The following is a 144,179-nucleotide window of genomic DNA, read 5'->3' as shown; positions in this document are numbered from 1 at the left end:
AGCCAGACAGTCTGCTCTGGTGTGTATAGTTGGAGCTAATTCAAGGTTGGGAATGAGTCTGCCAAACATAAATAGGGAATGAGATGGGAGATAGTAGGGCAGGGGCTTTGAATCTAGGAGGGTCTGGGAAGTGATGAACGGTGTGACATAGCAGATGGTTCACCACGACTGAGGATGAGAGGAGAATCTTACCCAGGGTATTGACCATGTAAGTGGGCATCTGGGGAGGGGGATCCGGGCCCCCAGTGGTGGCGTGGATTCACTCTAGGGGCAGTGCACTGGTGGGTAGTCCTCCCTGGAGTCCTGCAGACTCCAATCTGTGTCCCTCCTGGGCTGTTTCCAGCTGGGCAATGGTAGGCAAGTGTTTGCCCCTGCTGGAGCCTGCTTGGTATCAGAACATGGCAGTTAGCTAGGGCTCTCTGAATGCCATTTTCTGTAACCTGCTGTATGCTGTCTGGAAGGAAAAGAGGACCACTGACTTTGGAACCCTTTAAGTTTGATTGGGACAAGTTGAAATGCCAGCTTTTCCAGGGTTTTTTCCTTGAAGCTGGCAATTTCTACTAATGCTTGGGATAATGGGTCAAATGAGAAAGACCATTTCAGCCACCAAACAATGATATTCAAGCAGTACAAGCAGAGTTGCGGAGCCAAATGGTCTCCTGATATGAACGCCGTGCCTTGACTGGCTTTCTCTGGCAGCTGCCGATTCTCCTCCGGCTCTCTCTAGGGTGATCACTACATTCGAGAATGTTGTGGGGAGCAGAGATTGTGACCTTGCCATCTGAAGCCTGATTGCTGTGAGCAGAGACAATTCCCAGGACCTGTACTGGACTCTGGGAGACTTAGAGACCCAGGATGCCTCAGGGATCCTTTTCTGCACCATGAAAATTGGGGGCCGGATATGGTGGACCATCCAGTCTGGCACTAGGGAGTGAAGAGGAGGCCCCTTGAGCCAAGCTTTCAACTCAGGACAACCTTGTTCACAGCTGAGTGGGGAATAGAGTGCAATACAGCTGGTCAGTGGCTGGACAGAGATCTTTGAGAAGATAGGCATCCTAGAGGCCCCAGAATACAGTGAGTACATGGCTCACGTCCTTGGAACCAAAAGAGTTAAGTGCGGTGGCACCAGGAGGGTGGGAAGAGGGAGGAGGGAGAACAGTGGGAGGGCTACATCAGGCTTTACCCCCACCCAGGATGCTTACCTGAGTTGGATGGGACTTTTCTGTAGTATTGTCATAGACAGATGCTCATCTATTTATCTAACAAAACGTTACAGTGTGTGCCATTTCCTGGGGGGGAGAGAGTTGGAGTCATACAAGATGAAAGGTTCCAGTGCTGGTTCAACAGCACATGAAGAAATCTTGGTTTGAGCTGGATGCTGGTGCCTCACACCTGTCATCCTAGCTACTTAGGAGGCTTGAGACTCTTTATCTCCAACTGACTACCAAAAAGAAAATGCCAGAAGTGGATTAGCAGCTCAAGCTGTAGACTGTTGGCCTTGAGTAAAAAGGCTCAGGGACAGCACCCAGGCTCTGAGTTCATGCCCAGGAGTGACACAAAGAAAGGAAAGAGAAAGAGAGGAGGGAAGGATGGAGGGAGAAAAGGAGGAAAGGAAGGAAGAAGGGAGCATGCAAGCCTTGGTATGGAGTCCCTAGATCAAGGGAGCCAACCATTCAAAATCTCTGTGGGGAAAGTTCCAGTGCCTAAAGCTAGTGTGTAGGACCAAGCCACTGACCCATTCATGACATCAGCAACTTCATGACATACAAATCTGAGTGGTCGCTGACTGCAGAGGTAAACAGCCTAGGGTAGACCCTAGGGCTCAGGGTGGGTCACAGAGTTTCAATTTCCCCTGGCTCACGGAGTTTATTTTCTGGTCAGATAAGAAGAAACTGTCCAAGGGCTAGGGAGGTATAGGCTGAGGGAGTGTCCAGAGGGGGGTGGCAAGTGATTAGCAGGAAGATGAAGAGGGAGGACAATCCCAGATCCAGATCAGGCCATTGGAGCCATGACCTCAACTGACAACCTAGACCATCAGTGATAGAATCTTCGACCCAGCCACATGGCTATTAAAAGTCCTGGCACTCTGGGTTCACCATTGAAAACCTGGCTGTCGTCTACTGCAGGATGCCTGTGCAGTACATCCATGGGCACTGGCACTTTTGCTGGCTCAATCTGAAGATGACACCCCCAGTGTTCATTCCTCGACCAGAGACAGAGGTAAGCATGCCACTGGAACAGGACACCCAGGGAATGAGGGCGAGAGTCAAACCCGTGTTGCCCCCAGACTTCCTCTAGGGGATTCTAGGGCCCCCTGACTGCCATTCTCAGAGGTAGAGGTGGGTCTCTTTGCTGGCTCACCCTTTAGTCTAGATGGCAGATGAGGGAGGGGCCGACTGATGGTTGAGGCTAGTGGGAAATCAGGAGGCACTGGGGTGGGAGCAAGGTTGTTTCTTTGAGGATACTCACAACCCAGGAACATTCCTGAGATGGATGAGCCCCTTTCTCCTCCCTGAGAGAGAGGGACCTAGAGCCCTCCAGTCTGCATCCCTTGGCTGAGAAATTCATTCATTCCCATATCCTTTGTTTGGATAACTAGATCTCACCTGACTGCCCAATGTCAAGGCAGGACAGTGAGAGATCTTGAGTCCTTGATGAGGTCACGGGATCCTCAGTATGAGATTGTACTTGAATGTCCTGACTTGGTGCATGGTCAGTCCCATCTCAGCCTGCCATGATCTAGTACATAGAATCTAGAGACTCAGAGCAGGATGGGGTCTATTCTGTGAGTCTTGAGTATTATGTGTGAGCTTTGAGCTCCCGTGTACTCACCTGCTTCCTTTTCTTGGGTGGGTCTATGCTAGAAAAAGCTTAAAACTAGGGCCTGGGTCCCATCCCTGGTTTCATGCTCAAAGCTAGCACTCTACCATTTGAGCCACAGCTCCACTTGCAACGTTTTTTGGTGGTTAATTGGAGATAAGAGTTTTCAATGACTTTGCTGCCAAGGGTTGCATCCAAGTGCAGTCCTCAGATCTCAGTCTCCTGAGGGGATAGGATGATACGCATAGAAAAGCCTGTTTGGCTGGGTGCCAGTGGCTCATGGCTCTCATCCTAAGTACTCAGGAGCTGAATCTTAGCATCATGGGTAAAAGCCAGCTTGGGCAGGAAAGACCCTCAGCCTCTTCTCTCCAATAAAGCACCAGAAAACCGGAAGTGGTGCTGTGGCTCAAGTAGTAGAGTGCTGGACTTGAGCTGAAGAGCTCAGGGATAGAACCCAGGCCCAGAGTTCAAGCCCCAGAAACAACAAAAAGAAAGAAAGTAAAACATCTTTGCCTGCAAAGGATGGTGGAGGTGTGTTTGTGTGTATGTGGGGGGGGGGGGGGGAGGTAGTGGTGGCGGTAGACATTTTGTGCCCTGCTCAGTCATCATTTTAGATGGATTGTCCCAAACTCTTACTTCACAGGTGAAGCTCTGGGTTGGATGTCGACCACCGGACCTCAGTCTCCTCATGGGACAGTTGTGAGTAAATAAGGGACTAATGCAGAGGGATCTCTGGAGCAGGGCCAGGCACAGAGGGAGCAGGTGTCAGATATAGTTCTCAACAATTCTGTGAGCATATGACAGGAAGTTGCCGGGAAAGGGCTCAGATGGGGTCTGTTATTAATCAAGCAACAGGTGTGGGATTATGAAACAAAACATGGCTGCTTTCATCATTACCCTGTCCCCATGAGGAAGGGATTTTTCACTCTATTCATTTTTCCAGCTGGGGAAAATGAATCATGGAGAAGCCAGGTGACCTACTCATGACCCCAGCTGACAGGAATCTTGGCCTGATTTCTCTGCCATGCTTATAGGACCCTGTGTGTTATTCAGTCCCTTCTTGTGGTGGGAAGTCCACTTCTTGTCATTTGTGGGGATTGAATTCTGGGCCTGGATGCTATCCCTGAGCTCCTCAGAACAAGGCTAGTCCTCTACCCCGAGCCACAGCATCACTTCCGGTTTTCTGTTGGTTCTTTGAGGATAAGAGTCTCACAGACATTCCTCTGGAGCCAGCTATGAACCACCATCTTCACATCTCAGCCTCTTGTGTAGGTAGGATTATAGGTCTGAGCCACCAGCACCTTAATTAAGTGTAGTTCTGGACCTCTGTCTCTCTCTCTCTCCCTCTCTGTCTCTTTTCTCTCCCTCTCTCTTTCTCTCTCTCAGGAATTGGTAGAATGCTGGAGGAGGTGGCCCAGCATTCCCATGTGGCTGGAACCCAAGGTGGCCCTCTCATTCTGGAGGTGGGCTGTGGGTCAGGAGCTGTTTTGCCCAGCCTGTTGAACCAGCCCCTTGAGGTAAGCCCCTCTGTGCCCTGGCTAGACGGTGATGGTTATTCATTGTCTATCCCATAAGTCCTTCCCCACATCCCTCTGCTACATTGTTGAAGGAAAGTGGATGAGAAGGTGTTGCCTTGTCCCCCTGCCAGCACAATTCCGGGCCTCTGACCTATACCCCCACCTATCTGACAAGACCCTGGCTATAAGACAATAAAAACACTCCAAGTGTACTACCCTTTGCTCGGGAGTGTTGTTTCGGTTAGCGGGCGGAATACAGAGGAAAGACCCCAGACCTGATTCCTCCCGGGGGGACATTTGTTCTCGTGACAGAGCCAAGTCATTGCTGTTGATAAGGACGAAGCCTCCATAAGACTGACCCAGAACAATGCCCAAAGATAGGTAGGCTATTGAAGTATCAAACCCACTCATATCTGCTTCCTAATCCCAGCAAGGAGGTATAGTGTGGGTGGCCTGCCCCTGGGCCTAAGGGATTATAATTGGATGGTGGCAGTCAGGAGCTCATGGCTCCCACCCATCATCCTGGCTCTTTGGGAGGCTGAGATCTGATGGATGTGACTCAGAGCAGCCCGGGCAGGAAAGTCCAGGAGATTCTTATCTCTTATTAACCACCTCCCTCCCCAAACCCACACACAAAAAAGCCAGATGTGGTGCTGTAGCTCAAGTGGTAGAGCCTCAACGTTGAACAAAAGAAGCTAAGGGATAACACCCAGGCCCTGAATCCAAGCCCTAGGACTAACACAAACATAAAATAAATGAATAGTGTACATCTTTTTTCTGACTACCAAGAAAGATGTATTCAGTTTTCTTGCTGGTACATGTAGCCAAAGGTAGGGGCTCACTTTCATGTTCCAATAACCCTCTCCTTCTCTCCTTTATCTGTCCAGGCTTTATCAGTGCAGGACAGAATTCGGATCATCCCCCTGGATGTGACCTTAGGTACCCTCCCTCATCCACCTCCCTTGGGGTCAGGATCCTGGATGCACTCCCTGCTGGGAGGAGGAGGCACCACGTAGATGAGGGTAGGTATCCCCAACACCCATACACATACACACACAAACATCCCTAAGCCAACTCAGACTAGCCTTTTCCAAAGACATTTTATCTCCGTGGATTGACCGACTTGGGAAGGAATTTGATCCCCTGTAACTGATTATTTTAACTTGGTTTTGCTAGTTCACAGGAGATAAATGGAAGCAAACAAAAACCAAAAAGCCTTTGGTGCCCGTCACCTCTGGCTCAGGGTCAAGCCTGACATCCTGGCGACGTGGGATGCAGAGATCTGAGGATCAAGGATCAAAGCCAGCCATAAGCTGGAAAGCCAGAGAGACACTTCTCTCCATGGAACCAACAAAAAGCCAGAAGTGGAGCTGTGGCTCAAGTGGTAGAGCACCAGCCCTGAGCAATAAAACTCAGAGAAACAGCTCCCAGATCCTCAGTTCAAGCCCACAAAAAGAAATGGACCTGTCATTTTGCCCACAGATTGCCCAGTCCTCGAGGCCCCTCTCACGGAGTGTGATACAACACCTGCCCCTGGGTGGTGTATCAGGGTCTTCACAAATCCGGTGGTGGAATCCAGTCCTTCCCCTTCATGCATTCTCAACCCACACTGGCTGGAGGGCAGAGTCTGACAAGGCTGGCAGCCTGCACAGCGGAGAGGCTCCAGCTTTTCCAAGGTGATCAGAAAGGGATTCTTGGAGCCAGCACTTGAAAAGGGGTCTTGCTTAACAAGGAGGATCTGTAGGAAGCACAGAGTACAAAGGTGCTACAGATGATGGGCAACATAGCAGAGCGTGTTCATTTCCAGCCAGGGCTGCTGGTGAGAGACTTGGTATAGATGTGCGAGACTGTCCCAAGACAGGCCCGAGGGATCACAAAAGAACAGCTATCCAGGGCTGGGATTGCATCCTAGAGGTAGAGCTGCCTAGCACACAGGAAAGCATGGGTTCGATTCCTAGGTCCTGCATACACAGTAAAAGCTGGAAGTGGCACCATGGCTCAGGTGAAAGGGCACTCCCCTGTAGACACAGAAAGTCAGGGACAGTTCCGGGCCCTGAGGTCAGGCCCCAGGGCTGTCACCATAAAACACTTTTCCCAGGGACCTTTGTGAGAGGTAGATGCACTGAATCTCTTAGTAGATCCATCCGTGCTTTGTGTCTCCTTTGACAGAGGGGAGCTGGACACTCCTTCTGCCCTGCGCACCCCTGGGCCCGGTTATCAGCAACCCTCCCAACGTCTTCCACCGTGACATGGAGCAGCTGGCCCAAGAAGTCTTCAGGTATCGGTTGGGTGGGGCAGGGGGACATAGGGTAGGCCCCAGAACTCCTCGTGGGTCTGATCCACCCTGGAAGAGGGTGGATCCAGAGGAGGCAGATGGGAGCTTCGAGGGGGTTAGTGATGTGGAGTGGGCCCTTTAATCCCCATGACCCCACCCAGATTCTAGCCTCCCTTTGCTTTCCCTGAAGGAGGTAGAGGGCTGTCTAGGTGGTAGTGTCTAGAGAAGGACTAGGTGGAAATTCTGAAGGACTAGACACCTTAAACCATGAGCCAGTGGCTCACACTTGTCATCTCATACCTGTCATCTCACACCTGTCATCCTGCCCACTCGGGAGGCTGAGATCCAGAGGATCTCATTTCTCAGCCAGGCAGGAAAGTCCCTCCAGAGCCTCATCTCCAATCTCCAACCCGAAGTGGAACTGTGGCTCAAGTGTTACAGCACTGGCCTTGAGGAAAATTAGACATCAGGGACAGTACCCAAGCCCTGAGTTCAAGCCCCTCAACCAAAAAACAAAAAATGCAGAAACCGAACAAGAAAGAAAGACACCCCTTCCTTGCTTGCAAGAGAGGGTGAAGTAGTAGGGTTTCTCTGGTTGTGAGAACCAGATGTTGACCTCACAGTACAAACATTTCTAATAAGTCCCCAGATTTACCCCAGTGTGAAGCCAAAGCAGGGTGGGTGGTGCCTTACCAAGAACTCCAGAGGTTTTGGCTATGGCAGGCAGGGAGTGGTGAATGGGATCTGGGGTGGAATGGTAGTGTCAATTATATGCTCTCCACCCATGGAAGAATGGTTTTGGATGCTGGTGACAAAGTCTGAAGTGTAGGGTTACATTTGGTTTGTGTCTTGATGAGTTGGGTTTTCCCTTGGTATAAGAAGTTGGCTGCAGAGGAGGCTACAATGCTTGATAAGAAATGTACTCCTTTTATGGTTAGGGAGGTTGAGCATTTCTTCATGTGTCTATTGGCCATACTTCTTTCTGCTTCAGAAAAGTTTCTCTTTAAGTCTTTATCCCACTTATTTATTGGACAGTTGTTTCTTTGAGGATTTGTTGTTGGGGGATCTAATTTTTTGAGTTCCAAGTATATTTTAGATATGAGACACTTGTCCATTGTATGGCTAAGTGAAGATCTTCTCCCAATCCGTAGGCTTTCTATTGGTCTTGCTAGCTATGTCCTTTGCTGTGCAAAAGCTCTGCAACTTCATGCAATCCCATTTCTCCAACCTTTCTTTGATTTGTTGTGTTTCTGAGTCTCTATTAAGAACATTTTGGCCTGCGCCAAGGAGACCTAGGGTTTCTCCTATTCCATCCTCTAATGTTTTCCGAGAGTCTGCTTTGACTCCGAGGTCTTTGATCCATTTGGAGTTGATTCTGGTGCAGGGTGATATATAAGGATCTAGCTTTAGTTTTCTACAAGTAGTTAACCAATTTTGCCAGCACCATTTACTGAAGAGGCTGTCTTTCTTCCATTCTATTTTTTTTAGCTCCCTTATCAAAGATTAGATAGCTATACTTCTTTAGGTTCATTTCTGGGTTTTCAATTCTATTCCATTGGTCCTGAGGTCTGTTCTTGTGCCAGTACCATGCTCTTTTGATTACTATTGCTTAATAGTAGAGGTTGAAATTTGGTATTGATATTCTTCCAGCAGGGTTCTTTCCGTTGAGGAGCGTTTTTGCTATTCGGGGTCTTTTATTGTTCCATATGAAATTTTGGATTGCCTCTTCTATTTCCTTGAAGAATGAGGTTGGAATTTTGATAGGTATCACATTGAATTTGTAGATAGCCTTGGGAAGTATTGCCATTTTCACAATGTTAATCTTTCCAATCCAAGAGAATAGGAGTTTTTGCCATTTTTGGCTTAAGGTGTCTAGTCCTTCAGACACCTTAAACCATGAGCCGGTGGCTCACACCTGTCATCTCACACATGTCATCCTGGCCACTCAGGAGGCTGAGATCCAGAGAATCTCATTTCCCAGCCAGGCAGGAAAGTCCCTCCAGAAACTCATCTCCAATCTCTAACTGGAAGTGGCACTATGGCTCAAATGGTAGAGCACTGGCCTTGAGGAAAATTAGACATCAGGGACAGTAACCAAGCCCTGAGTTCAAGCCCCTCAACCAAAATAAAAAACAAAAAACAAACATGAAAGAAAGATACCCCTTCCTTGCTTGCAAGAGATAGTAGTAGGGTTGCAAATCAAAACAACATTAAGATACTACCTCACCCGTTAGAATGGCAAAAATCAAGAACTCTAATAACAACAGATGCTGGAGGGGATGTGGACAGAAGGGAACCTTACTTCATTGTTGGTGGGAGTGTAAACTTGTTCAACCACTTTGGAAAGTAGTATGGAGGTTCTTCAAAAGACTCCACATAGATCACCCCTATGACCCACGAATCCCACTTTTGGGCATTTACCCAAATGTTTACAAACAAGACCACACTAAAGCTACCAGCACAACTATGTTTATTACAGCATTATTTACCATAGCTAAGATATGGAACCAACCCAGATGCCCCTCAGTAGATGAATGGTTCAAGAAAATATTGTATATATACACCATGGAATTCTATGCCTCCATCAGAAAGAATGACATTGCCTCATTTGTTAGGAAATGGAAAGACTTGGAAAAAATCATATTAAGTGAAGTAAGCCAAGCCCAAAGAAACTTAGGTCCCATGGTTTCCCTTATTTGCAATATTTAGTATATATATATGAGTCAAGCAGAAAAGGTTAGATAAGGTGATGTTAGGAAAATGAACCCTAAGGTTTTTATTTAAATGTTTTTTTTTTCTTTCAAGCATTTGTTTCTAATGCATTTATAAGATTATTTCTTTGTTGCTTTGTATGTCCCTTGCCCACAGTACAACCCCTGCTTTCACTGTATTTAATTGTGGTATAATTTGTGGAGGGGAAGGGGAAAAAACAAGTCATTTAAGTGAGGATACAGGCTGACCCTTGCATCAATGATAAGTACAAGTTGTCATATCAAAAAAGAAATTTACAATTTTCGTGGGGGGGGGAAGGGTTGGTTAAGGGATAGGGGAAAGCTGGGAAGGGATGGAAGGGGAAACAAAGGAGGAGGCTACAATGCTTGATAAGATATGTACTCCTTATCTTGCCCATGTAATTGTAACCCCTCTGTACAGTATTTTCACAATAAAAAAAGAAAGAAAGAAAAGAGCTGAAAAAAAAAAAAGAAGTTGGTTTTAGCCGGGCACAGCCAGTGGCTCACAACTGTCATCCTAGCTACTCAGGAGGCTGATATCTAAGGATCACGGTTCAAAGCCAGCTTGGGCAGGAAAGTCTGTGAGACTTTATCTCCAATGAACCACCAGAAAATTGGATGTGGTGCTGTGGCTCCTGTAGTAGAACACACAACTTCATTTGAAGAGCTGAGGGCCTGCTGGCAGGCCCAAAGCTCAAACTCCATAACCTACAACCAAACAAAAGGTAGCTGAATTTTCTGCGTAAATGTACAGTAGAAATGCCATGATGTGTTGTGAACCATTCCAGACATGTGAGAGGCTCTGAGTTTTGTCTACAGTTGGTCTATGATGGTAGTGCCATCATCTGTGGGGTGGAATATTCAGGGTGCTCAGGGACTGCTGAGGGTTTGGGCTACCAGTGTGTATGTCTGTGTGTTCGTGTGTGTGTCTGTGTCTGTGTGTTTGGATGTAGAAGACCTGGGTCTTGAACTCAGGTGAAATTCCTATGCTTCTGTGCTCAAAGCTAGTGCTCTAACACTTGAGGTACAGCTCATTTCTGGCTATTTGTTGGTTCATTGGAGATAAGAGCCTCACAGACATTTCTGGGCTGGCTGGCTGGCTTTGACCTCAAACTCGTGAATAGCTAGGATGACAGGTGTGAGACACCAGTGCCATATTTGTGTGTGTGTGTGTGTGTGTGTGTGTGTGTGTGTGTGTGTGTGTGTGTGTTTTCCTCATCTTTCTCTGTCCCCTTCCTGGGTGCCTGTCTGCCTCTTTCTGACCTCAGATGGTGCTCCTTCTCCACACCGCCCTTGCCTTTAGCCTCCTATCTGGGTCTACAATGAGTCCTAAATTGCCAGAGACCTGAGTTCACACTTTTCTTTGGGGCCCAAGTCGAGATGTCCAAATCTTTGGCCTCCTGCAGGGGATTCTGGGTCAGCCAGGCCAGCTGCAATAAAGTCTTGCCTGTCTGTGGGTGGGGAACTTAGACATGGGATGTCCTGCCCTTTTCCTCTTCTAGACCTCTGGCTGCATGTCCATCTCAGCAGGCTGGCAGTGAGTGGGGGAAGGGGGTTGCCAGTGGCTCTGGCCAACTCCAGCTTCATAGCGGACTGAAGGCCGCCCAAGCAAGAAGGATTCCGTGCTACATTGAAGGTGAGGCCAAGATGGCTTGGAAGTGTCTGTTGGTGTCTAGGAAATGTCAACATACATTATCGCAGGCAAGTCAATCTTCCAGCCTTAGCTGGGCCTCTCAAATCCTTCTAGAGAATTCTGGATGCCCAGAACACTGAGGCACAGACTTTAGATTCCAGGGCCAGGGAATTGGGGTAGGAGAGACTGGTATGGCCAATACTTCAACGTTCTGGGCATTAGCCTTGACCTGGGTATGCCCCCATTGTGTACGTTCACGTCTTAACCCAGAGCTGGCCAGAAACAGGCCACTTGTGGTGGTGCTGTAGAAGTGGCAAGAGTGGAAGTGAGATCTCGGATGACCAATATCTGGATTTAGGGCCTGATGGCGGGGGCGGGGGGGAGGTGAAGGTGTCTTTTTAAAAAAAAATCTCTAAGAGCTGGAACTCAGGGCCTAGGCACTGAGTTTCCTTTGCTCAAATCTAACACTCTACCACTTGAACCACAGCTCACATTTCATCTTTTTTAGTAGTTTAGTGGAGATAAGCGTCTCACGAACTTTTTTGCCTGGGCTGGCTTCAAGCTGCCATCTTAAGAGCTCAGCCTCTTGAGTAGCTAGGATTGCTGGTATGAGACACTCGCACCTGCTAAGGATGTTAGTGTGAGTGAGTGTGTGTGTGTGTGTGTGTGTGTGTGTGTGTGTGTGTGTGTGTGTGTGTGTTTACCAGGGCTTGAGCTCAGAGCCTAGGTGGTATCCTTTAGCTTGTTTGCACAAGCCTCATGCTCTACCAGTTGTACTATAGTAGCTCTGCTTCTCAGCTTTTTGGTGATTCATTGGAGATAAGAGTCTGCCCACCCAAGCTAGCTTTGAATCTTGCTTGATCCTCATGTGTCAGCCTTGAGTAGCTAGGATTATAGGCATGAGCCACTGGCATCCAGCTGCAAGGATGTCTCTTCATACTGTCTTCTGTTCTAACAGCTGTCTACTTGCCCTGGCCTAGATCTCTGATCTCCACATCAGCTCCCAGCAGCCCTTGACTGTGTGGAGAACATAAAGCTCAAACCTGCCAAGTATCCTATTACTATGTTCTCACCGGAGGTTATGTTTCCTCTGAAGCCTGGAGGAGTAGGGGGAGGAGGAAGAAGGTTAGCTGTAGCTGGGTGCTAGGCTGGGAGAGAGGTACACTGTCTTAGCCAAGATGGAAAATGTGGCCAGATGTTAATATCTCATGCTCTCATATTCCTAGCTCCTCCGGAGGCTGAGATCTAAGGATTGACATTCAGAGGCAGCCCAGCTCACTTTTCTTTTCTTTTTTTTTTCTGGTATCAGTAGGATCTTTTTTTGTGTGTGAAAATACTGTACAGAGGGGTTAAAATTACATGGGCAAGATAATGAGTACATTTCTTATCACCAGCTCACTTTTCTAAAGTGTGTGAGACTCTCCTTTCCCAATAACCACCTGAAAGCTGGAAGAAAAGCTCTGCCTCAAGTGGTAGAGTTGCTAGCCTTGAATGAAAAAGTGAGGGACAGAGCCCAGGTCCTGAGTTCCAGCCCTAGTACCAAGATGTGCCCATGTACACACACACACACACACACACACACACACACACACACACACACACTCACACACACACACACACACACACACACACACATACACACACAGAGGTAGATTGTAATGATGAGTTGTGCTAGATCTGGGGGCAGTTGAGAGGCACAGTCATAGTAAATTCTGGACACATAAGTTATTTCTCCCCAACTCCTTCTTGGGCTGAGGGGTCTGGGCCATGGCAGTAAATTCCTTGGAACCGGCACCTCCATCCATGCATAGGGTACAGGACCAAGGGAAGAACACATTTTTACTCGTTTTTACTCGGTGCATGATTGCAGACCTTCATCTGCCTCTGAACATTGTTATGGAAAGCAGGGCTCTGAGCCCTGGGACTCTTGGGATAGCCACTGCTACAAGCAGCAGCCAGCCACCTGTGGATTCCTGAGCCTATGAGTCTTTCATGAGCCCAACTCAACACCCACCCAAGGTGTGCTTGACAAATTTGCCCCCATGAGTAGGCATTACCTGCTGTGCCATCTTGCAGATCTTGCCCCTCCTGGCCCAGAAACCTGGTCTGAAATGTTGACTTACTGCTCAGATCCACACTGCACCCATGACAGTTGCCTTTCTGATGCCATTCTAGCCCATGTCCTCCGTGCCCCAAGGCTAAAACCTTCTCTGATACTTTGGCCCGCTCTGTAGGCAAAGGTTCCCAAAGAGTGGTGCTTTCAAGACTTGTAAGAAATGTAGATATTGGGAGACCCTTAGGGGCCCACTGGAAATTACTCTGCCTAGAGCCACAGAGTGAGGTTCGAGCAGGACAGGTGTTGCTCATGGGGCTACAACTCTGGGCCTGGGCACTGTCCCTTCAGCTTTTCAGCTTACCACTTGAGCCACAGTACCACTTCCAGTTTTCCTGTGATTCATTGGAGATCAGAGTCTCCCGGACTTTCCTGCCCAGGCTGGCTTTGAACCAAAATCCTTAGATCTCAGCCTCCTGAGGAGCTAGAAGGATAAACATGAGCCAGCAGCACCCAACTTATTTGGACTTTCACCACAGTGTTCTAGGAACTCCTGAAAGCTTTTCTTTATTTTTTCTATGCCAGTACTGGGGCTTGAACTTAGGGTCTGGGCTCCGGTCTCTTTAATTTTTGCTTCAAGGCCTGCACTCTATCACTTGAGCCACAGCTCCATTTCTGGCTTTTGGTAGTCCATCGGCAAGAAGAGTCTCACTAACTTTCCTCCCCTGAGCTGGCTTTGACCCATGACTTTGATCTCAGTCTTTTCAGTAGCTAGGATTTACAGGGGTTGAACCACCAGTAGCATTGGGCTAGAAAGTGTTCTTCTCTGCATTTGCCCTGACTCCTCCATGTAAAGGAGGCCTGAGGGTAAGTAGCTGTGAAAAATAGTCTTCCAGCCACAGGAAATTGCTGGGGTCCATGGTGAAAAGCCAAGCTCATCTTCCCCCTTAGCCCCATTCTGGGACCTCCACCCTCTGCCCTCTCTGTGGCTCAAGTACAAACCTTTACCCAGCCTTGAATGCCCTGCAGGACTTGTGTGAAGCCACAGATCCTTCATTCCACCCACACCACCTATTCTACACCACACCTCAGGAAACTTTGTGCATGTTGTACCTTCTGCCTGAGGCTCTCTATCTTGTTCCACATATTAGAACTCCTGTGGAATTTTGGCACTGGTTATATCACCTCCAGGAGCCAGTCTTTCCTTCCCTTCTCCCTCTTTTTTTAATATTGAGTTGCTAGGGATGGAACTTTTGCAGGCTGACTGGCAAATTCTCTAGCTTGGTGTGTTTGTGTGTGTGTGTGTGTGTGTGTGTGTGTGTGTGTGTGTGTGTGTGTGAGTTGCTAGAGATGGAACTTGTGCAGGCTGACTGACAAATTCTCTAGCTTGGTGTGTGTGTGTTTGTGTGTGTGTGTGTGTGTGTGTGTGTGTGTGTGTGTGTGTGTGTGTGTGTGTGTGTTTGCCAGTCCTAGGGTTTGAATTCATAGCCTGGATACTATCCCTGAGGTTTTGTGCTCAAGACTAGCACTCTATTACTTGAACCACAGCTCTACTTCTGACTTTTGGGTGATTAATTGGAGATAAGTGTCTCATATAGACTTTCCTGCTTGCAATTGTGATCCTCAGATATCAGCCTCCTGAGTAGCTAAGATTACAGGTGTGAGCCACCAGTAACTGTCCTCTACCATACCTCTTACCTCTAACCTTGGCTCTTCTATAAGTACCAGAAGAATATGTCTCACCAGGCTCACTTTTTTGCCAGTCTTGGGGCTTGAAATCAGAGTCTGGGCATATTCCTGAGTTTCTTTTTGTCAAGGCTAACACTCTTATCACTTAAGCCACAGTGCCACTTTTGGCTTTTTCTGTTTCTGTGATACTGAGGAATCAAACCCAGGGCTTCGTGCGTGCTAAGTAAGCACTTTACCACTAAGCCACATTCGCAGCCCAAGGCTCACTTCTGACAGGAACTATGAGGGTGGGCTTTATTGGCTTACCCCTTTTGGTGCAGAAATCGCTGGCTATTTCATATCTTTGCCAAGATTTGGGACCAGGATGTGACTCGGCAATGAGGAATGGTGAATGAGGGATAGCCACCAGGCCCTAGAGGAGTAGGCTCACATATTCTACAGAGGGATAGAGAATATGGAGCCAGAACCTTTGACATCTCCTACAGCCTAGGAACTGTGGTCTCCCTGGAGGCAGTGGCTGGCTGCTAGGTGTCCCGATGGGACATCTCAACCAGAACATAAGGCACTTGTTGCACTGCCCTGGCAAAGCCAGCGTGGCTTCAGTTATTAAATGGCAGAGAAGGATGCTTTGTTCAAGGTGCTGGCTCAGACTTAGGACTCTCTGAGGATTTGCCCAGGTTGGGGGGATGGACATGAGCAACCTGCTGAATGCCCATCATCCATCCATACACAGAGACATGGAGTTATTGCCTCCTTTATTTGGGGTGGGGGTGAGGAAGTTCCAGGGTTGTCATATGAGCCTAGGCCCTGTCCCTGAGCTCCTTTTACTCAAGGATAGCACTCTGCCCTTGAGCCACAGCCCCACTCATGGTTTTTTTTTCCCCCCTGTGATCTCTTAGAAAGAAGACTGTTTTGGACTTTTTTGCCCTGGATGCATTCAAATTGGCATTCTCTACATCTCAGTTTCAGGAGGAGTTAGGATTATAGGCAGGAGCCACTGACACTTGGCTTTCTTTTCTTCTTGTTGTTCTTTATTTTAATTGTGACAATCTGAAATCTTCACAGTGTCATTCCAATGTTTTGCATTCAAAGTAATCTACCCAGGCCTGGAATTCGAATGCTATGACTATCACCCACAAATGGAGGGAGATCCTGATGAACACATTCTTGTTCATGTGAATGCTAATGGAATGTTATAAAAGTAATAATTAAATTTGCTGTTAATTCATGATTGTATTTTAGAATGCCACACAAAAATTCTTGGATTTATATCTTCATTCTAGCACCAAGGTATGATTAAGGATATTGACTAATTTTTAATTAATGCTGTTGTAAATATTCAAATATGATACTTCATTAAATGGAGTCATAATTTAGTAACTAATAATTGGTTATAACATATATATAATTTAATAACATCTTCACATTCCCTCTTTGTAAGTGTGTGTAAATATATATATATACATATAGATGCAGGTATATATATATATATACATATATATATAATATCATTCTACACATTTATCAATTGAGCAGTACTGTGGCTTGGTCACAGTTCCTTAGAATTTTCTGGATGCTCAGTTTGCTGGAGGCTGGTGTGCTAAGACTGTACCCCATTTATGGATTGGGCAATGTAGGCTGAGTTGAAATTCCAGCATGGCCAAAAACTTATTTGTGGAGTAAGAAGCCAATTTTACACTTTTTGTTCATTCTCTGTGAAAGTCCTGGGTCTCAATACGATGTATAATCCATATGCAAATATATCCTATGAGATATGATATAAAAAAGGAAATGTTATATGTGTAACAATACTAAATATGTAAGAGTAATAAATGTCATATACAGTAGAACGTATGTATGTAAATAGATCTCATATTTATGAATATTATTTTTTCCAGTGCTGGGGCATCTATTCAGACCCTGGGAACTGGTCTGAATTTCTTTTTTCTTTTTTTCTTTTCTTTTATTTTCTTTGCCAGTCATGGTGCCTGAAATCTGGGCATGAGCACTGTCCCTCAGCTCTTCAGTTCAAGGTGAGTGAACGCTCTACCACTTGAGCTACAGTGCCACTTCCAGCTTTTTCGGCTTATGTGGTGCTGAGTTACTGAACCAGGGGCCTCATGCATGCAAGGCAAGCACTCTACCACTGAGCCACCTTCCCAGCCCCATGAATTTCTTGTCTTTAATGATGGTGAGCTTTCCTCTTCACACATAGTGTCACAGAGTTACCCAGACCCTGAGTTCAAATCCCAGGCCTGCTAAAAAATGGTGCAATTTCCTCACCAGGGTCTTATTGTTATTATTACTTTTTTTTGGCCTAGCACAGGGCTTGAACTCAGGTCTTCGCATCTCTGCCACAGCTGATCAATGGATCCTACTACCCTACTTCAAATTTCGGAGCTGGCAAAAAAATAAATAAATAAAAAGGAGAAGGATAAAACTGAGAAGTTCAAGAAGGCAGTTTTACTTTTTTTTTTCCTTTGCATTGTGACCATCCTGGGTCTAAATGACAAGCCCCAGAATGTGTACATGACATTGCATTGCTAATATTTGGTGGGCTATTAGGGAAGCCATAGCTGAAACAAGCAACTTAGACCTGGAGGTCCAATCTTGGAACTGCCACTAATGAATGTGGGAGGTTCTAAGAAACGCATTCTGATATACATCCGTACAAATAGAATGTTATAAAAGTAACATTTAAATTAGTAGTTAGTATATGATTATATTCTAAAATTAAACACAACAATTACTCTACATTGACTAATTTTCAATTAATACTTTATTATGTATTCAATCATGATACTTAAAAAAGGAAGGAATAATTTAATTGCCAATAATTGGTAGTAATATCATATATGCAGTTTCATAATATACAGACATCTCTTGTTTTATATCTATCTATCTACCTATCTGTCTATCTATCTATCTATCTCTATCTACCAATCTACACATTTATCTGTTTATACACTTGTCACTCCTGGGGCTCAGTGTTAGAGTGCTCACTGAGTATGTACAAAGTCCTGGGTTCCATTCCTCACTACCACTTGCACAGAAAAATCCAGAAGTCATGCTGTTGCTCAAGCAGTTGAGTACTAGCTTTGAGCATAAAAGTTTAGGGACTGTGTCTAGACACTTACTCAAGATGCAGGACTGGCACCAAAACAAAACAATTGAATGTTCTGACTGCAAAGATATAAGAATAGGACTGCAAATACATCATTGTAGAGCAAGCTAGGAGTCTGGTGCTGAGAGCTGCCATCTAACCTGACTTAGCCAGAGGTAAACTGCTGCAACCCAGCTACACGGAACCAGATGCTTCTGGCTCAATCAGCCCTGTCATCCAAGATACTGGGGGGGCTGAGATCAGACACTGGTGGTTTTAAAATCCAGCCCTGACAGGAAGTCTGCAAAACTCTGAGCTGTGGCTCAAAGTGGTAGAGCTCTAGCCTTGAACAAAAGATCTTAGGACAGTACCCCCAAACTTTCAGTGGAATCCCCGTGGCTGACTCACCGCCCGCCCTACAAAAAACCCACCCCTCTAAATCATTAGAACTTTGTGTAGTTTGGTGACACTGATGAAAGCATCCTAATTCTAATGACAGTGTGTGGGATACAGCTATGTCATGAGTCTTATATGAGGAATGGTGTACTGAGTGCATTCTTGCATCTGGTCCTTGTAAGAGCTCCACAGATTATTGTGCAGATGAGAACCTTGAGGCTCAGATATGTCCCCATGTCAGGGCCAAAATGATGTATGCACTGAACTCTAGTGAGTTGTCTCCTGCAGACAATTGTTTTGGTTTATTTTTCTCGGTCATGAACCTTAAACTCAGGGCCTAGCTACTGACTCTTCACTGTTGGGCTCATGGCTAGCACCCTACCAAGGGGACCCAAGGACACCCATACAAAAGTGTTACAGTCTAGGCATCTGTGGCTGATATCTGTCATCCTGCCTACTTTGACACATTTTTTTCCTTCTCTGTAAAAATCCTGAGTCTCAGTATGAAGTATAATCCATATGCAAATATATCCATGTGATAAGATGTAATAAATGAAATAAATGTTATATATGTAATAATACTAAATAAATAAATAATGAATAAATAAGTGTAATAAATGTCATGGAGTAAGCCCATGTATGTAAAAAGATCACATATATGAATATTAATTTTCCCAGTGTTGGTGCTTAAATTCAGCCTGGAAACTGATCTGAAATTCTTGTCTTCAACAACAGTGAACTTCCCTTCCTCCACAGTGTCACAGAGTTACCCAGACCCTGAGTTCAAATACCAGGCCTGTCAGAAAAATGGAGCAAATTCCCAGTCACGGCCTTAATTTATTTTGTCCAGGCCCAGGGCTTGAACTCAGCTTGTGGCATTTCTGCCTCAGATTCGATCACCCTAGCCTGGGGTGTAGCCAATGGACCCACAGCCCATTCTGAGATCCTAGGACCCAAATTCATAACTCGGGACTGATAAAAAAAAAAAAAAGGAGAAGGGCAGGGAAGATGGCCCTGTAGTAGAGTGCTTTCCTTGCTTGCATAAGGCCCTGGGCTCGATTCCTCAGCACCACATAAACAAAAAGCTGGAAGTGGTGCTATGACTCAAGTGGTAGAACACTAGTCTTGAGCTGAATAGTTGAGGAACAGTGTCCAGACCCAGATTTCTGGCCCCACAACCAACAAAAAAGAAAAAAAGAGAAAGGGGGGGAAGAATAAGGATAAACCAGAAGGTAGTTTTACTTTGTTTTTTCCTTTGCATTGTGACCATCCTGGGTCTAAATGAAAGGGCACGGAAAGAGTATGTGACCTTACACTGCTGAAGTTTGGTGGGTTATCAGGCAAGCCATAGCCAAAACCAGCAACCTAGGCCCAGGGTTCAAATTCTGGGACCGCCACCTACGAATGGCGGGAGATCCTAAGAAATGCATTCTGACATACATCCATATGAATGGAATGTTTAAAAGTAACAATTACATTAGTAGTTAGTATATGATTATATTTTAAACTTAAAAACAATAATCATAGTACATTGACTAATTTTCAGTAAATATATTATTGTATTTTCAACAATGAGAAATGAAGGAATAATTTAATTATGGATAATTGATAGTAATATAGTATGTGTAATTTAATAATATACAGATATTTTTCTTATTTTATACATATATATCTGTACATATATATTTCTACACTTGTCACTCCTGGGGCTCAGTGGTAGAGTGCTTGCCTAGTATGTATAAAGCCCTGGATTAGTTTCCACACTATCACATGCACAGAAAAAGCCGGAAGTGTTGTTGTCACTCAAGCACCAAAGAAAAGTTAGAATGTTCTAACTGCAACTATACAAGAACAGGACTTTAAATACGTCATGACAGAGCAAGCTGGGAATCTGAAGATGACGGCTGCCATCTATCCTGACAGCCAGAGGTTAACAGCTGCAAACCAACTCCATCGAACCAGATGCTGCTTGCTCACCCTAGCTGCTCAGGGGATGAGATCTGACATTGGTGGGTTGAAAACTCAGCCTTGACAGGAAGTCTGTGAGACTCTGAGCTTTGGCTCAAAGTGGTAGAGCTCTAGCCTTGAGGAAAAGATCTTAGGACAGTACCCACAACCCTATGAGTGCCACCCCTGAGTCTGATGACCCTCCTCCCCCACCCCGACTAACCACCCTTCTAAACTGTTAGATGTGAACTTGTGTGGTTCGTGACATTTTTCTGAAGGAATGGTGATACTGATGAAAACATCCTAATTCTAATGACAGCTTGTGGGATACAGCTATATGAAGAGTCCTTCCTGGGGTGCTGGGTGCTGAGTCCTTCATGGGGTGTATTGTTTCATCTGATCCTTGTTAGAGCTCCACTAGTAAGATGATTGTGCAGGTGAGAAACTTGAGGCACAGATATTTCCCAAGGCAGGGCCAACTTAATGCATGTACTGAACTCTATTGAGTTGTCTCCTGCAGACAATGGTTTTGGTTTAGTTTTCTCCATTACGAACCTTGAACTCAGAGCCTAGACACTGATTTTCCTCTTATGCGCATGGCTAACACTCTACTGTGCCGAGCCAAGGACCACCTTGCAGCAAAGTGTTACGGGTTTGGTGTCTTTAGCTGAGGTCTATCATCCTGCCTGCTCAGGAAGCTGAGGATCTGGGTTCAATACTATCCCACACACAAAAGGTCCCATGACACTATCATCTCCTATTCACCACTTAGAAACTTGAAGTGGAAGCTGGGTGCTGGTGACTCATGCCTGTCATCCTAGCTACTTACTCAGCAGGCTGAGAGCTCAGGATCACGTTCCAAAGCTAGCCTGAGCAGGAGATTCCTTGAGATGGTTCTCTCCAATTAACCACCAGAAAGCCTGAATGGGTTCTGTAGCTCAAGTGGTAGAGCTCTCCACTTAAGCTGAAGAGCTGAGTGACAGCACCCAGGCCCAGACTTCAACTCCTCCAACTTACAAGAAAAGAAAGAAAGAAACCTGAAGTGCAGTGCTGGGAATGGGTCTTAGGGGTAGAGTGCTTTGCATGTTTGAAACCCTGGCTTTGAATCCTCAGTGGCACATCACTAGAAAAAGCCTGTAGTGGCTCTGTGGCTCAATTGGTAGAGTGCTATGCTTGTACAGGAGAAACTCAGGTACAGTGCTGAGGTCCTGAGTTCAAGCTCCAGGACTGGTATATGCACACAAATTACCCCCCCCACACACACACACATAGATACCAGAAGTGAAACTGTGACATCAAAGGGTAAAGCACTGGGAAGTAGGGCCTGAGAGAAGACTTGAACTGGTACAGCTTCTTCCCAGGCTTTGCCTTTGTTTTAAGGATTTTCAGAAAAAAAAAAAAAAAAAAAAAACTTTAAACAATGTTAACTAGACCTTGGCTCCAACTAGCCCTGCTCCTGGAATGGAAAGAATGTATCTAGAATGGAAAGAATGCCTCTAGTTCCCCCTCTCCTTAACAACCTAACTTACTTTGATTGTTGAGTTAAAGACTGACCCATAAAACAGATAGATTGTAATCTGGCTCCAACTACCTGCCTTTCACACATGCTTACAGTAAACTCTGCCTATTGGCCACCTGTGTGTGGTCTGGTATGACCATGTAATCCTTTTGTATGGTATGATTTCATTGATCACCTGTGCTTGACCAGGCTCGACCTCGTGGATTTTGCCTTTAAAAACCAAAGAATGGGGGCTGCTCAGGGTGGCAGTATCAGCTCCTTAGCCTGTGCTGTGGCCCTGGCCGGTCAGTGTAGGAACCTTCTCAATAAAGTTGCTTCTTTGTTACTAACTTTGCTCTGTCACTCCAGACGAATAGGTGGGTTTGCCTGCCTGAGTAGGAATCTTCCTACTACACAGTGAACTTCTGTTCTGAGCTCATGGTCAGTACTCAGGCCCTGTGTTCAACCTGGATACCTGGCCACCCAAGGCCCAACTAGGAGAGGTCAAAGGTTTCCAAACCTGATGAGCTCCACCAGCCCTACATAACAGGGAACATTGTGATTTTGCAAATGTGCTTAGATGTAGCAAGCTTCGGAAAACCTGGGGAGGCACCATTTCCAATAATGAATCATTGCATTAGGTTCAGCTCCCTAGTTGTTGTCTGCCAGAATAAATCTTGAATTAATTGTAGCAGTTTGTTTCAACACTGGAACATATTCTAACAAAGATAGGATAAGTGCAGGGAACATGGCCTGTCCCTGGAGGTGGCACAAATGAAGGCTTCCTGTCAAAACAGAGCACTGGGGAGAGAGATATCTTGGGGTACAAAGAGGCCTTTTTCTCCTGGTCTTCAGAGCCTGCCCATACTCATCATAACTAGTTGGCCCGGATAGAGTTGTTTGTTAGAGAGCTGTAAGGGAGTGAGGCCTTTTGACTGCCTGTTCTAACAAAGAGGCAGACTTCCTCCAGCAGCATGGGGTGTGAAGAAACCCTCAGGCTACACTGGGAACAGGGAGGGGAGCCCTGGAACATGCACTGTCTTGAAACCACCCTCTGGGCTATGAAATCATTCTATTCAAAGCAAATTTCCTAGCTGGGTGCCTTTCTTCATAGCGACTCTGGATGTTCACCAAAAGAAATACATTCACACATACATAGACACATGGAGTTACTGGCTCTATTTTTTTTTTTTGGTGCAGGTCCTGAGGCTTGAACTGTGAGCTTAGACATTGTCCCTGAGCTCCTTTTGCACAAGGAAGCACTTTATTATGCCTTAAACCATGATACATCATTAAATGAAGGCATAATTTAATACCTAATAATTATTAGTAATATATTACATTTAATTTAATGATATATAGACATCTCACATTCTATATATATATTTATATATTTAAATATACACTGTGATATACATATACATCTCTCTCTCACACTCTCCCTGCATATATATGTATTGGCAGCAATTTATACATCTATCTATTTATATATTGGCCACTCCTGGAGGTTAAACTTAGGTCCTGGGAACTCCCTGGCAGTGAATTTGTTTGAGGCTGCTGTGCTTACATTGATCCCTTGATGAGTTGGGCATTCAAGGCCCTGAGTTCAAATCCCAGCAGTGCCAAAGACAATAGGTGGGGTAAGAAACCAATGTTGACCTGCTCTGCTCTCTGTGAAAATATTGTTTCCTAGGTACAATATGTAATACCTATGCAAATACATATATATGATGTATATTATAAATGTATATAAATATTATTTTGCCAGTCCTGGGGCTAGAATTCATGCCCTGGGAAATGCTCTTGACTTTCTTTTATTCAAGGAGGGTGAGCTTCCACTTTACCCACAGCAACATAGAGTTACCCAGGCCCTGATTTCAAATCCCAGGTATGGCAGATAAAATGTCCCAAATTCCAAGCCAGGACCTTAACTTTTGGGGGGAGGAGCAGGCACGGGGCTTGAACTCAGGTCTTCACAACTCTGTCTCAGCCTTGATTACCCTAGGTTGGGTTGCAGGTTTTACACCCACAGATGATCCAAGGATCCTAAGACCCAATTTCAACTCCCAGCACTGGCCAACAAACAAACAAACAAATCAAAATGGAAGAGGAAAAACCAGAAAGTTTTACACAACAGTTTTACCTTTGTTTCTTTTGCACAGTCAACATCCTGGGTCTCACTGACTTGGCTTAAAAATTGTACATGACTTTGCATGGCTGAGGCTGGTGGGCTGTCAGTGAAGCCTGAGGTTAACCCTGACACCTGCACCCTGAGTTCGATCCTGGGACTCCCACATACACATGGCTGAAGATCCTAGGAAACTGGTTCCTATCTCTAGGAACACTAATAGAATGTTTGAAATGTGCTAATTGAATTTCTAGTTAACTAGTCTTTCTAATATAAAATTGTATGCATTAAATATAGGTCATTGGTTAGTTTAATTAATATTTTATTAAATCTTCTACCGAGATTAATTAATGGAGGAATAATTTTAGACCAAATAATTAGTAGCAACAGAATATATAAAAGTAAGATATAGACATCACTCTTTATATAGAGTTATACACTAGAATCTACATAAATGTCTATCTGTCTCCCTCTGTATATGTTTATAGATGCATATACATATGTAATTAAACACACACTGCATTTTACACATCTATGCGTTTAAATCTTATCCACTCCTAGGGCCAAATTTGACTGAAAACTCCATTTGCATCAGACTGGTGTGCTAACATTGACCCATGCCCCATTCATGAAGTGGGTTTTCTAGGCCCTGAGTTTAAATCACATAACTGCCAAAACGTAAGTAATCCTGGTGGAAGAAGCCAAATGTCCCATTTGTCTTCCTTATTGGTGAAAGTCCTGGGTCTCAGGAATGATGTATAGTACATTGGCAAATCTATGTTGTATGTAATAAGATGTAAAAATGGTTATGTGTGTAATCATACTCACTAAAATACATAGGAAATAAATAAAACACAAAATAAAATGAATAACCACACTAACTGCAATATGCAGTAAACATGTGTATGTAAATATGAATCCTGTATTTAAAATGAATACAAATATTATTTTTGCAAGAGCTAGGACTTGAATTCAGTCCCAGGGAACAGGCCTGACTTTCTTTTCTACCAGCATGGTGAGCTTCCCCTTCTCCCACAGTGCTGTAGATGTACCTAGGCCCTGAGTTCAAATCCCAGGACCGGCAGAAAAAAATGGCATGAATTCCAAGCCAAGCAGTCTCCTAATTTTTAAAATATTTTAATGTGTTTATTTATTTATTTATTTATTTATTTATTTATTTGTTTATTTATTTGTTTGTTTGTTTGTTTGTTTGTTTGTTTGTTTATTGTCAAGCATAGAGCTTGAACTCAGGGCATGGCAACTCTGCCTCAGCTTCAATCACTCCAGGCTAGCGTGCAGCCACTGAAACCACAGCCAAACCTGAGTTCCCAGGGCACAAATGCTGACAGGAAAAATAAATACATAAAACAACACAGAAACAAAGAATAAAAACCTGCAACTTTCAGATGGCTGCCGGTTTTACATTTGTTTTCGTTGCAAGGTGATCTTCCTGGGTCTGAATGACATGGCTGAAAAGTCTTGGAAACCTGGAATTGCTGAAGGCTGGAGGGCTACCAGGAAAGACATAGGCCAACACGACAACATAGGCCCTGGGATCAAAGGCTGGTCCTGACCCCTACAAATGGCAGGAGATCCTAATAGTCTCCTTCCTATTCATAGGAATACTGATGGAAGGTTATGAATGTCAAGGTTGAATTAGTTGTTCCTGAATGATGCTACTATAAAATTAGAGTGATTTTAGGAGGCCGATGGATTTTCATGAATATTTTTGACACATTAAAAGAATACTATTAATTACATGGACACAATGGTTTCGGGACAGTGGTTGATTTAATTAACAATTCATTAAGGATGAAAACAATAATATAAATTACATGGAGGCATTAAAAATACCCAAATATTGGTAGGAATATAGCCTATTTAAATGAATAATGTATAGACATCTCTGGCACTCTATAAAGATCTATATTTATTTGTGTACTACCATCTGCATGTCAATCTGTTCTTATTTTCTCAACCCCTGGGGCTCGAACTCAGGTGCTGGAAACTACCTGTCAGCTCAATAATCCCCAGGCTGGCATACTGACACTCACCCATTCATGAATTGGGGCTTGTAGGTTGTGAATTCAGATGCCAGCACTCACAAAAATTGATTCATAGAGTAAGAAACCCTTGGTGACACAGGTTTTCCTTTGCTGTGAAAGTCCTGGATGTCAGGTGTGAAGTTCATACATAGGCAAATCTATCCTATATAATAAATGTAATAAATAGTCCATGTGTAAGAACAGTCAATAAAATAAATGGTAAATAAATGAATAAAACAAAAAAAATGAATAGCTACACTAAGCACAATATGGAGTCAATATATGTGGCTCGATCTCAGGGCCTGGGAACAACCTGGCAGCTGAATTGGCTAGAGGCTGCTGTGCTGGCAGCCACACATAAGTGAATTGAGCCTTCTAGGCCCTGAGTTTAGATTCCAGCACTGCCAAAAATGTAATCATGGAGTGGGAAACCGAGCATGACACATGATTTTCTTTTCTTTGAAAGTGTTCAGTGTCAGGAAGGATGTATAATTTGGATGCAAATCAATATGCTTTGTAAGTAGAATGTCACAAAGTTAAAAAAAGTCATAGGTGGAAGAATTGTCACTACAATAAATGATAAACAGATTGAATTAATAATGAATCATTCTAGGATAAATTTAGATGTGGTAATTATAGGATGTGGATTAAGTTTAATTAATATTTTATTAAGTATTAACAGAATAAAAATTGCATAGAGACATAAATACCTAATTATTGGTAGTATCACATGATGCATAATTTAAGAATATATAGACACCTGTCTCATTCTCTAAAATATTTAATTATATGTATGGATGTATGTACGTATATGATAAACAATAACAGGATATTGAGTACTAATTAATGCTTTATTAATTGTTAGCTGGGACACATCATTAAATGGAGATATAACTTAATACCTAATAATTGATAACAACATTATCTATAATGTAATAATATAGACATCTCTCTTTTGTCTATATAATATTTATATACAACAATCTATCTATTTATACCTCCTTTACTCCTGGGGCTCAGTGATTGAGTGCTCCCCTAGGAAGCATGAGCCCTGGGTTCGACTCCTCAGTGCCACTAAGCAGAAAACTTGGAAGTTCTGCTGTCTTTCAATCAATTGAGTGCTAGCCTTGAGCACAAATGCTTAGGGACAGTGTCTAAGCCCTTACTCAAGCCCCAGCACTGCCACCAAAAAAAGGCAGAATGTTCTAACTGCAATTATAGAAGGACAGGACTTCAAATACCACATCACAGAACAAGCTAGGAGTCTGGCACTGACAGTTGCCACTTAACCTGACTTAGGCATATGTAAACAGCTGCAACCCAGCTCCACAGAAGCAGATGCTGCTGGCTTAACCCCATCATCCTGGCTGCTTGGGAGCTTTAAAACCAAGCCCTGGTAGGAAGTATGTGAGACTCTTGGAGATGTGGCAATAAGTAGTAGAGCCTTAGCCTTGAGCAAATGTTATTAGAACAGTATCCCCATGCATTGAGTTCAAGCCCTATGGGTAGACTGCCCCTCCAAAAAACACCCCACTAAACCATTAGATGTGAACTTGTGTGATTTGTGAAATGTTCCTCAAACAATGGTGATACTGATGAAAGCAACCTAATTCTAATGACAGCTTGTGGAATACAGCTATGTGCTGAGTCCTTCATAGGATGCTCTGTGCTGAGTCTGGCACAGGGTGCAGTGTGCTGAGTCCTGCATTGGGTGCTGGGTGCTAATTCTTCACAGGATGTTGTGTGCTAGTCCTTCAAAGAGTGCCATCTGCTGTGTCCTTCACAGAGCGCATTCTTTCATATGGTCCTTGTAAGAGCTACAAAACTGAGATGATTATGCAGACAAGAATATTGAGATGCAGATATGTCCCCATGTCAGGGACAAAATTATGTATTACTGAAGAGTGGGTGAGTTGTCTACTGCAGATAATTGTTTTGTTTTGTTTTTTCTCAGTCATGAACCTTGAACTCGCGGCATAGCCACTGACACTTACCTCTTGTGCACATGGCTAGCATTACACCATGTGGAGCCAAGGACCCCCTTGCAGTAGAGTGCCACAGTCTAGGGGTCTATAGATGAGGTCTGTCAGCCTGCCTTCTCAGGAAGCTGAGATCTGAGGATCTGGTTTCCAAACTATGGCAGACACAAAAGGTCCCATGAGACTATTATCTCCAATTCACCACTAAGAAACCTGAAGTAGAAGCTGGATGCTTGTCACTCATGCTTGTCATCCTAGCTCCTCAGGAGGATGAGATTTGAGAATCATGGTTCAAAGCTAGCCTACGCAAGAAAGTCCTCGAGACATTTAGCTCCAATGAACCATGAGACAACCTGAAATAGTGCTTTGCTTCAAGTGGTAGAGCACCAGACTTGAGGGACAGCACCCAGGCCCAGACTTCAACTCCTACAAGCAACAACAACAAAAAAGAAACAAAATAACAAACCTGAAGTAGAGGGCTGGGTATGTGCCTTAGGGGTAGTGTGCTTTGCATCTATGAAACTCTGGACTTGATTTCTTTGGAACACATCAGTAGAAAAAATCCTCAAGTGGCTCTGTGGCTCAAGTGGAAGAGGAATATTCTTGTACAAGAGAAATAAGGTACAGTGTTCAGGTCCTGAGTTCAAGCTCCAGGACTGGTGTATTTGTGCAAGCTCGCACACACACAAACCCACACACAGACCAGAAGTAAAAGCTGTGACACAAAATGTTAAAGCATTGGGCTCCTGCACTGACCTCATGGTCAGCACCCAGGCATTGTGTTCAACCCCAAAACTTTGCAACCCAGGGCTCAACTAGGAGAGGTCAAAGGTTTCAAAACCTAATGTGCTTCAGCAGTCCTAGATGACAGGAAGCATGGTGAGATTAGACATGTGATTGGATTTCTAAAGCTTCCGGAAACCTAGCAGAGGCATCATAGTCCTATCATCTCCCTCAATGAAACATTTCTTGAGGTTAAGTGCCCTAGTTGTCTGCCAGAAGGACTCCTGAATTATATTGAGCACTGTATCTGATCACCAGAATACAGTCTTACAAAGGCAGGATTAGTGCTGAGAACTTGGCCTGCCAAAGGAGGTGGCAGAAATGAAGGCTTCCTGTTAAAATGGAGCACTGGGGAGAGAGATAGCTTGGGGTACAAAGAGGCCTTTTTGTCCTGACATTCAGAGCCCATCCACACTCCTCCTTACTAATTGTCCCATATGGAGTTGTTTGTTACACAGCTGTACAGGACTGAGGCCTTTTGTCTGCCTGTCCAGACAATGAGAGAGACTTCTTCCAACAGGCCTGGGAGGCAGAGAAACCCTCAGGCTGCACTGGAAACTGTGAGGGGATCCCAGGAACATGCACTGTCATGAAAGCAGTCTCTGTGTTATGAAATCATTGTATTCAAAACCAATTTTCTAGCTTGGTGCCATTCATCATAGCTACTCTGGAGCTTCAGCTATAGGAATATATCCACACATACACAAAGACATGGAAGTAGTTCCTGGGGTTGAACTATGAGCATAGGCCTTGTCCCTGAGTTACTTTTGCTCAAGGGTATTGCATTAACCTTGAGCCACAGCCCCACTTTTGGGTTTTCTGTGATCTCTTACAAATAACAGTGTCTTGGACTTTCCTATGCTGACTGGATTCAAACTCAGATTCTCCACATCTCATTCTCTGAGGAGCTGGGATTTTAGTCAGCAGCCACTGGCACCTGCCTTTCTTTTCTTCTTCATTTTTTAATCTGGACAATCTGACTACTTAACAGCATCATTCCAGTGCTTTGAATTTATAAGTAATCTACCCAATGTTCTTTATAGGTGCTTTCTCTGAGAAGGAATTTCTCTCCTCATCTTATTCTCTGGTCACAGGTTTAAAGCCAAAAGTGATAAATGAGTGTCACATGATTTTGGCAGCAAATGTCCACAGGACATGCCAGTTCAGTCACTTAGCATTGAGCTGCAGTGAATTTACTGTCTCAGGATGAGAGGACCAAAAGCTGGAGCGATCCTCATACTGTCTGCATTGTTCCTTAGGCTTATAAAATTATCTATAATTATGAGTGTTTTGTGTCTCCAACTTAAGTATCTAGAACACACTAGAAGCATCTTCATGTTTCAATTTTGCTCTAGTATCTCTCAAGATTTAGACTAAGGGTTTGTGTGGAGCAGATCCTCGGCGAATCCCTGTGGAAAGCCACTTGAAGTCTCCTCAGGAGATCTCTGTTCAAAGCCAGCCCGAGCAGGAAAGTCTGCGAGACTCTTATTTCAATAAACCACCAGAATACCAGAAGTGAATCAGAGGCCCAGAGGGTAGAGATCCAGCTTTGAGAAAGAAAGCCGAACAGGAGATACAAGCCAGACCAGGCAGGAAAGTCTGGCAGGTGCTTCTGTCCAATTAACAACCAGAAGGTTGGAAGTGGAGCTGTGGCAGTGGTAGAGTCTCAGCCTTGAGCAAAACGGCTGAGGAACATATAGGGCCCTGAGTTTAAGCACGGGATGGCCACCATAAAAATTCAAAAAGAGAAGGCCAAGTTTATGTATGAGTGTCCTACCTACTTATGTGTGTATATTACCTCCCTGAGTGCAAACAGATTGTATGCAATGCTTCTCCTTTTATGTACAGATTTATTTTTCAGATAGGCTTGTTGCACATACTGCATCATTCTCTTTTTTTCAGGCCCGTAGCTTTTCTCTTCCACAGTTCCAGGCCTGTTTCCTTATATGGTGCTCACTTAAGATCTCAGCAGCCTTTTTTACATTTTATTATGAGGCCAAGGCAGGAGCAGTCACAAATCAGGCAGGAGAAGGGAAGATCAGCGTTTTTGAAATAACTGGTATTCAGAAAATTAAACTTGGGGGATGTAAAATGGTAGCATACTTAGGTAGAAACTACCATTATGAAAAAGATGATAGGGCTGGGAATGTGGATTAGTGAGAGAGTGCTTGCCTAGCATGCAAGAAGCCCTGAGTTTGATCCCTCTGTAGCACATGCACAGAAAAAGCCAGAATTGGTGCTGTGGCTCAAGTAGTAGAGTGCTAGAGACAGTGCCCAGGCCTTGAGTTCAACTCAAGTACAAGTAACTTCTCATCACCAAAGGAAATCCAGGAAGCTCTTGAACATCTGCCCTTTCAGAAGTGGAAGTCAGAGTGTCATAGACATTCCTGCCCTGGCTGGCTTCACCATGTAATCCTCAGACCTCAGCCTCCTGAGCTAGGGGATGGGCCTTAGCTACTGGTGCTCTGCTAGGTCAGAAGTGTAATGACATTGACAATACAAGTCAACTGCTTATCACAAAGGGCTTGGGGAACATATTAAGCCTTTCAACAATGGACCTTTCAGAACCCTGTAGGACACAAGGTTATAATTCTAGAGTCTGAGAGGCTGGGCATATGGATCTGCTAAACTTGAACCTTGAGCTCTAACTCCAATTCTGGTGTATATCAGCTTTCATTTTTCCAGTGAATGTTCTCCTAATTAGCAAATAGGAAAAGTACTTTGATTAACCTTCAATTTTTCCCATTGTGTGTCTCGAACTCAAGCTTGGGCACTCACTGTCCCTGAGCTCTTCCTCTCAAGGCGAACAAGCTACCACTTGAGCCACAGTGCCACATGGGGTCTTTTGGTGGCTCATTGGTTATAAGAATCTAACAGGCTTTCCTTGCCTAGGCTGTCTTTGAACTGTGGTCTTTGGATCTCAGCCTCCTGAGAAGAATGGTCCCAGGTGTGAGCCATTGGAATCGGGCCTATTGTTTTTGCCAGTGCTGGGGCTTGAACTTAGGGCTTGAGTACTGTCTCCGTGCTTCTTTTTCTCAAGGCTAGTGCTCTACCACTTGAGCACTCCACAGCTTCTGGCTTTTTCTGAGTATGTGGCACTGAGGATTCCAACCCTGGCATTCATGCATGCTGAGCGAGCTCTCTACCACTAAGCCACATTCCCAGTCCCACCTTTACAATATTATCCCTCAACTTGCCTATCCTCAAGGAAAGTCTTCTGAGTATAAATCATCTAAAAAATCCGTGTAGGAAGTTGTTAAAGATAAACAAGACACAGCTCATATTTGGGAGTGACTCCAAACATGTTAAGGCTGTGACAAATGCCTCCATTTAATCATGTATCACGTTTCAACACTTAATAAAGTATTAATGAAAAATGAGTCAATGTCCTAAATTGATGTGTATAATTTTATAATAGATGTGCAAAATGTAATAAATATTATGTGTATAATGATACTAATATAATAATAAAAAATCATAATTTGTAATAAACATACACATGTAATATATCACATATATTACACATGTACATAAATATTATTTTCCATTATAGGGACTTCATTCAGGCCCTGGGAACTCTACCCTGAATTTCTTTTCCTCAAGGACAGTGAGCTTCCCCTTCACCTACGATGCAAAAGAGTTACCCGGATGGTGAGATCAAATCCCAGCAGTGGCAGAAATACTAGCCCCAGTTCCAAGACAGTCACTTAATTATTTTTAATGGAAGGAGTTATTTTTATTCAATTCCATACTGAATATTTTAAAAAATGCAGTGTATAATTTTGTATATCTATTCAGACATCCTTCCCTTACCTGCAAAGTGCTTCACTGAGCTCTAAATTGTTTCCTTTTTTGTACATTTTTTGTTGTAAAAATGTGGTATAGAGGGGTTACAGTTATATGAGCAAAGTAATGAGTACATTTACTATTGAGCATTGTTGCCTACTCCTTTGTTTTCCCCTTGCCTTCCCTTCCCTCCCACCTCCACAGCTATTCCCCTCCCCCCAGCTGAGGTCAGTGACTTAATTTTTTGTTTTTGTCTTGGCACAGGATTTGAACTCAAGTAGTAGAAACTCTGCAATTTCAGTCACATTGCTACAGATATACCAAGATCCTGAGTTCAAATCCCAGGCTAGGAAAGAAAACTGGCAGAAATTCCAAACCAGGGGGATTTTTTTCAATTTAGTTCAACAATTAATTAATTTTTTTATTCATTCTTTTTCTTTTTGCCAACCATGGAGCTTGAAATCAGGCCATGGCAAGTCTACCTCAGCTTCGATTGCCTTAGACTAGGCTGCAGCCTCTCACCCATAGTCAATCTTGGGATCCTAGGCCCTGAGAGCTTGCAGGAAGAAAAAAAAAGTGGGACAGCACAAAAAGTGTCCAGCTGCAGAGGACTGGAGGTTTTACATTATTTTTTTCTTTGCAGGGTGATCATACTGAGTCTGAATGACACGGCTGCAAAGTGGAGCTGAACTGATATTCCTGAAGGCTGGTGGGCCATCAGGGAAGCCATAGGCGAAACCTGCCAACATAGGCACTGGGTTAAAAATCTAAGTCCTGACACCTACCAATGGCAGGACATCACAAGAGACTCATTCCTATGCATAGAAATACTGATTGAAAGAGTAGTTCGTGCATCAGTCGAATCTAAAAGTGGATGTAATAATTCTAGGATGCTGATTGATTTTAATTGATAGTTTATTAAGCATGAAAAGAATAATATTACTTCAAAGGCAGTATAATAAATACCTAAGAGTTGGTAGGAATGTAGAAGGCATCATTTAGTCAGATAGATGGCTCTGGCACTCTACCAATATGTCTTAATTGTATACCACTCAGATCATGACAGCTCTGTCTCAGCTTCCATCACACTAGCCTGGGATGCAGCCTCCAGAACCAAAGCCGATCCTGGAATCCTAAGACCTGATGTCTGACAGGAAAACAAAATGAAAATGACATTAAAACAAGCCTCAAGCCGAACATGGTAGGCGGTTTCTTGGCTTTGGTTCCTTGCATGGTGACCATCCTAGGTCTGAATGACATGGATACCACGCACAGGTGACCTGTCATTGCTGAAGGCTGGCGGACTGTCAGGAAAGCTATAGGCCAACCCCACAACATAGTCCCTGAGTTCAAATCCTGGTCTTGTCACCTACCAATGGCAGGAGATCCTAAGAGACTCCTGCCTGTGCATAGAAATTCCAATGGAATGGTATCCAACTCATGATTGAATAGTTCATGCAGCGGTCTGGACTCAATTAGATGAAATAATCCTAGCACGCTGATTGAACTCAATTAATGGTTACTTAGGCATGAAAAGAATAATATTCCTTCAATGGAGGCATAATAACTACCTAAGACTTGGTAGGAACGTAGCAAATGTCATTGAATACTAGATACACAGCTCCAGCACTCTGTAATAATATGTATTTATTGGTGTACTACCACGTGTCTATCCATGTATAGCTATTTTGGCCACCCCTGAAGTTCAATCTCAGAGCCTGCCAAAAATGTCATACTGGAGTAAGAAGCCAAGTGTGACACCTGTTTTCCTTTTCTGTGAGAGTGCGGGATGTCAGGCATGATGGAGAACAAGTCTACAAATCTAAATGCTATGTGATAGGGTGTAAAAAATGTAATACAAAGTTAGGTGTCATCATAGTCAATAAAATAAATGGTAAATAAATGAATAAACCAAAAAGTAAAATGAATGACCACACCAAACATAATATAGACTGAACACCTGTCTCGAAGTTCAATCCTATCTTTAAAATACATGTAAGGACTACGTTTTCCATGTTTGGGGCCTGAATTCAGGCCTAGGGAAGAGGCCTGACTTTCTGATCTTCAAGCATAGAGACCTTCCCCTTCCCCCAGAGTGCACCAGAGTTACCCAGACCCTGAGTTCAAATCGCAGGCCTTGCAGACAAAAAATAGCATACATTCCAAGCCAGGGAGCTTCATTAGCATTTCTCATATTTTTTAAAGTTCACTTGGCCTTTATTTGATATATTTTGATTTTATAACAAGAGAGTTTTTCAAAAAGGGGTTTAAACGTTTACATTTCAGCATAGCACATTGGTGTTTCCATTTTGTCCATCTGCCATGAAAAGTGAGAATTAAAATCAGTACATCCTTCCTCCCTAGAGGGACAGTTCATGTTAATTCTATTTAGAGTTATTTCTGTAACTATAAACTCTCTGCAATTGTATCGTGTGAGTTTTCCTCAGTGACTACCACAAAATACACTAGAGGAGTCCTCATACCACAAAAGGTTGGGTTTCTGAATAAAAACTCACTTCTGTGAGGACAGGAGGTACTTGTAAGCATTATGGGAATAAAGTGAATTTTAAAATGAGAAACTGAAACATTGGGATGGGGATGTAGCTCAGTAGTGGAGTACTTGCTTAAAGAGCATAAGACCCTGGAAGAAAAGGAAGACAAGTTTCCTAAAGCTCAGAAGGTTAGAATTTTATGACCTGTATGAACAAATTTCTTTCTTTCTTTCTTTCTTTTTTTTTTTTTTTTGATGGTGGGGCTTGAACGCTGGGCTTGGCTGCCCACCTTCAGCTCTTCAACTCATGGCAAGTGCTCTACAGCTTGAGCCACAGTGCCATTTCCAGTTTGTTGGAGATAAGCCACAGTGCCGTTTCCGGTTTATTGGAGGTAAGAGTCTCATGGACATTCCTTTCCAGTCTGGCTTTGAACCGCCATCCTCATATCTCAGCCTCCTGAGTAGCTAGGATTGTAGGAATGAGCAACCAAAGCCCAGCGCATGAACAAATTTATCAAAGATTGATTCTGAGGAATGAAACTTGAACAAATTTATCAAAGATTGATTCTGAGGAATGAAACTTGGAATACACTTTTAATATAAATAATTTATAATGCCATCCTTAAGGCACTAATTCAGAAGTATTTATTCATTGGCTAGTTTCTTAGTTTATTTAAAGATATATATATATATATATATATATATATAATATATCTACATGTATATTATTAAAACATAGCTTTGAAGTGTACCTAAAAGCATGTGTGCTCATGTAAAGTTATACAACTGCTTGATTTTTTTATTTTCAGTTTGTTGGTGCCATAAATTAGGTGGGATGTGTGTACTGTTGTTTTGTTCTCTCTTTTTGGAGGATTTCTCTCTGCTTTCTTTCCCTATCCACCCCTCTCTGCACTTTAATTCAGCTTGCTCTTTCTTGGCTTGATTGTTCATAGCTGATTTTCTACCACTTCAGCCATACCTGTAGCCTGGCTTTTTGCCAGTTAATTGGAGATGTCGTCTCTCAGGCTTTTCTGCCTGGATTAGCTTTGAAACTTCATCTTCCAGTTCTCACCTCTTGAATAGCTGGGATTACAGATGTGAGCCACTGGGGTGCTTAGGGATGAATTCGACTTTGGTTGGTGTATTCTTTCTGTTTTTCTAAGCATGGGATCATCTACTATAGAATTTCTGTGAATGTCCTGGGTCTGAAGTAAGATATATAATACATATGCTAATCTGTATAGTTATCCTAAGATGTAATCCATTTAATACAAGTTATAAGTGTAATAATAGTCAATATAAATAATGAATGAATGAATAGTGCAAAAAATAAAATAAATACACAGTAAAAAAATATGCAGTAAACATAAGTATGTAGATACTCATTATTTCAAATGTGGATGAATATTACTTTAACAGGGCTGGGGATTGAATTCAGGCCTAGGGAACAGGCCTGAATTGCTTGTCTTCAAAGACGGTGAGTTTCCCCATCCTCCATAGTGCATTAGAATTACCCAGACTCTGAGTTCAAATCCCAGGACTGACAGGAAAAAAAAAAAGGCACGAATGTCAAGCTGGTGAGCTTCATTAGTATTTTTACAATTTTTTTTCCGTGGGGCTTGAGCTCTGGCCTTGGGCTCTGTCCTTGCGCTCTTCAGCTGAAGGCGAGTGCAGTACCGCTTGAGCCACAGCACCACTTCTGGTTTTCTAATGCTTTATTGGAGATAAGAGTCTCATGGGCTTTACAGCCTTGGTTGGATTGAACCACAATCCTCAGCCTCTTGAGTAGCTAGGATTACAGGTGTGAGCCACCAGCGCCCGGCTATTTTTAATATTTTAATATTTTTTTGATTGATTGATTGCCAATCACTGTACTTGAACTGAGGTTGTGGCAACACTGCCTGAGATTCCATCACCCAGGCTGGGATGTTGCAGCCTCTGGGCCCACAGCCGATCAGGGGATGGTGCGCCTCAGGGACTGACAAGAAAACAAATTGAAAACAGCACCGAAAAAAACGCCATCTGTGGATGGTCGGTGGTTTCTTGGTTTTCCTTCCTTGCATGGTGACCAATCTGGGTCCAAATGACACGGCTGCAACCTGTAGGTCACTTGGCACTGCTGAATGCTTTCAGGTTGTCAGTGAAGCCATAGGCCAACCTGAACACCTAGGTCCTTAGTTTGAATCCCGGTCATGCCACTTACAAAGGGCTGGGGAGCCTAAGAAACTATTGCCTGTCCATAGGAGCACCAGAAGAATGTGAACAGTGTCATGGTTGGATGAGTAGTTCATCAATCAGTCTAGCAGAAAATTAGACCCAATAATCACAGGACACAGACTGATTTTAATTCATAGTTTATTATACACTAAAAGAATAGTGTTGATTAAATGGTGTCCTCACTAAAGACCTGAGAATCTGTAGGAGCGTAGTATGCATCATTGAACACTAAATAGACATTTCTGGCAGTATGTAAATGTCCTAAATTTATATTTATTTGTATACCATCATCTGCATAGAACATTTTTGCTAATTTGGCCAAACCTGAAACTTGTTCCCAGGTCTTGGGATCCACTTGGCACCTGCATGGGCTAGATGCTGCCGTGCTGACACTCACCCCTTCATGAATTGGGTCTACTAGTCCCTCAGTCAAGGTACCATCATTTCCAAATATTCTTCCTGGAGTAAGATTCCATGTGTGACAACTGTTTTCCTTTTCTGTGCAAGTGTTGAGTGTCAGGTATGATGTACATATTATCTCTGCAAAGCTATATGCTATGGAATAGCTTGGAACAAATGTAATTAATGTTATAGGTGTACTCACAGTCCATAAAATAAATGCTAAATCAATCAATGAATCAATAATAATAAAATATAATGAATCACTCCAACAAACACTATTGGAAATGAATATAGAGATATAACTCAAATATTTAAAATGTCTATAAATGTTATGTTTTTCAGTACTGGTGCTTGAATTCAGGCCTAGGGAAGAGTTGAGAAGTTCATGCATGATTCGCATAGGAAATGATCTTAATTAAGACTGCATGAAGTGTGACAATAATAATTACATTTAGGAAATCGAGGCATTGGGAAAGATCCAAGAATCGGTAGTCACATGGAAGATAGGATTCCAACACAGCTCGCCACATCTCCAACTCTATACAAATAGGCCTTTATTAGCATATTAATTTCAGCTTATGAATGGGTGAATATGGTTCTCCACCCCCACCACAGGGCTAGATCTCAGGTCCTGGGTATGGTCTAGCTCCTTAGTGGCTCACAAGCTGGTGTGCTCATGTGGACCCATTTGGCAGTTGGTTCTGCTAGGCCCTGAGTTCAAGTTCCAGCACTGCCAAAAGGTTCATCCTGATGTGAGATGCCAAACCTTGTAGATGTTTTCATATCCTGTGCAAGTCCTGGGTCATAGCTAGGATCTAGAAAGCATAGGCAGCTCTATACCCATGGGAAAAGGTTGTCATCCATGTGAGTACAGTTATATATGTCATCCTATACTCAGTAAAATACACAATACATAGATGAATTAGACACAAAATAAAAAGATTAACTACACTGAAAACAAGGTGCATACCACACCCGTATGTTGAGATCCTAGGTTTAAAAGAGGTAGGCTTGTCCAGTTCTGGGGCTTCAAATCAGGCCCAGTACCAGGACTAACCTTTTAGTCTTCAAGGACGGTGAGCTTCACCTTCCCCCTCAGTGCAACAGAGTTACCCAAACCTGAGTTCAAATCCCAGCTCTCACTGTAAAATGGCACAAATTCTGAGCTAGGTTTCTTCCTTCATAGTTTTTTTCTGTTTTCTTTTACCAGATCTGGGGCTTGAACTCAAGTCGTGGCAACTCTGCCTTAGCTCTGATCATCCTAGGCTGCAGCTTCTGGACCCACATCAAGTCCTCGAACCCTCGGACTCTGAGGTTTGCTGGAAAAAAAAAAAAAAAAAAAAAAAACCTTCGAGGGGAAAAAAAGCAGAGGAAATTCTACCTGGCTCTTTTATGTTTATTTTCCTTTGCATGGTGACCATTCTGGGTCCAAACATGGCTGCCTGCAGAATGAAGTTGACCTGGCATGGCTGAAGACCTGCTGATTTTTGGGGGAGCCACAGGCTAACCAGACAGTGAAGGCCCTGAGGACGAATCCCAGTCAGCCCTGTGACGATGAGGGAATGGCTGGAGATCCTAGGACACTTGTTTCCAGACCTTGGAAGAGTCGTGGAATGCAATCAATCTCATCCTTGAATGAGTAGTTCTTGCTTGATATGAGTAGGAAATCATAGGCAAGACTCATGGGGTATCGATTATTTTTAATGAAGAGTTGATGAAACATGACCATAATCATCACAATCATGAAATGGAGGCATGGGGGAAGATCCAAGAATCGTTAGTTCCAAGGTTGATTGGATTCCATCACTGGTCGCCATCACTGTGGGGCTCAATCTCAGGTCCTGGGAATGGCCTAGCTTCTTAGTGGCTCACATGCTGGTGTGCTTACCTGTTGGGTCTTCGTCCATCCCACAAAAGACTGACGGAGTCCGAGGAAAGGTAAGTGTGGCGCTCGCCCGTTCCTTAGCCTCCCTCAGCCCAGGAGACAATCAGACACAGCAGGGAGCCAAATCCAGCAGGTAGAAAAACTCGTTTATTAACAGAGAGCAGCCCCTTTTAAAGACAAAAAGGGTGGGTAGTATGGTAAGGGAGGAAGAGGAACCAATCACTGTCAAGGTCATACCCTATCATTCACCTGGCTGGTTAGGCACTGATCGGCAGGTCAATTGGGCTCTACCCACTCTACTCTCTCCCAGAGCCATCTTGGCTGGCCATGTGCTCTACAGTAAATTAGGCTCTGCCCACTCAACCCCCTCCAAGCACCATCTTTGCTGCCCATGTGCTCCACAGATTCCCCCTTTTTTTTTTTTAAATGGCTGACCCACCTAGCACAGTAATAAACATCAGTCCCACCACAGTTAGAATGTCCGAAGCTGTTCAATTAATTCCTGGGCACCTGGTGTCGTTTAAGTAAGCCAGTTCCTTGTACGTGTCTTTTAGCTAGCACAGGAGTCAAGATCACCTTTGAGCTTTACTGTCAGCTCCCAATTGCTCCCAACATCATCTCCCCCTGTCTTTGCTTAAAGAAGTGAACCCGCCTGTCTTAGGTTGGGTGGATCGCCTTGTCTGCCTTGCCCATCATTGGCAACTTCTTCAGAGCGAAGCTGAAGGCCCTGTCTTAGGTTGGTCAGACTGACACCCCCTCTTACCCATCTCTGGCTGCAATTCCTCTGGGGGGGGGGGAAATTCATTCATTTGGAGCTTGTTAACTGGCTGGCTAAGCTCATAAGAGTTTTGCAGTGCACGTATAATGCAAGGAAGGCATAGAAAAACCATCAGCAAAAGCATTCCCAGGCCAAGAAATGTCACTACTAGTCCTTTAACCTTAGTGAAGGATGGGATAGCAGTCTTTGCCACTTCAGAGTCCAGAGGTGGGGATTGTTCTAATCCAGCTATTTGCCTGTGGGGTTGGACAAAATCTAAGCTGGAAGCATAACAAAAGGTGGTTGTTTAACAATTAAGTATGGATTCAATGCTGCTATACAAGCAATTAGTAAAAGAACAATTAAAGCAGGTAACATTAAAATAATTAACTCCTACAAAAATATTAAGCAGTCCATAGGGTGGTGATCAAAATGAAGGTCAGGCCACCAGGTCGAAGGGACAGCTTCTCTTGTGGTGCTCCTGATGATTTCTGCATTGCCAGCGTTGACCACTGCTCAGGTCACTTGTCGAGGTTGATGCAGATTCCATAGGGCCATTCACAGGATCGGGAGAGTCAGGACAGCCAACAGCTGGAGTATCGCCATCTGCTGGTTGACCTTGGGGATGGTTAATAATTGTCTTTTTGGCTTTTGTCTTTAAAACACAAGCCTCGGCCATGGCCGTTTTTTTGTTTTTTGTTTTTTTTCCTTGTTGGTTAGCTTATTCTTGGGCATCCTCCTGTATAGAGGAAATGGGTAAAAACTTGGGTTCCTGGCAGGGATCCAAATGGGAGCGGACGCCCCTATGGGAAAAACACATCCAAATCCCCGATCATAGTAACTAGGGGGTCAGGTCCTCTCCATTGTTGTGTCAGGGGGTCCTTCCACCTGACTTTCACTTGGGGCTTAGGGTTTAGTTATCCCCAGTGCTTTTGAAATCTGGATTCAGTTGCCCCTTTTGACAAATTTAAAAACAAAGCTATCTGTAACTGTATATGGGGGCTAACTGCCCCTTTTTTGTTTTAATAATTGCTCTTTAAGACATTGATGATTTCTTTTTATAATTGCTTGGCCTTGGGGATTATAGGTAATTCCTGTAGTATGATTAATATGCCATTTGTCAAAAAACTCTGACATTGCTTTGCTAACAAAAGAGGGTCCATTATCGGTTTTAACTTGTGCTGGTAGACCCAAGGTGGCAAAGCATTGAAGAAAATGTGCTTGTGAATGTTTAGTTCTTTCTCCTGTATGTGCTGTGGCCCAGCATGCTCCTGAGTAGGTATCTATAGAGACAAAGATATATTTAAACTTACCAAAGGCCAGGAAATGAGTGACATCCATTTGCCAGAGGACGTTAGGTTTAAGGCCTCTGGGATTTACCCCGGGGGTTGTAACGGGGTACTTTTAAGAAAGGCTGGCATGTTTTACAGGTATGTACTATCCTTTTAAGGTCCTTTACAGGAATCTGAGGAAATCTATGCTGAAGACCTCTCCAATTAATATGGGTTAAATCATGCAAACAGGTAGCCTCTTGTAATGTTAATGCTTGTGGGCCAGTAGCTAACTGGTCTGCCCACTTATTGCCTAGGGGAAAAAACCCAGTAAGTTTTGAATGCCCTCTCAAATGTTGAATATGAATAGGGGCTCCCCGCCCTTCTAATAGGCCCTTAAGGGTAACCATAAGGGGGGAAATAGGGTTTTCATCCAGCTTAATATGTGCCTGGGGAATATGAGGGAGCAAGTTAATCATATATAGGCTATCAGAATACAAATTAAAGGGTTTTTGAATGTCCTGAAGAGCCATAATTATGGCCAGCATTTCTTTATATTGTGCTGACCCTTGACAAGGTTGAAATCTTTGTTGGCTCGGGGTCTTTTGTTGTTCCTCAAAGGCTGCATATTCAGAGCCTGCTTTACCTCCGTCAGTAAAAACATGAAGGGTGCCAGGAATAGGAGTAGGAGAAAATAGAGATGGTATTTTGAGGGGAAGTCGCCATAACATGACAGTCCATTTGGATGGCCCATAATGGCAGTCAATTTGGCCTAGAAACCTGTCCAAGGAGACGAGCATTGGCTCGAGTGAGCCACTCAACGTCTCCCATCCGAAAAGGAAAAACAATGGAGTGAGGGTCGAGGCCATAATGCCTTTGGGCTTGTGTCCTTCCCTTCACAATAGCATCTGCAAGTTGGTCTGCTTGAGAATACACCCGAGGCGTGCCCCCAGGGGAGTGTGAACCCACTCTAATGGCTCCCCACTTTGAGTTAAAACTGCAGATATTAATGTGACCCCTGCAAACAACCAAAGGGAAATGGGCTCACTAATAGAACACCTCTTTAGAGAAACTTTATCCAGGGCTTTTTGGAACTGCAAAAATATTGCCCTATGGCTGTCTGTAATTGTAATAACTTCTTGTGGTGTCCTGTCTTTTAGCAGGGCAAATAAGGGCACAAGACTACCTTTAGGGACAGAAACCCATGGCAACAGCCAATTTATTTCCCCTAAAAGACTCTGAAGTTGGGTTAAGGTTAGAGTGGCCGGAATATCCAGCAAAGGCTTAAGGGGGCTGGCCTGAGTCAAGGTAAGGTGGGTCCCGAGCACCATAAAAGGAGCTTTTGAATTTTATTAAGGGCTATGGTAAAACCCCCCTTTTTTAATATGTCCAGAACCTGGGCCAGAAGGCCTTCCAGGCAGCTTGGGTCTCGGTGTCCCAGAATTATATCATCCATGTAGGCATAGACAAAGGAGTTATCTGAACCCAGCACAGGCTCTAAAAGTGTGGCCAAGTATTGTTGGCAGAAGGCCGGGCTATTGGCCACACCCTGTGGCAGCACTGTCCATTCAAACCTCCGATCAGGCTGGGAAAAATTAAGAGAAGGTATAGAGAAAGCAAACTTCTCGCAGTCATCTGGATGCAGAGGGATAGAGAAAAAACAATCTTTAATATCAATCACAACCAAGGTATATTCTGAAGGTATAGCAGGAGTCCAGGGCATGCCTCTTAGGGGCTTTCCTACTAGCTCCATCCTTTCATTTACCTTTCATAGATCTAGGAGCATCCTCCAAGCCCCAGAGGCTTTTTGAATAACAAATACGGGTGTGTTCCAAGGACTTATAGAAGGGCGGATATGCCCGAGGCTTATCTGTTCCTCCACCAGAAGGTGGAGGGCTTCAAGTTTAGGTTTGGTCAATGGCCACTGGGCCACCCAGATTGGGCTTCCTGGCTTCCACCTAATGGGAAGTACTTGGGGGGCAGTGGTCTTTAGGATTGGGGGTGCACCCGAGAGGGTCCCCTATGTTCTTCCTGTTTAAGCCTTTGTGCTTTTTCTCCATCCAGGATATCATCATATGATGCTCGATGGTCTGTAGTGACCATGGCATCCATTTGTCTTAGTATGTCTTGCCCTAGTAAATTGACAGTGAGGTTCTTTGCCACTAAAGGGCGTATCTTTCCCTGTTCTCCATCTGGGCTAGTCCATGTCATAAGGGCAACAGTTTCTTTGGTCTCGGAGTTGCCCCCTACCCCCAATATTGGAGCCCCAGGTGCAAGCTTCCAGTCCAAGGGCACTACCTCCTCCCTGAGTATGGTTCGGTCTGCCCCAGTGTCAATTAAGCAGTGAAACCTCTTTCCGCCTATGAGAATACTCATTTTAGGGCAGAGTCCGTCCTCCGGGGGATAGTCCAATGGGCCTGGGTCACCCCGCCATGAGGCTGCCTGGGCCTCACAGCAGAGGGGGTTCCTCCTTGAGTTAAAGGGGCTAGAGGATGCCCCTCCCCAAGTTTAAAGACTTCCCCTCTAAATCAAACTTGTATCCCTCCATGCCCCTGGGGCAGGGTGTAGGGGGCGGTTTGCTCTCAGGCCGGTTGGCGGGAGATTGTTGTAAACAGTCCCTCTTAAAGTGCCCCTCCTGCCTGCATTTAAAACAAGTCCCTCTTCCCGATAGTCTTGGGGTTCCTTGGCCCTGGGCTGCCAGCGCCTGAGTAATAGCCTCAGTCATTGCAAATGCCTGAGCCTGTAAAGCTAAAGCTAGTGATTGGGACTGGTGCTGTTGCATTCCCACATCCTGCGAGGCCACCACCCATCTGCTCAGGGAACTCTCTCTCAATCCCGAGCAGGCCATGAGGTGGTCTGCATTCATCCCTTCCCAGACCAGCAGCTTTACAAACTGATCTCGGAGTTTCCCTGCTGGCAGCTTGCGGTGAACACTCTGTTGGACTCGGTCTATGAAATCAGGTAGAGACTCACCCGGTTTTTGTCTCACTCCTGCTATGGGGGACTCAGTAGGCCCATCATCTAGTTTGTACCACGCAGCAAGTCCTGCCTGCCTCACCTGGTCACGGTACGGGCCAGGTATTGCGGCCTGTTCGACGCCGGTGGAGTAGGCTTCTCCCGTCCCTGCTAACATGGTATAAGTAATAGGTATTGCAGGTTGAGCCTGCCAGTTACTCTCTGCTCTCACTCTGCATTCCTCCTTAAAGAAAGCACACCATTTAATAAACTGAGAACTAGTAAGAACGGCTTTGGCCACATCCATCCAGTCATTAGGGACACAAGGGTGATAGGCAATGTCTTGGAATAGGGTCTGGGCCCAGGGAGAGTTTGGGCTATCCTCCACCACCGCCTTGCGTAGCTCTTTAAGATCCTTAGCTTCCCATGGATACCATTCCAAGGGCCTGTTAGCTCCTGGTGCCAGATTGACCGGATATGCTTGGGGAAACGAATCCTGTGGCCGAGAGTCTGGGCTCTTGGGTGGCCCTTCCTTTCCAGGGCTCTTTGGTGGCCCTTCCTTTCCAGAGGAGGTCTCCGAGGAGGTTACTTCCCCAGCCCTCGGCCCCTCCATAGAAGGCTGGTAGGGGTCTGGGTCTTGCAAGTCCCTCTCACAGGTCTGTAGGGCACCGTACCTCCCCTCCAATCAGGAGAATAGGGAGGGGGCCTAGGACCATCAGTATCAGCTGGGTCAGAGGGGGTAATATCAGCTGGGTCAGAGGGGGTAATTTTTACCCTCGTTTTGACTTCTACTGTGCACGTCTCAGTGTGTTCTCGATTGGATTTGACACTTTCCTTTTCCTTCTCACTTCCCAAGTCCTCCTGTACCCCTTCTAGGCCTAATGTTGCCTCTTCCTTCTCCTTCTGTGATATATCATTACCCATATTTAGGGTTTCACTTACCCCGAGAGACTGCTTAGCCTCGGCCGGTATCTTTTCCTTTCGTGCCCCACGTTGGGCGCCAGATGTTGGGTCTTCGTCCGTCCCACACAAGACGGACGGGGTCCGAGGAAAGGTAAGTGCGGCGCTCGCCCATTCCCTAGCCTCCCTCAGCCCAGGAGACAATCAGACACAGCAGGGAGCCAAATCCAGCAGGTAGAAAAACTCATTTATTAACAGAGAGCAGCCCCTTTTAAAGACAAAAAGGGTGGGTGGTATGGTAAGGGAGGAAGAGGAACCAATCACTGTCAAGGTCACACCCTATCATTCACCTGAGCCTTCATGGGCTGGTTAGGCACTGATTGGCAGGTCAATTGAGGTCTGCCCACTCTACTCTCTCCCAGAGCCATCTTGGCTGGCCATGTGCTCTACAGTAAATTAGGCTCTGCCCACTCAACCCCCTCCCAGCGCCATCTTTGCTGCCCATGTGTTCCACACTTACCTGGACCCTATTGGGCCTGCCAGTCCCCGAGGTCAGATCCTAGCACTGCCAAAAGATGAATCCTTACGTGAGAAGCCAATCGTTGCACCTGTTTTTCTGTCCTGTGAAAGTACTGGGTCTCAGCTAGGATGCAGTATGCTATATACGCAACTCTATATTCATGGGAATCAGTTGCCATTCATGTCAGCACAGTTATAGCTGTCATCATATGTAATAAAATACAAAATGGGCATCCATGACTAAGACACACAATAAAAATAATAACTACACTGAATGCATGATGCATTCCACATCTCTATGTAAAGAGAAATCTTATGTTTAAAGCAGGTGAGCATAGGATTTTTGACAGTGCTGGGGCTTTAGTTCAGGCCCTAGGACTAGGCCTGACCTTGTAGTCTTCAAGGATGGTGAGCTTCACCTTCCCCCACAGTGCAACAATGTTACCCAGACTTGAGTTGGAATCTCAGAGGTGGCAGAAAAATGGTGAGAATTCTGAGCCAGGGTGTGTTGTTATTATTATTATTATTATTGCCAAGCATGGGATTTGAACTCAGTTCAGGACAACTCTGCCTCAGCTTCGATCACCTTAGGCTGGCGGGCTCCCATGGACCTGAGATCCTAGGCTCTGAAGTTTGCAGGAACAAATGACAGAAAAATGACAGAAAAAATGTCACAGGATAGATTTTTTAATATTTATATTTTATATTTTCTTCTTTGTACGGTGACCATACTGGGTCTGAATTACACGGCTGCAAAGGCTACTTCACCTTGCATTGGTGAAGGCTAATGGGCTATCAGGGAAGAAATAGGCCCATGTGGCAACATAGGCCCTGAGCTTGAATCTTGGTCCTGACACCTACCAGTGGGGGGAGATCCCAAGATATTTGTTCCTATGCATGGGAATAACAATGAAATGTTAGCAAACTCATGATTGAATGAGAAGTTTCTGCATGTATTGGTCTAGTCCAAAATTAGATATAATGATCTTTGGACAATGATTCATCTGAATGAATGGTTTATTAAGCATGAAAAGAATACTATTCCTTCAATGGTGGCATAATAAAGACCTAAGAGGTAGTAGGAATGTAGTTGATGTCATTGAATCTTAGGTAGATGTCTCTGGCACTCTGTACAAATATATATTTATTGGTGTTCTACCACCTGTCTACCCATGTATGGCTATTTTGATCACCCCTGTAGCTCAATCTCAGGGTCTGGAAATTCCCTGGCAGCTTCATTGGCTAGAGGTTGCCGTGTTGACACACCCATTCAGGGTCTGAATTGGGTCTGCCAGGCCCTGAGTTCAGATCCCAGCACTGCCAACAATTGGATCATGGAGTAAGAAGCTGAGTGTGATACCTGTTTTCCTTTTCTCTGAGAGTCCTGGGTATCAGACATGATGGAGAACACATTGACATTGTCATCAATATCATAAATGTAATATGTATCATCACAGTCAATAAAAAATCTCATATCTAAAATATACTTGGAATTCAAAAAATTAAATCCCCCAACAACAAAGCCTCAAAGAAATAACTGCCCAATAAATAAGTGGGCTAAAGACTTGAAGAGAAATTTCTCTGAAGAGGAAAGAAGCATGGCCAATAGACACATGAAGAAATGCTCAACCTCCATAGCCATAAAAGAAATGCAAATCAAAACAACATTGAGATACCACCTCACCCCAGTTAGAATGGCAAAAATCAAGAACTCTAATAACAAAAGATGCTGGAGAGGATGTGGACAGAAGGGAACCTTACTACATTGTTGATGGGAGTGTAAACTTGTTCAACCACTTTGGAAAGTAGTATGGAGGTTCCTCAAAAGACTCCACATAGAACTCCCCTATGACCCAGCAATCCCACTTTTGGGCATTTACCCAAATGTTTACAAACAAGACCACACTAAAGCTACCAGCACGACTATGTTTATTGCAGCACTATTTACTATAGCTAAGATATGGAACCAACCCAGATGCCCTTCAGTAGATGAATGGATCAAGAAAATGTGGTATATATACACAATAGAATTCTATGCCTCCATCAGAAAGAATGACATTGCCCCATTTATTAGGAAATGGAAAGACTTGGAAAAAATTATATTAAGTGAAGTAAGCCAGGTCCAAAGAAATATAGGTCCCATTGTTGCCCTTATTTGTAATATCTAGTGTATGTCTGAGTCAAGCAGAAAAGTTCAGATAAGGTGGTGATAGGGAAATGAACCCATTGTTTCTCTTATTTGTAATATCTAGTGTATGTCTGAATCAAGCAGAAAAGGTCAGATTAGGTGGTGATAGTGAAATGAACCCTAAGATATGTACTCAAATGTGTTTTTTTCTTTCTTGAGATTTTTTCTAACACGTTTATAAGATTATTTCTTTGTTGCTTTGTACGTCCCTTCCCCACAGTATAACTCCTGCTTTCACTGTATTTGATGTTGGTATAATTTGTGGAGGGGAAGGGGAAAAACAAATCGTTTAAATAGGGATACAGGTGGACCCATTGCAAAACTGAGATGTACAAGTCATTATGTCGAAAATGAACTTTACAACTTTGGTGCAGCAGAGGCGGGGGGGAGCGGGAAGGATTGTGGGGGGGGCTGGGAGGAGGATGGGAAGGGATGGGAAGGGGAAACAAAGGAGGAGGCTACAATGCTTGATAAGAAATGTACTCATTATCTTGCCCATGTAATTGTAACCCCTCTGTACACTATTTGCAAAATAAAAAATGGAAAATAAACGAATAAAACAAAAATGCAGTAAATAACCACAACAAACAGGATATGGACTGACCATTTATACATAAGTACAAATCCTACCTTTATAATGTATATAAATAGAATGTTTCCTGGGTGGGTACTTGAATTCAAGCCTAGGGACCAGGCCATACTTTCTTGTCTTCAAGCATGGTGAGCTTCCCCTTCATCCCCAGTGCTTCAGAGTTACCCAGGCCTTAAGTTCAAATTCAAAGGTAGGAGAAACGGCGTGAATTGCAAGCCAGGGAGCTATATATATATATATATATATATATATATATATATATATATTGCTTTTTTTGCCAAACACGGTCATGAACTCAGGTCATGGCAACCGTGCCTCAGCTTTCATCACCATATTCTGGGGTGCTGCTGCTGGAAACACAGCCTATCCTGAGATCCTAGAACTTCAGGCATTGTGCGGGGGTTGGGGGGGTGGGGGTGGGGGGAATGCACAGAAAAAAAGTGGTGGGATGGCATTTTAACATTTTCTTCCTTTCCACCGTGGCCATCTGGGTCTGAGTGATCCGGCTCCAAAGGATACTTCATCTTGCATTGCTGAAGGCTTGCAGGCTACTGGGGAAGCCATAATCCTGAACAATGATTAGCCAGGCCTCTTTCCTGGCGACCAATGGGCCATTAGATGTCCCTTGAGTTTGGGCCAACTCCCTGCAGCCTCTGCCTTACCCTACCTCCAGTTTAACCTTCCCGTTGCCCTACAGATGGAGGCCTGAGAGAAAGCCACTTGGCCACCTATTTCTGGTAGCTGCCAAGGCTTTTGAGAGTCAGTATGTCACATAGAGAGTCATCATCCGCCACATTCTCAGATCTCAGCTTCCTGAGTAGCTAGGATAACAAGCATGAGCCACCAGTGCCCAGTATGTGATGCCTTTTGAAGGCATCTTGGCGAGTCTGTAAAGGAGCCCCAAAGGGCCTGGATAGACCATGACCCAATCAAGGAGCTGGGAGGGGGGAAGGTTGACCTTCTAGCCATTCTGTTCCCCCAAATTGAAGATGCCAGGTGATGTTGTATGCACCAAACACCTAGGCCAGCAGCCACCAGGCTTAGTGGGGGAAAAGTAGAGAATACCCAAAGACTGTAGTGTTGAAATCTCTGATTTTGCATGCATGGTGTGTGTGTGTGTGTGTGTGTGTGAGAGAGAGAGAGAGAGAGAGAGAGAGAGAGAGAGAGAGAGAGAGAGAGAGAGAGACAGAGAGACAGAGAGAGAGAGAGACAGAGAGAGAGAGGGAGAGAGAGAGAGAGAGAGAGAGAGAGAGAGAGAGAGAGAGAGAGAGAGAGAGAGAGAGAGAGAGAGAGAGAGAGAACTCAGGGCCTAGGCTCTATCCCTCTATCCCTGAGTTTTCTTGCTCAAGGCTAGTGCTGTGCCACTTGAGCCACAGCCCCACTTGCTTTTTGATGGTTAATTGTAGGTAAGAGTCTCAAGGACTTTCCTCTCCAGGGTGGCTTTGAATCATAATGGGGGCCCCAGGGAAGCAAGAGTAAACACAACTCACAAGTACTATCCCTATGGTGGGCTACTCTTGCCCCCTGGTGGCCACACGCGGAACATGCGGCCCGGTGCCATTATCCCCTAGAGTTCAATTTGGGGCAGTGACCAGGGCCAAGCTGACTTTTGCTCACCCTGATTGCTGATGCCAGAGCAGGTCTGTTCAACCCTAGGCCAAGAGAGCTCCAGGAAGCCCAGCTTTCCAGGCTCACAAGGAAGGAAGAGGTCAGCTCCAGGCTGAGCTAAGAGCCTTTTCTCACAGATACCCCAACTTGTCCTTACTTATCACCATAAGACCTGTCAAAGAATAATTCCAAATAAACAAAATTGGAGCTGTGACTTCAAGTGGTAGAGCTCTAGCATTGAACCAAAGAGCTCAGAGACAGAGCCCTCAAGCTTTGAGTTCAAGACCCCCAGCTGACCTTACCCCATAAAACATAGGCTGTCTAAATGTGAACTAGTAGGATTTGTGCAGTGTTTCTGAAGAATGGTGATACTGAAGAAAGCACCCTAATTCTGATGACAGCTGAACTTGTGACATACAGCTATGTGCTGAGTCCTTCACAGGGCGCTATTTACTGGGTCCTTCCCACATGGGGGTTTTGTGCTGTTTGGTGAGTCATCCCAAAGGGTGCTATGTGCTGAGTCCCTGAGAAGAGTGGGCCGTCCTGGGTTTTTCAAAGTGTGCTGTGTGATGAGTCCATTACACAACGCACTGCATGCTGAGTCCTTCAAAAGGTGTGGTGTGCTAATACATCCCAAAGGCTCCTGCTATGTTCTGAGCCCTTGAGAAGGGAGGGATGAGGTGTTTTTTGAGTGCTGTGTGCTGAGTCCTTTACACAGGGTGCTCTGTACTGTCCTTCAAATGGTGCTGTGTGCTGGGTCCTTCCACAGTGTGTATGTGCTGAGTACTTCAAAATTGTTCTGTGTGCTGAGTTTTTTGAAGGATGCTGTGCACTGGGTGTTTTACACGGCGTGCTTCAACACAGGGTGTGATGAGTCCCTGGGAAATAGTGCTATGTGCTGAGTTTTTCAAAGTATGCCATGCACTGAGTCCTTTACCTTGGGGGCTATGGACTCCCTCCTTCAAAGGGTGCTGTGTGCTGAGTACTCTACACAGCATACTACATGCTGATTCCTTCAAAGGGAGCTGTGTGCTGAGTCATTTACACAGGGTGCTTTGTGTTGATTTTGGAAGAGTGCTGTGTGCTGAGTCATCCCAAAGGTTGCTATGTTCTGAGTCCTTGAGTGGTGGTTATCCCCAACACACACACACACACACACACACACAAACACAAACACAAATACACAAACGAGTGTCACCATGCACCTTCTTGGTGTGTGGTGTGGAGGGGGATGGAGGGGTGGGGCTGAGGGGAGATTGGATCCACTGAGCCAGTACTGGGGATGGGGGGTAGTGCTTAGCTGAGGTAAGGCTGCAATTGCCATGGTCTAGAAACCTCAGGGCCCAGTCACTGCTGCAATTGTTGCCAGGGGTGGGGGGCGGGACCCAGAGGAGGAGGGGGCGGGGCCCAGGAGTGCACTTTATTGGCAGCAATGGCCAGGAGCCCAAGGGGGCAGGGGTCTGTGCTCAAAAGGGGCGGGGTGGCCCAGGAGAGGAGTGTGGGTCCAAGAGAGTGCTGGGAGAAGAGCGAGCATGAGCACAAGCACCAATGGAAACGGCTTCAGTGGCTGGTGGCTGCTCCAATCATAGCGTGGGTCCTGGCTGGGAGTGCAGAGCATGCGGAGCCTGCATGGCAGGCACATCGCCACACGCAGCCCCTCAGAGGCACCCAGCCATGGTCGCCCTGAATCTGAGGTCCCGGTGCGGGGAGCACGGCAGAGGCAGTGGCTGCTGAGGCAGCGGCGGCCACAGGTTAGGAGGCCGCTGAGGCTGCGGTGGTAGTTGAGGAGGAACAGAGTCTGCGCGCAGCCCCACCACTAGCCCGCGCTGCTTTTCAAACATGGCGCTGCTGGCTCGGAACCGCCAAGCTGGTGTGCCCCTGGCCTGCTTGTGCCCCCGACTTGATTCCAGCCCTCGGATCTCAGACTCCCAGCCCGCACCCGGAGTCCCAACCTACAGCTTCTCGCAGCAGCTCACGTGAGTGGCCAACCTGCACTCCCACACTCCACGACCCCCCTTGTAAATCCCGTCCCCCACTCTACTCTTCCTCCCCACTATCTCGGACCTGGACCCTTGCCTCTCCCCTCCCAGTCCAGTCCAGCCTGCGCCTCCTCCATGCCCCATAGTATGGCCTGCCTCTGCCACAAATGCACCCCAAGGGTGGGGTTTGGAGGTGGGTGTCCACCCAGGTATCGCACTCTCATCCCTAGTGGCCAGTGTCCCGGAAAAGGGGAGCTGCAGGGATGGGTGAGGAGGGGGCACCACAGAGCCCCAGGCCTGGAGCAGTGGGATCCACACAGCCTTGCATCTGCATCCTTTCTCTCCCTGGTGGGAACCTGGTGGCTTTAGTCAGAGGTGGGGAGCTGCACCCCACACCTGCCTTCTTAGGTCTTTTCCTTTTTGCTGGGGAGGGGGGTGTTGGATACAGAAGATAAGCCCCCCTTGCTGTGTGAGCCCTTGTCTTCTGTGCTCAGTTACCCTTTCACCTGAGGACATTCCCAGAAAAGCCCACTAGAGAGGTGAGGGCACTGGGGTCAGATAGAAGGTGGATATTTGGGAGAAAAACACACCCCCTCTGACACACATACAACTGGCCTGTACCCCCAACCCCAGCTGTCAACAGTTCTGACTGGGTGATCACATTTCCCAGTTCTGCCAGCTTCTTCTAGTGCTCCCAGTCCATCTGGTCTCCTTGTCCTCGCCAAGAATCTGCCAAGTCACCCAGAAGTATGTAGGAGGGAAGTAGGGAGTCCATCCATGTCTATAGCCTTTAAGACCCCATCAAAGTCCCCAACAACGCCCCCACCCCAGGTCAGATACCTCTCTGGAGGCACCATGACCCCCTGCTTTGTTTTCTGTCCAGGCTCTGAGGAGCCACGTGTCTCAGGACTCCTTCACCCAGAGTCCTAGACTAGGGTTTTGGTGAATGGGTAGTCAAGGCTGGTTGTTCCCAATGGGAAGGGTCTGGCCCTGGAGAAAGGGGGAGGCAGGGTGGTTCTGTGTTATTAGAGCATTGTTCCCCTTGGGTAGTTGCCCCTGGTTCTGACATGGGAACCCCAGTGCTTGAGCTGGTATATTGCCTAGATGAGAAACCAACAAATTCAGGAGAGGCACTGCTCTGAGTCAGTGTGTATGAGATAGAGAGAGAGAGAGAGAGAGAGAGAGAGAGAGAGACAGAGAGACAGAGAGACAGAGAGACAGAGAGACAGAGAGACAGAGACAGAGACAGAGACAGAGACAGAGACAGAGACAGAGACAGACAGAGACAGAGACAGAGACAGAGACAGAGAGAGATACAGAGAGAGAGAGATCATCTTTCTCATTGTACAGTCAGTATGTCTAAAAAGAGCAAAAGCATTTTTTGGGGGGGGGTTCTGGTTGTGGGATCTGAACTCTGGGCCTGTGCCCTGTCCCTCAGCTCTTGAGCTCAAGCTAGCACTCTACCACTTGAGCCACAGCGCCACTTCCAACTTTTTCTTTTTGCTTACGTGGTGCTGAGGAATGGAACTCAGAGCCTCGTGCATGCAAGGAAAGCGCTCTACCACACAGTCACCTTTCTAGCCCAAGCGAAAGCATTTTATTTGTGGGCATGTGTGTATTTGTTGTTCTTTTTTCATTAATGCCCAGTATGAGCCCAGCCACAATTTTAGTTTTCTCTTTCACCGTTTCATGGCTCCTTTAGAGAAGGTTTCAATAGATATTCCTTCCCACCACTTTCTCCCCCTTTCCTGCAGCCCAAAGTAACTGCTGGGCCTGCGTGGGTCTCTTCTAGGAGGCCTGTGTGAACCGCAGACCAGCGTGGATACCTGCCCTTCTGTCTTTAGCCAGAAGGCTCAAGAGGCTACTGTGACCACAGCCACACTCTTCCAGCCAGAGAGTCTGCTCTCATGTGTATAGTTGGAGCTAATTCAAAGTTGGGAATGTATCTGCCAAACATAAATAGGGAAGGAGATAGGGGGAGTAGGACAGGGTCTATGAAGCTATGAGGGTCTGGAAAGTGATGAACGGTGTGACATGGCAGATGGTTCACCACGACCGAGGATGAGAGGGGAATCTTACGCAGGGCATTGACGGTGTCCATGGGCATCAGAGCAGGGGGTGTTGGGCTGCCAATGTTGGCATGGATTTCCTCCCAGGGCAGTGCACTGGTGGGCAGTCCTCCCTGGAGTCCTGCAGACTCCAATCTGTGTCCCTCCTGAGCTGTTTCCAGCTGGGCAATGGTAGGCAAGTGTGTTCCCCCTGCTGGAGCCTGCTTGGGATCAGGACATGGCAGTTAGCTAAGGCTCTCTGAATGCCATTTTCTGTAACCTGCTGAAGGCTGTCTAGAAGGAAAAGGGGACTACTGATTTTGGAACTCATTAAGTTTGATTGGGACAAGTGAAATGCCAGCTTTTCCAGGGTTTTTTCTTGAAGCTGGCAATTTCTACTAACGCCTGGGATTCTGGGTCAAATTAGATGGACCATTTCAGCCACCAAACAATGACTTTCAAAGCGGTACAGGCAGAGTTTCCGAGACAGATGGTTTCCTGCTACGAACGTCGTGCCTTGACTACCTTTCTCCAGCAGCTGCTGATTATTCCCTGGCTCTCTCTAGGGTGACCACCACAGTTGAGGATGTCTTGGGGAGCAGAGATTGTGACCTCACCATCCACAGCCAGCCAGCTGTGAGCAGAGAATTCCCAGCACCTGCACCGGAATCTGGGAGATTCAGAGACCTAGGATGCCTCAAGGATCCTTTCTCTGCAACATGAAACTTGGGGGCCGGATATAGTGGACCATCCTGTCTGCCCCAGGGAGTGGAGTGGAGGTCCCTTGAGCCTGGTGTTTACCTCTCAGCAACCTTGTTCACACCTGAGTGGAGAATGGAGTGCCACAGAGCTGGTCAGTGGCTGGACAGAGATCTTTAAGAAGATAAGCGTCTCAGAGGCCCTGGAATCCAGTGAGGACATCATGGCTCATGTCCTTGGAACCAAAACAGTTAAGTGCGGTGGCACCAGGAGGGTGGGAAGAGGCAGGAGGAAGAACTGTTGGAGAGGTACATCAGGCTTTGCCCCCACCCAGGATGCTTACCTGAATTAGATGGGACTTTTCTGTAGTATTGTCATAGACAGATGCTCATTTATTTATCCAACAAACCGTTATAGTGTGTGCCAAGCCTTGGGGGGGGGGGATCATACAAGATGAAAGGTTCCATTGCTGGTTCCAAGGCACATGAAGAAATCTTGGTTTGAGCTGGATACCATTGCTTCACTCCTGTCATCCTAGCTACTTAGGAGCCTGAGATGGGATAATTTAGGCTTAAAGCCCATGCAGGAAAGCCTATAAGACTCTTATCTCCAACTAACTACCAAAAAGAAAATGCCAGAAGTGGATGAGTGGCTCAAGCCATAGACTGTTGGCCTTGAGTAAAAAGGCTCAGGGACAACACCCAGTCTCTGATTTTAAGGCCCAGGAGTGACACGAATAGAGTAAAGAGAATGGAGGGAAGGACGGAAGGAGAAAAGGAGGAAAGGAAGGAAGAAGGGATCATGCAGGCCTTGGTTTGGAGTTCTTGGATCAAGGGAGCCAACCATTCACAATCTCTGTGGAGACATTTTCAGAGCCCAAAGCCAGTATGTAGGAGCAAGCCACTGTTCCCTCAGCAACTTCATGGCATCCAGGATCTGAGTGGTCGCTGACTGCAGAGGGAAACAGCCTGGGGTAGACCCTAGTGCTCAGGGTGGGCCATGGAGTTTCAATCTCCCCTGGCTCACTGAGTTTATTTTCTGATCATTTAAGAAGAAAGTGTCCAAAGGCTAGGGAGGATAGGGAGAGGGAGTGTCCAGAGGGTGGTAGCAAGGGATAAGCAGGAAGATGAAGAGGGAGGACAATCTCAGATCAGGTGTGTCAGGCCATTGAAGCCATGACCTCATCTGATAACCTAGACCATCAGTGATAGAGCTTTCAACCCAGCCCCATGGCTATTAAAAGTCCTGGCACTCTGAGTTCACCGTTGACGACCTTGCTGTCGTCCTCTGCAGTATGCCTGTGCAGTACATCCTTGGGGACTGTAATTTTTGCTGGGTCAATCTTAAGATGACACCCCAGAGCTCATTCCTCGATCAGAGACAGAGGTAACCAGGCCACTGGCACAGGACAGCCTGTGAGGGCAGGAGTCAGACCCGTGTTGCCCCCAGACTTCTTCTATGGGACTCTAGGGCCCCGTGACTGCCATTCTCAGAGGTAGAGGTGGGTCTCCTTGCTGGCTCAGCCTTTAGTCTAGAGGGCATATGTGGGATTTAGAGAAGGTTGACTGAAGGTCGAGGCTGGTGAGAAAACCAGAGGCACTGGGCTCTGAGCAGGGTTGTTTCTTTGAGGATACTCAAACCCAGGAATATTGCTGAGATGGATCAGCCCTTTCCTCCTTCCCAAGAGAGAGGGACCTAGAGCCCTCCAGTCTGCATTCCTTGGCTGAGAAATTCATTCATTCCTATATCCTTTGGTTGGATAACTAGATCTCACCTGACTGCCCAGTGTCAAGGCAGTACAGTGAGAGTTCTTGAGTCCTGGATGAGGTCACGGGATTCTCAGTATGAGATTGTACTTGAATGTCCTGACTTGGTGCATGGTCAGTCCCATTTAAGACTGCCATGAGCTAGGACATAGAATCTAGAGACACAGAGCAGGATGGGATCTATTCTGTGAGTCTGGAGTATTATGTGTGAGCTTTGAGCTCCTGTGTGCTCACCTTTTTCCCTTTTTTAGTGGGTCTATGCCAGAAAAAGCTTAAAACTAGGGCCTGGGTCCCATCCCTTTTTCATGCTCAAAGCTAGCACTCTACCATTTGAGCCAGAGCTTCACTTGCAATGTTTTTGGGTGTTTAATTGGAGATAAGAGTTCTCAATGACTTTGCTGCCAAGAGTGGCATTTAATTGCAGTCATCAGATCTCAGTCTCCTGAGGGGATAGGATGACAGGTATGGAAAAGCATCTTTGGCTGGGTGCCAGTGGCTCATGGCTGTCATCCTAAGTACTCAGGAGCTGAATCTTAGGATCATGGGTAAAAGCCAGCTTGGGCAGGAAAGACCCTCAACTCTTCTCTCCAATAAAGCACCAGAAAACCGGAAGTGGTGCTGTGGCTCAAGTAGTAGAGTGCTGGACTTGAGCCGAAGAGCTCAGGGATAGCACCCAGGCCCAGAGTTCAAGCCCCACAACCAACAAAAAGAAAAAAAGTAAAACATCTTTGCCTGAAAAGGATGGTGGAGGTGTGTTTGTGTGCGTGTGTCATCATTTTAGATGGATTGTCCCAAACTCTTAGTTCACGGCAGCCGATTCTTCACCACAGGTGAAGCTCTGGGTTGGATGTTGACCATCAGCCCTCAGTTTCCTCACGGGACAGTTGTGAGGAAATAAGGAGGGATCTTCGGAGCAGTGCCAGGCACAGAGGGAGCAGGTGTCAGATACAGTTCTCAACAATTCTGTGATTATATGACAGGAAGTTACCAGAAAGGACTCAGATGGAGTCTGTTTTTAATTGTGCAACAGGTGTGGGAATATGAAACAAAACATGTCTCTCTGTCATCATTACCCTATTCCCATGAGGAAGGGGATCCTTCACTGTATTCAGTCTTGAAGCTGGGGAAAATGAGTCATAGTGAAGCCAGGTGAACTACTCATGACCCCCAGCTGACAGGAAGCTTGACCTGATTTACCTGCCATGCTTCCTAGGACAGTGGGTGTTATTCAGTCCACTTCTTGTCGTGCAAAGTCCACTTCTTGTCATTTGTGGGGTTTGAATTCTGGATCTGGATGCTTTCCCTGAGCTCCTCAGATCAAGGCTAGCGCTCTACCACATGAGCCACCGCATCACTTCCGGTTTTCTGTTGGTTCTTTGAGGATAAGTGTCTCACAGATCTTCCTGCCAGGGCCAGCTATGAGCCATGATCTTCATATCTCAGCCTCCTGTGTAGGTAGGATTATAGGCCTGAGCCACTGGCACCTGGGTTAAGTGTAAATCTGGTCCTCTCTCTCTCTCTCTCTCTCTCTCTCTCTCTCTCCCTCTCCCTCTCCCTCTCCCTCTCCCTCTCTCTTCCCCTCCCCCCTCTCTCTCCCTCTCCTTCTCTTTCTCTCTCTCCTTCTCTCTTTCTCTCTCTCAGGAACTGGTTGAATGGGTGCTGGAGGAGGTAGCCCAGCATCCCCATGTGGCTGGAACCCACAGTGACCCTCTCATTCTGGGGGTGGGCTGTGATTCAGGAGTTGTTTTGCTCAGCCTGTTGAACCAGTTTCATGAGGTAAGCCCTTCTGTGCCCCGGTTAGACCATGATGGTTTTTCATTGTCCATCCCGTGAGTCCTTCCCCACATCCCTCTGCTACACTGTTGAAGGAAAGTGGATGAGAAGGTGTCACCTTGTCCCCCTGCCCAGCACAATCCAGGGCCTCTGACCTATACCCCCACTTATCTGACAAGACCCTGGCTATAAGACAATAAAAACACTCTGAGTGTACTACCCTTTGCTGGAGAGTGTCATTTTGATTAGGGGGGAGGGGTTCAGAGGAAATACCCCAGACCTGACACCTTCCAGGGGACATTTGTTCTTGTGACAGAGCCAAGTCATTGCTGTGGATAAGGATAAAGCCTCCATCAGACTGACCCAGAACAATGCTCAAAGATAGGTAGGCTGTTGAAGTATCAAACCCACTCATGTCTGCTTCCTACTCCCACAAAGGAGGTGTAGTGTGGGTGACCCAGCCCTGGGCCTAAGGGATTATAAATGGATCGTGGCAGTCAGGAGCTCATGGCTCCCACCCATCATCCTGGCTCTTTGGGAGGCTGAGGTCTGATGGTTGTGGCTCAGAGTAACCCGGACAGGAAAGTGCGTGAGAATCTTATCTCCCATAAACCACCTAGCTCCCCAAAACCACACACAAAAAAGCCAGATGTAGTGCTGAGACTCAAGTGGTAGAGCCTCAGCCTTGAACAAAAGAAGCATCATAAAATAAATGAACAGTGTACACCTTTTATCTGACTATGAAGAAAGATGGATACAGTCTTCTGCTGGTACTTGTAGCCAAAGGTAAGGGGCTCCCCTTGTTGTTCCCCTAAACCTCTCCTTCTCTCCTTTATCTGTCTAGGCTTAGGCTGCAGGACAGAATTCCGATCATCCCCCTGGATGTGACCTTAGGTACCCTGCCCCCCCCTTCCTTGGGGTCAGGATCCTGGATGCACTCCCTACTAGGAGGATGAGGCACCGCAGAGATGAGGGTAGGTATCCTGGACACTTTTACACACACACACACACACACACACACACACACACACACACACACACACACACAAACACATATGAACACACAAACACCCCTAAGCCAACTCAGAGTAGCCTTTTTCAAAGACACTTTATCTCCTTGGATTAACTGACCTAGGAGAGAGTTTTGATCCCCTGTAACTGATTATTTTAAATTGGGCTTGCTAGTTGACAGGAGATAAACAGGAGCAAAACAAAAAGCCTTTGGTGCCCATCACCTGAGGCTCAGGCTCATGCCTGTCATCCTGGCTACTCAGGAGGCTGAGAGCTGAGGGTCACAGCTTGAAGCCAGCCATAAGCTGGAAAGCCCGTGGGACTCTACATTCCATGGAACCACCAAAAAGCTAGAAGTGGAGCTGTGGCTCAAGTGGTAGAGCACCAGCCTTGAACAATAAAACTCAGAGAGAGAGCTCCCAGATCCTCAGCTCAAGCCCACATGGAGAAATGGCCCCATCTTATGGCCCACAGATTGCCCTGGCCATGAGCCCCCACTCATGGAGTGTGATACAACACCTGTCCCTGGGTGGTGTATCAGGGCCTTCAGAAATCCGGTGATGGAATCCACGCCTTTCCCTTCGTGCACTATCAACACACACTGGCTGGAAGGCAGAGCCTGACAAGGCTGGCAGCTCTGCCAAGGTGATCAGAATGGTCTTCTTGGAGGCAGCACTTGAAAAGGGGATCTCGCTTAACAAGGAGGATCTGCCCGGAAGCACAGAGAGCAAAAGTGCTGAGTATGATGGACAACACAGCAGAGCATGCTCATTTCCAGCCAGGGCTGCTGGTGAGAGACTCGGTATAGATGTGTGACTTGGGATAGATGTGTGAGACTATCCCGAGATAGTTCTGAGGGGTCATAGAAGAACAGTTATCCAGGGCTGGGATTGTATCTTAAAAGTAGAGGGCTCACCTAGCACGCAGGAAAGCACAGGTTGGATTCCAAGGTCCTGCATACACAGAAAAAGCTGGAAGTGGCACCACGGCTCAGGTGAAAGAGCACTCCCCTTGAGACAAAGAAAGTCGGGGACATCGCTGGGCCCCAATGTCAGGCCCCAGGGCTGTCACCATAAAACAGTTCTCTAAGGGACCTTGGTGACAGGTGGATGGCTATGCCCTGAAGCTCTCAGTAGATCCATCTGTGCTTTGTGTCTCCTTTGACAGAGGGGAGATGGATACTCCTTTTTTCCCTGGGCACCCCTGTGCCCGGTTATCAGCAAACCTCCCAAGGTCTTCCACTGGCACATGGAGCAGCTGGCCCTAGAAATCCTCAGGTATCGGTTGGGTGGGGCAGGAGGATATAGGGCAGGCCCCAGAACTCCTTGTGGGTCTGATCTGCCCTGGAAGACCAGGCAATCAGGAGGAGGCAGATGGGAGCTTAGAGAGGGCTAGTGATGTGAGGGGGCCCTTTAATCCCCATGGCCCCACCCAGATTCTGAGCCTTCCTTTGCTGTCCCTGAGGGAGGTAGAGGGGTGTCTAGGTGGTAGCTTCTAGGAGGAGTAGGTGGAAATTCTGAAGGACTAGACACCTTAAGCCAGTCGCTCACCCCTCTCCTCCCACACCTGTCATCCTGGCCACTCGGGAGGCTGAGATCCAGAGGATCTCATTTCCCAACCCAGGCAAGAAAGTACCATGAGAGGCTCATCTCCAATCCAACTGGAATTGGCACTGTGGCTCAAGTGGTAGAGTACTGGCCTTAAAGAAAAATCGACCTCAGGGATAGTATCCAAGCCCTGAGTTCAAGCCCCTCAAACAAGAAAGAAGAAAAATAAAAGAAAACAGAAAAAAAATCAGGAAAGAAAGAAAGGCATCCCTTCCTTGCTTGCAAGAGATGTTGAAGCAGTGGGGTTGCTATGGTTGGGAGACCAGATGCTGGCCTCCCTGGGTTTGCTCCAGTATGAAGCTGTAACAGGGTGGGTGGTGCCTTACCAAGAACACCAGAGGTTGTGGCCTGTGGCAGGCATGGAGTGGGTGAATGGGAGCAGGCGTGGGATCGCAGTGTCAATTATATGCTCTCCATTCATGGTTTTGGATGCTGGTGACAAAGTCTGAAGTGTAGGGTTACATGTGGTTTATGTCTTGATGAGTTGGGTTTTCCCTTGGTATTAGAAGGTGGCTGAAGCCGGTCGTTGCCCGTGGCTCACAACTGTCATCCTAGCTACTCAGGAGGCTGAGATCTGAGGATCATGGTTCAAAGCCAGCTTGGGCAGGAAAATATGTGAGACTTTATCTCCAGTGAACCACTAGAAAGCCTGAAGTGGTACTGTGGCTTCAGTGGTAGAGCGCCCACCTTCAGCTCAAGAGCTAAGGGACTGCGTGCAGTCCCAGAGTTCAAACCCCATGACTGACAACCAAAAAAAAAGTAGCTGAGTTTTCTGCATAGTGGTATGTACATTTAGGAAATACCAAGATGTGTTATGAGCCATTCCAGATGTGTGAGATGTCCTGAGTTTTGTCTACACTTGGTCTGAGGATGGTAGTGCCATCTTCTTGGGTGTGGGATGTTCAGGGTGCTCAGGGACTGCTGAGGCCTTGGGCTGTGTGTGTGTGTGTGTGTGTGTATTTTTCCTTCATCTCTCTCTGTCTCCTTCCTGGGTGCCTGTCTGCCTCTTTCTGACCTTGGATGGTGCCCCTCCTCCACACTGACCTTGCCCTTTAGCCCCCTATCAGGGTCTACAATGAGTCCTAAATTGCCAGAGGCCTGCATTCCAGTTTTTCTTTGGGGCCCAAGTCCGGCCTGTCCAAATCTTTGGGCACCTCCAGGGGATTCTGGATTCTGGATCAGCATGGCCAGCTAGCATAGGGTCTCTCCTGCCTCTGGGAGGCCTCAGTCATGCGATGTCTTGCCTTTTCCTCAGCTGGGTCTCTGGCTGCACGTCCCTCCCTGCACGCTGGCAGTAGTGTGGGAGATGGAAGTTTTCCGGTGGCTCTGGCCAACTCGAGCTTGATAGCTGATTGAAGGCCATCCAAGCAAGGAGGATCCGGGGCTACATGTGAGGTGAGGCCAAGGTGGCTTGGAAGTATCCGTCAGTGTCTAGGAAATATCAACATACCTTGTCACAGGAAAGTCTATTCCCCACCCCCTCCCCACAGCTTGGCTGCTCAGGTCCTTCTAGAGAATTCTGGATGCCCAGAATACAGATGCACACATTTAGATTCTAGGTCCAGGGAACTGGGGCATGAGAGACTAGTATGGCCAATACCTCAATGTTCTGGGTCATTAGCCTTGACCTGGCTATGTCCCCCTTGTTGTACATTCACTTCTTTTTTTAAAAAAAAAAATTTATTGTAAAGATACTATACAGAGGGTTACAGTTACATGAGTGAGGTAATGAGTACACTTCCTCTTGAACATTGTTACCCCCCCCATTATTTTCCCCCTACCATCCCCTCCCTCCCTCCCTTCCCCGAGGTTCTTTTTTTTTTTGATTGTGATTAAGTGATTACATAATTTCCGGAAATTCACAGTATTGTGGAATAATGATGCTCATTTAAAGTCACAAGTTCATTCTAACTTTCCTGGAACAAATTGTCTATCACAGTCTGTAATATATAACGGTGCTCACATGTTATATACCATATATGTGATCAGCAGCATGGGGATATTTGGTAGTGGTTCAACCAGATGAGTGGGAGTTCTTTGTTTCTTAAGTCCTGTTAGTTTTGTCATATCACCTAACATTTTGGATTTAGCATCCACTTATCAGGGAGACCATGTACTGTTTGTCTCTTCGTTCTTGGCTTACCTCGCTCAACATAATTCCTTCTAGCTCCATCCATTTCCCTGCAAATGCCATTATTTTGTCATTTCTAATGGCTGCATAATATTCCATTGTGTATAGATACCACAATTTTTGGATCCATTCATCTGTGGTGGGGCATCTAGGTTGTTTCCATATCCTAGCTATTGCAAACAGTGCTGCAATAAACATGGAGGTGCACGTGTCCTTGTATATTGGTTCCTGTTGTTCAGGGTAGATGCCTAGAAGTGGTATGACTGGGTCGTAAGGGAGGTCAATCTTTAGCTTTCTAAGGACACTCCAGACTGCTTTCCAAAGTGGTTGTATAAGTGTACATTCCCACCAGCAGTGTAATAGCGTTCCTCGTTCTCCACATCCCCTCCAGCATTTGTCGTTGGCTGATTTGTGGATGTGGGACATTCTGACTGGGGTAAGGTGGTATCTCAGGGTTGTCTTTATTTGCATTTCCTTCACCACCAGGGATGATGAACATTTCCTCATGTGTTTCTTTGCCATTTTTATTTCTTCATTTGAGAAGTCCCTCTTTAGTTCCCTTGCCCATTTAGTAATTGGTTTGTTAGGTTTGGGAGGGATTAGTTTCTTGAGTTCCCTGTATATACAGGATGTTAACCCCTTGTCTGATATATTGCTGGTAAATATTTTTTCCCAATTAGTTGGTTGTCTTTCTAGCTTGGTTGCAATAGCTTTATCTGTGCAGAAGCTTTTTATTTTAAGGTAGTCCCATTTGTCGAGTCTCTCTCCAATTTGTTGTGACCCTGGGACTCTGTTCAGGAAGTTCCTTCCTGTGCCTATTAGTTCAAGTGTCTCTCCTACTCTGTCCTGCAGTAGTTTCAGAGATTCAGGTTTAATGTTAAGGTCTTTAATCCATTTTGAGTTGATGTTGGTGCATGGTGATAGGCTGGGGTCCACTTTTAGTTTTCTGCATGTGGCTGCCCAGTTTTCCCAGCACCAGCGGTTGAAGAGGCTGTGTTTCTTCCATTGTATGTCTTTGGCTCCTTTGTCGAATATCAGCTGGCTGTAGGCCTGTGGATTTATTTCTGGATCTTCTATTCTGTTTCATTGGTCTTCGGGTCTGTTTTTGTGCCAGTACCATGCTATCTTTGTTATTATACCTCTGTAGTAGAGTTTGAAGTTCGGCATGGATAGCCCTCCCATATTGTCTTTATCCCCTAGAATTGTTTTGGCTATTCTAGGTCTTTTGTTGTTCCATATGAATTTTTGGACTGTTTTCTGTATTTCAGTGATGTACGTCATTGGGATTTTAATAGGAATTGCGTTGAATTTGTATATTAGTTTTGGAAGTATTACCATCTTTACTATATTAAGTCGGCCTATCCAAGAGCATGGGAGGTCTTTCCATTTCCTAGTGTCTTCTGCAATTTCTTTCTTTAACTTTTTATAGTTCTCATTAAATAGTTCTTTTACATCTTTGGTCAGGTTAATTCCTAAATATTTTATTTTTGGGGAGGTTATTGTGAATGGGGTTGCTCCCTTTATTTCCCTCTCTTCCTGTACATTATCAGTGTATAGGAAGGCAACTGATTTTTGTGGGTTTATTTTGTATCCTGCTATTTTGCCGAAGTGATTTATGATTTCTAAGAGTTTGGGGATGGAGTTTTTGGGATCGTGGAGGTATAGTATCATGTGGTCTGCAAAAAGGGATAGTTTAACTTCTTCTTTCCCTATGCGGATCCCTTTAATGTCTTTTTCTTGCCTTATTGCCCTGGCTAAGGGTTCTAGGACTATATTGAAGAGGAGTGGAGAAAGTGGGCATCCTTGCCTTGTTCCTGATTTTAGGAGAATTGGTTGTAGCTTTTCTCCATTAAGTATAATATTGGCTATTGGTCTGTCATAAATGGCTTTTATTGTTTTTAGAAATGTTCCTTCTATTCCTATTTTCTCCAGAGCTTTTAGCATGAATGAATGTTGAATTTTGTCAAAGACCTTTTCTGCATCTGTGGCGATAATCATGTGATTCTTGACCTTGGCTCTGTTGATATGTTGAATTACATTTATTGACTTACGTATGTTAAACCATCCCTGTGTCTCTGGGATGAAGCCTACCTGGTCATAGTGAATTTTTTTTTTAATGTGTTTCTGGATTCTGTTAGCTAGAATCTTTTAAGGATCTTTGCATCTGTGTTCATCAAGGAGATTGGCCTGTAGTTCTCCTTTTTGGTTGGGTCTTTGCCTGGTTTGGGGATGAGTGTGATATTGGCTTTGTAGAATGAGTTTGGGATAGCTCCCTCCTTCTCTATTTCTCTGAAGAGCTTGAGGAGTATGGGTATTAGTTCTTGTTTAAAGGTCTTATAGAATTCTGCTGTGAATCCATCTGGTCCTGGGCTTTTTTTTGTTGGAAGACTTTTGATAGCTTCCTGTATCTCATTATAGGATATTGGCTTATTTAATTGGTTAACTTCATCTTTGCTCAGTTTGGGCAACTTGTATTTCTCTAAAAATGCATCCATTTCTGCCCAATTTTCTTCCTTTAGAGAGTATAGCTTTTGAAAGTAGTCTGTTAGAATTGTTTGGATATCTTGGGTACGTGTTGTAATGTTTCCCGTGGCATCCCTAATCCTATTAGTATGCGTTTCCTCTCTTCTTTTTTTAATTAATCTAGCCAATGGGCCATCAATTTTGTTTATTTTTTCAAAGAACCAGCTTTTTGTTTGGTTTATTTTGGTTATGGTTTTCTGATTTTCTAATTGGTTAATCTCTGCTTTTAATTTGGTTATCTGGCTTCATCTAGTAGCTTTAGGTCCCATTTTTTCTTGTTTTTCTAGCTGTTTTAATTGCAACATGAGATTATTTACTTGGTTGGTCTCCATTCTCTTGATGTGGGCACTGAGGGCAATAAATTTGCCCCTCAGGACTGCTTTTGCTGTGTCCCACAAGTTTCTTTGTGAGGTGTTTTCATTTTCATTGAGTTGTAGGAAATGCTTTATTTCTTCTCTGATCTCTTCTGTTATCCAGGCATTGTAAAGGAGTGTGCTGTTCAATTTCCATGTATTAGAGAAATTTCTGCGGTATGCTTTGTTATTGAGAGCTAGCTTGATTCCACTGTGGTCAGATAGGATACAGGGGATTATGTCGATCCCTTTGTATTTGCTTAAGTTCCTTGCATGAACTATGATATGGTCTATTTTGGAGAAAGTTCCGTGAGCTGCTGAGAAGAATGTGTACTGTGTTGTTTTAGGGTGAAATACTCAGTAGATGTCAGTTAATTCCGCTTGGAGTATGGCCTCTCTTAATTCGGTGGCTTCTTTGCCAATACTCTGGTTGGTAGACCTGTCCTTTGGTGAGAGTGGTGTGTTAAAGTCTCCTACTATTATCGTATTGGGATCTATTTTATTCTGTAAGTTTGAGAGCATTTGTTTGACATATCTGGGTGCACCAATATTTGGGGCATATAAGTTGATGATGGTTATATCCTCCTCTTGGATTGTTCCCTTTATTAATATGTAGTGTCCGTCCTTGTCTTTCTGTACTGATTTTAATGAAAAGTTTATTTTGTCAGATATCAGGATAGCTACACCTGCTTTCTTACTGGGGGCGTTTGATTGGTAGATCCTTTTCCACCCCTTCACTCTGAGTTTGTTTGTATGTTTGGCTGAGAGGTGGGTCTCCTGAAGGCAACAGATGGATGGGTCTTGTTTTCTGATCCAGTCCTCAGTTTGTTTTCTTTTAATTGGCGAATTCAGCCCATTTATATTAAGAGAAAGTATAGAGAGATGCATTGTTGTCCCTGCCATTCCGTTTTCCTAAGTTTTTCTTCTTTCCTTTCCTCCTGTGCTTGCTCAGTTAGACTTTGAGTAACACCTGTTTGGGGCAGGCCCCAGTTCCTGGTTGCTTTCTTCAGGTTGTGTCCCCCCTCTTAGAATTCTTTGTAATGCTACGTTCACTTCTTAATCCAGTGCTGTCCCCACACCGACCCTTGTGGCAGTGCTGTGAAAGTGGCAGGAGTGGAAGTGAGATCCAGGGTGCCCAAAATCTGGATTTATGGCCTGATTGGGGGTGGAGTGGGGGCAAAGTGTGTCTTAAAAAAATCTTATATTTGGAACTCAGGGCCTAGGCACTGTCCTTGAGCTTCCCTTGCTCAAAGCTAACACTCTACCACTTGAACCACAGCTCACCTTTCATCTTTTTTAGTAGTTTAGTGGAGAGAAGAGTCTCACAGACTTTCCTGCCTGGGCTGGCTTCAAGCTGCCATCCTAAGAGCTCAGCTTCTTACGTAGCTAGGATTGCTGGTATAAGACATTGGGACCTACTAAGGATGTTTTTGTGTGTGCTTTGTGTGTGTGTGTGTGTGTGTGTGTGTGTGTGTTTGTGAATTTACCGGGGCTTGAACTCAGAGCCTAGGTGGTATCCTTTAGCTTGTTTACATAAGATTGGTGCTCTACCACTTGAACTACAGTACACTTCAGCTCCCAGAAGACCCTGACTATGTGGAGAGCATAAAGCTCAAACCTGATCATATTTCTTCGACCTCAGGGTAGGATATGACCCCTCTGCAGCCTGGAGGAGTAGGGGTGGAGTAGGAGTGGTAACTGTAGATGGGTGCTAGGCTGGTAGAGAGGTACTCTGTCTTTTGCCAAGAAGGATAGTGATAGCTCAAGCTCTCATTTTCCTAGCTATTCAGGAGGCTGAGATCTGGGCCAGGAGGGGCAAAAGCTGCAAGATGGCACGGCAGGTAATGCCCGCTCATGCAGGGATCACAAGAGTGCAAATCTGTCAGGCACACCTCGGGGGAGGGGATATTGAGTTGGGCTCATGAAAGATTTGTGTGCTTACAAATCCACAGCTAGCTAGCTGCTACTTCTAGCAGCAACCTGGAGTCCCAGGACTCAGAGCCCTTCTTTCCTCACCAGTGTTTGGGGGCAAATGAAGGTCTGCAATCATGGGCCAACTACAAAGGATCATTTGTAGTGTTCTTTTCCTTGGTCCTGTGGCCCCATGCATGGATGGAGGGGCGGGTTCCCTGGAACTTACTGCCTTGGCCCAGACCCCTCAGCCCAAGAAGGACTTAGGGAGAAACCACATGATCTGGCTTGAGAGCTTACTATGACTATGCCTCAGGACTTCCCCCAGTTCTGACTCAGCTCATCATTACCACCTTCCTGTGTGTGTGGGTGCATCTTGGTACTAGGGCTTGAACTCAGGTCCTGGGCTCTGTCCCTCAGTTTTTTTCATTCAAGGCTAGCACTCTACCACTTGAGTCCCAGAAGAATATGTCTCACCAGGCTCACTTTTTTTTTTTTGCCGGTCATCAGGCTTGAACTCAGGGTCTGGGCATGCTCCTGAGCTTCTTTTGCTCAAGGCTAGCCACAGTGCCACTTTTGGCTTTCTCTGTTTCTGTGGTACTGAGAAATCGAACCCAGAGCTTTGTGCGTGCTAGGTAAGCACTCTACCGCTAAGCCACATTCGCAGCCCAAGGCTGAATTGTAACAAGAGTTATGAGGTTGGGATTTATTGGCTTACCCCATTTGGCATAGAAATCGCTGACTATTTCATATCTTTGCCGAGATTTGGGACCAGTCTGTGACTCGGCAATGAGGAATGATGAATGAATGAGAGCCACCAGGCCCCACAGTTCTAGGCTCACATACTACAGAGGGATAGATAATATAGATCCAGAACCTTCGACCATTCCTACAGCCTAGGAACTCTGAGGGCTTGTCCCAGCTTGCCCAAGTTGGGTGGGCTGAGCATGGACATCCTGCTGAATGCCCATCATCCATCCATACACAAAGACATGGAGTTACTGCTGCCTTTTTTTGGACAGGGGGCAGGTCTGGGGTTGAACTATGAACCTAGGCCCTGTCCCTGAGTTCCTTTTGCTCAAGGGCAGTACTCTGCAACTTGAGTCATGATCCCACTCATGTTTTTTTTTTTTTCCCTATGATCTCTTAGAAATAAGTGTCGCCTACTTTCCTGCCCTGGCTGAATTCAAGTTGGCATTCTCTACATCTGAGCCTCCTGAGGAGCTAGGATTACAGGCAGAAGCCGCTGACACCTAGCTTTCTTTTCTTGTTCTTTTTTAACCATGACAATCTGAAATCTTCACTGTGTCATTCCAATGGTTTGCATACGATGTAAACTACCCTGGAGTTCGATTGCTAGGATTGCCACCCACAAATGGAGGGAGATCCTGACAAACTCATTCCTATTCGTGTGAATTCTAATGAAATATTATAAAAGTAATAATTAAATTTGCAGTTAATTCATGATTCTATTTTAGAATGCCACACAAATATTATTGGATTTATATCTTCCATTCTAGCACCATGGTATGATTCCCCTAATTGAAGGATTTTGACTAATTTTTAAGTAATGTGTATATAAGTATTCAACCATGATACTTCATTAAATGGTGGCATAATGTAATAACTAATAATCGATAATTATATATATATAATTTAATATCATCACATTCCCTCTCTCTCAGTATATATCTATATCTATATACATATATATATACACACACACACACATATATACATATACATATCTATTAATGTATATATTGGGCATTACTGTGGCTTGATCAAAGGTCTTCAGAACTTCCTGGCAGCTCTGTTTTCTGGAGGCTGGTGTGCTAAGACTGTGACCCCATTTATGGATTGGGCATTGTAGGCCATGAGTTGAAATCCCAGCATGGCCAAATATTTATTCGTGGAGTAAGAAGCCAACTTTGACACATTTTTTTCCTTTTGTGTAAAAGTCCTGGGTCTCAGTATAATGTATAATCCATATGCAAATATAATCTAGGTGATATGATATAATAAATGAAGTGTTATATGTGTAACAATACTAAATAAATAAGGGTAGTAAACGTCATATGCAGTAAACCCATGTATGTAAATAGATCTCACATATGAATATTATTTTTTCCAGTGCTGAGGCTTGAATTCAGGCCCTGGGACCTGATTTGAATTTCTTATCTTCAAGGACAATGCCACAGAGTTACCCAGGCCCTGAGTTAAAATCCCAGGCCTGCCAGAAAAATGGTGTAAATTCCAAGCCAGGGCCTTATTATTTATTTTTTTATTTTATTTTATTTTATTTTATTTTATTTTATTTTTTTGGCCAAGCACTTAGGTCTTGGCACCTCTGCCACAGCTGACTCTGGGATCCTAGGACCCGAGTTCAAATCTGGGGCTGGCAAAAAAATAAAAATTAAGGAGAAGGATAAAACTTTGAAGTTCAAGGAGGTGGTTTTACTAATTTTTTTCCTTTGTGTTGTGACCATCCTGGGTCTAAATGACAAGGCCCAGAAAGTGCAAATGACCTTGCATTGCTGATGTTTGGCGGGCTATTAGGGAAGCCATAGCCAAAACTGGCAACCTAGGCCTGGAGGTCAAATCCCAGGACTGCCACTAATGAATGGTGGGAGGTTCAAAGAAATACATTCCAATGATACATCCGTACAAATGGAATGTTATGAAAGCAACAATTAAATTAGAAGTTAGTGTATGATTTTCATATTATAAGATTATACACAATTATACTACATTAACTAATTTTCAATTACTACTTTATTATGTATTCAATCATGATACTTAAAAAAGGAAGGAATAATTTAGTTGCCAATAGTTAGTAGTAATATCATATATGCAATTTCATAATATACAGGCATCACTCTTGTTTTATACATATACATCTATCTATCTATCTATCTATCTATCTATCTATCTATCTATCTATCTATCTATCTATCTATCTACCAATCTACACATTTATTTGTTTATAAACTTGTCACTCCTGGGGCTCAGTGGTAGAGTGCTCCCTAGTACATACAAAGCCCTGGTTTCTATTCCTCACTACCACATGCACAGAAAAATTCAGAAGTCGTGCTGTCGCTCAAGCAGTTGAGCACTAGCTTTGAGCATAAAAGCTTAGGGACTGTGTCTAGACACTTACTCAAGACCCAAGACTGGCACCAAAGAAAAGAATGTTCTGAGCACAATGATATAAGGATAGGACTGCAAATACCTCACCACAGAGCAAGCTGGCAGTCTGGTGTTGAGAGCTTCCATCTAACCTGACTTAGCCAGAGATAAACCACTGCAACCCAGCTCCATGGAACCAGATGCTACTGGCTCATTCACTCCTGTCATCTAAGATACCCGGGGTCTGAGATCTGACACTGGTGGGTTTAAAACCCAGCCCTGGCAGGAAGTCTGAGAAACTCTGAGCTGTGGCTCAAAGTGTTAGAGCTGTAGCCTTGAGCTAAAGATCTTAGGACAGTAGCCCCAACTTTGAGTGCAATCCCCATGGCTAACTCCCCCACACACACACAAAACTCCCCACCACTTTAAACCATTAGATGTGAACTTTGTGCAGTTTGTGACATGTTTCTGAAAGAATGGTGATACTGATGAAAACACCCTAATTCTAATGACAGCTTGTGGGATACAGCTATGTGATGAGAACTTCATGATGTATTTTGTGCTGAGTCCTTCACAGGGTGCATTCTTTCATCTGGTCCTTGTAAGAGCTCCACAAGTAAGATGATTGTGCACATGAGAAAGTTGAGGCTCAAATATGTCCCCATGTCAGGGCCAAAATTATGTATGTATTGAACTCTAATGAGTTTTCTCCTGGATTATTTTTCTCGGTTGTGAATGTTGAACTCAGGGTCTAGGCACTGACCCTTCCCTATTGGGCTCATGGCTAGTGCCCTATCATGTAGAGCCAAGGACCCTAGGTATCTGTAGCTGAGGTCTGTCATCCTGCCTACTCAGGAAGCTGAGATCTGAGGATCTGGGTTCAAAACTATCCCGGACACAAAAGGTCCCATGAGACTATTATCTCCTACTCACCACTTAGCAACTTGAAGTGGAAGACAGCACTGCTGACTCGTGCCTGTCATCCTAGCTACTCAGGAGGCAGAGAGCTGAGGATCACATTCCAAACCAGCCTGGGCAGGAAATTCCTTGAGATGGTTATCTCCAGTGAACCACCAGAAAGCCTGAAGGAGTGCTGTAGCTCAAGTGGTAGAGCTTGAGCTGAAGAGCTCAGAGACATCACCCAGGCCTGCCATGGGAGGTGGCACAAATGAAAACTTCCTGTCAAAACACAGCACTGGGGAGAGAAAGACCTTGGGGTACAAAGAGACCTTTTTCTCCTGGACTTCAGAGCCCACCTATATTCATCCTCACCAATTGCCCCCAGATGAATTGTTACAAAGCTGTACAGGAGTGAGGCTTTTTGTCTGCCTGTTCCAGCAATGAGGCAGACTTCCTCCAGCAGCCTGGGGTGCACAGAAACATTCAGGCTACACTGGGAACAGTGAGGGGAGCCCCGGCACATGCACTGTTTTGAAAGCCCTCTCTGTGCTATGAAATCATTCTATTCAAAGCAAATTTCCTAGCTGGGTGCTTTTCTTCATAGAGAATCTGGATGTTCACCAATAGAAATACATGCATTCATACACAGACACATGGAGTTACTGGCTCTTTTTTTGTGTTGCAGGTCCTGAGGCTTGAACTGTGAACCTAGACATTTTCCCTGAGCTCTTTTTGCTCAAGGAAGCATTTTATTGTGCCTTAAACCATGATTACTCTAGGCTGGGGTGCAGCTTTTACACCCACAGATGATCCAGGGATCCTAGGACCCAAGTACAACTCCCAGCACTGGTAAAAAAAATCAAACCAACACGAATTTAGGAGGAAAAAACCAGGAGGTTTTACATAACTGTTTTACCTTGTTTCCTTTGCACTGTGACCATCCTGGGTCTCAATGACTTGGCTTGAAAATTGAACGTGACCTTGCATGACTGAAGGCTGGTGGGCTGTTAGTGAAGCTCAACTCACACACCTAGGCCCTGAGTTGGATTCTGGGACTGGCACCTACACACTGCTGAAGATCCTAGGAAAATTGTTCCATGTATAGGAACACTAATAGGATGTTTGAAATGTACTAATTGAATTACTGATTAGCTAGTCATTCTATAAGTTTGTATGCAATAAATACAGGTCATTGATTAATTTAATATTTATTAAGTTTTGTACTGTGATTAATTAATGGAGGCATAATTTTAGACCAAATAATTGGTAGTAGTAGAATATATAAAAGTAAGATATAGACATCACTTTATATAGAGTTATACACTAGAATCTACATAAATGTCTATCTGTCTCTGCATACATTTATGGATGCATATACATACGTAAATACACACATACACTGAAATCTACACATCTATGTGTTTATATAGTGGCCACTCCTAGAGCTTGATCTCAGGTCCTCAAAGTTGCCCGATAACTTCACTTGCATCAGACTGGTGTGCTAATATTGACCCATTCATAAAGTGGGCCTTCTAGGCCCAGAGTTCAAATCACAGAACTGCCAAAAACTTAATCCTGATGGAAGAAGCCAATTGTCCCACTTGTTTTCCTAATTGGTGAAAATCCGGGGTCTCAGGAATGATGTCTAATACACAGGCAAATCTATGTCCTATGTAATAGGATGTAAAAAATATTATATGTGTAATCATACTCACTAAAATATATAATAAATAAAACAAAATAAAATGAATAACTACACTAACTGCAATATGCAGTAAACATGTGTATGTAAATATAAATCATGTATTTAAAATGTATACGAGTGCTAGGACTTGAATTCAGGCTCTGGAGACAGGCCTGACTTTCTTGTCTTCCAGCATGATGACCTCCCCCTTCCCCCACAATGCTGCAGATTTACCCAGACCCTGAGTTCAAATCCCAGGCCTGGCAGAAAAAAATGGCATGAATTCCAAGCCAAGGAGCCTCAAAAAATATTTTAGATATTTTAATGTATGTATGTATGCATATATGTATGTATGTATGTATATATGTATGCATTTTTATTTTGTCAAGCACAGGGCTTGGACTCAGGTCGCAGCAACTCTGTCTCAGCTTCAATCACTCTAGGCTAGGGTGCAGCCACTGGACCCACAGCCAAACCTGGGTTCCTGGGCCCCAAAGGCTGCCAGGAAAAAAAAAAAAACACTAGAAAAAAATCTCGGCAACTTGCATATGGCTGCAAGTTTTACATTTGTTTTCTTTGCAAGGTGACCTTCCTGGGTCTGAATGACACAGTTGAAAAGTGTTAGTAACCTAGCATTGCTGAAGGCTGGCGGGCTATCAGGGAAGCCATAGGCCAACATGGCAACATAGGCCCTGGGTGGGAAGCCCGGTCCTGACCCTTACCAATGGTGGGAGATCCTAAAAGTCTCGTTCCTATTCATAGGAATACTGATGGAAGGTTATGAATGTCAAGGTTAGAGTGATTTTAGGAGGCCAATGGAGTTTAATGAATATTTTTGGCACACTAAAAGAATACTATTAATTACATGGATGCAATTATTTTGGGACAGTGGTTGATTTAATTAATAATTCATTAAGGATGAAAACAATATTAATTACATGGAGGCATAATAAGTACCCAAGAATTGGTAGGAATGTAGCATATATAACTGAATATTGTATAGACATCTCTGGCACTCTATAAAGATCTATATTTATTTGTGCACTACCATCTGCATGTTAATCTGTTCTTATTTTTCAAACCCTGGGGCTCGATCTCAGGTGATGGAAACTACTTGTGGGCTCAATATGCACCAGGCTAGCATGCTGACACTCACCCATTCATGAATTGGGCCTTGTAGGCTGTGAGTTCAGATGCCAGCACTCACAAAAATTGAATTGTGGAGTAAGAAGCCCATGGCGACACATGTTTTCCTTTTCTGTGAAAGTCCTGGATGTCAGATGTGAAGTTTCATACACAGGCAAATCTATATCCTCTGTAATAAATGTAATAAATATTCCATGTGTAATAACAGTCAATAAAATAAATGGCAAATAGATGAATGAAACAAAAAATTTAATGAATAGCTACACTAAGCACAATATTGAGTCAACAGATGGGGCTCTATTTCAGGGTCTGGCAACTGGCTAGGAGCTGAATTGGCTGCTGTGCTTACTATCACCCATTCATGAACTTCTAGGCCCTGAATTTAGTTCCCAGCACTGCCAAAAGTATAATCTTGGAGTGAGAAGCTAAGCATGACATATTTTCTTTTTCTTTGAAAGTGCTCAGTGTCAGGTAGGATGTATAATTTGGATGCAAATCTATATGCTATGTAATAGGATGTCATAAATGTAATAAATGTCATAGGTGGAATAATTGTCACTACAATAAATGATAAAGGGTTGAATTAGTGAATCATTCTATATTAAATTAGATGCAACAATTATAGGAAGTATATTAAGTTTTATTAATATTTTATTAAGCATTACCAGAATAAAAAATTACATGGAGACATAATTAAATATCGAATAATAGGTAGTGACACATGATGCATAATTTAATTATATAAGACATCTGTCTCATTCTATAAAGTATGTAAATATATATGTGTATATGTACATATATGATAAACAATAATGGGATATTGAGTAATTATTAATTAATGCTTTATTAATTGTTCAACTGGGACACATCATTAAATGGAGACATAATTTAATATCTAATAATTGGCAGTAATCCCTGCAACTACTGCTGCCTCCTTCTTGCCCTCATCGCTGGCCTGTCAGTGCCAAAAAAGGCCTCCAGGAGAACCCCTCCACCCCTGCACCAATGTGTCCTGTACTTCCAGTGACTCCTGGTGGTCTGTATGATCTACATGACCACAGAAGAGCATGAGGATATATGTTACACACAGACATGAAGAACTAGTATGATGGCTTGACCTTCATGGCCTCTGAAAATGGAGCTTTGACCTGCATAAGTTTTGCTTCACTATGAATTTTCTATTTTCACACTGAACACCATATACTTTCCTTGTGATTCCTTTATTGGTTTTTGTCTTATTCTCTCATAGGCTGATACTATGTCTCTGGTGATGGCACCAGCAGATCCAAGTGGAAAAGGAAGTGGGACATAGAGTACCCATCCTTTTCAAAAGAGTCCACCACAGGTCAGAAGAACAAGTCTTAGGAGAATGGGCACAGCTGATGCTTCCCTCTCTGAAGCATGGCTCAAGTTTGGAGAGGAATTTCAAGACATCTGAAATATTGAATTATTGAAATATTGAATTATCTCCAAGACCAAAGAAACAACCACATCTAGTAATTGAGCTCACAAGTATACCATGGAGATCCAGTGAAAATGATCAATCAGATGAAGATAGGACACTGTTTAAAATACAGAGAAACAATGGGATTGGCACTATTGGCAGGAACAATTTGTGTACAGAAAGAAGATAGGGCCAAGGGAGATGAACTGCAGTTGATTGACTAGAAAATGGACAGTGACAGAGAAGAAACCAGTAAAGGCAGTGAATGTGAAGATGGAGAGGGTGCCATGGAAATTTCAGATGGTGCTTCTAGTGCAAGTAGTTATTCTTTGGCAAGTGATAGTAGGAAACCTGAGCTTCCTAAGGCAGGACCTGACTTTATTGCCTAGCTGGACTAAAAGTGAAGATCCTCCTGCCTCACATTCCAGAGTTCTAGGATTACAGTCATGCATTACCACATTCCTGTTTGAAACATTTAACTTCCATGTTAGATTATTTCTTTTTCACCTGTGGCCTTTATAAGCCTGACTTCGACATTTTTGGACCTTGGCGTGAACATTTGTCTGGATTATGAGGAAACAATAATTATTCCAACAGTTTTCCATATTGAAACACCCACTCCTTGGGTACTTGTCAACTCACTGTGTTCATCTGGCCTGTGTGGAGATTGTCCATTCTGCTCTGGTCCTTAAGAGGTCTGCAAGATTCTCAGCTGTGTACTAGAAGAACACAGAGATGGAGAGTTTTAGATAGCAATGAGAAAAAAGAAATTTACTTCACTGAAACTCTATTATTTGCCTTATTTTTGCCTGTCATATTTACCTTGCTCACAGTTTACATTCTTTTATGGTATAATGAAGTAATAACATTTATTTTCCTCAGCATTTAAGTTTAATTCTTTGTTTTCATTGAGACAAACTTCTAAGAAAGAACAACTAATCTCATGTTCATTTCCACAAATGGATGTTTTTATTTTCATATTCCCTTGTAAGACAATAATTCTTGGTGTGGCAAGTCAGGAAATAGAAATAGATTAAAATTTTAAACATGATACATTTATTTGTGATGTCAGTAAGCTTTGGAATTTTAGTCACTAAAATGTGTGTGACTACTACGTTTACTCTTGCCCACTCTGGTGAGAGCATCCTTAATTACTAAGTTATTAACAAGTGAATGGATTGCCAGACAAACTTTGAGAGTTGTTGTTTTCTTGGCAGACCATTAAACATTTCTTTAGAGGAAAAAATACCACACTATTTCTGCTCTTCATTGAGTCTACTATACTTCAGTTAATTCATCTGTAACTATTAGCATACAACTGAATGTATTTGCTTTTGGGTTTATTGGAACATTCTAGCAGCCACAAATAAGGGAAACCATGCAGCTTGTGTTCTCTGGGTCTGGATTACTTCCCATAATATAATTCTTTCCCAGTCTTTCCACATTATTACAAATGGTAGTCTATCATGCTCTCTGATGGATGAGTGGGATTTCTCTCTGTTTGTGTGTGTGTGTGTGTGTGTGTGTGTGTGTGTTCATACATACATTTATATATATGTATATATGTACATATACACACATATATATGTATATATATTTATATCTATATATACATATATGTATATAAAATGTGGTATACATGTATGTAACCTCATACATACATACATATATATATATGTATGTAACCTCATATATACATACATACATATATATATATGTGTGTAACCTCATACATGTATACCACATTTTATTGATCCATTCACCATTTTAGGGTTTTCTGGGTACTGGAAAGTGAGAGACAGGAGCCTTATCCCTCTGTTTGTGGGAAGACATGAACTCTTGTAGCAACAGTCCTGAGCCTTGGTACCCTTTTTTATGGCCTGAAGTGGTAAAAGCTGATCGACAATTTGTTCACTTTTGCAATTCCTGGGGCCTGAACTCAATGCCTGTGCACTGTCCCTAAGCATTTTTTGCTTAAAGCTAGCATACTAACACTTGAGCCACTGCAACACTTCCAGCTTTTTCTGGATATGTGGTTACTGAAGAATCAAACTCAGGGCTTCATGCATGCTAGGCAAGCACTCTACCACTAGGCCACCTTCCCAACCCAAGGTTTTATTTTTTTAAAAACTAACATGTAAAAGAAACAACTACATGAACAACTGTATTACAGGAAGCAAGCTCCATGACTAGAACCATGACTTCCCTGGCCAGAAACCTGGGAGACCAGGCCTTTGCCACAAGTCTCCTGTGAGGTCAGCTTCCAACCACTGAGCATCATTTCATTGGCCTGAAAGGAAGGAGAGTGTTGAGATGTGAAACATGATGCAAGCAGACAGAGGGAGCCTCATCCCCCAATGTCAACAATGAGGATGGTTACTCTCAAACCCCAGATCCTGTGGCACATGTGCTAGTAGACACTAATTATGAATTGTGTAGAGTCATGATCCAATGGGCAGATGGGTTGAGCTATTATGAGAAAGACATAACCTCATTCAGAATCATATGGACTCCAAAAATGTGAACTAGAAAAGGTCTACTTTGTGTTTGAGGTTATTGTTTTAACTTCCTTTATCTGCACTCTATCCTCTAAAGCCAGCTCCCATGTGTGAACTCTTCATATGCAAGAAAATGAGCCATAAATAAGGCCAAGTAATTGTTAATCTTATGGAAGTGAGCCAGGCATAGAATGGCTGTCTGGGGTTTCTTTTCCTCTCTGAGTTACAAAAAGTGACTTGTTCCTGAGACAGAGCCCATGTTCTAATGGCTAAGCTATTACTGCTGGATATCACATTTCACCATGTGGATATAACTATAAGAGACAAAGCAGCCAGGACTTTGATGTTCCCAAAATTATTGCCATGCTGAGTGAGTCTGACACATGACTTCGAATGACTGCATGAAGGAAGTGAACATTCTTTTGTTTTTACATGTAATAGTGCATAAATCGATACATGCTTATTCACTTTACACTGACTTTAATTTTGTCCCAGGTTTTCATTTTGGTTTCAGAGGAAAGTGTCTGGATTTACCATTCCAACAACAGGCTCCCAGATGCACATGCAGGGTGAGGAGGGGAGAATGGGTCGAAATGATGACTTCCTTCTGTGTTTCCCTGGCAGTGCTGAAAACCAGACCCAGAGCTTCTGGGCTCCAGGTAAACAAGCAGTGGGTAGAGTCTCCCTTCTCAAGAGATGAAATCTTCATGAAAATTGCCCACAGGACACTACAGTTTCCACTGCTTTTTTACTTCCACGCAGTGCACATAGCACACGAGCTAATGCTGGAGGGCACAGGTATGGCTGACTCACCACCCTTCAAGAGAGGCAAGAAGGATGAACACAGTGGCAGGGGACCTGTTCCTCAGCAGAAAGCCTTGCAAGGTTCTGAACATCACCCTAAGTGAGGCTGGCATTTGAGCACAGTCTTGGACAGGTCATAAGCATCTGAAGAGTGTGGAATGTTCTGCTAATCCACAGGTTGACTAAGCAGCCTCTCCTGGGGGGAAAAGGATCTACTATAAGTAAACATTTATCAGAAATCTCACTAAACCTTGTTCTTTATATTAAGTCAGTTCTTCAAGGCAGACAAGTGAGAGTGGATAAAGGAGAAGGGCCCTAGGACCACTGAATTTTCCCATCTTAGAGCATCATTTTCTTTCTCAACATATAGTAGGGAAGCCACAGCCTAGTCCTGCTAGCCAATAGAAGTATATTCTCAATGGTATATGCCAACATGTTCAGGTCCAGATAACTCAGTGATAGTGGTTCCACTCTGTTCTCTCAGTAACTTCTCTTTTTTGAGATAGGGTCTAATCTAAGTAAGACTTTGGGCTAAGCTACCTTTGTATGCAGATCATAGGCATGTACCACCATGCCTAGTCTCATTACTTCTTTTTTTTTTCTGCCCTTTGAAAGTCAGCCAATAGCTCTAACATCGTTCTCTTCCATTACATTCTATTCATGCCCTTATCTGGTTCTCTCCATCTGGTCTAACTGGAGCCATCTGTCTCTAGCCAGCACACTGTCATGGTGGTCCATCTTCCCAGCTAGCTCCATACACATCTGTTTGTTACTAGGGAGTCTTTCCTGACTTGTGCTTTTCACTTTTCCAAATGACTGGATGTGCAAGACAATAAAAGGAGTTCCTGAATTTTGCCAAGAGTGTGAATGACATGACTGATTCAAGGCTGTTAACCATTTTCTTTTCTTTTCTTTTCTTTCTTTTTTTTTTGGTCCGGTTGTAGGGCCTGAACTCTGGGCCTGGGCGCTGTCCCTCAGCTCTTCAGCTCAAGGCTAGTGCTCTACCATTTGAGCCACAGCGCCACTTTCGGCTTTTTTTCTTTTTGCTTATGTGGTGCTGGGGAATTGAACCCAGGGCCTCATGCATGCAAGGCAAGCACTCTACCACTGAACCACCTTCCCAGCCCCCTGTTAACCATTTTCCACTTAAACACACAATCAGTGGGCCAGGATTGGTGGCTCATACCTGTGATCTTAGCTAATAGGTAGGCTTAAATCTGGAGGATGGTGGCTCTAAGACCAGCCTAAGCAGAAAAGTCTTGAGATCCCACCTTCAAAATAATCGCAAAAGAAGGGCTGGAAGTATGGCTTACGGTGAGCATACAATATGAGCAAGAGCTGTCATAGTATAGGTCACCTTGTGCTGCTTGTAGCACAGGTCCTTTAGTCCCAGGTCTGTACTAATAACATCTCTTCAATTCCAACTTTGTGTATGTGTGTGTATGTGTACAACTTCACGTACTCATGCACTTGTTGTGTACACTGATAATATTAAGTTGCACGTGCTTATGTTGCAGAGACTTCAAACCAATTTTTATCTTTCCAAACACAATGAGCCATCAAGAATTCTACCACTGTCAACATTCATTACAAAGATTCCACTTCCAAAATGCCATTTGGTTAGATGGTGTTTACCTATCCATATTTACTTAGTCTTTCCTCTAGTTGACCCTCATCCTCCCATACCATTGCACCTCCACACATTCCCCCAGATTATTGTTTACAATGATCTTAACATTTTCCTGGAAATAAGGATTCTTTAGTGGTAGAATTAGCATTTAATTGCTAGCAAGTCACCTTCTTCAGTAATAACTCACAATGAGCTTAAAGATCTACCCTTAATCAGGTAGGGATAGGTGGACACAGCATAGTAAAATGGAGAAAAAAGCATTTGAATGCCAGGTGGACCGCTATGGGACCTGATGCGATACCATCATGTGCTAAACATGGACATCCCAGGTGAGGGCAGAATACTCTCTTGTACGTGTAGGACTCCTGGATATCAGGAAAGTAGAAGGCTGAGACCTGAGTCCAACCCTTACTCTTCTCAAATTGCTGGCAAAGTTTCAGAAAAACTCAGTAATCTGCCCAAGGAAGGTATGCTAGACGACAGGTGAAGAAAGACAGGAGCCTAAAACATGGCATGCAATTTCTGAGAAGACACCTTCATACTTACTAAGAACTTATGAGCTTATAGAAATTGATTTGTTGTGGTCAGACAGTGTGGGTATGCAAGCCAAGGAGGGGACTGGCCACTTCCTTACAGTATCATCCTATAGTGACAAGAAGAGGAAAATAACCCCAAATGGGACTGCACTGGTCATCTACTTGATGTCAAAGTATTGGGGCTGAACAGTACTGAGTGTTAACCTGGACTGCTGGTCAGAGAGCTGGAAAAGTAGGGAGTAGGATGTGAATTGAATGATAAATAGAGGAATGGGTTGATGGAAAGAATTGTCAACTGCAACATCACATTCAGATCTACCAGAGATCTCTCATAAAGGGCCAGTACAGTCAACCATATGAACCCATTAGCACTGGTCATTCTTGTTTGCTAGCAATCACTTTCTGACTTATCAGACATATACACACACCAAATGGCCATGGTTTGGTGGACACAGAGGGCTAGAATATAAATGTCAGTAAATGCCTGGCATGTTAGCAGAGAGTATCAAAGTTTAGCCACCCTGCATTGTTCATTCCCAAGATTCTCAGCCTGTTAGGTCCTTGTGGCAAACTCAGTGCTCCAATGGGAAGAGATGCTGCCTCCAGGCCTCCCTTTCTTATCCTCCAGGTCTCAGAAGTCCCCAAAAGGCTGGTCTGGAGGTGTGGGGGAATAATGCAGGCAAAGCCCAAGTGTTGGAGACTCCAATTCATAGCAATGATAGGGTGCTGCAGAGCTCTGGATTGTGTTGTGCCTCCAAGGGAAGGAGGCACTGTTGGCACATGAGTGCATCAGGGCTTCCTGATCCTCCCTGCCCAACAGCAGCTGTTCTGGATTGAGCAGCACACTGGGATGGGGTATGAGGCACCCTGGGGACAAGTACCCACCAGTAGAGGGATGGATAGGGCAGGTAAATCTACAGAGAACAGTGCCAGTACTGGGCAGCTGTGCTCTTTTATCAACTTCTCCACATTTCAGTTTTCAAAAACAACTTAGACTTTAGAGTAAGTTTCAACCTATGGAAAATTTACACAAGTGTGTTTCCCTCACTGCCCTAGCTCTCCCTTGATTCACATGTCATAAAACATGTTAATCAAAGTCAGAACATTTCCACTGAAGCCATATTAGTCATTAAACACAAACCCCGTACCAACCTCAACATTGCCTCCTTCTGCCCTTCTCTCACTCAGGAGTCCATCTGGTCCTGCAGATCGTTGCTCTCCTCCCCTTTGAGGGGCCAAAGTTCCAACTAAACCTCCATCCTTGGCCATCGTGAGGGGTTCTGCTCAGCATTTGCTGTCTTGGTAGGCATAGATTGAGGGATGTCGATGGACTGTTCCTCTTTGGCAGGAGCCTACAGAGCAACAGATGCTGCAGCAATCTCAGTGAATCACACTGGGGCACCGAGGTCACCATGCTTAACCTTGTTCATGGTACTTGTGTTAGAACTCAGAGTATTGTACTTGCTAGGTAAGTGAGCTATATGCCTATTTTGTGCTGGTCATTTTTTAGTTATGGTCTTGCTTCCTATCCAGGTACATGCCTGGGCCTGGACTCACCTATTTTAAGCTTCCTGTTGTAGTGAAGTTGATATTAATTGATAGCTTAAGAGGAGATGTCACCCAGTTTTTGGCTTGGGCTGGCCCTGAATAATGATCATCCAAATCTCAGCATCTTAAATAGTTAGGATTACACATGTGACTCCCAGCTCCAATGTGCCTTCCTTCTCAACCCTACCAACTCAGCAGTGACTGACAGCTTCCTCTCCTCAGTTACTCTTACCCTCTGGAATTTCAGAGAGGAGACACACATTTTCTTCTTCATTGTACTCTAATTGCTCCCAAGATTGCCTGAAATTGTACTATCTCCCCTCATTGTAGGCTCCCCAAGGAAGTAATACCCTTGGATACTGGATATTTCTACATGAGGAAGTAAACTTAGCTGTGAACCCCAAAGGGAGATCCTGTTACTTCAGCTGTGGGCTGTCAGTTCCTTCCACAACTCCCTCAGCTACAGTCATTTTCCATGACACAATGGTCTTCCTGAACTCCCCACACTGATGGGTACAAAGACAGCATCATGCCAATTGGCCAGGTCAAACTATGGGACACTCAGTGGTGGAGCTGGAGGAGTTGCACTTGTCCCCTATCCAATCTGACATCCAGTCCCTCTCTTCAACAGAATTCAATCTTTGTGGATTCTCCTCTCTGCCAACACTCTCAGTCTGTCTCTAGAACTAAGGAACAAGGTATATGTAATTGAGAAAACACAAACACAATCTCTCATCATGAATGGACCAATTTAAATAGTGAAAAAATGAGCCACAAAATTATACTGAACCCCTCCCCCTGCTTCTTTTATTTGTGCAAGTTTGCTCCCTAATTGCTTTTGTGTGTTTGTTGGGGAAGGTGTGTGGGTACGGGTGCAGGGGATATTGTGTATAATAGGACTTGAACTCAGGGCCTTTGGCTCTTAACCTAGCTCTTTTTTGTTCAAAGCTGGCACTCTACCATTCCAGCCACTGATCCCTAGTGGCTTTTTCCAGGCTAATTGCAATAAGAATCTCTTGGGTTTCTCTGCCTACAATGGCTTCAAACTGCAATTCTGGTATCAGCCTCCCAAAAGGCTAGTGTGTGAGCCACTAGTGCATGGCCTCCCACTGCCACTTTAAAAGGGCAGATTTTAAAGTGAAGTAAAAGAAAATTCTTGATTGAAAACTGGGTATCAGTGTGATTTAGGTAAATCTGGAGGCTCCTCATGGGAGGAAAGGCCTTCTCCTGGGAAGTATTACAGCACTACATGAACCAAGTGGGTTTGATGAAATGTCCCCAGAGAACACACAAGATACTCTGAGTGAAACAACACCCAAAGCACAGGTTCTTAGGACATTGTCTAAAATAAGTTTTTAACCAAGGTGCTCACAGATGTGCCTCCCATATCCATGGGAAAGATATCAGTAGAGCAGCCATCTGGATTCTGTCCTATGGGGGTACAAGGTGTTTGGAACCAAGCCTTTTCCTTAGTCCAAACCACATCACAAAGAGGCCATGTGGATGCTCCTAGTCCAATGGCTGGGCCTTTTACTGCTACAAAATTAGGCTTCTTAAACTGGATGAAAGTATTTACTAAGTTTCTAAAGTTAAAAAAGTACACAGGGAAAAGTAAAAACATTGCATATGTGAGCAGATGACAAAAATCAATTCTAGATTGGAAGTTGCCAAGCAGAAACTATGCAAATCATAAAAATTAAGATTTCTTAAAAAGCCTCCTCCCAGAAAAGGTAGACTGTGGATCTACCTGCTGCAGGTTGTAAAGGCTTACCTACAGCCTGGATATTACACAGGTGTCGCTGCTACCACCAGTTGTAGGTGACATAGCCAGAAGGGCTTTCATATTTACAGTGGCTCTTGGCCACTCTGACTATTGCATATAGCATTTCCAACTTTCTCTCATTGAAGACCCAAGGATCATACTGACTTTAGGGAGTTCTTGTATCCAAGAAAAGGGAAAATTCAGAGTGAACTTGGCACTAAGATTGTCTGGTACTGACTGAAGGGTTATTGACTAAGGGATATAACCTGCCCCTGCAAGAAGACTTTACACATTGAATTGGAAACACGTATTTTCTTAGGTCTTATAAACTGGACTAAATTAACTTATGGACATGGAGATAAGCTAATTTAAGACATAAGGTTGGAAATAAAGATCAGCAAGCATCTCAATGCCTGTATCCCATTATGTGTTGTTGGATGCTATTGCCACAGGAAATTGGAGAGCAAAGCAGACATGGGAGAGGGAGGCCTTTGCAGGGGACAAGAACTTGCCATAAAACACAACCAATGCTTTGCTGGAGTTTGTTTTATAGGCTTTGTAGTTCCAGGGAGGTTGATGCTATACTATATAGGGAATCTGCTTCTTCCTCCCCACCATACAGCTGATTCTGTTTTCAGAGGTAGTCTCTTGTTCTGATTTCACAGAGTAGATCAAAGCATAAACTTATACCTACATACATATAAAGTGATTTTTTATAGGTAGTTTGAGCCTGACCATTGAAGAATAACTAAAACTTTTCATATACAGAGTTCTAAGCCAGAGCTTGACTGACAACAGCTATTGAGGCACTTCCTACTAGTTCCTCATCCTCTGAATACTATCAAGATGGAATATAGTGCTGCATCTCCCCTCCCCCTCCCTTCCCCCCCCCACCCATGTGCAAGTCCTGCAGTTGAATTCAGGGTCTTCTGCTTAGTTGGCTGGCACTTGAATACTTGAATCACACTTTCAGTACTGTTTGTACTAATCATTGGAGGCTCAATTTTAACAGACTTTTCTAATTGATCTGGTCTTAACACAAATCCTCTGGATGTATCTCAGATTTTTGAGTAGCTAGAATTACAGATGTGAGTCACTGCTTCCAGCTAGATTATATTGTAAGGAGGGAGGTTGGGAGGTTTGTAAGGAACACAGGAGAACAGGGCTTGCAGATGCAGATTCCAGCAATTGGTGTGAGGTGTAGTCCATTAAGTGAGGCCAACCTCATCTCAGCCTTGCCAATTGCCCCCAAGGTAAGTAATGTTTTGCATTATGCAAGAATTGATCCTTTAAAAGAATAAGCCACACTAATATCTAAGGTTTCTAAATGAGATGGCCCAAGGCATTATTTGAAAGCTCACAATGGAGTTTAACGATAAAGCTGTGGTACATGAAAACATAAGAATAAAAAAACTGTCCATGATTCCATGCTTCTCCCATGATATATTTGTACATACATAAAAAATTCTCATCTCAAGCCCAAAGAAACACAGGTCCCATGGTTTCCCTTATTTGCAATGACTAGTATATGTCTGAGACAAGCAGAAATGTTCAGAGGAGTTGATGTTAGGTGAAATGAATCCCAAGATAAGGACTCATATTTTTTCTTTCTTGCTATTGTTTTAAACATATTTATAAGATGATTGCTTTGTGTTTTTTTATGTCCCTCCTCCTCAGTATAATCCCTGTTTTCACTGTATTTGATGTTGCTATAATTTGTGGAGGGGAAGGGAAAAAAACAAATTGTTTAAACAGGGATACAGGTGAACCCATTGCAACAATGAGATGTACAAGATGTTATGTCGAAAAATGAATTTTACAACTCTGGCGTGGTATGGGGAGGGAGATGGGAAGGGATGGTAAGGGAAACAAAGGTGGAGGGAACAATGCTTGATAAGAAATGTACTCATTTGGGCTGGGAAGGCGGCTCAGTGGTACAGAGCTTGCCTTGCATGCATGAGGCCCTGGGTTTGATTCCTCAGCACCACAGAAGCAGAAATAAAAAGCTGGAAGTGGTGCTGTGGCTCAAGTGGTTGAGCGCTAGCCTTGAGGTGAAATGCTGAGGGACAGCGACCAGGCCCAGAGTTCAGGCCCACGACCGGACTCCCCACCCCCCCAAAAAGAAATGTACTCATTACCTTGCTCGTGTAATTGTAACCCCTCTGTACTACATTTTCAAGATTAAAAAAAATTCTGGTTTCAAAGTCTTTGAGGAAAATCAATACCAGGATTTCAATAGGATTGATACATTGTTTTATAACTGGAATTTCAATTTTTGCCTGGAATGATAATAATGTCAAATGAAATTATGTCTCTATTTCAGAGGTCCATGCTAAATTCATCAGCAGCCCTGCTCAGAGGAAGGGTGCAATGATGATGTGTAAACTCATTTGTAAACATGAGTTGAACAGAAACTCAGTTTGTTAAAACACAGCCACCCACCAAATCTTTGTAGAAATAACCTGTCAGGAGAGACCTCTCCAGTCCACAAAGCTGTACGATCATGTACTAGCAGTGTGGCTAGTGGTAGGAGATCATGATGGACCTAAAGAGGAAATGTGTACAGTTTTGTTAAGTATACATACGGTTGTGTTTGCTAGCCATGGGGCTTGAACATAGGGCCTGTGCACTGTCTCTGAGCCTCTTTGTGCTCAAGGCTAGTGTTCTACCAACTAAATCCCAACACCACTTCCAGCTTTTTCTTAGTAGTTTATTGGAGATAAGAGTCTCATGGACTTTCTTGTCTCAGCTGGCTTCAAACTACAATCCTCAGATTTCAGCACCCTGAGTAGCTAGGATTACAGGCATGAACCAGCAGGCTCCTGGTTTTTATACTTATCTTTTAAAACTTAATATTAAAGCCCATAAACATTAATAGGTGTACAATGCAGCATACTCAATTTGTATTTGTTCCCACTGGATTATCTGTGAACTGAGTTAAAGGCTGTCTTAGATATGGAAGGGAAGGAAAGATTTTCCACAAAGTTAGTTTTTGAAGACATTATTATTCAATAGAATTCCTTCTGAGAAGACACTTGACAAGATCAGATGTTAGGTCACACCCTCATGGAAGGGTGTAGGAATTGTCTGGGGAAACCAGGCAACAAAATTTGAATTAGGAGGTAGTGTGCTTCCTTCCTCAGCTTACTCAACTTTATTATCTGAAGAAGAAAGGAATGAGTAGGAAGAGGTCAAGTTCTAGGGCCAGTTTACGGGTTTGTTTTGTTCTCTCTCCAAATCCTGTAATATAGGAGTGCTGAGTAATAGCCTCTTCCTTTGGAAAGTCTGCACATTATCTCACTCTATCATGAGAGGAGACCTCACTTCTGTGGAGATAAGCTTGCTCTTGGGTCCTTCAGACACATAGTATGCAGACATCAAAAGTCCAATGCTATAAAGGGAACCCAAAATACTCAGTTTTATCAATGATGTAAGGGCCATTTCATGACAATGAATCTGCAAACTGGGTATCATCAATTCCAATAGTGGAAATAGCAGCCCTGGACAGTGGATGATGGGATGATGTAAGATGTTAATTGATCTCCATTCTGACTTCCCTTTCCTTCCATTCTGAATATTTGCCACAATGAAGATCTTTGCCTCAAAAAGTTTAAGGAATTTGAGTCATGATACCACAGAAACAAGCAAAAATACAATACATAGAAAGATTGTTTTGTGTAATGTCCCTCATAGGCATATAAAGTTAATTTAAATAAACTGAGTAAGAGAAAGGTTAAGTGAAACTGCTTTAAATAAGTAGTTTTTTCTGATTCTCCCATATTCCATTAAGCAAAATTATTGCTGATAAAAATACATTTACTCAAAGCAGCAGCAATGCAGGTTTAACAGAAGCACAATGTTTCAGTTTCCTATAATATCAGCTGAGCCTTCTGTGGAATCCAGGAGAAGGACATGGCATTGGGAGGCTGGGAGAAGTAATAGGAGTGAGGATCTGATGAAAACAAGCATCTAAAATCACCTAAAAGTGCAAGAGATGAGGTTTCTACTTAAATATCTGTATCTATCTTTTCTCTTTCTCTAATCCCAGTACTACAAGCCTCAGCCACTGTCAAGGGCAGAGACTGGACACCTGAGGAGGGAGAAGACTGGAGAGCAGCAAGATTGGTAAGAAAAGCTCTAAGATGCATAAGAGAGGACTCAGGAGGTCTCACAGAAGATGTACAAAGTCACCACTGAAGACAATGGTATGTGTGTGTGTTTGTGTGTATGTGTGTGCGTGTGTGTGTGTGTGTGTGTGTGTGTGTGTGTGTGTGTGTGTGTGTGTGTAAAAAGTGAGGCTTAAAGACATGCAACATATCCTGAACTATGATTTAACAATGAGCAGTGTCTACACTTTGATATGAGGTTCTGATAGTCTAGAGCAGAATTATGTCCACTGATGAAGGTTTATAATTTCAAGTCAAGTAAGAAGGCAATGCCTTCTAGCACCACATCTGAGAACTCAGAATAATAATGGGATTATAATATTTCAAACCATAGGTATGTTATTTTGGGGAATAACAGAGATGGGGGGGACTGAGATCCAAGGCTAGTCTAGGCAAAGTTTTAGCAAGCAGACCTTATCTCAACAAATTATTCTGGCTAGGTGGTTCATTCCTGAAATCCCAGCTCTGTGGGAGGTGTATGTGAGGGAAGAGCAAAGCCCAAAAATTACTTAAAATACTTAAAGCAAGAAGGGGGCAGGAGGTGTGGTAGAATGCATGCCTAGCATGTATGAGGCTTTGAGTCCAATCAAACCATAGTACTATTAAAACAACCCAACAGATGTAAGATGTGTTCATTAGCTGATTCAGCTTTTTTCCTCTCTACTAGAAATATTTAGAATTCGGGGAAGCATAGGAGAAGTGTACAGCACAAGTACCATGCAGCTGTACATTATCTATACAGCACTCTTATCCAACATGCCGAGCACTTGCTGGGTTTCAGTTGTTGGCCTCTGATAAGCAGTCATTAATGTCAGACTCATAGAAAGAGCAGATGAGTTAATTGAGTCAACTGACTTAAATGACTGACATTGAAGCCTATGCAGGGCTGTGATCTTCAGTTCTAGTACTTGGAAAACTAACCCCAACCCCGATGCAAACACATTGGCTCTGCAAACCTGATTGCATCTGCCATCTTGGTGCCTTTTCTCTTTCTATCATCTGTGAGATGGTCTATGAAGTAAATTAAGTCCAGGCCACAATAGAAGATGCTGCCGTGTGCACTGAGATAGACCTGCTGTCATTGGCAGTGGCTGTTTTCAGGGCACTCAGGACTTCTTTTATCACCGGGAAGTCACCATAAGTTCCAATGATAAGGACCACTTTGGGTACAGACTACTATAAGCATTTTAAAGACCCCTCTGTATGGTATTTTCACAATAATAATCATAATAATAAAAAGAAAGCCTTTGTTTCTCTGAAGGTTACAAGAAATGGGTATTTCTGCAGTTTGAACAACAGGTGGCACTTTTAACTACTTTACAAGTGAGTCCAGTCTGTTGTTTTTGTTATTATTGTTGCTGATTTAGCTTAGGATAGAAACCTAAGTGATATGGTGAGAGGGCAAAAAATCATTTAAAATGATCTTGGAAACATTAAAAAACCTCACCAGTGAAGAGATTGAAGTCTGAAAATGTACCAAAAATCAAGCCCTGAACTGCTTGTTCTGTATGAGTGTAGCTAGCACACAGACCTTCTGTAGGTAGCTTTCCTTGTCTGGAACAACCTACTCAAGCTGTGTACAAAGGAAAAGAAACAACACTAGAACTTAAAATTTGGAAATGCCCAGTGCAAGTTGAGATGTATGCATTTCCAGAGCCTTCCTAGCACTAGGGGCTTTTGAACAACAATCTCTTCAACAACAATCTCCTTGGCCTTTGCAAGCTGCCTTTTCAGGTATTAGTCAATATGCATGCATAGAAAGCCCCCTTGCTGTGTGCTCTGCCACAACACTAAGACCATCAGTGTTGTAGGATGATAGGGAAACTTCTCCCAGGACAGAATGCAGCCATTGTTATGTTTAGCAAATAATTAACCTGTCAAACTGGGCACCAGTGGCCCTTGACTGTAAACCTAGCTACTCAGGAGGCAGAGATCTGAGTATGCCAGTAAAAAACCAGCTTGGGCAGGAAAGGCCTTGAGACACTTATCTCCAAGAAACCACCAGAAAACTGGAAGTGGCACTGTGGCTCAAGTGATAGAAAGCTAGACTTGAGTTGAAGAACAGAGAGACAGCCCCTAGGCCTAGATTTCAAGTCCCATGACCAACAAAATAAAAAAGAAAGAAAGAAAGAAAGAAAGAAAGAAAGAAAGAAAGAAAGAAAGAAAGAAAGAAAGAAAGAAAGAAAGAAAGAAAGAAAGGAAGAAAGGAAGAAAGAAAGGAAGGAAGGAAGGAAGGAAGGAAGGAAGGAAGGAAGGAAGGAAGAAAGAAAGAAAGAAAGAAAGAAAGAAAGAAAGAAAGAAAGAAAGAAAGAAAGAAAGAAAGAAAGAAAGAACCTGTCATGATGAGAGATATGGCAAAGCTCAAGCCTTTGCATATAAAGACATACTAACCTGGGAGATGGCTCAAAAACAGAGGCACTGTTACCTTCTCCTGGTAAGAACCAAAGCTCCCACTGGAGCCCATACCATTAGAATAGAGCAGATCCCCAGCACATGCCTACAGCCCCAAGTCAGTGTGGCCAGAGTGATTAGCAGCCAAGCTTCCAAGTCCCCTTTGATTCCTGCCTCCTGGGCACATTGTGGGCCAGCTCAGAAGGAGGTTTCAGAAGAGCATAAAGAGCCATGAAGCAAAGCAGTCGTGTAGAAATACAAAGCACATGACTCTCACCTCTGGGATTCCAGAGTTATTCTCAGATTATTTTGTGGATAAGAAGATGTGAGTGAATCATCTTGCTTCCTGAAAAATATCTCTGTATAGGTAGGTACTCTTTGCCTCACACTGAAAGGCAACCACTTGTCCAAAGGCTGGTCTCATCTGTGGCCAATAAATTTCCTTTTCCCGGCCATCACCCCTTTAACAGACATTTGTATGTTGGCTGATAGCACATCCATGAATGGAGATGTACCTGCAAAGGGTTTGAAACCATAGTGGTCCATGATGTCCTATCACCATTTCTCTCCCACTGTCATCTCAGAATTAGACCAGAAGCTGGTTGCAATCACCGCACATATCAACACAAGACTGTCAATACCAGAACCTTGTCAAAGTCTACTTCAAAGATACCTTTCAGTTTCAATCTATGTCTGACAGAGTATCTACCCCATACTTTTTTGGTCTAGGATATGTGCACCTGTAAACTGGGAGACTTTTAGAGAATAAGATTAGAGAGAACGGGTCTCCTGGACAGGATCTGCTATAGGTACGACAAGTTGGAAGGAAAAGGGAAACAGCATAAGGAAATATCATTAACATGGCCAAAGTGGTCAAAAGACATCTCTCCAATGCAAGAATGTCTTTCTGACAAACCTGTTCTTGTTGGGCCATGGCCTGGTATGGTAGTGCCACTTTACACTCTGGTCCCATTAAAGTAACATACATGTCATGGCTTCTTCCTTCCATGGCCTAGGCTGACTACCAGAGGTTCATTCCCTGTTTCTACCTCTGCTTTCTAAAAGGTACACATATCAAGGGGCTCTCTTCTTTCCCCCTACAAATATTCTACCAATGTCCCCTCATTTCACAATTCTTCATTGCCAATCTGGGTGCTGCTTTTCTATGAGTTCTAATGTATCCTCTCCTGAGCCTAACATTTGTTGCCTTTCCTCCTTTTGGTGCTGGGGACTGAACTGAGAGTCATGTGCATGCCAGGGATGTACTCTACCACTGAGCTGCATCTTCACCTCTGAATTTTGTTTATCATACTTGTCAAGAACTCTATTAAGTATTTGATACAATTACTAAGGTACATGAGAATAAGGGAGATGCTGCACTTAGCAATTGGACAAAAAATCACCTATCTATAGGAATCACCTCCACATTAGCTTGTGTGGCAATGAATGCAGAGCTCTGGCTAGGAGAAAACAAAAGTCATGCCTGAGAAATACATGTTGGTCTACTGGTAAAATTATCAACAGGAGTTTTCTAAGGAGTGAGGGATTAGTCATTAATTATGAACCAAGAACTACTTCTTCAAAAGTGTAAAGAAATAAGCCAAAGCCACCAGAAAAGACTCATGAAAAGACTCATAAATGAGTACTTAAGAGAAAACAAAAATGTTCTTAGTCAAACACTGGTAGAAAGGATGGGTGGTGCCTCCATCACAGCTTGGCCTCAATCCTTAACCCACTGAGGAATGAGAGTGCCTTGGCCAGGCCTGCCTTCAGTTCTGACCCAGCAGCCTTAGAAGATTTGAGGTCATCCAACCTGGTCAGTTCTAGGACTAGAGACCCAGGAGTGTCAACACTTCCTCCCTAGAACTCCCACAATGGAAGCTATTTGCACTTTGATCTCCCTGGGGCAAGGACACAAAACAACCTGCTTCTAGTCACAGATCACTCTCTGGGACAGTTTACTTTCTAATGAGTGAGATCAGCTTGGCTTAAAGATCTCTATCCCACCCCTCCCCACCCTACCCCAACCTCAGGCCTGGTAGAGGAAAACTTACGGAACTTACCATCTCCCAACTTTACTAGCAACAAGGGACTTGCACCTCACCCAGAAGTACCTTTTCCTTAGAGCTTTCTATAAGTTGCAGTATTCCCATAGCCCTGTTTCTGAAGAAAAAGGTACTCTTACAGGTTATTGGTGGCCATGGAGGAATGCTTGGCACAGACAACCTGCCTGGAGCCTCACTGAAAGAAGAGTGAAAGATTCTGGCAAAAAGAACCAGTGACTGATTTGGCCTCCAGTGAAAACAGAAGTGTTTACCCTCTTCCTGGCTATTGTAGATTCTAAGCAATTGAGATTTCTGTTTCACTCATGTAAAGTAAACATACCCAACAGGCTAGATCCATCCATCCCTTATATCCTTACAACACCCTGTGGGCCTCAGACAGCTTTGACTGCTGGAAAAATGAACATGAGAATGGGTAATTGGGACAGGCCATGTTTCCCCTCCTCTCCTTGACTTGGAAGTACTGTGTCAAGCAGTTCTTTATACACTATGGGACTGGTCAGCTTCTCAGCCTCTCACTCCCTCAAACAGCTAGAGTCACTTCTGTACTTAAAGCTGCCAGACAACTTGAGAAACTTCCCTGGCAACCAGGAACTTGCACTCATCCTGTGAGCACTGCTTCATTGCCAATTGAACTCTAAACACAGGGATCAGTGTTCCTGATACTGTTTCTGGGGAATGTGACTGAAATCCCTCTGATGGGACATGAGACAAGAACCTGTGGTTGTCTGAAGGAGAAGTAGCATCTGGATCTAGTTTTCTTTTTCTTCAAACTGCTTTTTTGCTACTTGCATGCTTTCGAGATATTGAAAACTATAAAACTGGGCCAGGGGGAAAAACAACAACATTGGCACTTGTCATCCTCTTCTTCAAAATAGCATAAAAACCATGAATTTAATACTCCTCTTCAGTACCAGTCCTATATTGCTAAGATTAAATCCTTCTGGCCAAATTTATATTTCAAATACACTGAAAGAATAAAAAGGATTCTAAAGAAGAAAAAGGGCTCAGGGTATAAAATGTATACTTCTTTATTTATACAAATAGGGTTTTAAAACAATCATTTAAAAGAAATCTGCATTTTTACATTCACCGTCAGTGAGTTCCTGACAGAGAAGGCTGAGCATGATGATACATAGCAAGGTCCCACTGCAGGACAACAGTAGCTCAGGAAAGCACCATTTATTTGAGAAGCAGTAGGCATGCTCTGGCATTCCTGTTGCACTGCTAGCAATGGGAAGTCTTAAACCTCTTCTTCCACAAGACTTCTTCAAATTCCCCCTGTTCATCAGCAGTGGCATCTTTGCATTGCTGGTACTTGGACACCGGGTCGTTGATGTTGCTCTCAACCTCAGTGAACTCCATCTCATCCATGCCCTTGCCTGTATACCAGTGCAAGAATGCCTTGTGCATTGAACTGTTCTGAAGTGTGCTTGAAGGGTTCCTGGATGGCCGTGTTGTTGCCAATGAATGTGGCCAACATCGTGAGGCTATGTGGGGGGATGTCACACACAAGTGTCTTCACGTTGTTGGGGATCCATTCTGCAAAGTAGCTGCTGTATTTGTTCTGCAAGTTGAGCATCTGCTCATCCACCTCCTTCATGGACATGCGGCCTCGGAAGATGGCAGCCGCTATCAGGTAGCAGCCATGGTGGGGATCACAGGTGATCATCGTGTTCTTGGTGTCAAACGTCTGCTGGGTGAGCTTGGGCAGTGAAAGAGCATTGTACTGCTGGCTGGCACGGCTAGTCAGGGGTGCAAGGCCAGGCATGAAGAAGTGCAGGCAGGGGAAGGACACCGTGTTCTCGGCCAGCTTGCGCAGGTCTGCATTCAGCTGGGCAGGGAAGCACAGGCAGGTGGTGACCTTGCTCATGGTAGCCAACACCAGGTGGTTCAGGTCTCCATAGGTGGGCATGAGCAGCTTCAGGGTGCAAAAGCAGATGTCATACAGGGCCTCGTTGTCAATGCAGAATGTTTCATCTGCATTTTCCACCAACTGGTGGACAGACAAGATGGTGTTGTAGGGTTAGGTGAGGATGATAGGGTTAGGTGGATAAAGGCTCAGCCCAGCACTGGGAACTAGTGTCTGGATGTTAGGGAGGAGGGGTGCCTGTTAGCCATCTCCTATGGACTATGATGACATATCAAATATGAAGTTGTCTGGTCTGAAACTCTGGCCAAATGGTTCCGATCTCACTGAGTCTAAGGTGCCAGTGTCCAACATCTTGGGCAAGGGCATGACACTGAAGGTGTTCATGATGCTGTCTGGGAACTCCTCTCGGATCTTATTGAGAATCAGGGTGCCCATGCCTGACCTGGTGCCACCTCCCAGGGAGTAGGGCATCTAGAAACCCTGGAGACAGCCACACCTTTCTGCTCACCACTTCCAACACTGACTCCACCAGCTCAGCTCCCTCTGTGTAGTGGCCCTTGGCCCAGTTATTGCCTGCCCTGTTCTGGCCTATCAGACACAAAGACACATACTCCAGGAATAATGACTGTGCTATATACATTGTGCAGACTATAGGCTCCTCTGAGCAACTTTGGCTATTATTTTAGATACACTTTGGTGAAATAAAGGAAATGTTTTCTTTTTTTGGGTCCAGTCATGGGCCTGAACTCTGGGCCTGGGTGCTGTCCCTCAGCTCTTCAGCTCAAGGCTAGTGCTCTACCACTTAAGCCACAGCACCACTTCTGGCTTTTTTTTCCTGCTTATATGGTGCTGAGGAATCGAACCCAGGGCCTCATGCATGCAAGGCAAGCACTGTACTGCTGAGCCACCTTCCTAGCCCTCAGGAAATGTTTTCAATGTGTCTGGGACCCTACAAATCACCCAGGTTCTAAAGAAAGTAAAGACAATGTGGAGGAAGATACATTTTAACCCAAACCACGTGCGTACTTCTAAAAATGAGCAGAGCCTGGGGATGGGAAGGGGTCTCAGTGGTACAGTGCTTGCCTCACATGCACAATGCCGTGGGATCGATTCCTCAACACCACATAAACAGAAAAAGCCAGAAGAGATGCTGTGGTTCAAGCGGTAGAGTGCTTGCCTTGAGCTGAAGAGCTGAGTTACAGTGCTCAGGCCCAGAGTTCAAGCCCCACGACCAACCAAAAAAAAAAATGAACAGAGCCTGCCTCAATACTGGAAAAGTACTTACTTTCACAGGAGGAACAGGAGAACAGAATGGTAAGAGGGAAGCTAAGCTGCAGGCACGTGTCTGCACCTTGCTCATACATAGCTGTGCTTTGATTTCTGGTGTCCTGAAGTGGTTCCCTGTTATTGCCAGGTATTTGAAATGGCCAGCAGCGCTGAAACCTTGTTGGAGGCATTCCCTGCTCGCTGTTCATTCCCTTCAGAGGCTGTTTGCAGACTGGCATTTATCTGTGCTGATTGAGTGGCCAGGGACATGACTCCCATGGACTGAAATAGGTAGGTTAGGTGAGGATGATATCTAGATGGATAAAGGCTCAGCTCAGCTCTGGGAACTGGAGTGCCTGGATGTTAGGAAGGAGGAGTGCCTGTTAGCCATCTTCCATGGACCATGCTGACCTACTAAATATGAAGTGTCTGGTCTGAAACTCTATGGTTCCAATCTTACTGAGTCTAAGGTGCCAGGCTCTACGTCCACCATGATGGCCCGAGGAACATATTTGTTGCCTGTGGGAACAAGAGTTGACTTAGGCCTATACTTGACAAGGAACTTAGGGGCAGAGCTTATGATTCTAAGTGGCTCTCAGCATTCATTACAGAAATTACAGCATTTCAGACATGGAAACAGAAAAGATATCTTGAGAATGAATCACCATGCAAGAGGCTTCAGCAACTTTAAGGACGTTTGCAGTTGTCTATTTCCATGCATTTCATTCCTTTGCTTTGGGCATGGTGGCTGAAATCTCAGCTACTCAGGAGGCAAAGATGAGCATCAGGCTTTGAGTCTAATGGGGCAAAAGAAAGATGACAACACCTTTTCTTGTTGTTGTTGTTCATGGTGGGGCTTGAACTCTGAGCCTGGGCACTGTCCCTCAGCTCTTCAGCTCAAGGCTAGCACTCTATCACTTGAGCCACAGTCCCACTTTCAGTTTTCTGAGTTGTTTATTGTAGATAAGGGTCTCAGGGGCTTTCCTGCCCAGGCTGAATTTGAACCATGATTCTCATTTCTCAGCCTCCTGAGTAGCTAGGATTACTGGTGTGAGTCATCATTGCCTAACAGCAAGAACCTTTCTCTTTTTTTGTTAATTTTATTTTTATTGTAAAGGTGCTGTATAGAGGAGTTATAGTTACATGAGTAAGGAAAAGAGAACATTTATTGTTGAACATTGTTACCCACTCCTTTGTTGTTCTCCCTTTCCTTCCCCAATTAAAAGTAGCTAGGTGCACAGCACCATTGGCTCATGCCTATAATCATAGCAACTGTGGATTTGGAGATCAGAGGATCGCTGTTCAAAGCCAGCCTCGGCAGGAAAGTCTGTGAGACTCTTATCTCCAATAAACTAATAGAAAACCAGAAATGGCACTGTGGCTTAAGTGGTATGGCTGCTTGTCTTGAACAGAAGAGTTGGGGCACAGTGCATAGGCCCAGAGTTTAAGCGCCACTGCCGAAAAAAAAAAACAAAACAAAACAAAAGAGCCAGGTGTGGCTCTTTTGTAGAGGAATTCAAGTATAATGCTTTCCTAGGGAAATACATAAAATACATATTTCTTGTGTTATAATGTTTCAATAATTGTTATCAAATAGCACATTTCCCTGTATGCAAATACTCAGAGCAACCTTGGGCGATTACTTGCAATTTGCCATTTAACCTGATTTTTCAAAAGGGATATCAGTTAAAATGATATAAACATGAGTTTGAGATTGCCCCCTTCCTAAACAATCACATGAAGAAAACTGGCCATCCAGCCTGATATGCAGGGGTTCCGGGAAGATGGCGGAGGAGAAGCTGGAATCTGAACAAGCTCTCGAATAGAAAGCAGTTTTAGAGTTCCAGTGAACAGTCCTAAGCCAGAGAATCACACCAAGTGTGCCATCACAGGACAGAGAGTTAGACAAGAGAGGGGAAACCAAGGAGACACATCTGAGCCAGCCAGCAGCTGCCGCTGCGGCGGCAGAGTCGCGACGGCGACCACCGCCGTGGGGCCATACCTGAGACACAGAGAGTCCAGGATGAAGGAGCCAGACGCAGCCGACAAGCGGATTCTACTCAACACCAACAAGAACCGACAAGGAGCGGACATCTTCATCCTGCTGTTTGCAGACCAGAGACGACCCAGGATCCAAGACTCGGCGTGAGTACAAGCCCGACGTCCTCACCCCTTCTCAGGGAGCAGAGGAGGGAAGGCCACCCCTCCCCCCCCAGCACCGGTGATCTCCATCTTGGATACCGACAAAGTTCGGAGGAGCTGCTAGCTCCAGCTCAGGCCTTGGAATAAAACGAGTCATTTAGCAGGTCACAAGAACTTAACGGCGAAGTGACCTGCCAGACTCAGCTCCATCCAGGGAAAAGTCACCCAGCTCAGGCGCCAGCCATTGGAGTGGCTCGCCACACTGGGTAACCAGAGCCAGAGGCTGCCCCTCCCTCTAGCAGCCACCACAATCAATTGAAAAACAGAAACCCTGAGAATGGCTCCAGGCTGGGCGCTGTGAGCTTTATCACAAAATAGCCCCAGGGAAAAGCTACTGTTTGTTGAAAGGCCTCAACTCTACTCAGAACCTAGCCTCATCACCACATCCCCCTCTTTTGTGATTCTCAAAGCAGATCACCCTCCCAGAAAACTAACCTGGGAGGGGGATCTCAAAATCTTGGGTAAAGCAGAGCATTTTTCTGCCTCTTCCAACAAACCAGCCTGATATGCAGGATCTAATAAAGACACAACATAAAATACTGTTCATAGGAGTGACACAATCCCACACAACAACTCTCAACCAAGGAACCACAAGATTAAAGTCTTATATCTTACTTAAGCAATATCAACACAAAATACCAAGGTGAGGACATCCCCAAATGTAGATCCATAAAACTCAAATACATTAAATAGCTCTGTCCTTTTGTTTGCACTTTTTCATTGGTTTATTACACAGGAAAACCAATTATCTACGATTCTGTTTGTATACAATAATGTAGAACGGAAACTCTTTATATAAAATTAAATGAATTTCACATTGACAGTTACAAAAACTGAAAATCTACTCTGTAGACTTCAGTAAGGTTGTTTGTATTAGGAAAGACAATATGAATCATTTAAAAGCAGTGTTTACACATTATTATTGGGTTTTTCTACATCACAACAATGTTTTTTACTTTAAAAACCTTAAAAAGAATTTATTGTTGGCTAAGTATTCATATTCAAAATGCTGAAGTCCAGAAGTGTTATAGATTTCAGGGTGAGACACTTTATGCTTTGTGATTTGGACTATTCACATATATATTAGTGACTGAACATCCCTCTTTGAAATTTTAAAATTTTCAATTTCAAAAAAATTTTTTTTAGAAATTTAATCTGTATTTTAAAGAGGGCAATGCAACTGGGCTCTGGTTGCTGAAGGGTGAAATTCTAGCTACTCAAAAGTCTGAGATCTTAGGATCGCAGATTGAAGCCAGCTGGGGCAGGAAATTCTGGGAGACTCTTATCTCCAAGAAACTACCTGAAATAGTTGGTGCCATGCCACCTCCTATGGAGTCTGCATGAGATCGTGTTAGACAAAGAGCTTTAAGGAAGCATGCCTGCAGGAAGAGGGTGTTGGTTCAAGGCATCCCATACACTTGGCTGCACCTTTATAGCCTCTACTACCTTTATTCTTACTATATTCTTCTTGGCTGTACATTCGTTGCTTTTATTCTCGTTTTGGCTATTTTTCTATTGATCCGTGAACAGAGCATGTTGTTTCTTTCCAGTCCAATGGAGATGACTTCTCTAAATAATAAAGACTAGGACCAAAGATTAAATGTGGCCTTGCCCCAATCAATCTATCATCTGATGTGACGCTGCCTCCAAAAACTCCTACAACTTCACAAGCGGTTTTGCAGCTCACGCATAGTAAACATAAAAACTTAAAATTTCCAAATATGTTACAACAAGCAGAATTAATGAATTAAACTAAGCTAGAAGGAGTTATCCCAGAAGCCTAGAGAGTTCTGAAAAAAGGAACCCCTGATAATAAAAAGAAAAGAAAGATTGAAGAGATGAAGGACAATGCCTATGCCCAGAGTTGAAACCCCATGACAAGAAAAAAAATCCAGGTGTGGCTAGTCAGCAAGTACAGGTAGGGGGAATTCAGTAAAAGGCTTTCCTGAGGAATTCACAAGTGTATACTCAAAAATTAAAACAAAATATATGGTGGAGTGGCTCAGGTGGATACAGCACTTGACTTACAAGATGGAGGCCCCAAATTCGAACTACAATACCACCCTAAGAAAGGCAGGAACTCCTTCCTTGTCATTAGTATTCCTAGGGACCTATTCTGCCACGGTATTGGAAGCCAGTTAGGAGACACTCACTAGCTGCCTCAATTCTCTGCAGCTGTAAGCTGCTGTCTACATAGTAGTTTCCCGTGCAGTCAATGTTGTGCTCATTGCTTAGCATTTCCCCAAACTGAGATGGAAATATAAGTGTATTATGGCCTAGAATGTTAACTGTCCAAACAATGGATTTTAAAATAACTATGAGAAACCCAAGTCCTGTTGACACAACTATTTTTGTAAAAAAATTAGATTTTTTAAATTAAAAAAGCACAAAAATTGATAGCATTTTAGTTTTGTTAATCTCTTTGCTATCTTGCTGAATAGAAGACATCTGGGTTCTCCTATGAGTATTCTATCTTATGGGATACCATATTCTGTTTGGATTCTATGACCAGAACCTGGTCTTATATGAACATTAAGTTGCCAAAGCAGTAACTTGAAGACTCAGCTAGAAGGGTCTCCAGAACCCCAAGGGTCCTCAGAGCATACACTGATTTAGACAACCACTGATTTAGAAAACACCCAACTTAAGGGAACTGAGTTAGGGCATGAAAACTCAGAGAAATTTGCATTAAGGTGGACGAACTGTTCTCAATTATCTGATACTCATCAGTTGACAAAAAGGGAATCCTCTGTATCTGTCAGCTCAAAGACACTGCACTCCTTTCATTCAAATCAGACCAAAAATACATTAGTCTATTCCCAGGAAACTAAGTACAATGACTTGAGTCTCAGGTAAGACAAAGACATGCAAGCCTTGCTTAAAAAACCACACCCACCTGGGCCACACAAATTAGGGAAATTGGGGAAACTATCTGGGGGACTTGATTTCCAGGAGGTTAGGGACTACTATGGAGCCCCATCTACCTCAGCCTAGACATGACCACCACCACCTGCACCCTCCAACCCCATCCTCTTCCTCCTCATCCCCCTAAATTTGAGACTAGGATCCTAGGCCAGTGTCATGCTCCCCTTTGCGCCAATCTGGTTGCCACAGTGGCTTGCCTGTATGTACATGATCTCCCTCACAGTGTAGGGCTGCAGAGCAGTTGGATGCGTGTCCTCAGCAGTGGTGTACACAGAGGCAAACAGGTAGGGCTGGGGAGCAGAAATCTGACACAGCCAAATCAGATCCCCATTTAAACCTCTGGTTGTTACAGGGGCAGAGGAGATGGGGTGGACTTGATAGGCAGAGCCAGTAGGTGCTCCAGCTCATTCTCCCTACTGCTGGGTAATCAGAGATAGCTACCTGTTATCACTTAGCCCTGGCATCCAGCTGTCAGCCTCAAGTCAATTAGCACAGCTGCCACTCTATTTGGAACCTCTTGTCACACTGCCATCCACATCCCACCCTGACTCACAAGAGAGGCTGAACCCTGGGATCCAGGAAGCAAGAGGAGGGGCTTCCTTTACACAAGGTACTTGTGCCAGAAGCCAAGAACAAGCCTACCTTCTATTTTTGATAGGAGGGCCTAGAACTGAAGGGGCACGTTCAGCTGTGATCCCAAGAACAAGCACAAACTGTTGGATTCCATGACTGATTTCCATTCTGGGAAGAGTCAGGGGCTTAGGGCCTTGCCTTCATACTCAGGTTTTCTTTTCTTTTCTCTTAAAAGCAGCTTGCTTTATTACTTAAGCCATAGGTCTACAACAGTCTACTTTTTGTTTCATTTGGCTTCTGCTCAGAGCATGAGAACTCAGCTCCTGCTCTGTGTGTGTGTGTGTGTGTGTGTGTGTGTGTGTGTGTGTGTGTCTGTGTGTGTGTGTGTCTGTGTGTGTGTGTGTGTGTGTGTGTGTGTGTGTGTGTGGCCGGAGTTAGGCACGTTGGTGTTAGGGCTTAAAATTAAGGCCTGGTGACTCTTTTTGAGATTTTTACTATTATTGAGATTAGGTGATTACCTAAATTTCTCTTATTTCAGAATATTGTGGAATAGTGATATTTAGTTGAAGTCACAAACATATTTTAACCTTCACAATGCAAATTGTCATTATTATGGTCGATAAAGTTTGTGAATTCTATAAGCTTTGACAATACAATTCTATAAGCTTTGACAATACAATTATTTCTTCCAGGTGATATATACATTTCTTTCCTTTTGCTTATTGTAAGACGTTCTGTCTTTCACTCTCATTCCTCTCCTCTCTTTCTGAGGTTTTATTGATTTACTTAGTTAACTGAAGGGTAGGTGGCTCTACTACTTGAGCCACAGCTAAACTTCTGCCTTCTTTAAGTGATTAATATGAGGCAAGAATTCCATGGGTAGTCCAGGGCAGTACAGAAAGGCTTGAAATCTGATGATCAGAGTTCAAAGTCAGCCTGGGCAGAAAAGTCAATGAGACTCTTATCTCCAGTCAACCTAAGAGGTGGAAGATAGTAGAGCTGTAGCCTTGAGCAAAACACTTCAATTTTAAGTCCCTCAACTGAACACACTGAAGCAAGTTTCATGGACTTTCCTGTCCAGTATGGCTTTGAACCATGACCTACAGATTTCCGTTTCCTTAGCATTCAGAATTATAAGTGTGAGTCAACATTTACAAATCTTTAATTACCTCTTCTTTCACCTTTTCAGTTATTTATTCTTTCTTTCTTTCCTTTTGACATTTGTTATTAGGCGCTAGCTCTTATGCTGTTTTTTTGTTTCCCTTGAAACTACCATGCCCTACAACTTTGACCACAGGTAAACTACAGGCTGTTTTTCTTTTTTGCAGCTCTTTTTCTAGGGCTTAAACTCAGGTCACAGTGACTGAGGTTCTATTTTTTTTAATTGAGTGGTGGTTCTTAGATCTTGAAATTAAGTCAAGATGACTTTCCTTGAGGTTTATTTATTTTTACCTTAATAGTAGCTTGTTTCACTACTTGAGCCACAGCTCAACTTTTGCATTTTTTGTGGTTAATAGGAGATTAGAATATCAATAGAAAGTCAAGAGCATTACAGAAAGGACTGAAATCTGAGAATCATGGTTCAATGCCAGTCTTGGGCAAGAAAGTCAATGAGACAATTATCTCTAATAACCACCAAGAGGTTGGAAGAAGTAGACCTGTAGCCATGAGCAAAACATAGCAAGTTCAAGCCCCCATACTGAACACAGTAAAATATGTCTCCTGTACTTTCCTGCCTGGGCTGGCTTTGAACCACAGTCCTCAGTTTTCAGTAATCTGAGCAGGTAGACTTACAGTTTTGATTTAGAAAGCCTTAATAGCTCCTTTTCCACCTTTTCACTTATTTGATTGTCCCTTCCCCCTTTTTCAAAGTTCATGTCCTTTATTATTAGGGCCTACTCATTTATGCTCAGTATTTAATTAATTAATTTATTGATATTGTCAGTTGGGGGCTTGAACTCAATGCCTAGGAACTGTCTGTCAGGGACACAGCAGGTACACTACTATTTTCAGACACAGTGCCACTTCTATTTAGTTGGAAAAAAAAAAAAAAAACAGTCACCAGGGGACATTTTAGCCGAGGCTGGCTTCCAAATGTGATTCTCAGATCTAAGCTTCCTGAGTAGCAAGGATTACAGGCATGAGCCAGAGTCACCTGGCTTGTTTTTTTAAAATCAAAACTAGCAGGCTCTACATTTAGGCCACACTACTTCACTGTCCATGAGATTTTTGGCCTTTTGTTTTTTGCTCAAAGCTAGCAGGAACAAACACTCAACTCCTGAGGGTTTTTTTTGGGGGGGGGAGGGGAGGCTTGAATTCATGGCCTAGTGACTCTCTATGAGGGTTGTTTTGTTTTATTTTGGGTATTTTGTTTTTCATTTCAAAGCTAGCAGGCTCTACTACTTGAGCCTCAGCTCAACTTCCGCCTCTATTTTTCTTTTAGTGGTTAATAGTAGATAAGAGTCCCATGGGAACCAAGGCACTACACAGTATCCTAAAATCTAAGGATTACAGTTTAAAGCCAGCCTGGGCTAGAAAGTCCATCAGACTCATCTCCAATTAACCACATGAGACAGGAAGTAGTATTTTTAAACTTGAGTAAAAACCCTCAAGTTCAAGCCCATGTCTAGCACACTCAAAAAGAAGTTAGTTGGACTTTCCTGCCCAGGCTGGATTCGAACTGTAATCTTTACATTTCAGCTTGGATTAAAGATATGAGTCTATATTATAAAAAACTAATTGGCTCTTTTCTTCTTCACATACATTTATTTATTTGTTGGTTCTCTGTCTTGTTTTTAGGGCCTCACCAATCTTGCTGAAGGATAGAATGCTCTAAAAGTTTAGTAACAGTTGCAATTTGGTTCATTTTTTGGTTTTGGTGGTTAGTAGGAGGTAAGTATAGACACTCCCACAAGGTCCTGAATTATACTGATTGCGGTTCATTGTCAGAGGACAAGGAAAGTTCATGAGATTCTTATCTCAAATTAACCTCCAAAAGATTGGAAATGGTCAAGCAAATCTTCTAGATCATATCCCAGAAAGGAACACACACACACTCATACACACACACACACACACACACACACACAGACACACACACACACACAATGGGCTTTTTACACACACACACAAACACACACACACACACAAACACACACACACACACACAATGGGCTTTCCTGTCCTGGCTGGCTTGGAATAGTAATGCTCAATTTCAGTGTTTTGAGTAGCTAGAATTTCAAGTGTGAGCCACCAGTTTCTTGTTAATTTTTATCATTTTTAAGACTCTTTGTGCTCTCTTGTACTTTTTTAAAAATTTATTTTGTGGTTGTCTTAGTGCTAGATCTGTTTTTCACTTACCTTTTTTAAAACTTTTTTTTCTTAGCTTTATCTTAGCTTTTTTTATGCTCAAGGTTGCTGCTCTGCCACTTCAGCCACAGTTCCACTTCTTTTTGCTGATTAGTTGGGAATAGGAGGCTCATTGACTTTCCTGCCCAGGCTGGCTGTGAACCACAGTCCTCAGATTTGAGGATACTGTGTAGTGCCCTTGAATTCCTGTGGGACACTTCTGTCCTATTTACCACCAAAAGATAAAGAGAATGGGGCAGAAGTTGATCTGTGGTTCAAATAAGAGAGCCTGCTAGCTTTGAATTTAAAAACAATACTTGGAAGTCTAATTCTGGTACTAATTGTACACTATTCAAACAAAACAAAACAAAACAAAAAACAAAAACAACCTATGCGCAGTGACCAGGTAATAAGGATTCCTAACTGATAACCTGAACTCATTTCCCAAAGCCTTTTTAAGATATATATGGTCATTTGTGTCAGCTGAGGAGAGATTAAAGAACAAGGCTTTACAGGCCAGTTACTCAGGACTTGGAAATCAGGATCCATTGGCAAAGCTTTTCAGAAAATGACTAAAAACTCACTCTTCACAATTCCAAATGGTTCTTCCCTCTGTGCAAGGGAAAGAGGGATGAGAAGGAAGAAATATGGGAACTAAGAAACCTCAAACAAGGTAAGTTATGTTAACTTTATTAGATAAAGTAAAACATAGGTGTACGGTGTGCAATCCAGAAAAGGACATGTCACCTCTGTGTGGATCCCAGTTAATTTAGTTAATCGATGGTAAGAAGTAAAACCCACTATTGTATTTATAGAAAGGAGGTACATGGCAGGCAAGTCAGTTCACTAACTTCAAGGATTTTGAACATAAAGGAGTGAAAGTGACTCTGTTTGGGCAACAGGAAGGAACAGAGCTGAGGAGGACTGAGATGTGCAGACATTCCCCAAGAAAGATCTCACTGACATCAAGTCTTCAGATGCCTGCTGGTTGCCAGTGGCTTATGCCTGTAATCCTACTCAGAAGGCTTAGATCTGAGGATTGTGGTTTGAAGCCATCTGGGATAAGAAAGTTTGTAAGTCTTTTATGTTTTACAACTCAAGAATATTCATATTTGTTGCTAATTGCAACCCAAGGCAGTGCAATAGGATACCAAGCTGAAGAAAATTAGAAAATACCAGACAGGTATAGAGAAAAAGAAAAAAAAAATCAATGAGGACCTTGGGTCCCAAGGCTTACTGGCACCTGGGCCCCAGGTCACACAAGCAATCATATTTATTTGAATTCACACTGGGAAGGTTACCATGGATACATGCAAAAATGAAGCTTCTATATTGCAATCAGAGCCACCACAGTGACTGAGAAACACTGGTTCCCTTTTTGTTTTGAGAAAGGAGAATGCAACCCAGAGAAAATCCAGACATTTGGTCTATTTTATCTAGATTCCTAGGTTAAGTTGTCAATTCTTTTACCTCCCAGGCTTCAAGGCCTTTAAAGCACTATGGAAGGGGGCAATAGCTTAACCCTCTCCAGAGCTGTGCTTTTTTGTAAAATTGTGAAAATACCATACAGAGGAGTTACAATTACATTGGCAAGATAGTAAGTACATTTCTTATCAAGCATTATTACCTCCTCCTTTGTTTCCCCTTACCATCCCTTCCCCTCTCAACCCCCCTTCTCTCCCTCCACCCCCCACTGAAGTTGTAAAGTTTGTTTTTCAACATAACATCTTATACATATACATTTCATTGTTGTAATGGGGTCACCTGTAACCCTATTTATATATTTATTTATTGATTGATTTTTTTATTGTGAAAATACCATACAGAGGAGTTACAATTGCATGGGCAAGATAATGAGTACATTTTTTATCAAGCATTGTTGCCTCCTCCTTTGTTTTCCCTTCCTATCCCTTTCCATCTCCCATCCCTCCCCCCATTCCTCCCCCCACCCCTCCCTCCCGCTCTTCCTACCCCCCCCAAAGTTGTAAAGTTTGCTTTTCGACATAATGTGTTGTACATCTCATTGTTGCAATGGGTCCACCAGTATCCCTATTTAAACAATTTGTTTTTCTTCCCTTCCTTTCCACAAATTATACCAACATCAAATACAGTGAAAGCAGGGCTAATACCATGGGGGAGGTACATATAAAGCAACAAAGAAATCATTTTATAAATATATTGGAAACAATCTCAAGAAAGAAAAAAAATTTGAATCCTTATCTTGGGGTTCATTTCACCTAACATCAACTTGTCTGACAGTTTCTGTTTGTCTCAGACATATACTATTTATTTCAAATAACTTTGGGCCTGGCTTACTTCACAGAGCTGTGTTTTAACCTTTGCATGGTCAGCTCTCAGCTTTCTGAGTACTATTGAGGTGGTGTTCCAACCTCTCAAACCTTTTCCAGGTTCAACAGCTCAGCTCGAGTCTCCTACACCTATTAATATTAATAGTATAGATTACAAACAGTAAAAAGAGAAAAATAACATTATACATTTAAACAGAAATAACTGACTGCATTCATTTATCCAGGACAAAAAATTTAGCACTGCTGTTTAAGTCACTAATAACACTTTTTTAAGATATACTTTGATGGATTTCATAAAACTTCCTATATACTCCTTAGAGTGTCTTTTTACCTCCCATTTTTATTTATTGCATTTGCATAGTAGTATATCATCCTTAAAATCATATTACCTCATAATTAAAGTTTACCTTGTAAGTAAATACTTATGAGACTCCAATAAAATATCAAAAAAGCTGAAAGTGGAGCTGTGGCTTAAGAGCTATAGTACAAGCCTTGAGCAAAAGAGGCTCGGGGCACTGTCCAGGCCCAGAGTTGAATCCCTAGTGTCCACACATACACCCTCCCCACCCCAGACCCCACACACAATCAGATGATAATGTCTATGAAGTTCTTCCTTAGGATGATCTTGGTGATGTCAGCAACTGTATCAAGTTTCTATCTCTCTTCCATGCATTTGTGGTAGTAGACAGCAGAGTCGCTGTAGTATAACACGTGTCTAAGATGGCATTAGCAAAGGCTATCATGTAACATATCCAACATAATGTCCAGCTCTCTTGATGGTAGATCTGCACATCTTGGGACTTGATGTGACCCATGTACTCCTCAACTCGCTTTCCCATCCTCTGTGCCACCTGCTGCAATGATTCACTATCCACACCAAATAGGCTTTCATAACCTTTCCCTAATTATCTGAATACTGGATGCCAGAGATGTCATGGAGACACTCTGTGGCTATTCCCCTCCCCTGACAGTCCATTTTACCTCCTATGCTCTCCTCACAGATGTGGGCAATGGTCTCTGAGAGACTTCGTGCATCATCTTGGAGAGATTTAGTTTCATTGTATCCATAATCTTTGGGAAATCATGCAGTGAAGGGTCCAGGTTAGGAACATAGCTCCTCCTTCTGCAGGTTTTCCTGTATGTTTTCTTGGCCATTGAACAGAAGGGGGGTCTCTGAAAGGGAATTTATATGGTGTTCTCTGTCTGTCTTGGTCCATATAACATAGAACCACTTTCCCATCCCTTTAATGATTTAGACATGCTCCATGTGATTTGTGCTGCACTGCTCTAAATGTAGTAACAATGTAGAGGACACAACTGGATGTTGTGTGGATAGCTGTCCATACTTGGGCATGAGTCCCCTGACCGGCAGGGCCCATAACTCCATGCTGGGAAAGTGAGAGGAAGATTAGCTGGCTTATATCTATGTAGTCTGAATGACCCCAGGAGGCATTGAGGCCTCCTCTTCATGTACATGGCCCCTCAGCATATTGATAAAGAATGACACACCATGCCCAATCATCACCAAAATGTTCACCTGGTCCTGGGCATTATCACCACCGTCTCACCCACTTCTAGAAAATTCCCTTTTTCAAGGCATTGCCAATCCTCCTCCTTGCATTCTCAGTTAAAATACTGCTGTCCATGAGTAAAGAGCAGAAGACAAGGAAGCAGGTACCCTAGGGAAAGTAAATACTGGACCTATTCCATGGTGAGAAGATAATGCAACCTGCAACTATAGAATAGCGAAGGACTTAAGATGGTTGTGCACACAGTTTGTGCAGAAAAAATGCCAGACCTAGTATGCCCTGTTCAGAGTTTCAGTCCATAATTGTCTCTAACAAAGACATCTCAGGTACAGATAAACCAAGTTCATAGTGTCTTTCTTTCTTTTATTCTGTGCCTTTCTGGGGCTTGCAATCAGGAAATGGATACTATACCTGTAGTTTGTTTTTCCCCTCAAGTCTACTGCTTTACCACTGGAGCCACAACTCTACTTCTAGATTTTTTTTTTTTGTTCATAATTTGAGATAAAATTCGTATAGGCTTTCCTACCCAAGTTGGCTTCAATCACTGATCCTCAGCCTCATGAATAGCTAGGATTACAGGCTTGGCCACTGAGCCTGGCAGCAATACTCTTCCTTTTTTATTGCCTTTTCTTTATTTTTTTGTCAGTTATGGGCATGAATTATGGGCTTGGGCACTGTCCCTCATCTCTTCAGATCAAGGCTAGTGCTCTACCACTTGAGCCACAGCGTCCCTTCCAGCTTTCTTTCTGCTTATATGGTACTGAGGAATTGAATTCAGGGCCTCATGAATGCAAGGCAAGCACTCTACCATTGAGCCACCTTCCCAGCCTCATCTTTCATTTTCTTAAAAAAATATTATTAGGAATATGATGTTCAGAGGTGTAACAGTTAAGTCAGTTAAATTAAACAGTTGTCAGGTAATGAATACATTTTTGGGGGATAATTACACCCCTTCCCTTGCTCTCAGTTTATCCCTCCCACTGTGGCTTTTTTGTGGTTAACTGGAGATAAGGGTCTTCCAGACTTTGCTGCCCAGGGTGACTTTGAACCACAATCCTCAGACATCAGTCTGCTGATGAGCTAGGCTTGAGCTTTAAAGTCAGGATGACTGTTCTGAAGGTTGTTCTATATTTCCTATGGGCTGTGGGCCTGAATGGACTTAGGCAGTGAATGCCAGGCAGGTCTGTCATCCGGAAGCATGTGTCCTACTTAAGCCTGACTGGCTCTCAGAACAGATAGGTGATGCTTTCAGAGCAAGAACCAGTGTGTACTAGCTCAACAGAAGTCCTCACTATATTTATCTCATTCAACAACTACTGGGTTGCTTATCTTATCAACACTTTTTCTTTCTTAAGAATATATGTATTGTAAGATTGCAGTAACTACAGATTTGTAATGGCCTAGGAATATATGTGTGTTATCATATTTAATATTCAAACTACATAACTGCTCCAAATCATGTTTTATTTATCTTAAAGTAGTTCTTGAATAATACTCTTTATTAGTAATGATATTATTAATATAAGTATTAAAGTTCTTCAAACATGTTTCTCTTATTAGATTAATCCTTACAGTGACATTGAAAACACCTTCTGGAGCAGCAATGGAAAAGATACTTGGTGAATACTAAGAATGAGGGATGAGAAGTGTGAAAAACTAAGAGACTTACAAGTGTGACTGGGAAACATCTTTCACAGAGCAGAATCCCAGACTTTTGAAGGTATGTCAGTGTGAGAATAGGTCTTCAACCAGTTCACATGACCACATGGGTGAGTCTCAAAGTTGCCACATAGATTCCTATATGAAAGACTCATGTCTGATGGGCTTTCACAACGCCAGATTTATGAAAGTTTGCTGTTTTCTTTCCTTCAATATTACTTCATACTTTAGTATTGAGTGCATTTTTTCTTTTAAAACATGAAAACAACACCATCTTTTGGACTGAGGTGTTTCCTTTCTCCCTAAGAATAGCTCTGGTATTTAAGAGGATTCCTGACAGGTTCCAGTGCCTCACTTCTTTAATACCAGCTACTCATGAGGCTGGGATTTGAATATCACAGTCGAAGCCTGCCTTGGTAGGAGAGTCCATCAGAATCTCATCTCCAATCAACTACCAAAAAAGCCAGAAGTGGAGCTGTGGATGAAGTGGTAGAGAAGCCTGAGCCCCTGACCAGCCTTCAGGCACACACACACACACACACACACACACACACACACACACACACACACACACACACGTGTCTTCCTGCCAGGCTTGTCCATGGGGTCCCATGAAATTGTTGGAGACCTCTCTTCAAATGGACTCACCCTTGTATTCATGCCTTTAATGTGGAAATTGACTCGCAGTCACCTATAGATCTATTGGTTCAGATTGTGTATTTTGCATCCCACTTCCTCTGCTTGTTTTCTGAGGTGAGTCTTGTAGCTCAATACAGCTGTCCATACACTTCAAGATGCTGCTTATGATCTCAGGGCCTGCATTCACACTCCAAATGGAAAAATAAAATATAACCTGAGGGTCTTGTTTAAATAGGGATGCAGGTGGACCCATTGCAACAATGAGATGTACAAGTCATTATGTCAAAAAACGAACTTTGCAACATTGCTGGGGGGGGGAGGTTCTGTTAAGGGGTAAGGGAAGGTATGGGAAGAGATGGGAAGGAAAACATAGGAGGAGGCAACAATGTTTGATAAGAAATGTACTCATTATCTTGCCCATGTAATTGTAACCCTTTGTACAGTATTTTTACAAAACAAAAACCAAAACAAGAACAAAAAACAAAAAAACAAATCAGCAACTTGCAGATGGCTGCCGGTTTTACATTTGTTTTTTTTGCAAGGTGACCATACTGGGTCTGAATGACATGGCTGAAAAGTGTTTTTAACCTGGCATTGCTGAAGTCTGGCAGGCTACCAAGGAAGCCATAGGCCAACACGGCCACATAGGCCCTGTGTTCGAAGCCTGGTCCTGACCCCTACCAATGCAGGGAGATCCTAAGAGTCTGGTTCCTATACATAGGAATACCAATAGAAGGTTATGAATGTCAAGGTTGAATTAGTTGTTCCTTAATGATAATACTATAAAATTAAACAGAGTGATTTTAAGAGGCCAATGGATTTTAATGGATAGTTTTTGACACATTAAAAGAATACTATTAATTACATGGACACAATAGATTCAGGACAGTAGTTGATTTCATCAATATTTCATTAAGGATGGAAATGAAAATATTAATTACATGGAGGCATAATAAATACCCAAGAATTGCTAGGAATGTAGTTTATATAACTGAAGAATGTATAGACATCTCTGGCACTCTTTAAAGATCTATATTTATTTGTGTAGTACCATCTGCATGTCAATCTGTTCTTATTTTGTCAACCCCTGGGGCTTGATCTCAGGTGCTGGGAACTTCTTGTAAGCTCTATATGCCCCAGGCTGGTGTGCTGACACTCACCCATTCATGAATTGGGCCATGTAGGCTATGAGTGCAGATGCCAGCCCTCCGAAAAATTGAATGGTGGAGTAAGAAGCCTATGGTGACACATGTTTTCCTTTTCTGTGAAAGTCCTGGGTGTCAGGTGTGCAGTTTATACATAGGCAAATCTATATCTTATGTAATAAATGTAGTAAATGTTTCATGTGTAATAACAGTCAATAAAAATAAATGGTAAATAAATAAAATAAAACAAAAAATAAAATGAAGAACTACACTAAGTGCAATATGGAGTCAACATACAGGGCTCGATCTCAGGGCCTGGAAACTGCCTGGCAGCTGAATTGGCTAGAGGCTGCTGTGCTGGCAGTCACCCATTCATGAACTGAGCCTTCTAGGCCCTGAGTTTAGATACCAGCTCTGCCAAAAATGTAATCATGGAGTGAGAAGCCGAGTGTGACACGTTTTCCTCTTCTTTGAAAGTGCTCGGTGACAGGTAGGATGTATAAATTGTATGCAAATCTATATGCTATGCAATAGGATGTCATAAAGGTAAGAAATGACATAGGTGGAAGAAAAACAGATTGAATTAGTAGTGAATCATTCTGGGATAAAATTCAACGCAATAATTATAGGACTTGGATTAAGTTTAATTAATATTTTATTGAGCATTAAGAGAATAAAAATTACATGGAGACATAATTAAATACCTAATAATGGGTAGTAACACACGATGCATAATTTAATTTGTCTCATTTATAAAATATGTGATTATATGTATGGATGTATGTACATATATGATAAATAATAACAGGATATTGAGTAATTATTAATGCTTTATTAATTGTTCAACTGGGACACATCATTAAATGGAGACATAATTTAAAACCTAATAATTGGTAGTAATATTATCTATAATTCAATAATATACAGACATCTATCTTTTTGTGTATATAATACTTATATACAGGAAGCTCTACCCATTTATACCTCGTTCACTCCTGGGGCTCGGTGATTGAGTGCTCGCCTAGTAAGCAAGAAGCCCTGGGTTGGATTTCTCAGTGCCACATAAACAGAAAATCCAGAAGTTCTGCTGTTTTTCAATCAATTAAATGCTAGCCTGGAGCACCAACACTTAGGGACATTTTCTAAGCCCTTACTCAAGCCCCAGGACTGCCGCCAAAAAAAGGTAGAATGTTCTACCTGCAATGATATAAGGACAGGACTTCAAATACATCAGCACAGAGCAAACTAGGAGTCTGGTGCTGACAGCTGCCACCTAACCTGACTTAGCTATATGTAAACCACTGCAACCCAGCTGCATGGAACCAGACGCTGAAGGCTGGCTTAACCCCATCATCCTAACTGTTTGGGAGCTTTAAAACCCAGCCCTGGTAGGAAGTCTGTTAGACTCTTTAAAATGTGGCTCCTAGTGGCAGAGCTCTAGCCCTGAGCAAATGTTATTAGAACAGTATCCACATGCTTTGAGTTCAAGCCCCATGGTTAACCCCCCCCAAAAAAAAAACAGCCCTCTAAACCATTAGATGTGATCTTGTGTGGTTTGTGAAATGTTCCTCAAAGAGGGGTAATACTGATGAAACCACCCTAATTCTAATGACAATTTGTGGAATAGAGCTATGTGCTCAGCCCTTCATAGGGTGCTCTGTGCTGAGTCTTGCACAGGGTGCTATGTGCTGAGTCCTTTACAGGTTGCAGTGTGCTGAGTCCTGCATTGGGTGCTGTGTGTTGAGTCATGCAAAGATTGTCACGTGCTGTGTCCTTCATAGAGCACATTCATTCATCCGGTCCTTGTAAGATCTCCACAACTGAGATGATTTTGCAGACAAAAAATGTGATATATATATATATATATATATATATATATATATATATATATATATATATATATATATATATATATCACATTCTATGCCTCCATAAGAAAAAATGACATTGCCACATTTGTTAGGAAATGGAAAGACTTGGAAAAAATTATATTAAGTGAAGTAAGACAGGCCCAAAGAAAGATAGGTCCCATGGTTTTCCTTATTTGCAATAACTAGTATATGCCTGAGAAAAGCAGAAAATGTCAGATATGTTGCTCTTAGGCAAAATGAACCACACCATAAGGATTCAAATGTTTTTTCTTTCATGTGGTTGTTTCTAACATATTAATAAGATGATTTATTTTTTGCTTTGTAGGTCTCTCCCCCACAGTATAACCCCTGTTTTCACTGTATTTGATGTTGGTATAATTAATGGAGGGGAAGGGAAAAAGCAAATTGTTTAAATAGGGATACAGGTGGACCCATTGCCACAATGAGATGTACAATTCATTATGTCTAAAAACGAACTTTACAACTTGGGGGGTGGGGAGTGAGGGGGAAGGGATAGGAAGGGGAAACAAAGGAGGAGGCAACAATGCTTACTAAAAATTGTGTTCAATACTTTGCCAATGTAATTGTGACCCCTCTGTACGGTATTTTCACAATAAAGAAAAACAGGAGTTTGATTAAAAAAAGAATATTGTGGCTCAGATGTGTCCCCATGGCATGGACAAAATTATGTATTACTGAAGGCTAGTGAGTTGTCTTATGCAGACAATTGTTTTGTTCTATTTTTACTCAGTCATGAACCTTGAACTTGGGGCCTAGGCACTGACCCTTACCTCTGGGCTCAGGATAGCCCTCCACCACATGGAGCCAAGGAACCGCTTGCAGCAGAGTGCCACTGCCTAGGGGTCTATAGCTGAGGTCTGTCATCCTGCCATCTCAGGAAGCTGAGATCTGAGGATCTGGGTTCCAAACTATCTCAGACACAAAAGGTCCCAGGAGACTATTATCTCCATTGACCACTAAGAAACCTGAAGTGAAGTTTGGTGTTTGTGGCTCATGCCTGTCATCCTAGCTACTCAGGAGGATGAGATCTGAGGATCATGGTTCAAAGCTAGGCTGGGCAGGAAAGTCCTTGAGAAACTTAACTCCAACGAACCACAAGGAAACCTGAAGTGGTGCTGTGGCTCAAGTGGTAGAGCACAAGACTTGATCTGAAGAGCTCAGGGACAGCACCCAGGTCCAGACTTTAACTGCTACAACAGACAACAACAACAACAAGAAAAACACAGAAACAAACTAACAAACCTGAAGCAGAGGGCTGGGAATGGGCCTTAGGGGTAGAGTGCTTTGCATATATGAAACCCTGGGCATGATTTCTCAGGACCACATCACTAGAAAAAAGCCTGAAGTGTCTCTGTGGCTCAAGTGGGAGAGAGATATCCTTGTACAAAAGAAACTAGGTACACTGCTTAGGTCCTAAGTTCAATCTCCAGGACTGGTGTATGCACGAATGCACATGGACACACACACACACACACACACACACACACACACACACACACACACACACACACACAGACCAGAAGTGAAGCTGTGACACCAAATGGTAGAGCACTGGGCTTCTGCACTGAGCTCATGTTCAGCACTCAGTCCCTGTGTTCAACCCCAAAACCTAGCCACCCAGAGCCCAACTAGGACAGGTCAAATATTTCAAAACCTGATGAGTTTCACCAGCCCTAGATGATAAGAAGCGTTGTGATATCCGACATGTGCTTGATTTCCCAAGGTTCCAGAAACTTAGGAGAGGCATCATAGGCCCATCATTGCCTGCAATTAAACATTTCAATAGGTTCAGTGCCCTAGTTGTCCGCCAGAAGGACTCCTGAATTATATTGAACAATGTATCTGAACACCAGAATTTAGTCTCACAAAGGCAAGATAAGTGCAGGAAATTTGGCCTGCCAAGGGTGGTGGCATAAATGAAGGCTTCCTGTCAAAACAGAGTACTGGTGAGCGAGATAGCTTGTGGTACAAAGAGGCCTTTTTTTCCCTGACTTTCAGAGCCTACCCACACTCATCCTCACTAATTGGCCCAGATGGAGTTGTTTGTTACACAGCTGTACAGGAGTGAGGCTTTTTGTCTGCCTGTCCAGACAATGAGAGACTTCTTCCAACAGGCCTGGGATGCAGAGAAACCCTCAGGCTACACTGGGAACAGTGAGGGGAGCCCTGGAACATGCAATGTCTTGAAAGCCCTGTCTGTGCTATGAAATCATTGTACTGAAAACAAATTTCCTAGTTCAGTGCCATTCATCATAGCTACTCTGGAGATTCACCTATAGGGATACATCCATCCATATACAAATACATAGAGCTACACCGTCTTTTTCTTTTTTGGTGGGGGGCAGGTCCTGGGGTTGGACATTAACCCTAGCCATTGTCCCTGAACTCCTTTTGCTCAGAGGTAGTGCATTAAAATTCACAGCCCCATTTCTGGGTTTTTCTCTGATCTCATAGATATAATAGTGTCAAATTTCCTACACTGGCTGGATGCAAACTAAGGTTCTCTACATCTTAGCCTCCTGAGGAGCTGGAATTACAGTCAGCAGCCACTGGCACCTGCCTTTCTTTTCTTCTTCATTTTTTACTCTGGACATCTGACTTCTTAACAGGGTCATTCCAATGGTTTGAATTTATTAGTAAACTACCCAATGTTCTTTATAGCTGCCTTCTCTGAGAAGGATTTTCTCTCCTTATCTTCCCCTCTGGCTACAGGTTTGAAGCCAAAAATGAGAAATGAGTGTCCCAGGATTTTGGAGCAAATGTCCACAGGCCATGCCAGTTCAGTCACTTAGCATTGAGCTGCAGTGAACTTACTGTCTCAGGACGAGAGGACTGAAAACTTGAGCGATTTTCATACTGTCTGCATTGCTCCTTTTGTCTATAAAATTATGAATGTTTTTTTTTTGTCTACACTCTTAAGTATCTAGAACACACTAGAAGCATCTTCCTGTTTCTGTTTTTCTCTAGAACCTCTTGAGATTTAGACTAAAGGTTTGTGTGGAGCGGCTTCTCAGTGAATCCCTAAGGAAAGCCGCTTAATCCTCCTCAGGAGATCACCATTCAAAGCCAGCCTGAGCAGGAAAGTCTGTGAGCCTCTTATCTCCAATAAACCACCAGAAAAACAGAAGTGGAGCAGTGGCCCAGAGGCTAGAGCTCCAGCTTTGAGAGATAAAGCCAAGCAGGAGATACTGTCCAGAGCAGGCAGTAAAGCCTGGGATGCGCTTATGTTCAATTATCAACCTGATGGCTGGAAGTGGAGCTGTGGCGGTGGTAGAGCCTCAGCCTTGAGCAAAACAGCTCAGGAATGCATTGGGCCCTGTGTTTGAGCCCTGGGATGCCCACAAGAGAAGGCCAAGTTATGTATCAGTGTCCTCCTACCAACTTATGTGTGTATATTACTTCCCTGAGTGCAAACAGACCCTATGCAATGCTTCTGCTTTTACTGACTGATTTATTTTTCAGATATGCTCATTGCGCATACTGCAGCATTCTCTTCATTTCAGGCCCACATCACTTTTCTCTTCCGGGGCTCCCTGCCTGCATCCTTATATGATGCACACTTAAGCTCTCAGCAGCCTTTATTTACATTTTATTATGAGGCCAACACAGGAACAGTCACAAATCAGGCAGGGGAAGAGAAGATCAGGGTTCATAGTTATTACAGCCATTCAGAAAAATTAACTTGGGGACGAAAAATGATAGCATACTTATGTAAAAACTACCATTAAGAAAAAGATGAGGGGGCTGGGAATGTGGATTAGTGAGAGAGTGTTTGCCCAGCATGCAAGAAGCCCTGGGTTTGATTCCTCAGTAGCACATACACAGAAAAAGCCAGAATTGGTGCTGTGACTCAAGTAGCAGAGTGCTAGAGACAGTGCCCAGGCCTTGAGTTCGGCCCAAGAACTGCCAAAGAGATACCAGGTAGGTAGGTAGGTAGGTAGACAGACAGACAGACACATAGACAGACGGACAGACAAACAGACAGACAGACAGACAGACAGACAGACAGATAGATAGATAGATAGATAGATAGATGATAGATAGATAGACAGACAGAGAGAGAGAGAGAGAGAGAGAGAGAGAGAGAGAGAGAGAGAGAGAGAGAGAGAGAGAGAGAGAGAGAGAGACAGATAGATAGACAGATGATAGGTGAATCTGGTCTTGGATGTCAGTAGGAAAGAAGGGAACACTTCCCCACCATGAGGCCTTCTGCAGTATGCCAGGAAACCAGCATCGCCTTCACATAACCACAGAGCAGGAAGACTGTCTCTCTCCCACTTCTCAGGCAGTGGAGGGCCCGAGAGTCAAGAGGGCAGAGCCAAGTTTTAGCTCACATGCTTGGAGGCAGAAGAGAAAGGGCCCTGCCTCTCTTTGGACTGGGGATGTACATTAATGATGTGGAGAATGAAGGAAGGAGAATGGACTGGCAGAGGTAGAAGGGCCTTTAAATCTGACAGATAGAGAGTCAAGAACCTTACTCCCTAAGACCAAAAAGCAGTATTTTTCTACTCTGTTCCTCCCCTCTCCCCTACTAAACTGGCTCTCTATTGGTAACCTAAAGATAACCTGAGGCTCCCTTCACCTGAGGGAGGAAGGATAATTAGTCATTGTTTGAAGAGGCTGAGAAAAGCCTGACCCTGGTGTGACTCTAACAAATATTTCAGGTTTGCCCCTATTGCTGGCTGTGCCTGGAATGAATGAAGTGGTTTTGCAGCTCACTTCCTTGTTGAGTGTATACATTCTGCCTTCTAATCCTGCAGGCCTAGGTCTCTGCACCTAGCCAGTTTTTTTGAAACTGTTTCCTGTCCTTCAAATAAAGTGTTACATTGGAGTTCTTCCTGCTAGCAGGATGGGTCAATGATGTTTCTTTCCTGCTTTTATAGCTTGAGAACTCTAAGAACATTTAGAATGCAAGTAACTTCTCATCACCAAGGGAAACCCAGGAATTCTTGAACATGTGATCTTTCGGAAGCCCACTGGAGGACACAAGATGATTACAATCTTCACGTGAGTGGCTGGGCAGATGGATCTGCTACACTTGAACCTTGAACTCGGCCTGCTCTCCTAGTCCATGTCCTTCTTTGGTCCTTGTCCTGCTAGCTCCTCAGGAGCTTCCAAGACAGAAATAGATTGATCAAACCCAAAGGGAGTTACTGGCTTTTTTCTTCTTTTTCTGTCCTTTGCTTTAAATGTCTTGCAGGTCTTTGGGCTTGAATTGTGGATCTAGGCTCTGTCCCTGGGCTCCTTTGGCTTAAGGCTAGCGCTCTGCCACATGAGTCCCTTTCTGCTTTGTCTGTGGTGAAGTGGAAGTCAGAGCCTCATAGACATTCCTGCCCTGGCTGTCTTCACCCTGTGATCCTCAGACCTCAGACTGCTAAGCGAGGTTGACAAGCATGAGCTTCTGTTGCTCTGCTAAGTTCAGAACTGTAATGACATTGAAAATACAAGTCAACTGCTCATCATAAAGGGCTTGGGGAGCATATTAACCTTTTCAACATTGGATCTTTCAGAACCCTGTAGAAAGCAAGGTTATAATGCTAAAGACAGAGAGCCTGAGCATATGAATCTGCTATACTTGAACATTGAGCTCTGACTCCAATTCTGATGTACACCAGCATTCATTTTCCAGAAAATGTTCTCATAATTAACAAATAGGAAAAGTACTTTGATTAACCCTCACTTTTTTTCCCAGATATGTGTCTCGAACTCAAGCCTGGGCACTATCCCTAAGCCCTTCAGCTCAAGGTGAACACTCTACCACTTGAGTCACAGCTCCATGTGGGGTCTTTTGATGGTTCATTGGAGGTAAGTGTCTAACAGGCTTTCCTTGGCTAGGCTGTCTTTCAACTGTGGTCTTGAGGTCTCAGCCTCCTGATTAGCTAAGGTTGTAGGTGGGAGCCACCGGCATCTGGCCTATTGTTTTTGCCAGTGCTGAGGCTTGAACATAGGTCCCGGGGTACTGTCTCTGAGCTTCTTTTTCTCAAGGATAACACTCTACCACTTGAGCCATTCCACAGCTTCTGGCTTTTTCTGAGTATGTGGCACTGAGGATTTAAACCCTGGTATTCATGCATGCTGAGCAAGCTCTCTACCTATAAGCCACATTCCCAGCTTCACTCTTACTATTTATCCCTCAACTTGCCTATCCTCAAGAAAAAGCCTCTGAGTATAAATCATCTAAAGAAATCCCTATAGGAAGTTGTCCAAAATGAATAAGACAAAGCTCATACTGGGGACACATTGTAAACATGTGATGACTGTGACAAATGCCTCCATTTCATTATGTATCATATTTCAACACTTAAAAAAGTATTAATGAAAAATGACTCAATGTCCTAAATTATTGTGTATAATTTTATAATAGATGTACAAAATGTAATAAATATTATGTATGTATGTAATAATACTAAATACATTAATCAACGAATAAATGAATAAAATAAAAATAAAAAACAATGACAATAATAATAATATGTAATAAACATACATATGTAAGTATATATCGTAAATATTTTTCCATTGCAGGGCCTTACTGCAGGCCTTGGGAACTATAGCCTGAATTTGTTTTCCTCAAGGACTGTAAGCTTTGCCTTTACCCATGGTGCAAAAGAGTTACCTGGAATGTGAGATCAAATCCCAGCAATGGCAGAAATACTGGCCCCATTTCCAAGACAGTGACAATTTTTTTTGATGAAAGCACTTATGTTTATTCAGTTCCATACTGAACATTTCAAAAAAAAGCAGTGTAGAATTTTGTACAGCTATTCAGACATCTTTCCCTTACCCCCAAAGTCCTTCTCTGAGCACTAAATTGTTTATTTTTTGTATGATGCCTCTTCCTTTGTTTTCCCCCTACTATCCCTTCCCTCCCATTTCCACAACTACCTCCCCCTGCCAAGATCAGTGACTTAATTTTAAATTTTGGCTTGGCACAGGGTTTGAACTAAAGTAGTGGTGACTCTGCACCTTGCCTCACATTGGTATGGATTTACCAAGACGCTGAGTTCAAATCCCAGGATAGAAAATAAAACTAGCAGAAATTCCAAATCAGGAAGCTTTATTTTTTAAATTTAGTTAAATAAATAAATAAATAATTTATTTGTTTGTTTGTTTGTTCTTTTTTTGCCAACCACGGGTTTTGAACTCAGATCATGGCAACACTGCCTGAGCTTTGATATCCCTAGGCTGGGCTGCAGCCTCTTGACCCAAAGCCAATCCTGGGATCCCAAGCCAAGAGGGCTTGCAGGAAGAAAAAAAAAGTGGAACAGCACCAAAAGTAGTGAGCTGCAGAGGGTTGGGGGGGGGTTATAATTTTTTTCTTTGCAGGGTGACCCTACTGGTTCTGAATGACACAGCTGCAAAGTGAACCTGACCTGCCATTGCTGAAGGCTGGCGGGCTATCAGGTAAGCCATAGGCCCACCTGTCAACATAGGCCCCAGGTTCAAATCCCTGTCCTGACACCTACCTACCAGTGGCGGAGATCCCAAGAGACTCGTTCCTATGCATAGGAATACTGATTGAAAAAGTAGTTCATGCATTGGTTTAGTCTAAAAGTGGATGCAAGAATCCTAGGATTCTGATTGATCTTAATTAATAGTTTATTAAGCATGAAAAGAATAATATTCCTTCAATGGACATATAATAAATACCTAAGAGTTCGTAGGAAAGTAGTAGATGTCATTCAATAATACATAGTCGGCTCTGGCACTTTTTACCAATATATATTTATTTGTATATCACCATCTGCCTATCCATGTATCACTGTTTTGGCCAAACCTGGGGCTCATTATGAACACCTGGGAACCACCTGACAGCTTCATTGGCTAGAGGCTGCCAGGCTCACACTCACCCATTCATGAATTGAGCCTGCTAGGCACTGAGTTCATATCCTAGCACTGTGAAAATTTAATCTTGAATTAAGAAGCTGAGTGTGACACATGTTTTCCTTTTCTGGGAGAGCCCTGTGTTTCAGGCATGAAGGAGAACACATCTAAAAATCTAGATACTATGTGATAGAATATAAACAATATAATAAATGGTATAGGTGTCATCAGAGTCAATAAAATAAATGGTAAATAAATGAATAAAACAAAAAATAAAATGAATAATCACACAAAACACAGTATGGACTGAACATCTATATGGAAGTATAAATCCTACCACACCAAACACGATATGGACTGAACATCTGTATGGAAGTATAAGTGCTATCTTTAAAATGCATATAAGGAGTATGTTTTCCAGGCCTGAGGCTTGAATTCAGCCACCATATTAAAACGGTATGGAGGGAGATCCCTAGATATTAGTTTATGGAACTAGGAAGAGTCATGGAATGTGATTGATGTCATCTTTGAACCAGTAGTTCATGCGTGATGGGAGTAGGAAATGACAGGCAAGAATCATGGGGTATTGCTTATTTGCAATGAAGATTTGATGAAGCATGACAATAATCATCAGTTGTGAAATGGAGGCATCAGGAAAGATCCAAGAATCAGTAGTCACACAGCAGATTCGATTCCATCATAGGTGGCCATCTCTCCTACTCTATACAAATATGTACTTATTTGCATACTATCTTCAGCTTATAAATGGATGACTGCTGTGCACCCTCCCCCTACCCTCCACCTGGGGGCTCAATCTCAGGTCCTGAGAACGGCCTAGCTCCTTAGTGGCTCACAGTCTGGTGTGCTCACGTGGACCATTCACCTCTTGGGCCTGCTAGGCCCTGAGTTCAGACCCCAGCACTGCCAAAAGACTCATCCTGATGTCAGAAGCCAATCGTTGCACCTGTTTTCCTTTCCTGTGCAAGTTCTGGGTCTCAGCTAGGATGGAGAATGCATGAGTCACCCTGTGGCCATGGAAATTGGTTGTCATCCATGTCAGCACAGTTATACCTGTCATCATATACACAAGAAAATACACACTACATCCATGAATAGCATACAAAATAGAGAGAATAACTACACTAAATGAGCGATGCAGTCCACACACAGATGTGAATGTACATCCCATGTTTCAATGATGCATTGATGTCTATTGTGGTATCCCTGGGGCTCGATTTCAGTTCCTGGGAACTGCCTAGTTCCTTCATGGATCACAGGCTGGAGTGCACACGTGGACCCATTGGACAGTTGGGCCTCCTAGGCCCCAAGTTCAAATCCCAGCACTGCCAAAAATTCACCCTGATGTGAGAAGCCAGTCTTTGCACCTTTTTTTTCTGTGCTGTGCATGTTCTAGGTCTCAGCTAGGATGGAGAATGCATAGGCAACTCTCTACTTATGTGAATAGGTTGTCATCCAGGTCAACACAGTTATATTTGTCATTCTATACTCAAGAAAATACACACCACATCAATGAATAAGGTAAAATAATGAGAATGACTATACAGAATGCAAGCTACTGCCCACCCATGTATGGAAATAGAGGTCCTCTGTTTAAATTGGGAATTTATGACTATATTGGCCCCTACCCTGGGGGGCTTGATCTCAGGTCCTGGGAACGGCAAAGCTCCTTAGTAGCTCACAGGCTGGTGTGCTCACCATGTCCCATTCACCAATTGGGCCTGCTAAGCCTTGAGTTCAAATCCCAGTACTGCCAAAAGCTTCACCCTGATGTGAGAAGCCAATTGATCCATCTGTTTTCCTGTCCTGTGAAAGTCATGGGTCTCAGCACAGATGGAGAATACTATATAGTCAGCTCTATAGACATGGGGATAGGTTGTCATCCATGTCATCACAGTTATATCTGTCATCATACTCAATAATCATGAATAAGACACAAAATAAAAAGAATAACTACACTGAATGCAAGTTGCATAACACACCTGTAGGTAAAGAGAGATCCTATGTTTAAAAAAGGTGGGCTTATTATTTTGTCCATTGCTGGGGCTTCAAATCAGGCCTGGGACCTGGCCTGACATTCTAGTCTTGAAGAATGGTGAGCTTCCCTTTCCACCACAATTCAACAGAGCTACCCAGACCTGAATTCACATCCCAGTACTGACAAAAGTTTCATCCTGATGTCAGAATCCAGTCATTGCAAATATTTTCCTCTCCTGTGAAAGTCCTGGGTCTCAACTAGGATGGAGAATGAATTCATAGGCAACCCTATAACCATGGGAACAGCTTGTCATCCATGTCAGCACAGTTATACCTATAAGCAATAAAATACACAGTACCTCCATGAATTAGGAACAAAATAAGGAGAAGTGCACTAAATGCAAGATGCTGCCCACACATGTATGTAAATATAGATCCTATGTTTAAATTATGAATTTATGACTATCTGGCCCTCTCTGGCACTCGATGTCAGGTCCTGGGAATGGCCTATCTCCTTCATTGCTCACAGACCTGTGTCCTCACATTGACCCTTTCCTCAATTGGGCCTGCTAGGCTCTGAGTTCAAACCCCAACACAGCCAAAATATGAATCCTGATGTGAGAAGCCAATCGATTCACATATTTTCCTGTCTTGCGAACGTCCTGGGTCTCAACTAGGATGGAGAATGCATAAGAAACCCTATAGACATGGCAATATGTTGTCATCCATGTAAACACTGTTATATCTGTAACCATATGCAGTAAAATACACAATACCTCCATGGATAAGGAGTAGACCGAACACGAGATGCTGTCCACACATATATGTAAATATAGATCCTATGTTTAAACAATGAATTTATAACTATTGTGGCCCACCCTGGGGATCAATGTCATATCCTGGGAATGGCTTTCCTCCTTAGTTGCTCACAGGATGGTGTGTTCACATTGACCTATTTGCCAATTAGTCATGCAAGGGCCTGAGTTCAGATTCCAGCACTACCAACAATTGGATCATGGAGTAAGAAGCTGAGTGTAAAACTTGTTTTCCTTTTCTTTGAGAGTCCTGGGTGTCAGGTATGATGGAGAACACGTCTACAAATCTAGATGCTATGTGATAGAATTAATGTAATAAACGGAATGGGTGTCATCATAGACAGTAAAATCAATGGTAAATAAATGAATACAACAATAAATACAAGGAAAAACCACACCAAACTTGTATGGACTGAACATCTATAGGTAAGTACAAAGCCTATCTTTATATAAATAGTATGTTTTCAAAGGCTGGGGCTTGAATTCAGGCCTAGTCAACAAGCCTGAAGTTCTTATCTTCAAATCCACTGCAGATTTACCCAGACCCTGAGTTCAAATCCAAAACCTGGCAGAATAAATGGTGGGAATTGCAAGCCAGGGAGCTAAATTTATTTTATTTTATTTTTTCCCAGAGTGGGGCTTGAACTCGGGTCGTGGCAACTCTGCTTCAGCTTTGATCACCCTAGGCTGAAGTGCAGCCACTGGACCCACAGCTGATCCTGGGATCCTAGATCCCTAGGCCTTGAAGGGGGAAAAAAAATCACAGGAAAAATGTGGCAAGATGGCCTTTTTATGTTTTCTTCCTTTGTGAGGTGACCCTCCTGGGTCCGAATGACACTGTTGCAAAGGGTATTTTACCTTCCATTGCTGAAGGCTGGTAGACTATCGGGGAAGCCATAGGACTACGTGGCAACATAGGCCCTGATTTCAAATCCCCGTCCTGACACCTACCAATGGCAGGAGATACTAAGAGTCTCGTTCCCATCCATAGGAATGTTATCAATGTCACGGTTGAATGAGTTGATCGTGAATGATTCTTCTATAAAATTAGACAAGATGATTTCAGGAAGCTGATTGATTTTATTTAATATTTATGAAACATTAAAAGAATACTATTATTTACAGGAATGCAATAATTTCAGGACACTGATTTAATTAATAGTTTATTAAGGATGAAAACAATAACATTAATTACATGGAGGCATAATAAATACCCCAGAATTTGTAGGAATGAGTCTATATAACTGAATAATGTATAGACATCTCTGGCACTCTATAAACATATATATTTATTAGTGTACTGTCATCTGCATGTCAATCTGTTCATATTTTGTCAACCCCTGGGGCTCGATCTCAGGTCCTGGAAACTGCCTGTCAGCTCAATTTTCTCCAGGATGGCTTGTTGACACTCACTCATTCATGAATTTGGTCTTGTAGGCCATGAGTTCAGATGTCAGCACTCCCAAACAATTAATTGTGGAGTAAGAAGCTGATGGTGACACATTTTTTTTTCCTTTTCTGTGAAAGTCCTGGGTGTCAGGTATAAAGTGAAATACATATGCAGACCTATAATCCTATGTAATCAATGTTCTATGTGTCATAATAGTCAATAAAATAAATGGTCAATACAAGAAAAACAAAAATGAATAACTATACTGAGTGTAATATGGAGTGAACATTTGTATATGAATATAAATCATATATTTAAAATGTACATTAATAGGATGTTTTTTAGTGCTGGGGATCAATTTCAGGCCTAAGGAACAGACTTGAATTTCCTGACTTCAAGGAGGCAAGCTTCCCCTTCCACACAGAGCAACAGAGTTATCCAGACAATGAGTTCAAATCCCAATCCTGGCAGAAAAAATTACACCTATGTGAGGTCCAATTCTTAGGTATTTCGTTCTGCCTCCATTTAATGAATGTGATTATTTAAATGTTTAATGAAGTATTAACTAAAATTGATCGGTGTCCTAGGTTATAATTGTGTATAATTTGATCCTAGAATCATTCAAGAACTACTCATTCAGTCTTGACATTGATCACATTCCATTGGTAATCTTATGGATAAGAATGAGTTTCTTACAGATGCTGGAGGGGATGTGGACAGAAAGGAACCTTACTTCATTGTTGGTGGGAATGTAAACTTGTTCAACCACTTTGGAAAGCAGTATGGAGGTTCCTCAAAAGACTTCACATAGATCTCCCCTATGATCCAGCAATCCCACTTTTGGGCATTTACTCAAATGTTTACAAACAAGACCACACTAAAGCTACCAGCACAACAATGTTTATTGCAGCATTATTTACCATAGATAAGATATGGAACCAACCCAGATGCCCCTCAGTAGATGAATGGATCAAGAAAATGTGGTATATATACACAATGGAATTCTATGTCTCCATCAGAAAGAATGACATTTCCCCATTTGTTAGGAAATGGAAAGGTTTGGAAAAAATTATATTAAGTGAAGTAAGCCAGGCCCAAAGAAGCATAGGTCCCATGGTTTCCCTTATTTGCAATATCTAGTATAGGTATGAGTCAAACGGAAAAGGTCAGATAATGTGATGTTAGGAAAATGAACCCTTAAATATGTATTTTAATGTTTTCATTTCTTTCATGCATGTGTTTCTAATGCATTTATAAGATTATTTCTTTGTTGCTTTGTATGTCCCTCCCCCACAGTGTAACCCCCGCTTTCACTATATTTGATGTCAGTATAACATGTGGAGGAGATGGGGACAAACAAGTCGTTTAAGGATTCAGGTGGACCTGTTGCAACAATGAGAAGTACAAAATGTCATGTCAAAACCAACTTTACAATGTCGGTGTGGGGTAGGGAGGGGGGTATAATTGGGTGGGGGGAGGGGGGAGGCTGGGAAGGGATGTGAAAGGTAAACAAAGGAGGAGGCTGCAATGCTTGGTAAGAAATGTATGCATTATCCTGCCCATGTAATTGTAGCCCCTCTGTACAGTATGTTCTCAAATAAAATAAAATAAAATAAATAAATAAAAAAAGAAAAAAAAAAGAATGAGTTTCTTAGGTTCCCCTGCCATTTGGAGGTGGCAGGACCAGGATTCCAACTGTGAGCTCCAGCTCCCACCACTTCAACCCCAGGATAGGGAACTCACAGGTCTGTGCCAGAACATCAACAAGACCAATGATTAGGCAGGCACCAGTGGCTCTCAGCAGTCCTCCTTGATACTTACAAGGCTGTGATAGGAGGACAATGGTCAAAGTCACCGTAGGCAGGAAAGTCCTTGAGACCCCTGTCCAATTTCAATGCCAACAAAGTCAGAAGTAGAGCTGTGTGGCTCCAGAGGTTGAGGGCTAGTCTCGAGCAAAAGCAGCTTACAGACTATGCCCAGATCCTGAGTTTAAGGTCCAGGACTGGCAACAAACAGGCATACACAACGATCTAAAGCCGGTCACCCTCTTGTCCCCAACTGAATTAGACACAGTTCCCTGGGAAAGGGGCTGGGGAGCCACTGTCATCTTCACTCTGCCCATTCTGCCTGCATCACTGGATTCCGGCCATACTCCCATTCTTTCATGGTTCTTTCTGACCAATGGGATATAAGAATGGTGGTCACACCCCATTCCATGCTGCCTGATAGCACTGGGATTACTCTGTTTGTTGACACCACTACCAACAGTTGAGGAAGGTAGAGGTGGCTGAGTGGTCATCAAGACTCAAGCTGTAAGAGGAGAGGCCTTGCTCAGCCTTGCCACGCACCTGCCCATGCCCCGGTCCCCTTCAGCATTCCGCGGCACTGCATTTCAAACCTAGCACTGCTTGCTTGGACCCATGGTACCTCTTGGAGTCCTCAGGTGATGGCACACCACAGGCAGGCTTGTGGCCCTGACCTGGTCAAGGCCCCCTGTCTCTGCTCCAGGCCTGAGTATTTGCCATGCTACTGCCTTCGCTGCTTGAACCCACCAGGAGCTGCCTCCAACAGCTTCTCCCAGCAGCACATGTGAGTGGCCTCCTCCTGGGCCCATACCCTATGACCCCCACACCATGTGATTTCCCCCCCCCCTTCCCGACTGGACCTCCGGCCCCCTTATGCCCTACAGTCTGACCAGGGCGCTGCAACAAATGTGCCCCAGGGGTGGGGGTGGGAGTGGGTGTTGACCAGGGGATCCCACGCCCATCCCTAGCTGCCAGTGTCCCAGGAAACAGGGAAATGCAGGGATGGGTGAGGAGGGGGCACCACAGAGACCCTGGCTTGGAGCAGTGGGAACCACACAGCCACGCATCTACACCCTTCCTCTTCCTGGTGGGAACCTGGTGGCTTTAGTCAGAGGTGGGGAGCAGCACCTCCACACCTGCCTTCTTGGGTCTTTTCCTTTTTTCTGGGGGCTGGGGGTGTTGGATGCAGAAAATAGGTCTCTCTTGCTGTGTGAGCCCTTGTCCTCTGTGCTCAGTCACCCTTTCACCTGAAGAGAGGGTCCCAGAAGAGCCCAGTAGGGAAGTGACAGTGCTGGGGGTCAGAGCAGAATGTGAATATCTGGGAGGAACACCCCCCCAAACTCACATACACATACACCCAGCCTGTCCCTTCCCCCCAACTGTCAACAGTTCTCACAGAGTGATCACATTTCCCAGCTCTGCCAGCTTCTGCTGGTGCTCCCAGTCTATCTGGTCTCCTTGTCCTTCCCAAGAATCTGCCATGTGGCCCAGAAGCATGTAAGCTGGAAGTAGGGAGTAAGTCCATGTATGTAGCCTTTAGGACCCCATCCATTTCCCCAACACCACCCCCACCTGGGGTCAGACACCCCTATGGGTTCACCATGACCCCCTGCTTGTTTCCTCCCCTGGCTCTGAGGAGCCGCTTGTCTCGGGACTCCTTCACCCAGCGTCCTGGACTAGGGTTTTGGTGAATGGGGAGTAAAGGGTCTGGCCCTGGAGAAAGGGATAGGTAGGGTGGTGCTGCTTCATTAGAGTGGTGCTCCCCTTGGGTTGGAGCTCCTGATTCCTCCAAGGGAAGCCCCGTGCACTAGCTTGTACATTGTCCCAGATGAGGAACCAACAAACTCTGGAGAGGCACTACTCTGAGTCTGTTTGTGTGTGTGTATGTGTGTGTGTGTGTGTGTGTGTGTCTGTGTCTGTGTCTGTGTGTGTCTGTGTCTGTGTGTGTGCATGAGAGAGAGAGGGAGAGAGAGATATCATCTTCCTCCTTGTATAACCTGACAGTGCTCAGGTGAGTGATCATTTGGAAAATTGCAGGTGCTGCATGGACGAGTCTTCTGTCACTGGTCTGGATTTGTGTGTGTGTGTGTAGAAGTGGGTTGTAATAAGGTGGCTGGGTCCTTTGGTAACTTGTGCCTGATACATTTGGGGGATGCATGGGCTTTGTGGCTGAGGTCTGGGGGCCTGGAAGTGGTGTGAGACGCTTGAAGGGGACTCAACAACATTAAATTATAAGACCAAGGGAACTGTGTGCCTTCGTGCTCTCTACTCCTTTGGGCCTGGTTGGTGGCAGCTGGAGCTTGGGAGGACCTGGGTATGGGGCCCACAGGGGTTGGCTTCCAAGGGGGACAGAGAGCATGGCCAGCACTTAGTAAGGAGGTGAGCCCTGCTGGTATGGAGTGCACCAGCATATGTCAGACTCCGGGTTTTCTCATCTTGACTTCTGATGGGTGAGGCCAAACCTATTTTAAATCTTTTGCTGTGATCTTCATATCTCAGCCTCCTGAGTAGCTAGGATGATATGCATGATCCTCTGCCACCGGGACTCTTGTTCTTTTTGGTGTATTAGGGTTGAACTCAAGGCCTTAGGCTTGCCAGTCAGGTCTTCTACCACGGTAGCCAAGCCTTTCTGTCTTGGGCATTTCCGAGATAGAGACTCACTCAATATGTGCTCAGGCTGGGCTGGATCGTGGTCCTCCAATCTGTGACAGGCATGCGCCATGAGGCCTAGTCCTCCTTAGTTGGGATGGTAGACATATAGCGCCATGCTCAGTCATCCGTTTAGATGATTGTCCTAAACTTAGTTTACAGCAGCCGTAAAGCTCTGGGTTGGGCCTCCACCATTGTACCTCAGTCTCCTCCTGGGACAGTTGTGAGGAAACAAGGGATCAATATAGGGGGATCTCTGGAGCAGGGCCTGGCACAGAGGGAGCAGCTGTCAGATATGGTTCTTGGCAATTCTGGGAGCATATGACAGGAAGATAACTGGGAAAGGGCTCAGATGGGGCCTGTTATTAGTCGTGTGACATGTACGGGATTATGAAACAAAACATGGTTCTCTTTCATCCTTATCCTATTCCCATGAGGAAGGAGATCCTTCACTGTGTTCAGTTTTGTAGCTGGGGAAAATGAGGCACGGAGAAGATAGGTGACCAACTCATGACCTCCAGTTGACAGAAAGCTCAGCCTGACTTCTCTGCCATGGTCCCTAGGAGAATGAGTGGTATTCAGTACACTTCTTGTGGTGGGAAGTCCACTTCTTGTCAGTCGTGGGGCTTGAACTCTGGGCCTGGGTGCTGTCTTTGAGCTCCTCAGCTCAAGACTAGCATTCTACCACTTGAGCCACAGTGCCACTTCCAGTTTTCTGGTGGTTCTTTGGATATAAGAGTCTTATGGACGTTCCCGCCTGGGCTGGCTATGAACCATGTTCATCATATCTCAGCCTCTTAGTTAGGATTATAGTCCTGAACCACCGGCACCCGGCTTAATTGTAATTCTGGCTTTCTTTCTCTCTCTCTCTTTCTCTCACAGGAACTGGTTGAATGGGTGCTGAAGAGGTGGCCCAGTGTCCCCATGTGGCTGGAACCTAAGGTGGCCCTCTCATTCTGGAGGTGGGCTGTGGGTCAGGAACTGTCTCACTCAGCCTGTTGAACCAGCCCCATGAGGTAAACCCCTCTGTGCCCTGGCTAGACCATCCAGCCTTATTGTCCATCTAGCCTTATTGGACTTAGTATTGTTTTCTATGTCCTTTTCTAGCAACTGGCCAAAATTATGATACATAGTTATGGAATGAAAATATAATACCATCTCAAGAAAGTCATTTAGAACTCTGGGAATGTGGCTTCATGGTACGGTGATTGCCTACCATGCATGAAAACCTGAGTTCAATTCCTCAGTACCACATAAACAGAAAAAGAAACACTGGAAGTGGTGCTGTGCCTCAAGTGGTAGAGTGCTAGCCATGAGAGAAAGAAAAAGCCCAGGAATAATTCCCTAGCCCTGAGTTTAATCCCCAGGACTATAGGACTGGCAAAAAAAACCCCAAAAAACATAAAAAACCATTTAGTTAGTAAATGCAAAATAAATAATCCATACTTGGAATATATGTTGCTCCTTCCATACTAATACCTGACAATACTCCCTAATTCATGTACTTTACCTATATTAGGATACTGTGTTAAAAAAATGTTTTGTTCATTAGGTCACAACAATTAATGCTAGGAATGTGCTTAGATGTCAGGTGAAGATTTTTTCTGGAAATTCAAAGATTCCAGGCTTTTGAGTGGTCACTGCTAATCACAATGAGAAGGATAGTCTAAGTGAGATTTGGAAATCTTTTTGGTCAGTCATGGCACCAAAAAGGCAGAGGCAAATTATCAGTTGGGACAAGAGAAGGAATAACTCTAGATGGAAGGAACAAATGATAGTAACTAATGCATACCAGAAATCATTTTAGGGAACCATTTTTGGTTATTGAAGAACTAGTTATCAACCAGGCTTATTGTTCATTGCCTTTAGCATTCTAAATCTCTTAGGCTAGTTCTTAATCTCTGTGTGATAAATGTATCTCCTCTTATGCTGTTTTTCCATACCTGATCTCTTTTGCTTTGTAAAAATCACAGTCTTTCCTGATACTAAATACACCTACACAGATGGCAAGGGGTTGCTAATGTAAGGGTCCCATAGCTCATGAGTCATTAATGTAACAAAATGGAATAGGAGGACTTATTTATTGCTACCTCAATTTTTCTGAAAGCTGCCATGGATTTCAAAAGGCCTCTTTTTTACAACCTGATGGGGCACCAGATAGTATTTTTGATTTTTCCATTGCTAACCGATTATGATTATGCCGCCTACTTAAAACATAATTCATGAAAGTTTAATGGCTAAGCTCCTGATACGCCTGGGGAACCCCTGAAAAGATGGCTCACTCCAGGGTGGGTGGCTTCCATTTTGGTGAGTCACTCTCCCTTTCACAATAAAACTAGCATTCAGCTGGATTTGTTCAGACTTTTTGCAGCAACAAACATGATTTTACTGAAAAAGCCCAAAGAAACTAAGAGTACTGCAATTGGAGTAAGAGCATGTGTGAGTTATCCTATGGACATTTTAGCTGGAAAACTAGATAATTTAATCATTATTAATCAAGGAAAATCTTATTATATTAGCTGTAAGGGTTGTATTTTTACTAATTGTCTTACTTCTTCTCTGGATAAAACATATTCTGTAATTTTTATTTTAAAAAGACCTTCATATGTAATGTTACATGTAGATCTTTAAAATGACCCTTGGTTTAAAAATTCTGCTTTACGAATGCTGAAAACTGTGGATATTATGTTGCAGCCAAAACGCTTTGTTACGGCCTTGATTTTAGGAATAAGTTCTTTAAAAACAATAATTAGCTCTTTAGCGATTTCTACAGCAGCCTTAGTAAATGAAGTAAACAATGCTCATTTTGTTACTGATTTAAGCAAAAATGTTTCATTAGACCTAGCAGAACAACAAATTATAGATAAAAAGTTAGAAATGAAAATAAATGCTCTGGAGGAAGTGGTTCTGGCTATAGGTCAGGAAGTTCAAAATTTAAAAACACAACTCTGTTAAATGTCATGCTAATTTTAAATATATCGGTGTTACTGCTCTAAAATATAACTTTTCTTTTAATTGGAATGCTACCAAAAATCATTTGTTAGGAGTTTGGAGAGATAAAGATATCTCTCATGTTATGGAGGCTTTACAAGACAAAATTACATCAATTAGTAAAGCTCATTTAGATGTAAAAAATTTACAATCTTTGGCAGAGTTATTTAAGCATAACTTGGAGGCCCTCAATCCTCTGGATTGGATTCATGTAATAATTATAATTGCCATTGTCAGATCAATTCTCTCAATTCTTATTCTTATAATTTGAGTCATTTTCAGGATAATCTTTGGATTTGTCTCTTCTGTGCACCAAAACATTCATGAGCTTCAATTAAAAAAAAAAAATAGGAAGAAATGCCATGACACCTCCTGCTGAATCTGCGTGAAAGATCATGCCAGACAAAGCATAAGCCTCATGGAAGCATGCCTGCAGGAAGCGGGTGTTGGTTCAAGGCTTCCTATACACTTGGCTGCACCTTTATTGCCTCTACCTTTATTCTAACTATATTCTTCTTGGCTGTACATTTGTTGCCTTTATTCTTGTTTTGGCTATTTTTCTATTGATCCACGAACAGAGCATGTGAAGCCACTTCCCCTTGTGCCTGAACTCGCTCCTCTCTGCTCTCTCTACCTCCACTCCTCTCGCAGGCCGCCTCACACCCTCTGCGCATGCACACCTGCCCCTGCGAGACCCTGGCCACTGCTGCCTCCACAGTGAGGCCCCTGGGCCCTGCCTCCTCCTCCCCTCAGCCCAGTCCCCTTTTCCCCTTGGCTCTGACCCCTACCCTTGCCCACAAGAGCAGCCCTAACTGAGCCCTAAGGCTTCCAGGCCATGGGAATTACAGCCTCACCTCAGCTCAGCACTCCCCGCCAATCCTAGCACTTGCTCAGGGGATCGAATCTCCCCTCGGCCCCACCACTAGAGGAGACTCTCCTCCAAGCCTCTCCACTCTACATATCAAGGATGTTCACAGTGACCCAGTGAGAGAGAGAGAGAGAGAGAGAGAGAGAGAGAGAGAGAGAGAGAGAGAGAGAGAGAGAGAGAGAGAGAGAGAGAGAGAGAGAGAGAGAGAGAGAGAGAGACTGAGAGACTGAGAGACTGAGAGACTGAGAGACAGAGATTTAGAAAGATTGTTGGGGAAAACTACCTCTCAAGGACTCAGAACATAGCACCCTTTGGGCTGACTCAGCACACAGCATACTTCAAAAAACAGCACAAAGCACCCTGAGTAAAAGACTCACCCCAATGTGCCCTTTGAAGGACTTAGCATATAGTAGCCTTTGGGATGACTCAGCACACAGCACCCTTTGAAGGAGTGAGTCCATAGTACGCAGTGAATAGGACTCAGTGTATGGCACACTTTGAAAAACTCAGCACGTAGCACACTTTCCCAGGACTCAGCACATAGCACCCTCTGTTAAGACTCCATACACACTATCTTTTGAAGGGCTGAGTATATACCACACTTGGTAAAACACTCAGTGCACAGCACCCTTTGAAAATCTCAGCACATAGCACAGTTTTGAAGGACTCAGCACATACCACCTTGTGGAAGAACTCAGCACAGCACCATTTGAAAGACAGTACAGAGCACACTGTCTACAGGAGTCGGCACACAACACTCACCTCATCCCTCTCTTCTCAAGGATGCAGCACATTGCACCCATTGGGATAACTCAGTACATAGCCATCTTTGAAGCACTCAGGAAAAGTACCTGTGTAAAGGACTGGGCCCACAGCACCCATTGAAAAACTCATCTGTCCCTCCCTTCTCAAGGGGTCATCACATAGCACCATTTGGGATGAATTAGCACACCGCACTTTTGAAGGACTCAGCATAAAGTACATTGTGTAATGGACTCAGCACACAGCACCCTTTGAAAAACCCAGCACAGCCCACTCTTCTCAAGGACTCAGAACATAGCACCCTTTGGGTGACTCAGCACAACAGCATGGTTTATGAAGACAGAAAAACCACCCTATGTGGGAAGAAACCAGAAAACAGCATCCTGTGAAACACTCAGCACATACCTGTATGTCACAAGTTCAGCTGTCATTAGAGTTAGAGTGCTTTCTTCAGTATCATCATTCTTCAGAAACACTTCACAAATCCTACTAGTTCACATTTAGCTAATGTGTGTTTTATGGGGGAAGGTGAGCTGGGGGTCTTGAATTCAAAGCTTGGGCCCCTGTCTCTGAGCTCTTTGGTTCAATGCTAGAGCTCTACCACTTTGATTCACAGCTCCAATTTTGGTTTGTTTTTTTGGGTTGTTCTTTGACAGGCCTTATGGTGATCAGGAAGGCCAAGTTGGTGTGTCCATGGGCAAAGGCTCTTAGCTGGGCCTGGAGCTGACTTCTCACTTCTTGTGCCCGTGGAAGCAAGGCCTCCTGGAGCTCTCTTGGCCTAGGGTGGAACAGATCAGCTCTGGAATCAGCACTCAGGGTGAGCAAAAGTCAGGTTGGCCCCTGTCTCTTCCCCAAATTGAACTCTAGAGGACAATAGTCCCCCACGATGGCACAGGGACATATGTTCCACGTCTGGCCACCAGGAGGCAGGAGTTGTCCACCATAGGGATTTTATCGAGTTGTGTTTTCTCTTGTTTCCCTGGGGACCGCATCATGCTTTGAAGCCACCCTGGAGAGGAAAGTCCTTGAGACTTACCTACAATTAACCATCGAAAAGCAAGTGGGGCTGTGGCTCAAGTGGCAGAGCACTAGCTTTGAGCAAGAAAACTCAGGGATAGAGCCTAGGCCCTGAGTTCACACACACACACACACACACACACACACACACACACACACACACACACACACACACTCCACATGCATGCAAAATCAAAGATTTCTACACTGCAATCTTTGGGTATTCTCTACTTTTTCCCCACTGAGTCTGGTGGCTATTGGCCTAGGTGTTTGATGCATCCAACACCACCTGGCATCTTTAATTTTGGGGAACAGAATGGCTAGAAGGTCAGCCTTCCCCCATCTCAGCTCCTTGATTGGGTCAAGGTCTATCCAGGCCCTTTGGATCTCCTTTTACAGACTCGCCAAGATGCCTTCAAAAGGTATCAAATGCTGGGCACTGGTGGCTCATGCCTGTCATCCTAGCTACTCTGGAAGCTGAGATCTGGAGGATCACGGTTCAAACCCAGCCTGGGCAGGAAAGTGTGTTAGACTCTTATCATCGATGAACCATCAGAAAACAAGAAGGGGCCCTGTGGCTCAAGTAGTAGAGTGCTAGCCGTGAGAGAAAGAGCTCCGGGACAGTGACCAGGAAAAGATTTGAAGCCCCAGAACTGGAAGAACAAATCTTTATTGGAGGCTTCTTTTCCCTTTGAAAACGATTTTTTCTTTGTGATAAGCATAACATGGGCCTCTTCCCTGGCCACCAATAGGCCATTAGATGTCCCTTGAGTATGGAACACCTCCCAGCAGACTTTGCCCTACCCAACCCACAGTCAACCTTTCCCAAGACCCAGAAGATGGAGGCCTGAGAGAAAGGCCACTGGCCACCTACTTATGGTTGCTGCTGAGGCTTTGGAGAGTCATTATGTCACATAGTCATCATCTGCATCAGTCTAAAGAAGAAAGGGAGGGAGCACTCCTCACCTGAGCCCATGAGCTGTGGGTGGATCTGGATGTGGGGTAGCTGCAGCAGGATGTGCTTTGTGGGGGAGTCCTCTATGGGGTTGTGAACCTCGATCTCTCCTCTGGCAGTTTCCACACTGTGTTGAAGTGGCAATTCTTCAAAACCTTTCTGCTCCTCCCTCATTTCACCCGCCCTGGAGCCTGGAGGCATTCAAAGAGGTGGCAGTGACAGAAGGCGCAGCCTGTGCTGGCATCTGGAGCCCGTTGTCCATGTCTTCCCCTGTGAGGAGTGACAGTGGCTCCCGCAGCTCTCTCCTCTTCTCCATCTTTTCCTAGGACAGCTGGTACACACGCTCATGTTTCTTCTGTCACAGCTCAGCCAGAATGAACATCTGCTCTTTACATGCCATGAGGGACTCCTCAACAGTGTGATGTGTGCCAACAGCTGGCTGCATCTATGTTGAAGATCACCCGCTGGACTATGGAAGTCCATCTTATCAGGCAGGTCATAGACAAAGTAGATTTTCTTCTCGGACACCCACGTGTCCCGCTTCCCATCCTCACACAGGCTGTGGTGCCAGCTCATGGGATGGAGGGCCTGTGGCTCGAGCTTTCTCTGGCACTGAGCTGCCAGGTGCACCAGTTACCCACAGTGGGCCTGCCACTCCTGCTGCAGGAGTTTCCCCCTGTGGATTTCAGGCACTAAGAGTGCTCACAAATCCACATTCCTCTCAGTTTGGGGAATGTCTCCATCCTCTGCAATGGTCATGTGGGGTGGGGGGGAGTTGACTCCTCACCTTGTGCTTCTCCAGGGTTTTCAACTTCACCTTCCCCAGGGAAAGCCAGGAAACTCAGCTGGACCTGCAGCCGCTCCTCCTGTGGTCTGATTGTTTTCAGGCACTTGAGAGTGTCCTGCCACTTTGGGGACACCACCTGGTCTCCCAGTTGGTCAGGCCATGCACTTGCTTCAGCTGCTCCAAGAGTTGGGTCTGCCTCTCTAGGTGCTGCTGCAGGGCCTCCTTCTTGGTGCTCAGCCGCTAATTGGAGGTGATGTGACACTCACAGGTGGCTCTGAGCTCCTGCAGCTGGGCCAGGGACTGCACCTGCTGGTCCTGAGATTCTTGGCTTTCTTTCTTTCTCAGCCACTTCTTTCCATTCCTCTATCTTCTCCTCTGTGTGGACCAGATGTTCCCGCTAGTGTTTCTTCACCTGCTGCTCTGTGTCCAGGATGCTGGTGAGCTCCTCCTTCTCACCGCTCACCCTCTGGAGAGCGTCCCTCAGCAGGACCAGCTGTTCCTCCAGTTGTCCATCACACACATATGCACATCATGGTGTCTCAGGGATCTCCTGCCAATCCTTGGCCTTCTCCTCCAGTCTCCACAATTGCTCCTGCTGCTCCACATTCTGGAGATGGAGACTCTGGTTTTCCTGGTCCGGGATGTGAAGTTATTCCTCCAGGTTTTTCAACTCCATCTGCGTGCAGTAGGCCTGGGCCTGCAACTGCCACTCGGCCTGAGCTGGGCCATGGTTCCTCCAGCCTGTTCTCTAGGCCAAACACCTGCCTCGCCCCCTCGCTCCCTCTTCTCAGTCAGTTGGTTCACCCGCTGGGTCAGCTGCTGGGCCTCCTCCTTCCACGTAGACCTCTCAATGCTCAGGTCTTCTGTGAAGGTGTCTTTCTCGAGATTGGCTGTGCTCACCAGTCAGCTCACGTTGTCCAGTAGTCTCTTCAGGAACTCATGCCCTACCAGTGCTTGTTGGACCTTGCAGATTCCTTTCTTCCTGTTGTCCAGAGCACTTCCAGCTTCTCCTGTAACTTTGAGTTCACTTGCTCCAGGTCATCGAAGCTTCTGGCATTTTACTTGAGCAGAAGGGTCACATCATGCAGCTGTTCAAAGAACATTTCAGTCTCATTCTGTGATCAGTGACCACAGAAGCCGACATCTCCAGCTCTGCCATGCACTGATCTGTGGCCTGCAGGCAGCTGGTGAGAGCTTCATGCTCCCTTTCTGTGTCATCAGCCGCCTGCTGCATGCAAGCGAGTGCACATTGTAAATTGCTCTCTGCCAAAACCAACCTCTGTATGGGTGCCTTGTGGATCTCTAGCTCCATTTTAGGTGCTACCTGCACCTAGGCTATCTTCTCCCTCTCTTTCTCCCGTTGATCCTGCAGGTCAGTCTTTTCCTGCTTCAGTGGTTGGATCTTGGCATAGAGTGCCTGGTTTCTTCTTTTGCTGGGGTCCAGGGTGGGCACCACGTGTCGGTAGCACCTCTACAGATCCTTGGTGGTATCAGGACCATTGACACTCTGGAACCTCGTGGCTGTGACTGTGTCCAAAGGCACGGGAGGCCTGTGGTGGGCATCACCTTTGGCCAGACCCTCCATTGAATCACTCTCCCTAGTGGTGTTTGTCTTGTGGATCCTTCCCTTTTTCATGTTCTTTGTTTTCTTGAATGTGGCAGGTCTGTCAGGAGGATTCTTCTACCGGTGTTCTGGCGGCAGTTTCATGCCCACAGCTTTCTCATGGAGTTTTACTGCTTCAGACATCTGAGCGCTGGGATGGGAAAGATGGGCTGGACATGTTCCCAGGCTCTGGGAAATCCTCTATTCTCCCACTCACTGATTAGGATGTCAATTTCGTACTCTACTCCAAGGTCGCCTGGAGTCTCTTGCTCACCACTTAGCCACCTCTACCTTCCTCAACTGCTGGTAATGGTGTCAACCAACAGAGGGAATCCTGGTGCTTCCAGGCAGCATGGAATGTGGGTGTGGCCGCCATTCTTGTATCCCATTGGTCAGAAAGAACCATGAAAGAATGGGGGTGTCAAATGTTTACAAACAAGACCACACTAAAGCTACCAACACAACTATGTTTATTGCAGCATTATTTACCATAGCTAAGATATGGAACCAGCCCAGATGCCCCTCAGTAGATGAATGGATCAAGAAAATGTGGTATATATACACAATGGAATTCTATGTCTCCATCAGAAAGAATGACATTGCCCCATTTGTTCGGAAATGGAAAGACTTGGAAAAAATTATATTAAGTGAAGTAAGCCAGGCCCAAAGAAGCATAGGTCCCATGGTTTCCCTTATATTTGCAATATCTAGTATATGTATGAGTCAAGCGGAAAAGGTCAGATAAAGTGAAGTTAGGAAAATGAACCCTTAGATATGTATTTTAATTTTTTTCTTTCATGCATTTGTTTCTAACTCATTTATACGATTATCTCTTTGTTGCTTTGTATGTCCCTCCCCCACAGTATAACCCCTGCTTTCACTATATTTGATGTCAGTATAACTTGTAGAGGAGATGGGGAAAAGCAAGTCGTTTAAGGATACAGGTGGACCTGTTGCAACAATGAGAAGTACAAGTTGTCATGTCGAAAACGAGCTTTACAATGTTGGTGCAGGGGGTGGGGTGGGGTGGGGGGGAAGGCGGGGTGATTGGGTGGAGGGGTTGGGAAGGGATGTGAAGGGTAAACAAAGGAGGAGGCGTCAATGCTTGATAAGAAATGTATGCATTATCCTGCCCATGTAATTGTAACCCCTCTGTACAGTGTGTTCACAAAAAAATAAAATAAAATAAGATAAAAATTAAAAAAAAGAATGGGGGTGTGACCAGAATACTGTGATGCAGGCAAAATGGGCGGAGTCAAGATGAGAGCAGCCGCTTTTCCAGGAAAGTCTGTCTAATCCAGATGGGGACAAGAAGGTGACCTGCTTTAGCTGGATGGCTGCACAGATTGTTCTGTATGTCTGTTTGTTGCCAGTCCTGGACCTTAAACTCAGGATCTGGGCACAGTCTGTGAGCTGCTTTTGCTCAAGGCTAGCCCTCAACCTCTGGAGCCACATGGCTCTACTTCTGGCTTTGTTGGTACTGATGTTGGACAGGGGTCTCAAGGACTTTCCTGCCTAGGGTGACTTTGACCATCATCCTCCTATCACAGACTTGTAAGTATTAAGGAGGACTGCTGAGAGCCATTGGTGCCTGCCTAATCATTGGTCTTGCTGATGTTGTTGGACAGACCTGTGAGTTCCCTATCCTGCAGATTGAATGGTGGGAGCTGGAGCCCACAGTTTGAATCCTGTTCCTGCCACCTCCAAATGGCAGGAGATCCTAAGAAACTCATTCCTATCCATATGAATACCAATGGAAAGTGATATATGTCATGAATGAATGGGCAGTTCTTGAACGATTCTAGGATAAAATTATACACAATTATATCCTAGGACTCTGATCGATTTTAAGTAACACTTCATGAAGTATTTAAACAATCATATACATTAAATGGAGGCATAATGAAATATCTAAGAATTGGGTGTCACATAGAATGAAGGTGCCATTTTTTCTGCCAGGACTGGGATTGAAACTCATGGTCTGGGTAACTCTGTTGCACTGTGTGGGAAGGAGAAGCTCACCTCTGAGAAGTCAAGAAATTCAAGTCTGTTCCTTAGGCCTGAAATCGATCCCCAGCACTACAAAACATCTTTTTCATGTATATTTTATATACATTATTTATATTTACATACATATGTTGACTCTTTATTGCGTTCAGTGTAGTTATTCATTTTATTTTTTGTTTTATTCATGTATTGGCCATTTATTTTATTGAGTATTATGACACATAGAGCATTGATTACATTGATTACATAGGATATAGGTCTGCATATGTATTCCACTTCATACCTGACACCCAGGACTTTCACAGAAAAAGAAAACATGTTACCATCAGCTTCTTACTCCATGATTCATTGTTTGGGAGTGCTGGTGTCTGAACTCAAAGCCTACAAGGCCAAATTTATGAATGGGTGAGTGTCAGCACACCATCCGGGACAAATTGAGCTTACAGGCAATTCCCAGCATCTGAGATCGAGCCCCTAGGGTTGACAAAATAAGAACAGATTGACATGTAGATGGTATTATGCTAATAAATATATATCTTTACAGAGTGCCAGAGATGTCAATACATTATTCAGTTATATAGACTACATTTCTACCAATTCTTGGGTATTTATTATGCCTCCATGTAATTAATGTTATTGTTTTAATCCTTAATAAACTATTAAGTAAATCAAGGTCCTGAAATTATTGTATCCCTGTAAGAAATAGTATTCTTTTAATGTTTCATATTAAATAAAATCAGTCTACTGAAATTATGATGTCTAATTTTATACGAGTAGCATTCACGATTAGCTCATTCAACTGTACATTCATAACATTCCATCGTTATTCCGATGGATGGGAATGAGTCTCTTAGGATCTTCCACTATCTGAAAGTGGCATGACTGGGATTCGAACTCTAGACCTATGTTCCTTTGCGGGACTATGGCTTCCCCAATAGCCCGCCAGCCTTCAGCAATGCAAGATGAAGTACCCTTTGGATCTCTGTCATTCAGACCCAGATGTTCATGGTGCAAAGGAAGAAAATGTAAAAATGCATTCATGCAACATTTTTTTTTTTGGTCGGTCATAGGGTTTGAATTCTGGGCATGGGTATTGTCCCTGTGCTCTTCAGCTCAAGGCGAGCACTCTACCGCTTGAGTCACAGCGCTACTTCCGGGTTTCTAGTGGTTTACTGGAGATAAGATTCTCATGGACTTTCCCGCCAGGGCTGGCTTTGAACTGTGATCCTCAGATCTCAGCCTCTTGTGTAGCTTGGATTACAGTTGTGAGCCACCGGCGCCCGCCTCTGTCACTTTTACTCTGTGCATATTTTTCCCACTTGCAAGGTTTGGAGATCTAGGATCCTAGTATCTGCTCTGGCTCCAGTGGCTGCACCCCAGCGTAGGATGATGGAAGCTGAGGCAGAGTTGCCATGACCTGAGTTTAAGACCTTGTTTCTCAAAATAAATAAATAAAAAAAAATAGCTCCCTGGCTTGCAATTCACGCTGTTTTTTTCTACCAGGCTTTGGATTTGAACTCAGGGTCTGAGTAACTCTGTAGCACTGTGGAAGTTCACCATGCTTGAAGACAAGAAAGTCGGGCCTGGTCCCTAGGCCTGAATTCAAGCCCCAGCCCTGGAAAACATACTATTTATATTCATTATAAAGATAGAATTTGTGACCTCAGGACCAATGGAATA

The 144,179-nt window shown here is 43.9% G+C and overlaps 2 pseudogenes; both read right to left on the bottom strand.

Annotated features, from left to right (window-relative positions):
- Positions 1-54,614: 54,614 nt before the first annotated feature.
- Positions 54,615-92,115, bottom strand: LOC138803206 (chromodomain Y-like protein; annotated as a pseudogene).
- A 2,783-nt stretch (positions 92,116-94,898) lies between these two features.
- LOC138803205 (tubulin beta-2 chain-like) lies at positions 94,899-140,201 on the bottom strand (annotated as a pseudogene).
- Between the last annotated feature and the right edge of the window lie 3,978 nt (positions 140,202-144,179).

The sequence above is a fragment of the Dipodomys merriami genome, unplaced genomic scaffold (genome assembly GCF_024711535.1).
Source record: "Dipodomys merriami isolate MVZ:Mamm:240054 unplaced genomic scaffold, mDipMer1.0.p SCAF_338, whole genome shotgun sequence".
In the NCBI taxonomy this organism is placed as follows: domain Eukaryota; kingdom Metazoa; phylum Chordata; class Mammalia; order Rodentia; family Heteromyidae; genus Dipodomys; species Dipodomys merriami.
This window is presented reverse-complemented; position numbering and strand designations above follow the sequence as displayed.